The sequence below is a fragment of the Leptidea sinapis genome, chromosome 11 (genome assembly GCF_905404315.1).
Source record: "Leptidea sinapis chromosome 11, ilLepSina1.1, whole genome shotgun sequence".
Classification (NCBI taxonomy): domain Eukaryota; kingdom Metazoa; phylum Arthropoda; class Insecta; order Lepidoptera; family Pieridae; genus Leptidea; species Leptidea sinapis.
Window position 1 is genome coordinate 8,952,103 of NC_066275.1, and position 143,885 is coordinate 9,095,987.

The 143,885-nt window shown below is 33.5% G+C and overlaps 1 long non-coding RNA gene across 3 annotated transcripts; it reads left to right on the forward strand.

The window, feature by feature from the left end:
- The first annotated feature begins 14,230 nt into the window (after positions 1–14,230).
- Positions 14,231–106,941, forward strand: LOC126966902 (uncharacterized). Of its 3 annotated transcripts, none has more exons than XR_007729839.1 (4): positions 14,231–14,412; positions 53,469–53,599; positions 90,575–90,925; positions 106,318–106,941. It is a non-coding gene; the product is annotated as an uncharacterized LOC126966902 (long non-coding RNA). The 3 variants fall into 3 exon arrangements; XR_007729840.1 differs by lacking the exon at positions 106,318–106,941 and adding an exon at positions 100,995–101,295; XR_007729838.1 differs by lacking the exon at positions 106,318–106,941 and adding an exon at positions 60,297–60,646 and having other exon boundaries at positions 90,575–91,252.
- The last annotated feature ends 36,944 nt before the right edge of the window (positions 106,942–143,885 follow it).

Sequence of the window (143,885 nt, forward strand, 5' to 3'; positions counted from 1 at the left end):
ACAATTTTCCCAATATGAAATAAGAACAATATTAATATACTTTTTTAGTGGAAGGGATCACCCGTGCTTTATAAATAAAGCCTTGAAGATTAAGTTTATTCTTCTTCAATCAAAAACTAGCATCTTAAATTATATCTATATGATTCGAAATGGTGCCGTAGCTAGTGAAATTACTGGGCGACCATAGACCTAGTGAGCCCATAGACTTAGACGACGTGTGCGTTAGATAGTATATATAGATAGGTTTAGTATTCAAAATACTAATGAGCGTGACTGATTGTTTACGACTTGTCAATCAAAATGGGTTACAACAACAATAGATTCGCTTACCTTTTCTATCTTGAAGTATCCCCGTAAAAATATACTTCTATCTTGTTTTGTTCTTCTATACGGTATTATAGTGTAAGTATATGATTGGGATGTTGGATTGGATTGGACTAAATTGGACTAAACATGTTATGTCTTAAATCGTCATTTTAAGCAAGCAATCGCGATACCACTCAGAATTTTAAGTTCAATCAAGAATCCTTAAGCCACTGCTAAGTGCATTGTAAAGGACATTTACTATCAGATGAACGTTATGTCCATCCCATCACATATTCTCATTAAAAAATAAAAATTACCATTAAATTACCTAGTTTTGTAAACATCATGCATAAGAATACTCAGCGAGGATCGAACCCGCGATTCATACATAAAGAACCTCATATAGCACAACAGATTTGTACTTTAAAGGCTCGAGTCACTCTTACAATTTCATAGCGATCTCTACGTACGCAATAACGACGTGTGTTACTAAGAAATTAATTAAATAGACCTAATCTGTACATAAAAACATGTCTTTAAGTACAGAAATAGGTATATTAGATAATGCAACTAGATCATAAATAACATTAACACATTATTCGTTGTAGATAACTGGTCTTCAATCTTATCATATTTTTAATAAAATATGCAAAATTGATCCGGTATTTCGTCAATTTGCTGTTTATTTATTTCTTTAACAAGTTGTGTGAATAAAAATGTCGCATATAAATTAATACTACAACGAACCTATATTTAATGCCATTGTTTATGTATATTTTCTGATAAAAAATTCGGAGGTTTTTAAGAAAGCTATACAGATCTTTATATTATAATTCATTTGTCTAATAGTATATCAAAGACTTAATTTAATATATTGTTAACTTAGCAATGAAATTCTTATAATACCAGTATATACATCAACATTAATATTTATCAGTTTATACATAACTTACCCGCTATTCATTGATTTGAAAACTTCATAGTGAAACTTAACACAGACTTTTATAACCATATCAAAATAAAACCACAGATTATAAACACTATTTATAAAAACCCGAGTGAACACTGGGGCGAATTTTTCAAGACTAAATTTTCTTGAACAATCTACCTCTAACACAATAGCCTCAAGCCTATATTTAAGTTACTAAAAACAAAACGTTACAATAAGTAAAAAAGTTAGTTGCTTTTGTGTCGGGCCGCGTTCGTAGAAAACAATCTTTAGCCAAAAAAGTCAAAAACTTTGTGAGGAAACAATAAATAACCCTTACAAAGTGTTTTGTTTAAAACACAATTGTCTCTAAATGGGTTAACTTGTGCAATACATCAATTATAAATTGTTTTTGACCGTATAAAGCACCTTTGTTGCGAATAAAGTAAGCCGCAATATTTGCCTTGTAGAGTCGAGTTTATTGCACCGTAAACCACTAAAACACCTTGCTTAGAATGTCCACTATGCAGAAAGGTGTTCCGGGCCATTTGTCGTATTAAAAAACAAAGCTGCGAAAGTAATTACGTGTAACTGGACGCGACGAAAGTCTTTCACCAATTGTTTGGACTTTTGCACAATAACTGTAATAATTGTTATTGTTATCGATTTTAAAATGTTGTCATAGATTATTTACAGGTAAAATATGTTTATGATACAATTGTTAGCAAAGAAATTCTCTTTGTGATTTAGTTTGCAAACTTAGCTTGTGTAACGTGGTGTCCTGGTTCGGTAATATATGATAAATATTACAAAAGCTGATCAATAAGCTGACGTTATTTTTAATAAACATGTTTTAATTAAGTTATGAAATACACGAAAGTAATATTTTAATGAGAAGAAAGGAAAAAAAGCGGCGGCAGGATTTAATTCAAAAATTAGCAAATTGAATCTTCCAGACCAACTAGCTACGATCTACAGTACGGTAAGTGTTTAATCATTCGAAACATTTATTCTTAAAATATTCCTTACTTACATTCTTCTATACCAGAATATAATGAAAATCAATTAAATAGCACTTTGTATCCATTCTAAGATAAGAATCGATCATTTCATAATTATAATTAGACAAGGTTCGGCTGTATATAGATATTTATTTATGTATGCGACTTTCCGGAAGAAAAATACTTTATTGAAGCGTAATTTTGTAATTCTTAACTGTTGCTTTTACATGTTAAACTCAGCTTTGTTCAATTCAAATTTCAAATCACTCATATAAATTCAATCTAATTTTTAAAACGGACCAGTGGACTTTATATAGCTATATAGATAACAACCTCACTATATTTAAAAATATTTCTACTTTTCGTCTGAGCTTGGCTATTAAAACGTGTTTTATAAACTATTATTTTATTATCGCTAACGTCGCATCAATTATAAACCTCGGATAAAAAGTCAAGAAAGATAACATGATACATAGACGTAGACCTAAGCAATATTTTCACGAAGCCACACATTTGCATATCGGAGCGCGCACGTATCTTCCGAAGCCACAAAGCTGGCTAATGGAGCGACAATCGAAGCCACAATTCATAATTATCGCCTATTTTGAATGCCCCTGTATCGAGGCTCCGGGCCTTTGCTTGATACGCAGTTTGCATTAGACCCTTATTAAACCTCTTATAAATAATAATAATGGGAGCGTTTTGCCTTCACGAGGCATTTAGATTAAATGATTGATAAAATTCTTCGTTAGGTTCTTATATACGTTTAGATTAATTGATAGCTGGTATACCTGCACAATTTTTATCTGTAATCATTTCATAGTATTCGTGATAGAGAGGAATTGAATCTGATGAAATATGCATCGGATTTTCATATATCTAATGTTTCTAAAGAACTGTGACCCCGAAGCAAATTGTTTGAATTTTACAATTTCTTTTAGATCGGTTATGTCACAGAATCTTGTTTTTGAATAAACTCTTATCATTAAAATAGATAAAATTATAATTAATTCGTTAGAAGACAATGGATATGACTTAATGCTGCCTGTTTCTTTTGATTAACATTTTATTTTTTGATCCGTTCTTACCCTGACATTTAAGATAAATTATTTAATATACCTGGTTTTTCATTGGCACCCACATATGTGAAACTGTACCACTACGCTTATTTTCGGCATAAATTAGGGTGTTGGCAGTAAAGCTCTACTGTTATTTGAAGTATTCTCCGTAACAAACACAAACTTAGGTTTTAGGTTAGCGGTTTCTAAGCTTTTCCTTTGATAGCTCTATAATTATCTATTAATCATTAAGGCTTATTAACTAGACACCCATTATTATAAATTATATCTCTCTATATACATGTATAAAGTAAATTCAAGTTCAAAATATACAAGAAACAAACTAGAAAACAATTTAAGCCATCCTCATGAAACATAAGTTCTAAGCTTAATCAATTTTAATATTAAATAATTATTATACTAAAAATATCCAATTCAAGTCAAAAATCAACAAAAGTCAAAAAAAAATGAGACGACCAGGCTATGCTCATTAGTAATAGGCATTTCCTAGAGTATGTGATCATGATCATCGGCACTCATTCCCAAGAAATGTGCTTAACATCTCCCTAAAAACATAGTATTATTGTTATGTAATCAACCTTACTAGCTAGTCCTTGAAAAGCCTTAAACGATCTCATATACTAATTAAGAGACAATTAAAACCCTCGTATTATTAATTATATATCAAATAGATGGCTACTACAGTGTCGGTATATGGAGAATACTAAAGCATCATTAGGTAGCGTTTGTTCGACATATCGGGATCACAATCACAATACTGCTGCCAAATGCGATCCAACTTACGGCGTGCGTCACTTTTAACGATACCACTCCACTAGTGGCTTATGGTGGTCTGTATATATGATGTATGGAGAGCTTTTTAAACAAACCAAGCTTGTATTAATACATATTTTGTTAATTATATTTAAAGCACTTTTTAGCAAATTAATTAATAGCAAAAAGGTTAGTCGACATTACAGGAGACCGAAGAGCTGGCAGCTACCTTAGACAAAGAATTAGTCTAGCTATACAAAGGGGGAACATTGCCAGTATCTTCAGAGCCTTGCCTAAAGAGACTTCTTTTAATAATATATTTTAGTTTTATTATATTTTTTAAGGTTCTTACTTTTAGGTTCATCATTCTAATAGATATTTTATTTTTTATCTGTATAAATAAATGCATTAATAATATTAATAAATGAATACTATAGGCTTCTAATTGATGTAATTGATAGCAGTTAATTGATGTTATGATATTTACGCGTAAAAGTAATCTTGATGAGATGTAAATGAAAACTTTTCGTTATTTTCCCAAACGGAGAAGATTTTCAATGGTCTGAAATCAGTTGCCAAAATGGAGCATTGGTAGTATTAACATTAGTGTGGTCTGAATGCTCTATTGCCGTTTTCTTTGGTTATTTTACTGGGATTTTGAGTCTTAACATTTTAGGTAAGCAGCGCAATTGCGATTCAAAATTTTTCGTTCTCTAAGCGGACTGCATTGCTTACAATCCTTAGAGGGCGATCTTACTATCGGTATATACAGCACTTTGTATCTCAAAAATTTCTATTTGTTGATAGGCGTGCAACATAAACATACTACGCCAAAGTCAGCGTAACCGAGCTAGTGTCTCAGTTAGCCGTCCAGTACTGTAGTGGTTGTTATTAGATAGCACGATATCTAGTGAATCTATAGATGTAGAGTTTGTTCGTATTCATGTATGGGTTGATCATCGAACTTATCGATATAATATTTAATTTGCACCCCTATTTTGAATAGACTGCTATCCATTCAAAATAGTTCTCTATTTTGAATGCCTTTACTCTTTTTTTGTGAGTCAAGCTCAGAGAACCTTTTGGGAAGTGTAAACCGCCTATAGTAGCTAGTTTTCGTTTCATATGACATCAAGAGATTCGTTCCAAGCTTTTGAAGTTATTGTATGAAGCCGGTGTAGAATACCAGTGGGAAGCTCCTTTGCACAGGATTGCGGCTAGATTGTGGGTACCACAACGGCGCCTATTTCTTCCGTGAAGCAGTGATGTGTAAACATTTTTGTGTTTCGGTCTGAAAGGCGCCGTAGCTAGTAAAATGGGAGAAATAGGCGCCGTTGTGGTACCCATAACCTAGTCGGCATCTAATGCAAAGGAGCCTTCCACTGGTTGTGTAATGCAGACATCAATATGGTACAGGTAAACTTGTTTTTTTTTAAAAATATTGTAGGGAAATTCGGCTGCTATTTTAATACGAACAGTCCCGTAATATCTGCGTAGAAGATGCAGACAGACTTTTTTATTTAAACGTAATACTGAAGAGTAAATAATTCCAAGAGAACTTGATCGTCATTTGATTCAATACACTTATCATTCTATACAGTCAAATGGAAAAAGGACTTACTGGGAGGCGGGCGTGGAGTTGCAGGCGACATCTTTAAGTGATTTCTCGCCACTGAACAGAACAAGGTTTTCAGAAGCCAATTCGACATTCTCTTATAGTTTCAAAAATTCTGTTTAAACGGCACAGTGGGAATGGGTGAACCAGATCACCAACAATTTTTTTTTTTTATTGACACACTCTTACACAAAATATCTTTCCTCAAACTAGGCATAGCCTGTACTATGGGTACAAGACAACGATATATTTAATACAATATACTTACTTAAACATAAATAAATGCATATAAACATCCATGACTCGGAAACAAACATCCATATTCATCATTTAAATTATTGCACCTACCGGGATTTGAACCCGGGACCTCTAGCTTAGTAGTCAGGGTCACTAACCATTCGGCTATAGGGGTCGTCAAGTAAATACAAGTAAGCTTATTCACGTCCGTTTATAGCGGATACAAAACATCTCAACTTTTCGCATCCAAAGGCGCAGTGACGTCACAGGCGTATTATTTGCGTGTAAATGTAATTAACATGAAACGGGTGTAATATATTGGTGCGGTGTAAATGGTTAGGTAAGCGTAGTTTAGGCAGGACGGGTCGGCTCATTACGCTTAATTGAAGTACCATTCGCGGACGAATATTAGGACCTGATGGGAGGTTCCTGTCTTAAATTACTATCATACAATTGACTGTTACAAACGTTGTGTGTAAAAGTTTTGGAGTTTGCGAAAGTGAAGTCGGATAATGAACACTGTATATTATTTATTTATTGTTTATTATTTAATTATTATACGAGACTCAATTTCGTGCCAGATTTTGGCGAGACAACACGTCCTGAGGATGCCTAGTGCAGAAGTGAAACACGTGTCGAATTGTTTTAAAGACATATATTAGCGGAATTAACTCTAAAGAAAACTTAAATCATTTGTGTAATTATGGATTTCCGCAAAGTAACGCCTAATTCAATTAATTTTCTAATATTTTTATAGTTATTTATGCAACTGTTGTGTAATAAGAGGTATTAAAACACGATTGTGTTTGCCTCGTGTGATGATAGTATAACACGAGTGTTTTAATACCTAATTATCAACAATTGCAAACAAGACTTAATCTATCCATAATATTAATCCTCTATAAAAGATGCTGAAACAGTTAGCTTACTGCTAACATTAAATAAACCAGTCCTAGTAACCATAATATCATCCAAAGGAGTGTTATTATTAGAACGGATGATATAATGTTGTAATGAATTCATTATAACAGTCGATTGAATGATGTAATGGTCAGCACATTGGGTATTTTAATGTTGGCAATTAGCTAACTGTTTTTGAATCTTTAATAGAGTATTTAAAGCATGGGTGTAGATAAAATATTATAATAGTGCGAGGTTTCTTGTGCGAATTTTACCTATAAACTCTTCATACAGCCGTGTAGTGTCAATTGGTATATTAAAACGTTTAGAATCATTTTAATACACTTCCTTATGTCGCGAACATATAATATTTATTTTAGACAATATAATATTTATTTATGTAGTCATGTAGCACTAAATGTATTCAGTACTATATATATCACAAACACAAATGCCATTTTCACAATCTGGATGTGTTGCTCTGAATGTGTAGCGTATCTACACAAACCATTATCATCACCTGGATGCATGGTGTTCACCTGCAAGCCATCCTGATCATCTGGATGTGTGGCGTTCATCCAATAACTGTCCTCGCCATCTGGACGTATAACGAACAACCATAAATCATTTTTACCATCAGGACGTTTACCTACAAACCATCCTCACCATCTGGATGTAGATAATACACAAATCTCTCAACACCTGGATGTAAAACTTATATCCACTAATCATTCTCACCAGTTTGATGTATAACGTACATCCACTAATCATTCTCACCATCTGGATGTGTGGCGTTCATCCACAAGCCATCCTCCTCACCATCTGGATGTATGGAGTTTATCCATACACACCGTCCACACACCATTCTCATTGCAGTGAATGGTGTGTAATCAAACTAGAGGAAAATGCTTTCCATCGACCATAATGTAGTAAGTTATGAAATGGGTAACGTATTTAAATTGGGCACAACTTTGTCAAACGACATTAAAAACTAATTTCACAATCAATTAAAATAAATAGATATGGATTGTGATTAACACTTAAAAGCAGTAAGAAATTTATAACTGTTATATTCATTCCTCTGGTATTATATTTCTATAATATACCTTTGTCACAGTCATAAGTAGTGAACATTTATGACTTGTCGTTTTCGTATCATCAGTATGAGCTTTTGTCTACGCATCTCAATTGTCGAGCATAAAAAAATACAAAGAGATTAGATAATTAACCATTCACACTTTGTTAATCTGTGTTAATGATGATTCGACATGTTCTTCAATGACGAAAACTGTGTATACATGTCCTATATCTACTAATTATATAAATGGGGCTACAGCGAATCTCTCACACGAGACTTAGCTCTCGTATACAAAAACACTGGTCTTTTAAACACTCTAGTACTTCCAGATCACACTACAGATCATAAATCTTTCTTAAAAATAAAAACAACACCTCAACGCAACCACAATAAATTAAGGCAACACATCTTGCGTCGTAATTTCAACCAACGGCAACTGTATAATTGCATTGAAGGCAATCCGAATGTTATTTACATACATTCGTGTGCGGAACGAAATTAAAAGCTGCCTCGCTATCACAATTGGCAATAAGCAATCTCTTATCCGCACACATCTCTATGGGCATTTTAACATAAACGAAGAGTAGGTACGCGGCCGCGGGCGGTGAACTAATCTCCATAACTTTAATCCCTTAACCCTCGCAGAACCAAGAATCCAATCAAACAGTACAAGTACCCTCCCTCCCCGCGTTTTCACCTCCCTACCTCACCCCGCTCTCGCCTCGCCTACGCAGCCTTTCCCGAGTAATTATCAAAGCTTTAATGACGTCATAAATCGAGTGTATAATCTAATCTGGAAAAGCCCCGGGCTCCAGAGCGCGGCTTAATGGTGTGAAAGCTGCCTTATCTCCCGCCATGTGTGAATAGAGCTTTATACTCAGCTGCCTGAAAGCTCGCGCCGGGAAACTTTGGAAAAATATGTCGTAGAGCATTCGAGATAAGAATGTGGGACGTACAGAGCTTTCAAGTTTAATAGAAAATCGAACATTATCGTAAAAGAGATGTCTTACTAACAAATTCTTAAGAAAGGTAACTTTAAGTACAAACTTTAAAAGGATTAAAACATGTACGTTGTTATAGTACGTACTTAAGTAACTTATTACTTAGACTGCGACGGTGCACTTTGATCTTAGTTGGTAGAACTGAATAAGTATTCAGTATATAAGTATATAATAGTGGCTATATTCAAAACATTCGAGTAGTTACATAGAAAAAACAAAAATATTATTCAAAAATAAAGTTTACCCCTAAATTTGTATGTTTTAAAACAGAGTTACTGACCTTGTATAATTAAGTGTATTAATGATACGTAAAATACGTTCAAAACAAAAATTTAAATTAAAAATTGGCTTGTGCTTTAAAGAACCTCTGGTGTTATACCACTGGTACAACGTCATAAGGGCGGGATTCATTATACAAAAAACAACTATTTTCTCATTCATCAAGTAGGTACTAAAATTTACTCCGTTTGTCAACGTGAGCTTACTACACTCTGTCTCATTTAATATACCCACAAAATTTATCAGCGCGCATTAAGAAGTATTGATTTTTATTTTTTTATAAAAGCTTGTTTCTCTGTTCCCACAAATTCTAAGATAATATGTAATAATAAATTATATCGTAAAAAGGTCAAAACAAAAGCCGATCGTTCAACAAAATTATAGTGTTATGGTTTGCACAGCGTTTTCGAAGCACTGCGCTGCATCAAAATGCAATTCTCAGCTAGAGTCCAATCTGACCTTTTCCGGATCAAATCTATGATAGCATATAATATTCTATTAACTCGCATTTAGCGCCGCTGGTTTTGAGACAATTTTGAAATTACACGTAAAAATTAATGGTGTCGAAGAAGACCACAGATTAAAAAATATCTTAAAAGAACTGATAAAAATGTATGAAGTCAATTCAGATTTCGTTGTACTGTGGCAATTGATATGGACGTTACATTATTGTATCTCTCATACGATTTGTTTTAACGTTTATATCGAGAGGCGATTCATTTCTAACTAGCTATTAACAGAACCGTGTCGAATTCAATTCTTTCTCACGTTTTTGTTTCGTTAACTCTTCGAGCCTTTACATTTGCTAAATCGATTTGGTATCATTTAGTTTTATTGCTTTAGAAATTTTGCACAACCGATTAAACAGATTTATATATATTAATATTTTGAAATGAAAATTTCTTAAGGCACGTTGGGCACTTTCGGATTATTTGGATTTTTTTTAGAAGGTGTAGGGACAGACTGTGTGTTTCTTGCGCCTGTTCTTCTCAAGACTGAGGCAGTCTATTTTGAATGGGTGGTAGTTTTTGACGTTCAATAAGTGATTTTGAATCCTATTTTGAATAAAAATATTTGAATTTGAATACTCTCAAATTCACACAAAAACTCATCGAAAATAATGATAAAAAGACCAATACCAAAGTCATCCTTCATGACGACCTGTATAGCCGAATGGTTAGCGATCCTACCTACTAAGCTAGAGGTCCCGGGTTCGATCCCGGTGGGTGCAAGCGTTTATTGTATGATGAATATGGATGTTTGTTTCCGAGTCACGGATGTTTATATGTATTTATGTACGTTGATGTGTATGTTTACATATATTTTTATGTATAATTATGTAAGTATACTGTATTAAATATATCGTTGTCTTGCAACCCATAACACAGGCTATATGCCTAATTTGCAAGATAATTTGAGTAAAAAGTGTGTCAATATTATTATTATTATATTATCCTATAAATGGATTGATTCAAGTGATAACCAAAACGATATTTTTATTTATATGAATATGACAGATAATCGTCTTCTATACTATATGGAATTGGAAACCAAGATTGACATGCTGATAGGTCCAGTTCTGTTGTGTATCAACCGCGCTTTGAATACAACGCCACACAATGACAAACGAAGTGCTCAGTGAAAAACTGTCCAAATAACAGCATATCCAAACTTTAAAAGGATGGAATGTCGTATTTCAGGTAAGTGCCAATTTAAATTAAGAAAATTGTGTAACTAACTTAACGTTTTTTATCATTTTGTTGAGTAATAATTTCAATTGCTAAAACAAAATGTTCTTACCTAGTTATCGCGTCCGTCTCGCGCGTGACGTAGTGTTACTAGTGCTAATGAGCATATACAATAGATTTTGAACATTACTGCCACGAAATAAGGTATGAAATAAATCTGTATAAGTTAACGTACGGGTTAGGTATGTGCAACACCGCTCGGACATTCGTTGACGACCTTTTTAATAGGCGATTGGGAGTCTTGTTGTATATTGTACGTAAATGCTCAGAACCTATTAAGGATGTCATAAAAGCTAGATTATTCTTAATAATCTTAAATTAGTTATCAGATGTTGAAAGCAATCGTAAGTCAAGAGCCACGCCTCTTATATCGTTCAATCCGTCATCATGAATATTGGGAGACGAAGATTGTTTTCAAACCGCGAACTAATTATAACTTGCAAAGAGCCAACCAAAAAGATGGCACTGCAACGCGTCAATATATTTATTAATACAATAAGAAAAAGCTACCATGAACCACGGCCGGGCTTAGCTAGTATGTAAATAAAAATAAGTACTTTATTTTTGGGTTCACTGTGTTTGATTCCACAAGACAATTTCACCCACGAGTGCGCAGCAAAACCGGGAAAACCACAGGCGCCAAAATGTTCATTTAACTATGTCCGTAAGTACCCATGAACACTTATCCTAAAATTCAGGCTTCGAGCCCCCGCATCGCTTAATGAACGAATAAATAAATTGGGCCCTTCTTGTAAACAGCTATCGAGATACAGGCAGGCGGTTCCTCTGCAAGGGGTAAGTGGTTTTCGGTGTTGTACCGGATTGTAGGACTGTACATTATCTGTGAGTACAATTCAATGTTGCCAACCTATCGCTCTGTATAAGGATGTTTGTAGAAGTGGCAGTTTTCAGTATCTACATCTACACATACTAACATTTTATTGTTAAAAATAATATACATTGTATGTTTATAAATTTGCTAATGTCTGGACCTATCAGTTACATTACGTTATAAATCTTCGCTCGCTTGATATAATGGTACCCAATACGGAAGAAAAGTTCTACCTAGCTGCTTTTTCCATGCAAACTGACTATGCAGTTAGACATCCTTATTGAAGGATAGTATCTTTATAATTAAAAGTCAATGCGGATGCGAAAATGGCTCGATCGATTTAAGTGAATCTTTTCAGGAAATCTTCAGATTAACCCAATGGATCTTTTGATATCTTGGTTTATGATTGCTACAATAAGAATGAGCTATAATAAAGCATGGATGTGTTTAACAAAACGTGTTATTTAGATATATTGTTCTATTATTTTTTATATTAGAAGGGACAAACGGATAAGTGGCTTACCTGATGGAAACCAAAAACCAACAGCAGCATCGGCAGTTAGCCCATGGACACCAGAAACACCAGAGGTCCAGAGATGCATAGCCAGCCTGTGATATGGGAGTATGCTCGAGACTTGAAGATCACTATGTCGTATCGGTTGGAGAATGCACCAGCTATCAGATGATTCCAAAAATGCCAGATATCACCATGCGGGTGGAATTTCGGATTATTACGTACGGCCTGGTGGTGAAAATTGGCTGCCGGTTTAATTAACCTTCACAACTCCTCTGACTCAAAAACGTTTTACCGTTTACCAATACATTGGTAAATTTTAATGATAGGAAGCAAAAAGTACCTCATTGTCGCAAAGAATATTAAAATTGGTATTTTAGTTATATCAGTAAAAATTTGTCATAAAATATATAGTTACTATAAACAACAATTCTCTACAGAGGGACAAATAATTTAGACAAAACGATATACCTCATAGAAAATGTTGTCTTTGCTATCAATGGTCTCACAATAACGTGTTTAATTGTAACTTTGTTTTTACATTAGAGATCTGGAATGGTCTTGAAACGTCGGGTTAACTAAAATAATAATAAAAAAGTAACTTTACGCAAAAATCTAATATAAAAACAAAGTTAAATTACACGCGTTTTAATCCTTTAAAAAGTATTTTATTTAATTGTCGCGTAAATCAAAGAAAATACTATGGATAATTCCGTACTCGCCCGGGATTCAACTTGAATCCTGATGCAAAAAGGAATCGAAAGATCCACAGAATTAAAATGAAATGCCCGTACACTATGCCATTGTCATATAGAAGTACGGAAACCAAGAAAAACCGAAAGTCATTCTCATTGAATTTATATTTTAAAGACCACAAATAACCCTGCTTATTTCGACAGAGTGTTGACGCGTATCTTTCATTAAAACATCTCACCGCTACCAAAAACATGCCCAAGGCTGTTTAATTTCGTCTGCCGTTAATTGTATGGAATTCCTCACTGTTCAATGTTTTGACATTGCGTTTACACAACACATTAACGAAAACCTTGCTCAATTCTACAACGAAATATTATTTTTATTTTATTTTATTTTATTTTATTCATAATATAAATTGTTTCATAATTAATACTGTTTTTTATTTAGTTCGATCAGTTTACAAGCAATATGATTTTAGTTTTGTTACTCATTTTTTTTGAGTTTTGATAGAAAGAATGAAAACCGGACTAGCAGAAAATGACACTAAGAAAACCTTTCTAAAAGGCCGGCAACAGATTCCTCTGGTGCAAGAGAATGTGGAAACACTTATTTTTAGATGACCCGTAACTCATTTGTCCTACTCTTCATTAAAAAACCCAAAATATATTTATATATATGTGATATAAAAATAAAAAAGTTTTTTATCTTTTCTTATTTTAAACATGAATATTTAAAACTCAATGTACAACAATCCACTAGATTTATAAGGTTGTAGGTAGTATTTATTTACGAAAAAAATATCATTCTATAATATTCATATACCTTAGAATTGAAAAAAAATTCGGAAGTCATAAATCCATTTCAAATTGTTTATTATTTTTTTTTAAGCTTTTAACTGCGTTCTGGATATAAATGTATCTGATTGCTAATTCATAAAAAAAAACAGTTAATATTTTCTTGACAAACATTTATTAAGAAATATTTATTTGAAATTGTTTATTATTGTTAATAAGCTTTAAACTGCGTACTAAGTACATATATGATACTAAGTACAAATATGATACTGATTGATAATTCATTAAAATACACAGTCAATATTTACTTGCGAAACATTTATTAAGGAATATCCTTAAAAACCTCTAAAAGCTTATATAACGTAACATACCAACTGTGTAACAATATAACGTGAGCACAGATATTTAGTCTATTTTAGGAACGATCGCCATTAATTTCGGTGGGGACTTATTTACTAAAGCGAGTTGGTAGACATGAGACTGGTTCTTTGTAACACGATAAATCCTTAGTCGACGGAGTCAAATAAATCTTTCGAATATACGATAAGAATCCAATGTCTCACGCGAGGTGGTATTTATTACCACACCTACAACCCTATATTTGGAACCAGGAAGAGTTTCACAATTACTCTTTTTGGCTGGATTTTATAAGTAAGTAATATAATATTTGTATACCGTGTTTTTTTTTATTTTTAACAGAGGATAACAGAGCCCTTTGTCACTTGATGGTATGTGATCAAAGATGCGCATTTTCTCTTGAAAGAAAACTTTTTGAATGCTGTTATTTTTAAATAAAACACTTTTAAAGGATTTAAACGCGTGTAACAGTGAGACAGTCCCCCTGAAAACGAGATCTGGAAAGGTCTTGAAACGTCGGGTTAACTAAAATAAAAATGTAACTTTTCCGCAAAAATCTAATGTAAAAACACAGTTACAATTACACGCGTTTTATTCCTTTAAAAGTGTTTTTTTAATTGTGTAACACTCGCGTTAATCAAAGAAAATACTATGCTGTTATATTCTTAATTAATTTCCTTCACTTACACATCTTTTAACAAAGTGAAAAGAAGAGCAGAGAAGCCCCGTGAGTTGGGATAGGGACAGCCCGCCATCTTTGACACGTCATAGTGATGTCACCTCCAGGCGTATACTGAAATAATAACCAATCAAAAGTACTCTTTGCAAATAAACGACTGCTCGCTGTTTATATATGGCAGGGTTATACACCATGCTCGTAAAATCCTAATCCTAACTAATACTACAGCTGTCTTATCAAAGTTACGCTAAGTTCAAAATTACTTCTCCCTGTCATGTAATTCTGTAGTGACACATGTAAGATAAAGACAAAAAGTTTTAAGCTTGGAATAACTTTGGGCAAATAAATAACTCCGTTGCACAGGACGCCGGGTATGAGTATTGGTACCACAACGGCGTCTATTTCAGACGTGAAGCATGAATGTGTAAGCATTACTGTGTTTCAGTCTGAAGGGCGCTTGGCTAGTGCAATTATTGGACAGTGTTGCACCGTTCAGAATTTTTGGGGTTTTTCAAGAATCCTGAGCGGCACTGCATTGTTGTGGGCAAGGCGTATCAATAACCATCAGCTGAACGTCCTGCTCGTCTCGTCCCTTATTATCACAAAAAAGTACTTCGCTTTTATTAATAACACATTACGCGTTAACGCGCATCGGTGATAAGTTCACATGTGCACAAATAAAATTTATGAACGATGCGGGACTCGAACCTACCACCTCCAGCGTTCCATGCCGGTGCTATAACCAACTAAGCTAACTAGCTAACTACTCGAGTGTCGTATCGTCATAAAATTTTGTATGCTTTGTTCAACTCTCAGGTTGTGTCTTCCCGCATCGTTCATAATTTTTTTTTTCAAGTTTTATTTGTGTATTAATCCTAGAAGTAAGGGTGATCACTTTAAATACATAACAAATTGTTAAAGTTCACATGTGGTCATAATTACAGACTAGGATATATATCACTATCATTATATTTCAAAATTTTGAAGAGTTCCGTCACTATGAGTTATTAAATAATTATATCCGGACGACCGAGACTTGCTCAGATTTTTAAGAATGTACAAAACTTGAACAAAAAAAAAAACTAATAGGACATCTGGATTCGAACCGGGGTCTTCTGCTTTCCGGATCACCCAATGTCCCATCTGAGCTATAATAGTCTTGTATATAGTGGCGAAATTTACCTTTGTATTCTAATGTTATTGTAGCTGTTTCTCATTCAAACATGGATAAAACCATTTTTTTTAAATTGAAACCTAGCTAGATCGATTTATTACCCCCGAAATCCCCTGCATACTTAATTTTATGAAAATCGTTGGAGCCGTTTCCGAGATTCAGATTATATATATACAAGAATTGCTCGTTTAAAGATATAAGATTAGACCTTTAATCATCCATCACTTATCGAACTAAAAGAAATGGTTATTATTCTTCTCGAAGCAATAACGGATAATTTAAGATATGAATACATAATATGTTTTGCGAACTCGTCAGTAACTCATTGAAGGTGAAAATAAATTGTAGGTTCGCAATATTTATGCGACGAGAAATTACCAATGTAAAAATCTGTCAATTGTGAATTATTTTAGCCTTCCAAAAAACATTATTATAATATAAAGAAGGCATGTAAGTGATTATAAATCATTGGCTGGAATATATGTATATGCTTACTGCGAATTTTCTTATAACTGGTTTAGTTTACCTTGCATATGCAATACCGTACTTGGGCGAAGTTATAATTGGAGAGATACTCTACCAATTACGGGTAAAATATTTGTAAACAAGAAAATTATGTATTCATTTCGTTTTTGTGTGCGCAGACGCCGACCTACGTAATTGTAATTATTTGTTCTCATCTAAGATATAAATGAATGAAAAAACTCTTTATTGTAAATAGAATGAGGTATTTTTTGTCTTTTTGTTACGAATACAGCTGAATTTTATATCCAATAGCTATGAAACCTTTTTTACCAATGTAATAACATTATTTTATAATTATCTTGTCATAACAAGATAATTATAAAATAACATTATTACTGAGTCAGGTATTTTAATTTAGAGGTACTAAAACATGTTATCTATATACAATATGGGTATCAAGATATTCACAGTTTTCTTATACAAAATATTTTTGCGTTTAAGTAAGGGCTTGTCACAGCTTGCGTAGTATAAAGTACAATTCCTATAGAATTAGCAGCATCAACTAATATGACGCAGTGATAATATGACTCCTCACAAACCGACGGTTAGCGTGACGTCAAATAAAACTCCTCCTATTACCTACATTATCCTGCCTTGTCAATTTAGGGATGTAAAAATGGAATGTGCTTACTACTAACATAAGTGCAATAAAAGTAATAGATATAATAGATCTAAGTTTAAAATCACTTCATAATGATTACTAGCATAATATGTTTTTATTGAATTTTGTTTTTACTAGAGTTTATACGTTATGTTACACTTGGAATTATAGTTGGAGCAATAGATACTAAATTCAGTTATGTTTAGTGTATTATCAATAGTCTTTATAAATAAATGAAAAAATAACAATACCTGTGTCAGTACAACATAACAATATTAACAAGTAGAATGATGTTTAAATTCAGCCACCAGCGGGCCTACCATGAACTCTTATTGCGATTCAATTGACAACCTAAAACTAACTGCTTTGCTATTTCGTACTACGACGTGATTAGAGCTATCTAATTTAGGTTGACGTCAAATCAACCGATTAAATTGCAATGATGTCAATTGAATGTCAAAAATTATATCAATTGAATCGCAAACTGCTTTAGTTCGTTCATTCATTCGTACCATTAGGTAATATTTCAACTTACACTGGATAGCTTATGTGTCAAAGTGAGCGATTCGAAAAAAGTTGCTATTTCCTTAGAGGAAAGTGAATCGTGTTATTAATAACTTTAAAAAAATAGTTATAACATACAGAAAAGGAAAATTTTATTGATGAAAGATGAGATGAGAATACTTTATTGGACTTTCTTGTAGAACAAAGGACTGAAAATAAATACCAAAATTGATAATATTAAAGATGAGGCAGAAAGGGCCCGGGCTATAGCCTGTTCGCAAGAACGAATTAAAAAAAATGTACTCTTTGGTCCTGACTCCTGTCAAATCAAACAGCAATGGAGGTGCGTTCATAACTCGTTATTTTTACCAAAACACCTAAGCAAACATTTAATTTGTAATTTAAAAAACTATATTTATTTATATTACTATTATTTAATAATTACAATAAAGGGCTTAGTGGTTTATAATTTGACGCTATAAAGCGCAATTTTAAAATATATAATTAGTATTTTCTACGCAAAAAAACCGCTAAAATGATATCATTTTAGGTTTCGAAACGCAACGCATATGGTTCGAGTAAGAGGGACAAACTTATGCAACGACTGTACAGCGTCATCTCTTTCTCACACCGCGGGCCACAGACAAATTTATTTCATTCATTCTTCATAAGCGATCCATACGCCATTCAGTAAAAGGCACTTCATTGTACGAATTTTAGTGATTCAGTTTAGGTACCTGAACTGAACTGCATCGGAATCGCATCGTTTATTAAAAGTTGATGGTAGGCCTTGAGTTCGTTAATTTAAGTATTATACTAATATTTCAGCTCTACATTATAACTTTCTAAAGATTTCAGCGATTTTCTTTTTATATAAATTAATAAAGCGCATACTTTATTTGCGCCGGCTCGACGACTTCCAGCCTCCCGAAAAAGCCGGATTGCGAAAAGGCTTTAGCACCATAGACCACATATGTATGTGATAGGGTATGTACCCTATGGCAGGTTATACAGAAGACAGAGGAGTATAACCAGCCACTATGCTTGGCGTTCGTGGACTATGAGAAAGCCGTTGATTCGATCGAGTCCTGGGCGGTGCTTCAGTCTCTTCAGAGGTGCCACATTGATTACCGATATATCGAAGCGTTGAAGTGTTTGTATAGAAACGCTACCATGTCAGTCCGTCTCCAGGATCAGATCTCAAAGCCTATCCGACTGCAGCCGGAGAGTCAGACAAGGCGATGTCATATCGTCCAAGCTGTTCACCGCTGCGTTGGAAGATGTGTTTAAGCTTCTGGACTGGAACGGACTGGGCATCAATATCAACGGCGATTACATCAATCACCTTCAATTCGCAGATGATATCGTAATCATGGCAGAGACCATGAAAGACTTAAGCCATATGTTCGATGGCCTCAATACAACTTCCAAAGGTAAGTCTCAAGTAGGTCTCAAAATGACCATGAACAAGACGAAGATCATGTCAAATGTCCATGTCGCACCTACTCGCATAACAATTAGGAACTGTACTCTCGAAATTCTCGATGAGTACGGACTCGGACAAATAATCCAGATAGGCAGGTCCATTTTCGAGAAGGAGATCACTCGTCGAATCCAACTCGGATGGGTAGCGTCCGGGAAGCTCTGTAAAATCTTCTCGTCCCAAATGCCGCAGTGTCTGAAGACGAAGGTTTTCAACCAGTGTGTGGTACCAGTGATGACTTACGGTACGCAGACGTGGTCGCTAACTATGGGCCTTATAACAAAGCTCATGGTCGCTCTGAGGGCAGTGGAGAGGGCTATGCTCGGAGTTTTCCTGCGAGACCGAATCATAAATCCGTATGAGATCCAAACTAACCGACATAGTTCAAAAGATTGCAAAACACAACACACAATGAAGCGACGTCTCTACGTAATACCAAATGATCCAGCCGTTTACAAAGCACAGGCTCCCCGACAATTCGAGCTGCTCGTTGCACGCTGTCAAATGGATCGAGCTAATACTTGGGTGCACCAGACCAGAGATGACTGCGATACTCCATACGTGGACATTCCTGCGCTTTGTAGAGCGCTAGAATATGGGCCGCCTTGAAGTATTTCCGTGCTCTATTTTTAACGCCCAGACAATTTGGCTTCAACAAATTGTAATTTGTGGCTTTGTGAAGTTTTCATTTCCGTCGTATGAGCACACATCCTTTATTAACGGACGTATCAAATGATAACTGATAGTTTAGTTGTTAGTGGAAGACAGTTCTTTCAAAGTAGCAGTGTCGCCAAACATGCGTTCAACGAACCGTGTTAATTTGTGGTTTATCAATATAAACCTATTATATTATTATATCAATATAAATATATAAACCTAGTATAAAAATTGACGTGTGTATATTCCCTATGGACTCCAGAACGGCTATAGAATGATGAAATTTTCAATGAATCTTCAGAAGGCTAGTAGTAGCAAACCAGCAAAAATGATTATAATTCTTTCCTCATTGATTACACAATTGATGATATAGTTTAAATTCAAATATCAAAAACTACCAGCTATTCGAAAAAGTATGTGTCAGACGTGAGAAGAACGGGCGCAGGAAACACATCTTCCTTTTCTTATGAAATATACCTAGTTACAATGTAGGCAATATCGTACACTAAAATTTATTATTTAATAGCCTGGAGGTGGTCGCTCCATCCCAATCTGTGGTATAATTAAGATAGTCATTTACGTTCTCGTAACCCTTACTACACAAACGTACTTTAATAATTCTTTTGAATAACGTAATACTTTTGTTTTGAACATTTTCTGGGATCTTGTTGTAAAAGCTTAAACATTCTATTCATCTGAATTTTCATCAACAAACGATGAAAATTCTGCTGAAAAGTAAGCTGAACGCCTTTCGAACGATGACTTTATCATAAATATCAGATTTGATTTCTCTAAAATAAAATTACTTCAAGATGAAAGCTCTTTAAATAGCTGATGAGCGTAGAGACGCTCTGTATAGCCGAAAAATAGGTCATTGAACTCTATTGGGGAACACAGTCTGTCGGTCGAGGCCATAATTTACTTAACGATACATTTGGCGTCGGTAGGTACTTCTATTATGACAGGAACGTCGAGTGTTATAATCGGTTTGTAGTTTGATGTGGTTAACCAATGCACTTATTAAAAAAAAAGTAGTTAAAAAATCTACAAAACTTATAAAACTCGCTTTTAATACAATTTTAAGTAAGGTTAATTTATATAAGCGTGTTTTTTCAAACTTGCACTTAATTTGTATTGTTGAATTAAAGATTCTCTTTGGTATTCCAAAAATTCCTAATGATTAGATTAATCTGTTAAAGATAATAATGGAATTTATATTAAATAAACATAAATTTAAATTTAAAAAAAATTAACAATTGATAAATGGAATAATTTTATCAAATTAATGTATTGTTATCGATCCTCGATAATTCTACAAAGTTTGAACGAAATCTGACCGGTTAAAGTGGGTCTAAGTCACGCCCAAATGAGTAAGTTACATACACATACTAATAAAAAGCATGTAATAAGAAAATTACACCCGCCATTTTCTGTCTTCAAGCAGAAGTGAGCAAACACTATTTGTGTTTGGTTTTGAAGGGCACCGTGATTAGTGAATTTACTTAGGTAATAAGACTTAACAGTTATTTTATGAGACTGAGTTGTATCGCTCAATTGTGATAGAGTGCGATCAGTCAGAACTAAATATACCAAAGTACTCTTTATACACGAGTAAAATTTTGTATTATAAACAATGTAATTGTTTTCTCGATATAGAAATAAAAATAGTTGTGATTCGTATTTTGGTACCCTTTTTTTCGCCTTGATTAAGTTGTTACTTCTGTCGTGGAATCTAAGCCTAAAGTTTTGACACACTACACAAATTATCTAGGCATACACAGTACTGTGGTTGCCAAGTAACAAAATATTTTATTCAATATAAGTAGTCGTCATGTTGATTTTAGAACTCGGCTGCGGCATCGACATAGCTCAGTGGGCAGGAGCCAACCATAGGAATATAATATGGGTCGTCAACGATCTCAAATAATTTTGCGTTTCACAAATGAATGCTTGACAGCATTTTTATTAATTGTGAACGGCGGTGTCCCGTCGGAGTTTTAATAAAACATTCCATCACTCAAATTATACCCGAATTTATTTATTTATTTATACATAATCTACAGCTCTTAAAAAGATTTAATTAATATATATAAATATGATCTGACAGCCAAAAGGGGATTAAAATTAGGCCTGAATTTTAAGCAATCAACACAGTAAAACACCATGACTGTATTCAGGCAGATGCTTGTCAGTATATAATTATATATACATATATATTTACATACACAAATATATATATGTGTGTGTGCGTGTGTGTGTGTGTTCGTTTTAATGTGATAAAAACACACCGAATAATAACTGATACATCCACATATGCTTACCCACCAGAGACCAAACTTGATCTTATCTTGAATTCACTTACAGAATGTTCATGCATGAATAATTAAATATTCACGGATGTTTATTGATGGATACTTTTTATCCGTTATTTAATGGATATCCACTTGGCCACATGCCATTGTAGTGCGTGAGGTGGATTCCCCTAGGGTGGGGCTCGCGAATGGAAATCAATACTAACTGCACACTACCACTGCATTGCTCTAGTATAAATCACCCCTGCCTGGTACCCAGTTGCCAAACCACTATCCCCTTTAACGAAAACCGTAAAATTAATGCGATAAAGTCGATATTCGAACAAGCACTAAAAGAATAGCTGCGTAACCATCGTATCGTAACATACATTTAAGTTTCCCAGATCTTCGAATATGTATAAGAAATATGGTTGTTCATTCATGTTAAGGATGAATATTAACCATACTGTATCTTACTTATTAACTAATTTTATATTATGACTATAATTATAATATTTTTATTTACAATGAAATGCTGGCAGAGTTTCCACGTTGGTTACCTAGGCTGAGTCGTTGATCGAATCTCCCAGTGTTTGGGTTATCAGTAGCTCTATTGAGACACGTAGATAGTACATTGGGTCTCTGGCCCTCACGGGCTTAGTATTTCTAGACCAAACAGCACAAATATTCACGTATTTCTCTTGATCCCTGTATATCTGCCGACTCTATCGTGTACTTATCTATGTATAACTCTGTTATAATTTTTTAAAGGAAGAGGCTCGCTATATGATAAGTGAATACTGCTGGACTTCTTAGAAACGCGTTGACAGCCTTTGTAGTTTCAGTATGCTCTTCGATTGAAGATCTCAATGTCATACCGGCTTGGAAGTACTGCAGCCAGGAACTGATTCCACAAAGTAGATCTACGTGGTATTACGTTTGAATGAAAATATTAAGTAGATAAGTTTTAACTTAATCAAATAAACTACATATTAAAATTGTCTACAAAACTGTTAACATTATATTAGTACCCTTTAAAAAAACTTTGACTTGGCTAGACTTAACTTGCCACAAAAAGATGGTATAAAGTTACAAAGCGATAAGGAACAAGCCTTGCTCACGAGTCACGGCAGGCACTAACTCTTAGAGCTTATTTATAAAGCGCTATGTGCCTGAAGCGAACACTCTTGACACTTGCTGTTAATAAAATATACTGCCAATCAATTTTGAACCTTAAAAGCAAGCAGGGACGTAGTATGGATCGCTATTCACATGGCGTTTAATTGAAACTTTGTTTTATGGTATAGTTTTAATTGATAAGGCGCATGGTGTTGCCGTGATTTAAAAACACCTCCACTGAACCCAGGATTTATAAGTCATCGCCATTTGCAACTTTCAATTATACATATCATATATACCTTATATTTTGTTTGATATTAAAAATGGCAAACATCGTCTTATGTTATTTTAATGGTACCAATGGTGGTTTTAATGGTGGTTTTCGATCTTATTTGTGACGTTAAATAATAATTTAGCTCATGATATTATGACGTACTAGGTATAGGACACATAGGTTATTATTATTATGATCTAAAATATATATAATAAAATACCGATAGTGAGATACTTCCAATACACGTAGCACTTTGGTAGTATCTCTTATCAGAAACTACCAAAGAGCTATTTTTAAACATTTATTCAGTATATTGAATTAAAATTTTAAATATTTCAGAATAATTTGAGATAAAAATGTAAATAAATGAATTAAGTACAAATTATTATGCCATGTTTTATAAAACCAGCTGTTGATTCGACGATGTTGTTTATAAACGAATAGGTTGATTAAATCTACTTTACTGCCTGCATGTGACAAATGAAGCAATGTGGTCACAAGTTCTTAAAAAGCTAACCAAATACAGGGAATTTTTATTAGTAAATAATTACAAATAATACTTGATTTAAAATATAATACTAATAATTAAAATAATATTATATAAAAGTTTAATATTTGAATTAAATAGATATTAAGGCAATATTTAGGTAAAGATAATACGTTGTCAGGCGGTTTTATGTGTATCTTTTATAATTTACACGTCATAAATATGACAAACATGTATTATAAATAACATTTTTATTTAAAACCAATTTGACAATATGTTTATGCAAATTAAAACTTTGATATTGACAATATTATCGGACCTTGTGGCACTATATAATGATCGATAGATATGAAAATGATTTTGTATTTAGCTCTCCGCAGATTACCAGTATTTCTTCAGTGATTAACTCCGATGACACCAGTATAGCCGGAATATATCAATGCCAGTGCCAGTACTGTCATTTGCATAACCATGTATGCTGGAGGCATATATTTTCTATATAAAGATTAAGTATAGGACTTAGCACACAGCCTTGGGGAACCCCGACATTCAAAGGCTTAGGGTCTATGCAGTAACTGTTGACAACGACCTGCATAACACCTGCGTGAGGCAGCTGGTAAGCGACTTGCAAAAGCTCTTGGGATATTATGGCACATATGATGGAAGTTTCGAGAGAAACGCCTTCACATAAAATCGAAGGCCTTCGCTATATCCATCCTAATTGAAACGCTTCTCAAATTTATTCGCTGCCATTCTCGCAACCATTTAAAGCAAGGGCTTAAAATGGCCGCAGCCCATCTATTTGTAAGATAAACTAGAAGATTTCCAGCTAATCGACTATGGAGGTGGCCGATCTGTCGATCAGTAATCTACTGACGCTCCTCTAGATATGCCCAAAGCTGGCAATTCATTATACCCCATGGTTTTCAAGATATTGACTTTTTTGAGGATCGGATGGCATGGCTAATTTTCGTGAGTTCAGAATAACGCATTTTAGTATGAGTACATTTAAAATATAAATACTATCTCACATATCATTAGGTGAATAGTTTCTACGTTTGTAAATTTTAAGGACGTTTTTATTTTCTGTGCAAGACGGTTGCACGTTTGGTAAAAGCATAGTAAAGTAGTTCTAATATCTTAGAAATATATATTAATAAATAATGAAATGTATTATATTTGCCTAACACATGTATTACATACTATTTGCTTTCAATAATTTATTTTAGTTATATTTAAATATGAGTTTGGCTCTTGCTGAGGGAGCCATGTTTGGACATAAGGCATCGCACAGCTGGCGTAATTTAATGGCTCTGAGAACTACTTGCAAAAACTTATATTGTTTAATTTTCACTTGACTTATTTAAGTGCTATTTTTTTTACTTCTGTGCAACAGTTTTGTTCATCATCTTGAGTCCATTCTATTCTCCAAGGACAGGTTATTAACATTAACATGAATTAAATTGTAGTCACCTACTAAGCCTCCCTTAGTCGACTTTACCTGAACGAGCGTTCATCATTCATGACGGCTCAATCACATTCGTTCCCCACAAAATAAAATGAACAACGCGCCTAAAAGGTTTTCATTTTAAAGTAGTGGATAATTTTGTAATAGCTTATCAGATTACATAATTTTAAAAAGGAAGGCTAATATAAAAATTATAATAAATAGTTAAATATGCAATAAATAGATCTTTTGGTTACCAAACCTAATTGTCAAAATGTTAAGTGTCAATATATTTTACTATTGAGCATAGATTTATATATTTAGATTGTATATTATTATACTTAGATTGAGTATAGATTTATATATATAATATAGATTTATATATTTACTATACGAGGCGGGAATAACCACTAGTTACCATAACGGTATTATAAACTTCAAATGATATACTCTAGAAAGAAAACTTTCCTTTAAAAATATAAAGCCGACATAAGATGTAACGTGTATTTAATGGAATGTCGGTGGCCTAAGTAGCGGCAATATAATAATAATAAAAATAATAAAGCTGACAAATAATAATTTAGTCAACAGATACACAATAATATTTAATATTTGGAGCTTCTATATTTTCTCTAAGTCCTTTGCCAGCTGGCAAAGGCCTCGTCCAACGTACTCCATTCTGATCTATCTCTGGCTACTCTACTCCGTGTTATGCCTGCAACCTGCCTGATATTATTATCCCATCTTTTTTGTCTGCCTCTTTTCCTTTCACCTTCCCGTGAGTACCAATGTGTAATTAGTATTAATTGAAAAATTGTTAAATCTTTTAAATTGGACTGTGTTATATTGTAAATAAACTCTCAAATTATGTTAAACTATTACCAATTAAAAAATTTAAGTGTATCGTAAAAATATAATTAACATCTAAGGCCTATTATAATGTGAAAGATTATTTGAATGATAAAGATATTTGGGACTAATGTTCTAATTTATTGTTATTTAATATTGTTATACCGATTTGATTGCTATTTTTTAACAGTGTAACTTTTGTACTTCATCCTGATTTGCACTAAATAACTTATAAAGTTTTTCAGTGAATAAAGTTTTTTTATTTTTTATTCAATTATTTGACTTCAATTGTCCTTTTCTCCCACCGGGACCGGAGTGGACACATGTCCCGACCACTTCCATTTTAGGCTTACGTCCTGTATCTTGGTGTTTTTTCCAATGCAACGGAAACTATATTGACAATCGTTAGATTTGCCAACAGTTAAATTGAGATAAAAGAACGTTGAATGACCTACTAATTGGTTAGTTAACGCTAATTATTATGTGATTTTAAATACACTAAACCTATATCAATTTGTGCGTTTTTTCATTGAATTTATCTGTTGCATAAATTTCAAAACCCGTTGTAATGTGTTGTACAGTGGAAATCAACCGTTACATTTATTTATTTTAAAACTTGTCGAATTTCCATATTAATGTCGATATCGACATGTTTCAATGTGTCTTAACGTGAACTTAGTAGGACATTGTGAAGGTCGATTCGATAAATTGTTACTTGGGTGTGTAGTGTAGTTGTTTACGATGTTTAATTTGTTAAATTATTTATGTATGTTCCCCAGACCCTAAGAACAGCTTGACTAGTTTTGATGACAGACGACAGGAAATGTTTAGATGTGGGAGTTGCATTTTATCCCCATACATGGTGCTCTATATTACTTGCACCTCAGTGAACAAAACCAATTATTATTGTATGAATTGCAAGTAATCAATAACATCAAAAAAGGCAAAGCAAAAAATTATGTAAATGAAATGACTTTTTTCAGCCCGCCAAAATATTATGTTAAAAATGGATTTTGTATTAATAAATTCAGCCCACATATAAGTATGGAATTAGTGAAGCAGTTTCAGCACAGTTGTCGTATTAAAACGGAGGCACTTTCCAACTCGTGTAATAAAATGTCTATTTTTTATCTCCCACCATTCGGGGAGTTAAGCTAATAAAAAAGTGACCCTTTAAAGCCTAACCGCATAAAAATTAAATTATTGAAAGGTATGCTCTCTCGAACAACCTCAGGAAACCTTAAAACCAAAGTTTTGGAAAGACAGTGACATGTCGAGAAAAAATTTAATTTTCCAAACATCCAATGTAGGTCATGAAAAATATTATTACACTAAAAAAAAGAAGAGACTGAAAAGAGTAAAAATTTACAATAATAAGGTCGTAACAGCGACCCATCACAATCACAACACATGGACCAGCTCAGAAAAAAGTACGAACCTGGCCAACGATAACGCCACAAGCTTTGGCATTTCAGTGGTGGTATTTTTTTATGCAACAGGAAGACAACAAAACAACAAAGAGCGTACGGGTCACCTGATGTTAAGTGATCACCGCCGCCCACATTATCTTGCAACACCAGAGGAATCTCATGAGCGTTGTCGTGTGGTGTACGTAATATGACGTAGAGATGTATACCAAATAAATTCTGCTAGTTGTAACTACTTTACCCTTACCAATGTTAGAGTAAAGTAAAGCTAAAATACAACAAATGCTTCTTATCTTTAAGTATCTTATAAATAAATAATAATAATTGAAAAGGGGTGCACTTAACTTACTGGGGGTAGATAATATATATATTGGTTTTATGGTAAAAGTATTTATTTACTTAAGATACTAAATTAATCTTTGACACTTGCTAAATAACTATAATTATTGGTTCTACTTGTGAGTACGCGGATCTCTACTATTAATTGGTTTAAATGGTTAAAATGGTTACTCGGATCAGTCCTGTAATGGTTATAGGCAAATGGTTAATGGTAACTAGGACCGGACCGATCAATGGTTACTCGCGTACTACCTTACTAAAAGCATAATACATGGTTATAAGTAATTAACACTATAAGTAATTAATATTTCATTGGAAACCTTAAAATAAATTAAGCTTAAACTAGCTTAGTTTACACAAGCTCCTCAGCCACTACAAAAAATAAAAAGACACAGACCAGTTATAACCAATAAGTAGGTTATGCAATAATAATATTATGTGTGTTATACATATTAATATAACAACGACATTTTGGAAAGCTCACTCCTCGCCCACACAGGCAGATGCTATTAATACTTGTGTACGCCGTCGTTCATTTTACAAGTAAAAAATTTAACTTAACATAACGCGATGGATTACTGCATACTGAGTACATTTTATTGCGCACACTTGGCAACTATAAATAAGGTTTTTACTTAAACCTTACTTATTATATGTAAGTATGACTTGAAAGGTGTTTCTGAAAGGCTGTTAAGACAGCCATTGGCCTCTGAATCATTCAATACGTGTATATTATTAAATTTAAATTTTAAATATATAAAAATTTGTAAATAAAATGAGAAAGTTAACAATTCCTAATAGGGATGCAAGATAGTGGAAACTTTTGCCAGCGGGACGCTTCTTTCCACAGCGTGCCTGCTAGATTATGGGTACCATAACGGCGCTGCCGCGAAGCAGTAATGTGTAAGCATTACTGTGTTTTGGTCTGAAGGGCGCCGTAACTAGTGAAATTACTGAGCAAAAGAGATTTAACAATTTATGTCTCAAGGTGACGAACGCAGTTGTAGTGCCGCTCAGAATTATTGGATTTTTCAAGAATTCTGAGTGGCACTACATTGTAATGGGCAGGGCGTATCAATTACCATCAGCAGAACGTCCTGCTCGTCTCGTCGCTTATTGTTATAAAAAAAATACTTTACTCCGAGTCACATACTGCTTATAAGAGGAAGGGCTATTAACAAATAATTAAAATAGCACAAAGCTAATTGAAGCCTTTCTTACACCCTTTTTATAAAAACATAAGGCATTGTAACTGGGCAGCATCTTAGTCATATCAGAAGATAACTTTAGAAATGGATTTTTATATATATTTTCTGTCTGCTAAGCCAGTTAGTGCCTAGTGCATTTTCATACAATTTTTCAACCCACATATATTTTTGTAAGTAATAAATGGATACACTTTCGGCACACTTGACCTATCAATGTGAGACCTCTTTCCATGAAGGTGTAGAATAAAATTATTTATTAAACGGTTGATTTAACATGTACCTAAATTCGAAACATAATAATTTCTGAGCTAATTTTGTAGTAGTTTTCTGTATCATTTCATTGGAAAGTGATCATTGTCACCAAATTATTGCAATATGAGAGAAAATTAAATTATATTACCTATAACAGATTAAACTAGCTGACCCAGCAAACGTTGTATTGCCATATAAAGTAATAAAAAAAATTTTGGGGTGTAAAATGTAGGTGCAACCGATTCTCAGACCTACCAAATTTATCGTACTACAATAATTATTGTAAGTATTGATCCATTGCCATCTTGCAACCCTATAGCGGATTTGTGGATGGAACAGAATAATATAGAAATCGCGATACAAAAATAGGCATTGATTGTAGAGGGTTGAAAATTTAAGGTTGTATGTATTTTTTAATGTTGTATCATAAAAAAATAAAAACAAAAAATTACGACCAAAAAAATAAAAAATAAATTTAGGGGGATGAAAAATAGATAGTAGCCGATTCTCAGACCTACTGAATATGCATATAAAATTTGATAAAAATCAGTAAAGCCGTTTCGGAGGAGTAAGGTAACTAACACTGTGACACGAGAATTTTATATATAAGATTATGCAAACATGTTTTTCTTGCTATCTTGTATGCAACTTTTCTTAACATATTATATGTAGATGGTGTTAGTTATAGTTCTCTAGATAACTAACACATATAATTGAAAATATTGGTTTTTATGTTTAGTCTATAACTGCCAACCTTAATTGAAAGTATTAAGAAAGTGAGTATTCTTAAAATTTACAATAACTTTGCAGTTAGCTAACAGGTTATCTTGTATGTGTAGGTACCAACGATTAATTTAATTTATTTACAAACTGGAATATTCATCCATTAAACTTATTCTTATGTGGGGAGGTGAATGCAGCATTTACATATTAAATTAACCACGTATTATGCAAAGAGTATTTATAGTATATACCAGAAAAAATATTGCAAATTTAAATACTAATGGACGTTCCTTAAAGGGCCTAAAGATCCATACAGTGCCATATTAGTTGTATTGTGAATGGAAGGGCTTGTATCTTTGGAATGTGGGCTAATGAAACAACTCAAAAACGTATGGACGGCTGCTTACTTTTGTTGATTATGTAAATGTGAATACTAGATTGTATGTTTTGGGTTTTTTTTTGTGTAACTTAGAAAATATAAATGAAGGAACTACGCTACAATGCCAGCCATGTTTTTTGCTATTGAGGGCTTAAAATTAGTTTATAGAAGGGTCCTAGCTACTAAAAGTCACGTCAGCTTTATCGAAGATTTAATTAGCGTTTTAACCCTAACATGCGATTATGAATACCATTTTTAACAGACTTCAAAAAAAAATTTTAACAAAAATCAATCAACTTCAAAAACACTATTTCAAAATAATAGATATAATATGCAAAAAATAAATGCGTATTTTCATACAATATTATTAATTAATCTAATTCTAGTTACGATTATTGTCATTTTCGGAATCGGTGTCCTTCCGACTCGCTCTCGCCTCTCGCCTCCTCACAACTCAAGCACATCTCACCTATTTACGTAGTTACAAACCTATCTTGGATGACACCGACTTCAAAAATTACAATAATAGCTAGAATTAGATTAATTAATAAGATTTTATAAAAATAAGAACAATTATTTTTATACTTTTTAGTGCATTTTTTATTCAAATAAACCAAAAGCGTATTTAACATGTATTATTTACAATTGAAACAATGGTCTTTTGCTTCCTTGGATTGTAGAAGGTTGACAATAAATTTACACTCATCAAAGGGATTCCAACATGCTTCACTACAGCCATTTACGGCAAGAGTAATTACTGCCAAGGTTTTAGTGTTGAGAAGGTTCGAGCAATAAATTTAACTACGGAACTATTATGGTAACTTTATATAAGGAACTAAGAAAGTGTACTAGAGGTCGCCTCTGGGTCGTATACCACAATAAATAAATAAAAATATACTAATTATAATATATTTACTCGCTTGATACCGAATTTTATCATCTGCAATTTATATAACATTCTGACTCTTGATTGTTAAAAACAAAGTAAACAATGCTTGATTTATTTAATTTAATTATTAATTTAGTGATACATAATAATTATTTTATACGATTACTTTTCTGCACTTCTTCCCCTTGTATCCATTCACTGAGCCAAATCAAACACCCCTCCGAAAGGGCGTTCTTTTTGATTAAAATGATTTAAATCATTTTATAATTCATTAGATAATTATTTTTCTTTCAATACAGCTTATATTGTGATCTAAATTTCCAAGGGATAGAATTTCCAATGGAAAACAAGCAGTCACCTCATGGTATTTGATTACATGGCCTATACTCAATTAAGTAAGCATTGACTGTTAAGGTGAGATCTACAGAGCGTACTTAGACTTTGCTTACGTAAAACTAATCTGAGTGTAAGGTTAGCATAATCTTTAATTTCGTTTTTATAGTTATTTGATAGCTGAAATTATGCTGAGTTTTAGCTTAGACAGCTTGTAGTAAAGTCTGAGCAAACTCTACGGACGCTCTATAGATTTTCTGATGCTACAACAAAAGTGGACCTAGTGATGATCCTATGTTATTCTAAAGCTATGTATGTTAATATTAAAGGACTTTCCCTCATGTTTCTTGATTATCAAGCCGTGGGCGTCTTGAAATTCAGCACGTAGATACACTACAGTCTTATTTAAGTGTAACTGGTGCCGTTTCTTCTTTCTCAGACGATCATTTGTTTCCAAAGCAGCGGAAAGATCTTAATTGTGATTGAAAATAACTCTGATTGGACCAATTATCAGAAACGTGCGTTGTGAGCTGTTCTTCACTCAATGAGTATTTCCGTTCTATCAGCGTAACATACAACTTCAAAAAAATTATACTATCTAGTGTGTATTATATAGATACGCGAATTGAATTTCCATAGAAATTACAAGATTCACTCAAAAGTGACGAGACGATCAAACGCAATGTTTTATATCAAGCTGTGTTCAATTTTAAGCCCTGGTCAGTACATGTTAGGCTTTCTTTACCTTGTCGCATTTCTTGATTTAGATTTAAATGCGACGCTTTAAACTCTCTCGTTGTAAGTGATCACCTCAGCCTATGCTCCCTTTCACCAAAGGAATCACTGGATGGTTGCATAAGAATATGAAAGGTTCTGGCCATTTTGAAATTTGAAGATATTTCGTATCCTAGTAATAGATATACTAGTTTAGTTTGTGAATATTTGAAATCAGAAGGTTGGATTGAGTCAAACAGCTTTTTTGATATTGCTATGATAGAAATTGAATCCAAAAAGTACATTAAATCATGGTAGGCTTACTGTACGCCTATATTATTTAATTTTAATTGTCAAATTAATACTTTCGTCAACGTAGTACTTGTAGGAAAGTGATCGAGGTAGTTAAAATAAAAAATATGCTAAAAAGTAAAGTGTTAAAGATATAATACATTTTGCTGTAATTGATAGGTTTCCTGGTATGTTTTTATGGCTTTTTTTTAATGATTTATAATTATTTCCCGGTTCCAAGATAAAATATTATTTTTACGGCGTACATTTGGCGGATGGTTAAAATTAATACTTTTGTTCTGGAACTGAATGGAATGTTTATTTCCGCGCATTGAGTGAAGCCATTCCAAATTAAGAACTTACAACATATGGTCATATTTAAAGATATTTCGAAACAATAATCAATTCTGACAATAACAATCAAACTGCTTCATGTTTGCATTGTATTTATAGCACAAAAACTTGTTTCCCCATGAGAGTTATTACGTACGAAATACGTGACCTCAATATGTGATTTAAGGAGTAATTTTTGACTGTATTGATTACATGCACCGTATTTTAAGCCATCATGGAATCGCATGCAACACTCATTATTTACAATTGGATATAAAATAAATAACATAACCCGCTTGATACTTTTAGTTTACATAGAAATAAATTAAACTTTTTAAATATCTTAAATAAGTTAGTCTGTTTGTTAATCAACAAACAGACTAACTTAATTTCCCAATCGGGAAAATAATTCCTTTTCAACCGACTTTAAAAAGGAGAAGGTAATGTTAGTGTGTTGGATATATACAAATCCACTGAATGTTTGATAAGTAATTTATGATTCTGAAATTTTGTAGGAGACTCTATTGCTTTTCCTTTTATACGAAATGTAATATTTGGTGAAGTAAAAATAGAGTCTATAAAAATGCGTAATGTACCTAATTTTAAACAAGGTAACTAATACATATATGTATTTAGAAATAAGTTTTCTCTAAGAATAAAAGTATTTCCATAAGTGATTTCACATTATATTTTGAAAAATTTCAATTGAATGTTGCATTGTGTTCTGAATTTTAATGTTTAACTTGGCACCAACTTCAAAATCTTGTGGAGACTTATTGAATTTAATTTTTACTCTTTATATTTTTTAAGTGAGCGTCTTACAACTTACTCACTATCAACTACTTATATAATATACCTTCCTAGCTATACTCACGCTCTCTTGATTCTTATTAAAATTCAAAAGTATATATTTTTTAAAAGATTCAACCAATGTCCCGTCAAAAATTATCAAATATATATAACAACTACTTAAAAATACTCATATAATATAATAATTACCCAGATTTAGATTTCAATGTCCTTAGTAGGTGTCGATGTAGCAACCCGTTGATGAATAGGCAGAAATTAAGGTAAAAGATGACAGATAGATAATATATAGATGCAAACCTCTGATTTTCATAGGGATTATACCAGGATCCTTCTATGTCTTTGATTCGATATTTGAATTTGATATATTTGCCTACGGTATTATATATTCCATCATTTCTATTCTACCAAATAATTTTAAGAGCCACCTTTGCACAGGATTCCGACGTATTGTGTGAACATTAGTGTGCTTCGGTCTGAAGGGCGCCGTAGCTAGTGAAATTACTGGGCTAATGAGACTTAACATCTTAGGTCTTAAGATAACGAGCGCAATAGAAGTGCCACTCAGATTTTTTGCAAGAATCCTAAGCGGCACTGCATTGTAATGGGCAATGCATATCAGCTATCAGCTGAACGTCCTGTAAGTCTCGTCCCATATTTTCAGTAAAAAAAACAAATAGGTATTATTTATCATGAAACGACAGGTTGAAAAATAAAAACTATCTCCATAAAAATGAATACCTAAAATTTAAAATCAATTCGTAAACTGCTTTCTTTGATTTACTACCACAAACATACGGAAGCAAAATTTATGTATAAATATTTATTATGAGGCTTTACTTAATCTATATTATATTGTAGTAACGTTATGTATACATAGTATTTCTGTGAAACACTGTATGTCTCTGTTTATTTAAATGACTGTTTGTTACAGTGATTCCCAAAGTGTTGAAATCATTATAAAATATGATTCATTTTTTTATTCCCTGCATTTAAAATAAATCGACACTTTACAATATGATGCTACAGTTAATTTAAATGTATTCAGGATATGTCATGTTCTTTACCAATCATAAAATAAAGTTTCTAACACAAGCAAGTTTCTAAACCACACAAACCCATTGTTTACATGCGGTGATGAAGATGATGAACTAGAAAATTGTAGATCTTCTTAAAATTCTAAAGAAAACTCCGCGAGGGCATAATTCTTTTTGTAAGTTTTACATATAGTAACCATTTCTTTAATTAAAACTTTAATTAACCATCGTGTTTTTTGCGACGCTATTCACACTTTAATTAGGCATTTCTCTGTATCCAAAGAAATATTAAACATTTCTTGGGTATTAAATGTAGATTTTTTTATAAAATCACGGGACGAGACGAGCAAGACATTCAGCTGATGGTAATTGATACGCCCTTCCCATTACAATGCACTGCCGCTCTATTTCTTGAAAAGCCCAAAAACTCTGAGTGGCACTACAATTGCACTCGTCACCTTGAGACATAAGATGTTAATTATCATTTTCACTAACTACGGCGCCCTTAGATTATATTTGTCTTTTTCAATACATCATCAATTCATTCAAGGTGACGCATGTAGACCGTTTGGGTCATGGTCCCACAGCGTTAAGTGCTTTTTCCATAGACACGCGTTTCCAAACAATTTTTGTTTCTTTTGTATAGTGAAAGATAAACAAACTAAACAACACAATAAACTTTACATTTTCCACATTTTGTGTCTTCAAAATTTTCACCTGTTTTTTCTTTCTGACTTACATCCGTTCAAAGCACAGTATTTTTATTTAAAAAAAATATGAGCCAACCAAGACATGACCTAGAGTTTTTTTAATGTAAAAGCTGATCATAACGATTGAACTTATGAAGTCTTGATTAAATTGAATTAAATAAAAACAATAATTGTGATTCTATTTCTAAAAATATCCAGAGTCTACCAATTTTGCTTTAAATTTATTACTGCTTAGCTATTTACTTTTTCCTTTAATATAATTTTAATTTTACGAATTACTATTTAAGAACTTTCTCAGAAGAATTTTACAATATTCACTTATAGAGAAATTATTGTATTCTTATTACTGTATAATATTACATGAGCCGTGAGAATATAAAAATATCTATGTATCGATTATTTTTCTTGTTTAAATATAAATATTAACAATGTAAGAAAAACTAGTAAACACGCACTAGATGAAATCATTAAAAAGATATAACTAATCAAATTGAAATCTAAAGAACATTCGATAAATAAGTTACCTACACTAACTTATTTTAACACTGTTTATTACTGCTAAAATAATATATTATTTCGTACATAAATAATTTCGATAATTTTCGGAAAATTTCACAAAATTCTATAGTTTAGCTACCACTGGTTCATAGGAATATTATTCAAAGCCACGCAAAAGGCTCGCCGCATGACGCTGGGATAAACTCCGGATGAATACATTTAAATAGTAAACGCGACACTATCCAAGATTTACTATAGAATAATGTAGCTGGTACATAAGTTCCATTACTCACGGCTATAATTCCTCTAGTGATGTAAATAATGGCTGGGACAAGTTTTAGCTGCGCCAAGCATTAGTTGGTGCACACAAAAGGGTTTGTTAGCGGTCGATGTGATATCAAATCAAGCCCACGCACGTTTTTGCTAGATATAGTACAATGGATGTAATCTATTGTTGGCTCTATCTATATATGGTTATCACATTTAAATATTTATCTTATAACATATATATATATATTTTTAAGCTTATTTTACTTAAATTACATAATATAGGTAATATTCAAAAGCCTTTATGATACTTTCTTCAGAATATTGCGAATAACTAGAGCTAAAATTAAAATAGAGATGAAAGAAATATTAACTTACCGAATTATGCATTAAATTAAATAATTTATTTATTGACTAGATCCTAGCTGGTAATTCTAAAATAGAGGCTAAATACTCAACAAAAATATTTTATTGTTAAAACTTTATTTTTTTTTAAATTAAAAAGAGGCTTTGATGACGTAACTGAATATAGCAAATTTAATTAATTAATATTTGAAAGAAATGGAAGATCTTTCAAACAATCAGTCTTTCCGTTTGTAAATTGATTTAGTCGGTAATCCATCTTTCCTTTAAACCGCTATTGAATTAAAACAATGATTTAAGTCGGTTCGTTTCACCTTTCGAGTTAACAATTGCTGTCTTCCAAGTCTGCAACTACGTGGTTCTTGTATAAGTTTTGTTATTATCACTCCCAATTGTAAATAAATATAATATTTCTATTTATTGCATCAGTACGTTAAGGCATGGTGGCATGGTGAATCACTGTCCACATTGAGAAATACATTCTTTAAAATTCACAGAAAGTGTGGAATAAAACTGGCATGACCGGCAAAATATTTATACAATTTTCGCTTATTAACTGCGTCTTTAAAGTTTAATAAAAACAAACCATTGGTCAGTCAACGATTCGTCTTACTCAAGGTGTCAATAAAATATAATGTTCGTAATATTTTAGCGAATAAGTATTTTGTTTAATACCACAAAGGATTTCTGCAAATCTTCAATAATTCAATTCACACGACGTTTATTTGTGCATGTTCTGAATAACACAAGTGTCGCTTTGATCTGTCCTTAAATGACGTGCCATGTTTTAATATCCTGTGCAAGTAACAAGTGGTAGCGATAAAAATCACAAGTTCATTTAGGTTAAACAGTTTTTACATAAAATTTATACAATACAGGTAATGTATTAAAAGCTAAATTATTCAAATTATCAAAAGATGAGGTAGGTCCTTAAAAAAACTGCCAGCCAATAATTTCTTACGAGCAGAACAAGAAAAAAAATACTCTAGTAATGATAGGTTAAAGATCAACCACTTAAGTCCAACACGACAGCTGATACCTTAATAATCGGTAGTGGATTTTACCACTATTGGAAATTATACCATTTTTGCATATGGATTAAAGAGTTGGAATATGAGTTTTACAACGCAGTAATATTTTCAGTGCAAGTTTTACAATGCATACTCGACGTATGGCTATTTTCAAACCTATTTTTGAGTTATCGCTACACAATTCTATTGTAAGTAAGGAGTCTAATAATGTCAATAAATACTTCTACATCAAGAACTCCTCCAGTTCCAAATGAATTTATTTGTATCTGTGTTTGTATTTTACACACAATTTGTATAATTCGGTATTTTATATAATGCCTAGATAATGTTTGTTAGGCCATGTTTGAAGTATTCTTTATTTTGTACTTCTAATAAGTATACAACAATGCGCTCAGCACTCTTCTGAACGCAAACCCTGGGTGTGACTAGTTTGCGGATGAATGGACGGGCATAATATCAGAATGCCTGAAGTACTGTGAGCGAGATCAATGAATATATTGTCTTTAATTTATGTCATTTGTGTTAACCGTTTTAATTGAAGTATAATAAATATATTAAACAAAGTAATAAAATAACACCCAATACGAATAGGTGAGAAACGAATTAAAATAATAATTATTGCAAAATATTTTGTATGATTCTCTTAGTGAGATAGAACATCGTTTTAAATCTATTTGAAGCTATGAAAAACGTACCTATTACCCTGTTTTATTGCCACGTCAGTTGATTAAAGCTAAATTTTTACGGGTGTCATTATAAATGGTTAAACGTTATAGTTTTTAATGAATTACTTGCACATTCATGAGTGTATTATTTGTTTTTAATAAGGTATCTAACAATCTATTTCAAATCTTCCGAAATGTCAAACTTCTTTCACTTGTACCAATCAAGATTACTTTAGATGAGACTTAAGAAATTTCTAATGAATTTAGCACAGCACACATGTTTTGCGTATATAACATAAGAGGTCCCCATAAAACTAATAAATGTTAGAATATCTATATTAATATGGAAGATTAATGATGAGATGTACCTACATAAAAATATTTATGTTTTAATCTAACTGTATTTGTTTCCTTTCACAAATTCACGGATGCTGATTATTAATTAATTTAAGTATTAATTAATTATTTAATTATTGCTCTGGCCGTCTGTCTGTTCATCCGTGCGTCTGTCAGATGCATATCTAATGTGTGTATACTATTGCTGCTATAACTGTAAAAACTACCATGGCGGATTCCAATTACGGCCATCCACTGTATTACCTACATCGTGTATGAGGCTACGAAACCCTAATAGCCTAAACACATGGTCGGATTTCAGACGCGGTTCGGTTACGGACCATATTCGATGTTATGTCGCAATTTCCATCGCACAAAATTATTATAATTAAAGTCTGGACCGTACCGACGACGCCTGGCGAATTGGTGCAAGGCGCCCACCGGAAATTCCGATGGTCCGGTCGTACCAAATCCGACAATGTGTTTAAGCTATAAGTGTGGGAGACCAATTCTTCATTATTCAACATATTATTATTATTAATGTATATATAGTAATTATTAGTAAAGAAAGAGACATAGGGCGGCTATCTGCGTCTGAGTTGGTTGCACATTAGCTCCCCCAACATTATGAAGGACAATTTCCAAACTGGCTTAATGAGATTTAAATTGTTATTTTTGCGAAAACTTCATTAAGCTTTGTTTCTTTTTAAATTGCCACTAATTTGTTTAATTAAAAACTGTTTAAGAGTGTTTAACGAGTGACTGGACTTATATTTTTGATACAAATTTTATGTATTTACTAATAAAAAAATTTAAATGAATAAAGAAATACAAGTAAAATTTGAGGTAAATTTTCATTAAAGCACCCGAAATAAAAATTAACACAATAACAAAATCTTACTCCAAAATGATAATAAAAGAGTGGAAAGATGAACTTTTCGAGAAGCATTACACATGGTAAATTGAAGATGTAAATAAATAGACAGACAGAAATAGGCGCCGTCGTGCCTACCCATAATCTAGCCGGCATCATGTGTAAAGAAGCCTCCCACTGGTTTAAAGCGTTAATAATTTGTGTTATTTTGTGTTATTTACAACTTTTATACAAATTATCTTGCCCCAAACTAGGCATAGCCTGTACTATGGGTTGTACTATATTCAATACAATATACTTACTTAAACATACATAAATATCCATGACTCGGAAACAAACATCCATATTCATCATATAAATGATTGCACCTACCGGGATTTGAACCCGGGACCTCTAGCTTAGTAGTTAGGGTCACTAACCATTCAGCTATATGGGTCGTCACGTAATAATATACAGTACCAGTCTACAAATTTCAAAAATAATTTCACAACAATTATTGTTTTATTTAGGAGTTAAACGATAGAAAATTTTACGCACAGGCTAACTTTGGTGTCCATTTATATAAAATTTATTTTAGTCGTGTTTGTGTGTGTGTAGAATATTGACGAGGTACCTAGTAAAAGTTACCTACAGTGTATTTTTAAATATAATTTTATAGAAACCATTCTCTATAATCTAGTTGACATGAAACCCACGTCGTACCACGTAGGTCACGATCCAAGAAGCTGACCGTGATATAAACATTTTGAATTTTCAACTAAAAATACTTTTATCATTAAGATCTTAACTTGAAAATTGTTACGTGCTGGAATTCACATATAGAACATTATTTTATTTATATCATTATTGTTGAACGGTAGCTAGTAACAGTCTATCTTCAATTACACCTACATAAAACAATATTTAAATGTAAGAGATATATGTAGTAGTAATTGCGAACTTGCGAACCTGAATAGCTTAGGTAAGTTTAGCATTAGCATCTTAAATATTACTATTTTTTTTTAATGGAATAGGAGGACAAACGAGCGTACCTGGTGTTAAGTGATCACCGCCGCACACATTCTTTTGCAACACCAGAGGAATCACAAGAGCGTTGCCGGCCTTTAATGAAGGCGTACGCGCTTTTTTTGAAGGTACCCATGTCGTATCGTCCCGGAAACACCGCACAAGGAAGCTCATTTCACAGCTTCGTAGTACGAGGAAGAAAGCTCCTTGAAAACCGCACTAAAAAAAAGCGCGTACACCTTCCTTAAAGGCCGGCAACGCTCCTGTGATTCCTCTGGTGTTGCAAGAGATTGTGGGCGGCAGTGATCACTTATCAACAGGTGACCCGTACGCTCGTTTGTCCTCCTATTCCATAAATAAAAATCATAAAAAAACATTATTTTATTTATTATATACAGAACAACGTCTGTCGGGTCAGCTAGTATTCAATAATAAATGAAATTGTACATTTGTTATATAATACTGATTAGCCATACTTATATATCTGAGCGTATATACGAAAGTGCATTCTCGCTTCAGAGCTTAGCGTCAACTCGTAAGTTTCAATTTGTGTCCAAGCCCTCGCAACTCGCAAGTCGTACGTCACCGTTAGTGATTCAGACACAACATACTCAACTAGGATGTACACTCTGTTGTATTTATTGCATTGTGTTATTGCGAGGCATAAATTTTAATAGCTGTGATTTTGCTGGCGGGATTTCAGTTTATTTACCTAGAATATATTGTGAGTAGTGCGAATAGTCTGTACAAAATTATCTGCTGGAAACTTACTCTCACTGCAATCTTTCATACAGATTTTGTAAAGAGGTATCTAAAATAATAATTTTCGGTGGAGTATTTTCTATTATTTAAAACTAGTAATTTCTCTTTTGCAAAGGAGTTTTAGTATTACCATCAATTTAACCCTAAGCTCGTTTGCTCTATCAATAAACAAAAGATATATGTATAAATGGCATCAAATCTAATCACATACAAATTATATAAACCAACAAGTACGCAAAAAGGTTCGGTTCTAGTTCCACTAAACTTTTTAGTTTACATAAATGACATGAATCCTATGATGGAATCTAAACTAATAATTAGATATATGGTCAGTCAAAACATATCCTGTAATAATAATAATGATAATATTGTGCATTTTATAAACTAATTAATTCCATTTGATTTGATTGTTATAATTTTAAAATAGATCATAGTTGGGTAAAGGCCTCCTCTATTATGCCATGCCAGTTAGTTCCGCCAATCTCAATTTAATGGGTCCACTTTGTAAGCGGCCTGCTCACGTTTGTATTTCCTGTAGGTCCCCCTCCATGTAGTCTTAGTCCTGTAATAACATAGCAAAAATCTAGAAAATAATTCAAAGAACCCACAAACATATTACAAACATGTCGTAAGTCTTCACCATATTGCTGCTCGTAGTCCGTATAAGACTTCCAACTTTATAATTAAAATATTCCCCAATGCACGATGCAATTACTCGGCCCATGTTAATGCAAATAACTTTCGAACGACCATTGTTTATTCGGTTAAATAAAACGCTTTCCAAAAACTTTAAATTTCACCCCTGTCAAACGAAAATCGCCAAGCTATGTCTTAAAAGCGAGTGCTATATAGCACAGATTTGTATGCCGGTGTGTTAGATATTATAAGTTTCCAAACTTGTCGGGCAAGTTTATAGCTGGTGTCCCATAAGTTTCATCACACTACCTAGAAGAGAGCCAACTAAGTTTAGAATTTCTGAAGTTAAGATGAGTCAAAATTATAACACTATAGACAATTTCGAGCAATATTTGAAAAAACTCCGAAACACATCAAACATATTGCATTTTCGTATTGCAAGCTTTACTTTACTAGCAACTAAGAACTGATAACTACTTGTATTGCTATATAGTTTTTTATACATATTATAAGAATTTCGCAAACTTTTTACAAAAACACCCAACAAAAGAAACTCCTATAGGGATGAAAATTACCTCAGACAAATATAACTTACCGTAAATAATAAACGTCGTAAATAAAGTCGCAAATCCTTCAGCGCCGTTTGACGTACAGCTTCCATTAGTCCGTTGTACGTAACCAAGGAGAAGTGTGATTAATAAAAAACAGTTCAAGAACCTCAAGGCTAAGAGCTGACTGATCAAAATGCCATACTTTAGCAACACGACTGAGCAATCCATAACAACAAAGATAGCACTGCTGTGCCTCATTTACATTTTCAGCCAGTTCACTAGAATATCTGATACATTAATAGATATTGCAGCATATGAGAGAAAATAATAGCTATTATATTATAAGACTAAGTAATTTAATGTACCTAATATTATTTAACACTCACTTGAAAATCGTGGAACAGAGCGAGATATTACATATTGTACAAAATTCTCTCTATTTTTGTTAAGTAATATTTACTTCAGATGTCCTAAGTTTGGCACTAAAAATAAGTATTATTTTATGTTCCACCAATAAGTACTAATTATGTTCAAAATACTTTTATATATCGGGCTTGTAATAAGTTTCACATAAAATTTAATTATATTATAGAAGAATAGATTAATAATTAATAAATTTATAGAAGAATCTCATGAGCGTTACTTGCATTAAAGAGTGGATTACGTGCGTATTTGGGTGTATTTTAAAACGGTTTGAACTCATTTAATTGAACTCAGAGAACAGCATTATGGATGAATGACAGATAGTCAAAAGGACACTAATTGCTACTACCATTTTGACTTCAACATATCTTTTAAAAGATTTTTAGAGTCCGCAATTTAAAAAGGTATTGCATGAATTTTAAATTGGAATGGATAAAATACATTAAATTAAATATCCAGGATAGGCCACTGAAATAACTTAGTTTCATAAAATGGTGTCAATCAAATACGTAAGTTAATTACTTACTAAAAGTATTTGAAAACCGTTCTGTTGATAACTTACCGAAACTAATCCGAAAGAAACGTAATGAATCACATTTACATTTTTCGCATAAAAATACAAGTTGTAAATAAACTTACGTTAAGTTTACTGGCGCCATTACTGGTCATCTAAAAAACAGCGTTCAAACACGGCACCAGATGCGGTACCATCTCGATCCACGCGTCGTATATCAATTCGAGCCTCACGCATTTCATGCCTCTTGGAAAATATTGAACATAAACCTCGTAAATATGTATATTATGTATGTCACTGATATTCGCTTAACTCAAGGTGGTGTTAGTTACTAGTAAAATACATGTAAGGTGTAACATTTACAATAAACGAGGAAAAAAGTGTGTGTGTACCTATGTGTGCACGCAAGAAGTTATACTTTCTTGGCCTAAAGAAGCAAAAATCTACAATTGCTATTCTACGTTTTCAGAAAGAACAATTTTGTATAAATCTTGCAAATGATGACTTTGACAATTAATTATTAAATAATGAATACGGCTGTATGGGCTTGAACCCTTTGCCTGTCCTAATAATGTACAAAAAAAAAAACGAATGACGCAAACCTCAGCAATTTTTAGGAACCAACTTAAACCTGTTACTTAGTGACGCGCGAACATATCACTCTCATCATTTTTTTAAAACGCGCCTAAAGAAAACTTCTAAAATAATCCAACAATTATTCTATGAGCAACCGTGTAGCAACTTGCTGGTCAACTAGAACGACTATTAGGTACTAGAAGCTATCGATTCGACACGTATGTATGGTAAATTCTAGTAACTGCAGAATATTCATAAATACGATTAAATTCATAATGTATTAGATTCCAAAATAAATTTTAATATGCTGCGATCAAAGTTGTTGAATCCTAGGTACGGACAATTGTCCGTACCTAGGATTCTAATATTTTTAATTAGATTCTAGTATTTTTGTGTTCACATTAAAAACGATTAATATTTTAAAACAACGTTTTTACTGTAGCCATATCCGAAGTACATTGTGTGAGAAAAACTTAACTAATCGGATTATAAATTGTTACTGGATAACCACATAAAAAGAATCTGAAACGATATTATCTCATACTCGAATGAAAATTAAAGAAACAGTTATAAATCGGCCACCAGATACAAATCAAATGGCATCTACATACTACGAGGTTACGTACGTAAGTGAATTTTGTAAATTGAATATTTCGAATATTATTTATTGTGAAAACTACTCGTAACAACCGACTGGCACATTTTTAATTATTTGATATGGCCGCACTGATAAATCGTCTGTTATTATACCGCCTCTGTAGCTATAATTTTAATCTTTTTAAAAAAACAAAATTGGATTGAGCGGTTAATTGTGATAGATTTTTGAAGTATATAATCATTAATTTTATGAAGGTACGCTTATAATAGTTTTATTATACCGTTATATGATGTTTTAAAATGAAGTCCAAAATGCTTACTAGGTATAATAGAAAAAAATATTAGTTAAATATATAGAGTTCGTCCTATAGCGTCCACTAGTATATTTAGATAAAAACTCTTACTATATTCTTAATTTTATATAAATTTAATTTATCGACCTCTATGTAGATCCTGTAGTTTAAACCGATTTTTCAATGCCGAAACTTGTTTTACAATGCCCCTGGAAAGATGGGAAGAGGATCTTATAAAATATGCAAACAAACAGAGTAGGTACAGAAAGTGGCAAGAAATGGAGGAATTAAAATTATGTAGAAAAAAATAATACATTAATATTACTGAGGAATTAAAGCTAAGTGGTTAAAGTGGTTATTAATTTCTATTTTATGTATATCAGATGTCCTCACATAATCACTCAATAAAGATGTTATCTTTAACATATTTGAAGTAAATTTAACCTAACAAATAGTTTTCATTAAACTAATGGAAGTTATTTTAAACCTGATGCAGTGGCATTCAAAGATATAATGAATGAATTATATTTAAATAAATAACAAGAATACATCAATTTTTAAAATTAGTTGAATAGCTTTTCTTATCAAGCCTTAGTTTCTCGATAAGTGTTTAAATAAAAAATTCATTAAGTATATACCGATGAAAATGAATAAGTACATATTGATGAAATATCTCTATTACTATGTTAGATAAAGTCATCTGTGGTAGGTCCCCATAAAATATTTAAAAAAATACATAATGTTCATCATAACATTAATTGATAACATGAGGTGAACAATACTGTCTTTCCAGATTAGCAACTGTATGTACAAAAAAGTTTTTATATCGTTGACCAATTACATCGCTGCCTGTGGTGGAATAAACTCATCGATTTCTTGGAGAACGAATACATAATTTAATAGCTTATATAATACAACTTTTTTTTATGATAATAAGGGACGAGACGAGCAGGCCGTTCAGTTGATGGTAATTGATACGCCCTGCCCATTAAATGCAGTGCCGCTCAGGATTCTCGAAAAACCCAAAAATTCTGAGCGGCACTACAATTGCGCTCGTCACATTGAGACATAAGACATAACTTTAACTGAGACAAGTTTCTTTGGAACATACATTCATCATCCTTAATCTAAGCAATAGTGTCATTATTAGCATAAAATAAATTTCACACAAGCGATTCACGAATCTCTATATTATTCTAAATTCTTTACAATTTTGTAGCCATTAGTCTAATTTATGACTAATGTAGTATAATGTGCACGGATAAAAGTATTAGTAAATCATTAGTAGTTTAGTATAAGTCAATAACAGTGTTTTTAGGAACAGTATGTGGGAATCCTAATCCTGAAGACATTTAGGAAAATTCCTGAGGAATTGATACGAAAATTTTAAGAAGATCCTTAGATTGTGAATATTAAATTATTTTATGAGAGTACATTATCCATTTTTTTTGGAGTTATCCTGAGTGTAAATTCCGCTAATATTTTTCGCCTCTACACGAGGCGTCCTCAGGAGATGTTGACAGTAGATTATTAAATTTATTGTTGATACCAGTACTCACCAATAGTTTGGATGATTTTAAAGGAGGCTGCTTCATGTTCAGTGAGTGTCTTGGCCCAACAAGTTCGCCGAACGTGTAGACGAGTCAAAGGATCTCAAGAAAAACACGCATACATTAATAATGCATTACATCTAACACAATATTAAATATTTATAAAATTAAGAATAAATAGTTTTATAATCAAATTAATAAAGTCCTAAAAGCATTTGGTGAATGAATAATTAAACAAAGGGAGTTCGAAGCGGGGTCACTCGCTGAGCTGTTGGCCGATCGCTGAGCGAATGTTGTAATACTTACCTATATAGGGTTTAGTCACAGTAGACATATGTCTACTGTGGTTTAGTCAAGTAACTTTGACCATAGAACAGGTAAAGACATAAATTGTTCTGTGACATTGACAGTATAATCAGGTTAGCGAAACTCTCTAACGGCCGTTTTCAATAACCTATCTATCCTTAGTTTAACTTACTAGAGGTAGACAAATCTATCGTTTTACGCCTACGCACATTTCAATAACCTATAGACATAAAGCATTGGACTTTAACTATATTGGACATAACTATGGATAGATAAGATTTTGTCACTATGCGGTGACAGCAATGTCACTGACAGATTGACAGATTGCGGCTATAATCTTTTAAAAAAAGAGATCCACGTAAAATCCACTACGTTATATGCAACTGTTCGCTTTCAAACTTGCCGAATTATATTTCGTGGCCAATCGCGATACTGTAATTACTATTATTTCAAACTTATGTCAAATGACTGCACGTTTTATCAATTATTTCTTAGGCAGTTCCGCCACTTATTACGTAGTATTTACATCCTCTTTGGTATAATGCCCCTTATATAGAATATTATATCATCATGATGCTATGGGGCAATACACTCTATAATTGTGTTGCAGAGGAGGCTATTCGCGGTATTATTTATAGATATAATATAATATATAGCATAAGATCTAGAGAATAATTTAAACAATAACAAATGTAAACTTGATATGCCTACTGCTCGGCTAGGTCGGGTTAGTAAGTCTTGTTCGGCGCAGTACCTATGTGCTTCTACATTCGAATCCCAGAAAATGTTAAAAATTACGTGTGTGAAATTAAAAAAAAGGGTTAAAAAAGATTATAGATTATAATTGATACCATACGGTAGGAATGGGGCGTTTGCAACAATACGACTATTTAATCCATAGCTGATCTGATCAATTCTGACTTCCAATTATTGATACACATATGAAACTTTAAATTTGAATATGCTACGTATAACAACATAGGTAGTAAATGTACTAGAAGCCTTACTTTGTCTTAGAACATAAAGGGATACAGCGATAACACAGAGATATGAACCTAGCTCGGGGCAAACAACGCTGACATTTTTATTGCCCTTGATACCTAGTCTTAGATAAATAAACCAGAATATCCTTTGTTCTAAGCTTTGGGCGCACAATGGATGACTATAACGTATTATTTGTTCTTTATCTTGAGATAGATATTCAAGTAAATATAGTTTAGATACAATGAAGCATCAATTACACATTAATAGATTTAAATTATTTTGAAATTATTCATCACTTTATGATAGGTATCAATCACCCTGTCGGTGATATTAATAATACTGATAAGAGCTCAAGACTTATTGTATTTTAACTTCAATGAGGAATTCCCACTTAAAAAGCCCAAAGGCTTGTTACCCCATCGGAATTCAAAATATAATAAAAAATATTAATATAGTCGTTGTCATCCAAGATAGGTTTGTAACTACATACATAGTTATAGGTAAGATGTGCTTGAGTCGTGAGGAGGCGAGAGGCGAGAGCGGGGCCGCGGCGGGAGGACACCGATTCCAAAAATAACAATCAACCGTAACTAAAATTAGATTAACTAATTAGATTGTATAAAAATACGTACGTACGTTTTATACCAAAACAATAGAGATATAACTTTTTAGGGCATACTATATATGCCCTAAAAAGTTTGGAATAGTGTTTTTGAAGTCGGTTGTTTTTTTGTTAAATTATTTTTACCTAAATCACAGTCATTTTACTGGGTACTTTTCCACAGTGATTCCACTAGTTTGGCGCCCCTCAAACCTAAAAATCTCCAGGTTGCCAAGACCAGAAGCCTCTCAAATGTTAAAACGGTTATTAGATTGAATTGAAAAAGTCCGCAAATCTGCCTGTAGTGTATATTCCTTTAGTTAACAGTCAATATATATTTTGTTAAATTCTTAGCTCAATTATTATTTAGCACCTATGTGAGAAATAGCGATAAAAGCCCACACAAAATCGTATTAATATTGGCTGAATTGGTTAAAAATATATATTTACGTATTCAAAAGTACATTATACTAGCACGTTTACGAACTCACACTTTTCTTCGAGTAGGTAGGTAGACATTGTAAACAGTTCCCAAAAACAACATTCGATATATAATTGTTAGGTATGTCTGTCGGGAACGCGGGTGCTCTGCAGGGGAGCAAGGGGTCGCATCGACAAAGAGTGAAATGGCGTGGAAGAATCGGGACCTCTCATTCCCTTCCTCTCCGCTAGTTCCGCTCATTATCTGACATTTCCAACGATCCTTTGTTGCTCCTAGTGGCTTTATTTACTCTTTCGATTGGCTGTCGATAATTTTTATTCGCTGGTAAATTGGGAAATGAACAATTACGTAACTAGAAGTGTTTCGGGAATACTGTGTCTGGGTTTACTTTTAATTTAAATAGCATGGTTAGTATTTAATGGTTGTATAGGTATATTATTAACATCACAAATAGCCTAAACGCATGGTCGGATTTGGTACGGCCGGACCATCGGACGGTCCGGTAGGCGCCTCGTACCAATTGGTCCGGCGTCGTACTCGGTACGGTCCGTACGGTAATAATAATAACTTAACAATTTGTTATGTTTTTAAAGTGATAACCCTCACTTCTAGGATTAATACACAAATAGAATGCGCTGCAGGACTCGAACCCACGACCTCTGTCGTTCCGTGCGAGTGCTCTCCCCACTGAGCTAACAAACTGTTACGTGGCGTAGCGTCATAAAATCTTGTATGCTTTGTTCAAGTCTCAGGTTGTGACTTCATCTACATTCTACAGGCAAATTAGATTAGGTCACTCATTTAGGTTTTCAGGTCGTCAACACTAGTAAATTCTTAGTGAAATGATTATAATATAACTACTTATAACACCCGATAATAAAGTAATTAAATTTTCATATTCTTGTAACAATAGTACACATTAGAATTTCAAATGGGAAATGTCTGCTGCTAGGGTGGACAGACAGACATCCCCATCTACGCTGCGCGTGCCTCGGAAGTCACAAACTTTATTTATGCCTGCACATACTATTGTTTATATATTATATCCGACATTACACTATTCACTAGTACGCATATGAAATATTAAAATTTGACATGTTAATGGTTTCCCAAATATTGACTCTGATTGTATACAAATGTGCGTCTTTTATTATAAATTATAAATCGGTGTGTGAAATCTGTGTTTTATTGAATTGGATAACTATTATGTTTGCTCTCATAATAAACTAGCTGCTGCCCGCGACGTTACTCGTGTGGATGCTAGCATGATAATATTTAATTAATAAATTTATGATAAGTTTTTTTATATAAATAAGGGATGTTAGTCAGGACGTTAAGGTGATGGTAATTGATACGCCCTGCCCATTACAATGCAGTGCCGATCAGAATTAATTAAAAACCCAACAATTCTGAGCGGCACTACAACTGCGCTCGTCACCTTGAGACCATAAGATGTTACGTCTCATTTGCCGAGTAATTTCACTAGCTACGGCGTCCTTCATATCGAAACACAGTAATGCTTACACATTACTGCTTCACAGCAGAAATAGGCGCCGTTGTGGTACCCATAATCTAGCCGGCATCCTGTGCAAAAGAGCCTCCCACTGATTAAAATGTAGCCTATTTATATTATTCGGACCTCTTGTAAGTAATCCAGTGGGCGGCTCCTTAGCACAGGATACCGGCTAGATTATGGATACCACAACGGCTCCTTGTGAAACAGTAACATGTAAGCATTATAGTGTCGGTCTAAAGGGTGCCATAGCTAGCTAAATTACTGGGCAAATGAGACTTAACATCTTACGTCTCAAGGTGACGAGCACAATTGCTGTAGTGCCGCTCAGAATTTTTGGGTTTTTCAAGAATCCTGAGCAGCATTGCATTGTAATGTGCAGGGCGTCTCAATTACTATCAGCTGAACGTCCGCCTCGTTTTGTCCCTTATTATCCTTAAAAAAGGCCAAAGAAAATTAGGTACTCGAAAACTGTACTGTAGAGGATCCCCACATCCAAGGTGGAATCTGGCGACAGGAATCAGGTCCAAAAGTTCTTCGGAACACTCCCCTAGATAATGCGGTACAAAACATACAAGGAAGCGAAGTATCTACGCAACGCCCTAAAGGCTGGCAACGCTCCTGTGATTCCTCTGGTATTACAATATAATATCGACGGCGGTGAACAATTAACATATACATATTATAAAAACTAATATTGTTCCTTTTGAAATAGTCTAACTTCACTACTCTAAGGATTATAATATAAAGATTTTTAACTGCAGCTAAATCTTAATAAAAGCAGTGAAAGAAGCGACAAAGGTCACAATCAAAGTTGTGTGTTTATTGGTCTGAGAGACGAATTACACGGGCGTTGATTGAATTAAAGAGTACAATTTATGATGTGGCAATTTAGCAATGATGTGAAATGGCATTACATAGGGGCGACTGTCCGCCTTAACTGAAAATTATGAGTGCTTCTGAATTAATCATAATTTTATAATGGGGTTGCTTTCTGCTTCATATACATAAAATTATTATTACTCAGAAGACAGAAGTTTATGTTAAATAATGCAGGAATACTTGGATAAGAGATTTCCACCGGTAATTGGCTCATCACGATATCTTTGGAATCACGAGGCGTAGAGACTTGAAATTTGGTAGGAATATTCCTTTCGCCGAGTAAAGATCATCAGCTAATAAAAACGAATTTACGAAATTCCACCCGCAAGATTTTTTTTTATTATTAACATGACAGCGTCTGTCGGCTCAACTACAATAATAAAGAAATTATTCATTAATTTCTTTTTACTACACAAATATTACACATACATTTTTAGTGGTTTGAGACTTCCCAGTAAGTTGTCTTAGGACACTTGTATTGGGAATATCTCGCAACTTCTTTAACATTTTATTTAATAAACAATATAGAAATAAACAGTAATGATTAAAAACCAAATTTTACAATTTACAATTATTTGTGTGTGTGCATGAGTGTGTGTGTGTGAGTGTGTGTCTGTGTGCGTGTGTGCATGTGGGTTCAAGTCTCAACCACTAAAAATGTATATGTAATCTTTTAAATAAACGAAATTTATTATTATTATTATTACTACATGAATCTCACAACTTTCTACGGTAGAAGAATTGATTCTTTACAAATTATGTTTTTGATGGTATAAGATATACTTACACAGCACTAATGTTCCACCATACGACAGCTGTATAGCTACGGATATACTGCTTTACGCATGTCGGTGACGCGAACTCACAAGTTTTCATCCATCCAAAAAGTGTCAAAATAAATGTAATGTGTAAGTATACATAAATATTTTATCAAATTATTTAATTATCGCGTGCGCCAGTCACGAGAATGTCAGTGACGCAAACCCATGAGATTTGCCCCTACTAAAAAGTGCCCAACGCGGCTAAAGCAGTTATCGCTTCGAAAAAACAATTATTACACATTGTGCTTAAATAACTGAGGCCAATAAAATAGTTTTTTTTTGTTCTGTTTGTCTGTGCGTTTGTGCACTGAGATTAGCGTAGTACCTAACAGCAAAACGAATTTCATTGGTGTGTTGAAGCGATCATCCGGTAATATTTAGAGTTTGTTCCATTCCTATCGATTCACAAACAAAAATGTTAATGTAGTTCAATGTCGTCGCTCCTTCTCTATATTAATAAAGGCATTTCTCCAGATTCGATCTCGAATACTTTTTAATGTCAATTGATTTTGAGAGCATGAGATGTTGAGTATTCTAAGTATCTTTTTCACACTTGCAAATTTTCAAATGTATAAAAGTATCTGTGATTGTGAGACAGACGTTACAATAGTTTGGCCGATTGGAATCTATTTATTATTCCACCTTCACAGTGCGGTTTTCAAGGAGCTTTCTTCCTCGTACTACTAAGCTGTGGAATGAGCTTCCTTGTGCGGTGTTTCCGGGACGATACGACATGGGTACCTTCAAAAAAGGCGCGTACACCTTTCTTAAAGGCCGGCAACGCTCTTGTGATTCCTCTGGTGTTGCAAGAGAATGTGGGCGGCGGTGATTACTTTACACCAGGTGACCGGAACACTCGTTTGTCCTCCTATTCCATAAAAAAAATTATCATTACATAGTTAATAGTAATGTACGCGTATCTATATTGTACTAGTACTTTATAAAATAGGATTTATAACTAAATATATATTTATGTTTAGTATTCTATAAACTTAGTATAATTTTAATAATCAGCCTTAAGACTATTAAATATTTTATTTACCCACATCCGTTTGTTTTATACCACAGAGTAGTGAGATAGACTTTGACAGCTGTGACAACGTCGAAAAAACTTGAGTTTAGAACTAACCTCTATTTTAAGCAATTCACGCACACTAACACAAAGTGACACACAAATCGCGAGTGTAAGACGTAGCTTGTCACGCACACTAAAGTAATATTCCTCGTCTGATTGTATCGGTTGTCTAGCAGCAGTAGACTCTATCCAGACGTATAAATTATCTTTAACTTACGTATTAATTTAAAACAAAAGGGTTTAATTATTACAGGTGCTGCCATCTAGCAAAAACGCTATGAACCACGTCGAAATGAAGGCTTCGCCGCTACCGAATAAGTTTCTGAAATTCACCACGGCTCCTTGGGTGGCCTCCACGTAACGGACAGTACATTAGCATAACTGGTTGGTTTTAACATAAAATAACTTCATATATTTTGTAAATTATCATATTGTGATAATTTAGGAAGTTTGTCTTAAATATTTATCTAATATGTTGTAAGTTTCTACGCAAGAAAATAATAATACGCAATATGTTTCGTAATCCATTGTTGATTCGAAGATTTTTCTAGTAGATTTAATTCTAAAATTGTGGTCTTCGTGAAGAATATCTTGTTAAGTATATACATAAATAAAAACATTGTCGAGCCCCAAATTAGGCCTTTACGATGGGTACTAGACGATGGTATATTTGGCGTAGCTGAGCAGAAAGGACTCAAACCACACTTTGATCATAATAGAGTTAAGTATGCCATCGTACTCCTGAAGTTTGAATCTGTCAGTTAGTCAAAATCCTATTTTTAAAATGTACACTGAAACTGTTTTTTTATATGGAAGATTATTTTGAGCTGAAACTTCAAATACGCCAAACTCAAAATTGCCTTTGTGTGGTTTGTGTCCTTTCTGCTTAAATACGTCCATTTAATACAAACAAACATACATAAATACATTAAAACATTCGAATCCGGGACCTCTAGCTCAATGTTGTCATACGAACTCAGCTATACTAAAATAGTACAGTAAATAAGCTATATATCACCATTTAAAACCCACCTTTACTCAATCAATATTCAATATGCCTAATCTTTCCAGTCACTTTACGTAGAGAATAGCTCAAGTCCAGAAATAAAGCGAAGCACTATTTGGCGTAGTGAGTGGTATCCCTGATAAGCCCTAACCCTCGGGTCAGCCGGCGACATGTCCTTCGATAAGTCCCGATTTAATACGTTAAAAGGTGCCCTAATCGGGTCATTCCCATTCGTTATGTGCCTCCCGCCCGTATTTCTAACTTCGCCATACTATCATGAATTTACTGAACATAAATGATGTTATAAAACTAGTTAAGAGCGTAGGGTACTCGCATACTACCAACCAATAGATTGTATTTATTGGCCCATAGCTCTGGTTAGAGAGTAATTAAGGTTTTAATAAAATGGCAGTTGTACAGACTGCCGATGGAAGTGAATTCAATTTCACTTATAAGATATACACACAGCCCTAATGTTGCACAATACGGCATCTGTATAGCTACAGGTATACTGCTTTAAGAAATCGGTGACGCGAACTCACGAGGTTTTACCAATTCAAAAAGTGTCTAACTATATAAATATTTATTTTTTTAATTAGTAATTTGAGCATGTCGGTGACGCGAACCCATATTGAAGTTTTTACTTCAAAAAAAACGTAGTAGACCGTAATTATTGAGAAGTAAATTCATAGAGTTTTGGACACAAACTTTGACAAACGTCAAAATACAGTTATTATAATTTTTTTATTCAAATAAATGAAGTTTTATTTTGAAATCACGTTTTGAAAGGCAGAACATACCATCCATTCGAATGAGATTTACCACAAATTTTTTTCACAATTCTATTAAATTTTACAACACGTTATGTATTTATCGTGAGCGTGGCAAAAAAAGGTTTTTAAACCCTGTCTCAGAGAGACAAACATCAGTGATCATCAAACATTTTGAAATAAGTCTGTTTGCTATACATTTTGTCTTCGTTCCAAGCTGAAAGAGAAAGTTGTGTCTTTAGGCGGCGTATCAATAATATTCAGCGTGCTAACAGAACAATCCTACGCACATAATATAAATTAAATATTGTATTATAGTATACAAATAACACCTACGTGAAGAACAAACCGTAACTCGTAAATTATAAAGTGTGTCATGAAAAACAACGTTTTTATTGCTTATAACGAAATCAACGTTGGTGTTTTATATATAATTCATACTTAAATCATCTTCTTGACATTTAATTCAACATAAAACCAGTAGAATTAGGATTTAAATGACACAAACGGGCAATGGACTCCGTTAAAATTATAATAAAAGGCGTTAAGGGTATATTTTTATAAAATCTGATACTTCTTTGCATTATTAAAAGTTTAAATAATACAAAACTATATTTGTAACGGAGTATTTTCGGAGGGGAGACTCGCATCAATGGTGTGTTAATTAAAGGTATATTTGTATACAAAAGTCAGTTATTGAAGTTTACTCCACAATCATTCATATATATATAATATAGTATAACCCGGAGTATGATCAACTAAGGAAGACCCGCTTGGCGTCGCATTAATGATGTTTTCCTTTCTTAATCGGCTAATCGACGAAGCAGCTTTTAATGGAAGCTTTTTTAGCTCATGTGAGGAGAAATCTAAAGGAACACACGTTTTTACCAGCTTTTAATCAGCTTCATCTGTATGTATGTTTGCTTGTAACTGACTCATTTGGGCGCAATAATGACAACTCTTGCCGCTGTAACTTCAAATATAATATATACCTAATAGCCAAAATACATGTTTGGATTTGGTACACCGAATAATAATTTTGTGCGATGAACAATGTGACGTACCATCGAATATGGTCCGCTATTAGACCGCGTCCGATGGTTGGCCGTACCAAATCCGATCAAGTGTTTAGGCTATTATGAGAACAACCAAGATGGCGACTTTCAAAATGGCCGCCAAGCGATGCTCCTGTCATTCTTTTGGTGCAGCATACCTACCTACATAGTTTTATATCTAAACGATTCATTTCGCGCTGTTTTCAAGTTTAATTATGTATTTAGTGATTATTAACGATTAAGTATTTCATTGTATCAAAAGATGTCCAGTAACATACTTACTTACTTGCTACGATAAGTCTCACCTAATTTACTTTTAATCTAATATAAGAGTATAATATTATCCCAAGATCAGTAAAACATAACAACACTGAAACAAACACATTATTATTACTTTATAATTAGGTATGAATTTGCTCTCACACGAAGTCTTTCAAAGCATTTTCATGTATCGCTAATTTAAATACGCCGTTGTCGCGCGTAACGAGACCGCTGCCGTTTTATTTACTGAAATTATTATTTTCCACCCTATTAAATTCAACCCTTATATTTCACAAGCTTTTGCAGCGTTTTAATATCAACTTGACGTATAGCTTTATATTGTTTTAGATGGAGTTTTTTTACAAGACTATAATTTAATTTTGTTAAAAGTACTTTCCTACGTACATGAATTTTCTTGGAACTATTTAGTATAATATTAGTATTTATGTCCAATCAAAGCGTTATAAGCTACGAGTTGCTATTATATAGCAAATAATATGAAATTTCATGGCTCTATGAGTACTATGGCTCTAGGTTAAGCAAAATTTTAACTAAAAAATTATCAAGCGAGAAAAAATCTATTTATGTAACAGTTGTGAGTAATTTTTATTTCTACTATTTTAAATATTAAACAATATTCCACTAATTGAAAAGGAACGGATAAACCATGTAAAAAGTAGAGATTTAAATTAAATTTTGTACTTACAACAGCCTTAATTAAAGCCCAAATGTCTTATAAAAGCTAACTAAAGTTGAACCGAACGCATTCATAAGGAAAAGTTTTGCGATTAAAATTCCTTTAACGAGAATCATCTACTGTAATAAATACAGGCCTCTTCTAATTTTCTTCGGGGAGATTTAAGCGGCATAAATTTTTTAAACTCAAAAGCAACTGTGAAAGAAGAGCTTGTACATTTTTACGACGCCGGAATCTCATTCTACCCTCGAGTGGCGACTTGTCTCTCTTTTAAATTAAATTTTCACTCCTAATTTGAAAGTATAATGTCATTTGAGTTGAATTTCGTTATTAAAACTTCTAAATCATTCTGAAGGTTCCTTTTGTATAAGTTGAGGGTTGGATTCGTGATTTTTTAATCAAAAAGATCGCTTCTAGTGATTTTTTACGAGCGCGCCACTTCAGTGGAATCAAAACGACATTAGCCACTCTTGTACATCCGATATTGCTTTTCTTTGACAACTGCTGCGATTTTATTGAAATATTTGAGTCCCTTCTTTCTTCTCTAAGTATACATTTTAAGTTATTGCTGAAATTAATTCATCGCACAGTGTAGGCTGAATAAAATTACTATAATTTTCTATTGAGTTTAACCTTCATTAAAATTTGTATACCTTATCATAATGAACATAGTATTTGCTTGTAGTATTGGATTCTAAATTTCAACAACGACTTAATAATGAGCTGATTTTTGTTACCACTCACGATTTGAAATACTACATCTACAATATCCTACAGTATTTTTAATGATGAAAAGATGCTAAGTAATCACCACCACCTACATTCCCCAAGATCACCACAGGAATCACAGAAGCGTTGCCGGTCTTTGTCGAAAAAAGTACCTACCCATATAGCTATAACTAAGAGTAGTAACACTACTACACTATAAACAGTAATGCCCTTCTTAAATTGTTTGTGATGATGTAATAGATAATACGGGCAATAGACGGTCTGCGGAGTCTTAGACTGAGATGTGAGAACTTTGCTAGGTGTAAGCTTAGCTTAATCTTTGATGTCGTTTCTATAGACTTGACAGCTGAAATTATGCTGAGCTCAAACTAAGACAGCCATATGCAAAAGTCAAGTTGTTTTTTTCTCACACTCAGCTAAGTTTTCTGTTAGTAAAGTCTGAGAAAGTCTAAGTAGGCTCTATAGAAGTTTTTCTGTTTTTATAGATCATTTTCCGATTGACTACCTACCAGGTACTGAACCATTAAAAATGGTATTAAAAGTCATCTGTTCAAACAAATCATAAAACACCGCACAGTTACAGTGTAAATATTATTCCCAAATGCCAACAATTTGTCTGGAGTCCTTGACACAGAGACATGGTGAGACGAGCTTTTATAGACCATAAACATTTTACTATCCCGACCTTGGGTAGGGTCTGCAATGAGGTCGTTGCACCCAACTTTATTGCTGTCACATTTTAACACTGTGACGAATCTGTGACGTCACGCGTTTTGTTTTATCAATGTTAGGGACATGCCGCTTTAGCTTTTTAAGATATTTAATAGTTATTCATCTATAATTTCATTATAAAGGGGTTATTTTTGTTAGTTTGTCCGGATGTAGGTGGTAATCTTTGTATGTAGGTCTTTGTATCTGGTACTGGACTGAATTTGAAAATTCTGTTAGCAATAGAAAGCCACATTTAAGTGAGTATCATCCCTACTAATATTATAAATGTGAACGTAAGTTTGTTTGTTACGCGTTTACTGAACTGATTTTGATGAAATTTGGTACACCGATAGACTAGAGCTTGGGAAAGGACATAGGCTACAATTAAGCCCAGAAAAAATTCAAGATTCCCGCGGGATTTGTGAAAAACTGAAATTAAATTGAGCTATAACTATACCAACAGTAGGTTTATTTTGCCATAGCAATCATCCTCAAAATAAGATTAATTTAATATGTTGGGTACGGGAGCGAAAACGGGAACCGGAACTGGAATGGAACCCTTTATCTACGCGGACGAAGTCGCGGGCATCCGCTAGTAAGCTATATATTTACCAGATTATTTTTTAATATAATTTGCAACAATTGATTAAATGTAATTCCCACCGCAAGGATAATAGCGCTCCGGTTCATTTAATAAAATTATTGAAAATCTGAACATCTCGTTATATATAGCCTTACTTGAAACATTTATTTTGACTTTATCTTTCAACGTTAGTTATTATTTTATTTATTTATCAACGTACAAATTATGTAAATAAATTTGCCGTAAATTATTTATTATTATAAATTTTATTCATTGCTTATAAAGGATATTGCAAGTGGTTTCAATTATCATTTTTAACATTCGGATAATGTGATGGTACCACGAAATAGTGAAGAAATCTCAGAATATAGAAAAAACTTATATATAACAAATAGTTTGTTCTGTATTCTGAGGAAGAAATGTAAAGTGGTAAATTTAATTCTATATACCTACCATTCAATTATACTCAAGAGTATAAAATTATATACAGTAGTACATGTACAGCCTTCTCTTAAAAGAAGAATTCAATTTACCTTACCTACCAGACGTTACTTTGCGGAAATCCATAATTATTCAAATGTTTTGAGTTTTCTTGAGTGTAAATTCCGCCAATATGTATCTTCAAACAATTCGACACGTGATTCACCTCTACACGAGGCATCCTCAGGAGATGTTGACTCGACAAACTCTGGCACGAACCTCGGTCTGTAAATATTGGCGGAATTAACACTAAAGAAAACTCAAAACATTTGGATAAGGACAATTTAGTAATCGTTATTAATATTGCAACATTGCAGACTAAATAAATGACCATACAACCTTAAGAAAGACAAAAATTAAGCTCTAAAAATATAACAATTACAATGTTTTACGATCAAACTTACCTGGCTTAGGGACAAAACAATAACTCAAAGTGTTTGAAAGAAACTTAAGAAATGTTTTTTTGTAATTTCCAATGAATTGCGTAAAACTAACGGCTTCTCTTGTAACAATGTGTTTCAATTGAAGGGTTATTTTCTTTTTGAAAACAATAAAAGGGTTTGGACATTGTCACCCTTTCTTTGTTCATTGTTCTAAATGATAATACATTGCACAAGGTGCCGTTTTGTGCAATACTGTTGTCCTGTTGTACAATTTGATATTGCTTTTACTAAGACTTCAATGTTTTGGGTGTTCTGGCAGCTCAAAATTTTATAATATCAGTTGAAGCTAGAGTTTCTGAGATATCACACACACAAGCAAAACATAATAGGCATATTTTTGTTTCAGTCAAAATTATATCAATTTTGTCACAGTACGTTTAGTACTAAACGAGGACAACAAGATTTCCAGATGAAATGGAGTTTGGTGGGAGTAAGAAGAGAATATGAACGGAAAAGAGATGGAGACTTAAAGTTCAGCTTAATATAATTGGGTATATTGGTACAAGTTGACAATACTGAAGAACAATTCAATGACAGAAGTAAATGATGAATTTATATATTATTTCTGAAGGAATACATTAACTCACTGAATCAACAAATTAGTAAGAATAGGTAACTCAATACATTGTCATGATAACTATAAATAACCAATATTGTATTGTCCAAGAGTGTTACTACCGCTCCAGCACCTAAAATGTAAGTATTTTTTTTATTTTATAAGATACGCGTACATAACACATAACATCTAAATTTAAAATCCAATCTCAAAGAGGCATCTCGAGTCCCGACATTCTTTTTTATCCGAATCTTATCCCAAACAGCATAAATCCAACCAACCCGTATAACTCTTTGCGACCATTAAAAAGATAAACAACTTAATGTAAGTATAATAATAAATAAGTCGACTTAGTTAGAGCCCCGTACGCGGCGCTCATAATTTTATTTATTCACAAAATCGTAAATATCTGTAGGTATAATTCCGAAGGCTTTTTGCGGGGATTAAGGGAGAGATGCGGGCCTGAGAAAATTATATTCGGTGATAACAGTTACCATACATCACCTGTAAGACGGTTAATGTGCCTTTTCGCAATCTCGAAGGCGGCGTGAGATGCTGTGTGCAAATTACTTTTTCAAAGTATTAACATGTAAATAGAGTTCGCGTGTTTCGAAGTTTGCGGTATTGTGTAACCTAGAGACACTATCTTGCGTTTTATATATCCTTAATATACTCCCAGTATTTGTTTTAAATGAAATGTCTATTGAAAAAAATTGTCTGGTCGAATTGTTGTAGTGGTTCTATATAATTATAATTATTGTTTATATTTATTTACCGGTTTTTGTTATTCTAATTTGAATGAAACTATCTAGTAATACTACTTTAACATCTAAATGCCCTTTTATCATGAAAAGGCAAAAGCTTCTTCCAACATTTTCCAGTTTCCTCTTTCCTTTTAACTTTCTTAACATATTTAATATCTTATACATATATTTTTCTATATATATTTTTCTTTCAAACGGCGTATGTGAGACTATTCAGCATTCAGCATTCCATTGGCCGTCTACCAGTTTTTATAACAAAGTGCCTATGATTGGAACCATAAGTACTAGGAGAACATGAGTTGTTCTTACGCTAGATTCTAAATTTAAAAACTACCAGCCAGTTATAACTGCCGTATTATCATTCACCCGTTCATAAAGTTTTCTGTTAATTAAACTACAATTAATACTGTTATTTAGGGACAACATGTTATTCTATATTAAATTGACGTTGTCATGTCATGCATAATTGAATATCGATGTGGGTCATAAAATTGACAAACTCTTCTCTAATCACCTTTATAATCAAGCGTGGATCGCATTTAAGTAAATGTTTGTATACCACCTATTATTTCTTCTTGTGGTTATGTCATCCTGGTAACATATATTTTTTATTTAAATATAAATAATTAAAAAAAACATTTAATATACCTATAAGAAATTGTAATTCTATATTTATACACCAATATTGCAGCAATTCATTCAAGTTCTTATCCGGTAAACACGCTGTCTCAGATTGCCATCGATGTTATTATGTATTTAATTTGTAACATGCTAACATAGTTTTTTAAGCCACTTCACGCGATGCTGGCTAGTTTTCTTTCTGCAGTGAAGCAGTAATGTATAAGCATTGCTGTGTTTCGGTGTGAAGGGCGCCGTAGCTAGTGAAAATTCTGGGCAAATGAGACTTGACATCTTATATCTCAAGCTGACTAGCGCAGTTGTGCTGCCGCTCAGTTTTTGGGGTTTTCAAGAATCCCTGCATTGTAATGGGCAGGGCGTATCAATTACCATCATCTGAACATCCTGCTCGTCTCGTCCCTTATTGTCATAAAAAAAACAGTAACAAAATATGAGTCTCTGTCGCCGTAATAAAAAAAATATTGTTATTATTAACTACATCACCATTTTAATTAGTTTAATTACTTGCATGCTAGTGTAAATATAACAAGAATAGGAATCGCGTAGCAGGTGATAACATTTGAACGTGCCTTAAGCCTGTATAATTATCATCCATTCCACTTATAAACTTTCATAATGGCCTATACGTCGACTTAACCTCTACTTTCGGGAGACTCCCCTCGGGTTGCCTCCCTTAATAGGAGTCTAAGAAAAACGGGTGCACAGCGCGGAATAGAAAATGCTCCTTTGGAAATAGCTTCGGCGGAAAGCCGACGATTTATTCGTGGTACGGTGTACGTTGGGAAAATGCTCGGGATTTTTAATGTGGCCATTGTTTCTATTTTAAGTGGCGCGTGCGAATGGAATACTCAAGTCGTGTTCGCGTTCCACTCTTTGTTTAATGTTACGCGTTTGCGTGCGCGATTGTCGTTATCACGTGTGTTTGTATCTGCGAAAATTATGTTTGAATTTTGTGCAAAATTTCATACATACATCGGAGTCATTATTTTTTATTTTGTTTTTAGAAGATACCTAGGTACGGTAGGTATACGTTTCGATTGTATAAAAAACAGACAGTCAGTGCCGAGAGAAGACTTTTTAGAGTTGTTCCCTTAAACGCCAGCACCTGAATTTCACCATCATCACTTCAAAATTAGAAATACATGTGTATTACCTTGATAGGTGACATTCTTCAACCGCGCGTTTTGCAAGAAATTTTCCATTTTGCCCATTTTCCTTTCTCTTTTAATAATTTATGATAAGACCAATGTACACTTACACCAACGCATGCAAATTAACATTAGAGGAATTTATTTATTAAAGTAATCAACACCGTACACTACAATTATTTTTACAATCTTAATCTAGGTTCTACATTAATCCACAAAAGATTGCCTAAATATTAAAAATAAATTATTATTACATATAATATTAACAGAATAGATTTAGGAAATAGTATGATTAACTTCAAAATAACTTTAGACTTAAAAACAATGAAATAAGCTGTGTACAGCAAATACCACCTCCACAGCATTAATTGGCGTGTTTAAAGTGACCCTGCAAAGGTCACGAAAGGTCAGGTTCAATAAATAATAATAAAAATGTAACTTTAAACTAGCTATAATTACACGTGTTTAATCCTGTAACAAACTGTAATAGGTGCGAAATTTTGTTTACTACTGAACTAGTCATCACATAATTTTGCACATATTTTGTCTAGAAACCCACGGAACGAAATATTCCTTTTCATAGAGCGATTAGAATATAACGAGGAAGAAATGAAACCAAAATCTATTGTGTTATATTAAATGATTAATGATAGTTATTGTTTAAATAAAATTTTTGACTTTCCAATGATACTTAAGTACAGCACAACTGGCGATTAGATAAATAAGCGGTTATAAACATAAACGTCTAATAGCCCATGCACATGAACGGATTTGGTACGGCCAAACCATCGGACGCGGTCTAGTAGCGCACTATATTCTATGGTATCTCGCATTATCCGTCGCAAAAAACTATTATTGTTCGACGGTCATGGAATACGACGAACCGGAACGGACGTACTGAGTACGACATCAGACCAATTGGTGCGAGGCGCCTACCGGACCGTCCGATGGTCTGGCCGTACCAAATCCGACCATGTGTTTAAGCTATAAGCGATTGCAATGGAAATACTGGCAAAGCACTGATCTGTTGATGACGTTAGTAGATGAGCATTGATAACTATAACGTTCAAATATAATATTCAAATATTAACTACAGTATTTTGAAATTGGTGTGAAGTAAAACATAATAAATTACCTACATTATATTACTTAAATTTTGTATTATCAGTTAGGTAGTATATTCTTAATTAAAGTTGAAAATTTAAATTTTAATGTTTAACATGACGCAATTTCATAAACTTAGCACAGCCAGATACTAAAATCAGGTTTATTAATTTATTAAAACGATTTTGCAAATCAAGAAAGAGAGAAGAAAAGAATATTTGTTTATTTATTCAACTTTCACTATACTCTTGACTTTTTGGGTATATTTTTTTCTACCACTACCATGTTCTAAATACATACTCAAAGTCTTTAATTTTTGTGGACAAATGTCTCAAAACGATTGGTTAAAACAACCATAAGGAGACAAAAAATAATACTATTATAGAACTAACCTAAATGAAAAAATTGAATGTAAATCAAAAAGACAAAAATAGATATTCCATTCGTTTGTTAAAACATCACTAGCGAAGCAATATTTTCAGCTGTCAAATTTAAAATTAAAAATTCCTAACTGCCAATTAACAACGGGTCTAATGCTTAATTGTCAAATAAAGAAATTCAAACTAACCATTACAAGTTTAAATAGAGTCATAAACACAATTAACGTCAAACAACTTAGACACAAGACGCCGGTGTATAAAAAGCCTGGTTTCCGAGCGTTTCGGACCTAAGATATCATTTTTCATCGCCGGAAGAAATAAAAATACCCAAAATAATAACATACCAGGCTTAGCAAAGCCACCGAAGGCAAAATATATTAGTAGGCAAGTAACACGTCGTTTCGATGCTATAATGAACATGGCTCCCTCTGCCGGCGGCCATTAATCAACCCCACCCCCCTCCCCGCACGTCTCATCCTTCTTCGAACAAAGCTCCCCTCAAAAAACTCCCCCTTCACCCCTCATCCCTTTTGTATGTTCAATTCATCACTAAACCCCGCCCTTGACAAGTCTATACGAAAGCGATCCAAAAGTCCCGAGCTTCGATGGCTGATTCGAAAATGTTGGGCCCGAAGTCGTGTTCTCCGGAGAATTATAACTTTGGTAGATTTCTAGACCCGAGTGTATTTTCTTGTAATATCAAATACAAGTTACGACGGCCATTACGTGAAATGTATTTCTACTCGCTTTTACCTTTTTAATCTTTCTTTAGACATTTTCAATGTTTATTAATTAAATACTTAGGTACTTAATTCGTTGATACAGATATTTATTTAATAATAAAATCGTTATAAGCATGCAGTGTCTACATAAAAAAACAATTCATAGATTATAGAATTTTAAGTTAGAACTTAAAATGCTATAATCATATATAACATACAGACAAAAAGACAAAAATCTTTAAAACTATTTTTTGCTCTCGGTTACAAAGTAGCGATTCTTGTCTTTTTGTCTGTGTGTTTGTGTTAGCTAGTATCAGAAGCGAGTAAAACGATTTATAAGATGGTTGCACTAAGACATAATGGCAAGGGTTTGTGTTTATTTTATTGGATTTTATTATAAAGTTATGTTTATTAATTTAAATACTAGGCCGAAATGTGATCGGACAAAAACGCGGGCGCACGCTGAATTGTATCATAATTATTGATAAAACTTCTAATGATCAACCTCTCCTCCTTGAATTTTTAATTTTCGAAGTTATTCAATTTCATACCTCCTCACAAGTTTAATATAACAAGGATGTATTTTAGGTAATTAAAAAAGAAAACAAAAAAATATTTGCTCTATATTCTAAATATATACATTTATAGGATTTTTTGATTTAATTTTGATTTTTAATTTAGTGCCGCTCAGGATTCTTGAAAAACCCAAAAACTCTTAACGGCACTACAATAAATGCACTTGTTAACTTGATACATAAGATGTTAAGTCACATTTGCCCAGTAATTTCACTAGCCACAGCGCCCTTCAGACCGAAACACAGTAATGCTTATTACTACTACTTCAAAGCAGAAATAGGCGCCGTTGTGGTACCCACAATCTAGCCGGCATCCTGTGCAAAGGAGCCACCCACAAGTGAAAACCTACTCTTAAAATAAAAAATAATAATATGTTTCTATGATAATAACATGATAAACGTTATCTCCATATTATCAGACTATAACTGCAGATAATAAAGGATATTATAGTATGTGTATTTAGCAAACTGTAACCAAACACAGAAACCATTGCCGTTTAATTGCTTGGCACATTAAACGCATATAAATTGCTATTTATCGCCTACCATTGAGCGTTAGCCGTACAATACTATACTAAATATATATATATATATTCATTCTGAATTCATATTTCTGTTTGATATTGAATAATTCATTTGTGAATAACGTAGTCAAGAATTTACTTATGAATATTGTATAAGTTTGGCTGTTAAAACTCTTTTTCTACATACATATTTGTTGAAACGAACCTATAGTTTTTTAGGGTTAGGGTTCCGTAGCCAAATGCTAAAAATCGGAACCCTTATAGATTCGTCATGTCTGTCTGTCTGTCCGTGTATATCACAGCCACTTTTTTCCAAAACTGTAAGAATAATAGATGTATTCAGTGAACTGCATTAACATTTTCACAACAAAAAACAACAAATTTTGGAGGTTATAGGGATACTTAGAACTGAAACTCAATTTTTTTTTTCATCAAACCCATACATACATACGTGTGGGGTCCATATATCCCATCAATATACTTGCTTGAAACCGTTTTACATGATAATAAACCGATGAGCCTGATATAGCCTAGTGGTTAGTAACCCTGCTCAACTCAGTAAGAGTTAGAGATCCCGTGTTCGAGTACCGGTAGGTGCAAACATTTATATGATGAACATGAATGCTTTTTGCCTATTTTGGGTCATGGACTATACTTATGGACATAATTTATGTATGTTTACGTAAGTATATCGTATTAAATATATCATTGTCTTGTACCCATAGTACAGGCTATGCCTAGTTTGGGGCAAGATAATTTGTTTTATTTGGGGTAGTTTCCCAGTCATTTTAACAAAATTTACACTATAAATACATAAATAAATGCTTATTACAAGTTTCTACATGTATGAAACATTGAGGTATAAATTACACACACACACACACATACTCACGCCTTGTTCCCGTCGGGGTAGGCAGAGACAATAGAATGCCATTTGCTTCTATCCTTACAAACCTCACGCGCTTCCTCTACATAAATTAATAAATGGTATAAATTAATAAAAAAAATAAAGTTAAATATAACTCCACTGAACTCAAATTTATAGCAGGGTTAAAATAGCAGCTACAATGTACAATAACATGGTGCAAGTAGTTTATTTGCAATAAAGAAAGTGGAATCCCGGGCCCGCTCCAATTACCGGGATATACGGGGCAATCCCGGTGACGTGTTGCTTAGTCCCGGCTTTCGCAATTATACACATTGCGAATACTGCCATTGCCACAACTCTGAATTGAAAATTCAATAAAGTATCATAGTTTTTTTAAAACCCTTCAGTTTTTAAGTTATATAATTATTCTTAATCCTTCTTAATCTAATCCTTAATCTAAGTTGTCCTACTCAAATACAACAATTTTTTACTATTAAATGATTTGAGTTTTCTTTTTTGTTAATTCCGCCAATATTTGTCTTTAAACAATTCGACACGTGTTTCGCCTCTACACGAGGCATCCTCAGGACGTGTTATCTCGCCAAAATCTGGCACGAGATAAACTGTCTCGTGCCAGATTACAAATATTGGCGGAATTAACACTAAAGAAAACTCAAATTATTTAATAATTATGGATTTCGGCAAAGTAACCATACACCAATAATTTTTTTACTAGTTTTAAAACGCTTAATCTGAATTTGAAAATGTTAACATCTTGAATTTTATAGTACATAAGTAGGTGAACATAACTGCTAAAATCTCATGATTTGGATTTAAGGTTGTTGTTTTATCATAATGCAATAAGTAATAAGAAATGATTTAAAGGAATTACTTAAAATGTATGTACTCCACAATTTTATTAAAGAAGTGGCCATTAATTTTAGTTTGATTTAAGCTGTTTTTTTTTGTTTGGCTAGGTAGGTACTCAACGTTTAGCATACTTACAGCGCCATCTCTATTTCAGGTGCGATGTAGCTATTGTTTGCATTAATAATTTGAATGTTTTAGTTTTACGTGTATTTCTAATATACTTGGTTTGATTTTATAGACTTATTACAGTTATTTTTTATATATGTGTATTAAACTTTCAATTCAATCTCTACCTTTAAATTTTACTTAGGACTTTCAATGTTTTGACATAAGGAAAGGCATTTAGTTATAATTAATAAACTTTTTGCAAAATTTTCTGTCATCAAATTTATAGTAGGGGAGCGGGGGGCTAGTTGTAACAGGGGTAAGTAGTAACAAGCATTTTTTACCTAGATAATAGAAGAATATTCGTTTGATTTTCAACCGAACCCACTACGTAATACCCATTCTATAATATAAGCGAGAACAATATCACGCTGGACGGCGCAGGTCGCGGTGTTGTGCTGGCGTTCCGATTAAGCCAGGTAATGGACTTTTTTTTGTTTATACAAAATTGATTATCGTACGCAAATGGTTTAGCAGTTGTTGATTTATACAAATACATTTAGCACTTGTTAAGTTTGAATATACCTAATGGAATTTCACACCAAGTTAGCGACTTTTTTTTAATAGAGATTATTTCCAAAAACTTCGCAGTGGGGTTAGTTGTAACACTTTTACGGAGAAGTTGTAACATGTAACTTATAAGTTATTTATGAGTATAAATACTGCAAGCTAACATTATTGCCTCTAGCTTGACAACAAATATTCCTAATATAGATTCATTCGATAAGTAATCTTTAGATATAAGTCATGTCAGTGAAATCATAAGTTCCATGGAAAATTGAAACACAGTAACTTAGATTTAACAAGAATTGAGGATACTTTATTAACAACAGCTTTACCTGGAAGTCAACCTGACTTTTTGCCGACTCCTGGACCTTCTGGTATTCAAAAGCACAATAATTTCTCTCCATCTAAAAGAAGAACTTATTCGAAAGCTCACGAAATTGACTAACCACCCTCAACGTAAAAGAAAGTGATGTGTCCTCACAGACACGCCAGAGAAGAATGAGTTACAAAGACAACACGAAGAAAATTGAAATAAGACAAATAAAACACGGTAGACTAAGAAAGGCAAAAGAACGATGACAAAAGATAAGATTAACTAAGGTAAGAGACAAGGGATAAAAAAAGTAAAAAAGAAAGTTTTAAATTCTCATACGGATTCTGAACCCGAGGAAAATGGTTTTGTTTAGCTCGTGGGGAAACTTATGAATTCAAACGAAGAGTGGATACAATGCATCATGTGCAAGATATGGGCACATGTATTGTATGTATGATTACTGAAGATTTTGTTATAATAAATGGCTTTGATCCTACAGTTCGTTTATAGTTTAAGAAAGAACATGTATTTGTTAATACTTTTCTATCAGATTAAGATTAAGAGTAAAACTTAAAAGTTTGCTATAACGTACCAAAGGTTTATAATTCTAAAAATTAATCACAAGTCTGATTACTGAAGTAATTAAGCCTCAAATGCCTTAATAGTTTTAGTAAAGAATGCACATGTTATTTGTTTGCTTTTGTATATTTTCTGTTATTTTTAAAATTTAACTTAAAAGTTTAAACCTGTTTTAGCGTTTGTAAAGTTTATTATGCAAAATATGCCAAATAAATCTTCATAAAATATAAAACTGGCTTCTAATTCCTAATGTTACAATTTGCCCCAAGCCTGTTACAACTAGCCCCAGTCACGGGGTAAGTTGTAACACTCGTCAGTTTTTTTTCAAAGCCGTTTCTACAAAATATCGTTACAGGTTAGATAACAAGATTATTGGGAATCAATAGTTGAATAGTTGGTAATTGGAATAGTACTGCTAGATTTCATAAATAACAAACAAGTAAGCTTTCATAGCCAAGAAGCGTAAAATTGTTACAACTAGCCCCCCGCTCCCCTATGGTAGATGAATATTATGTAATCCTAGGTGTCTTATGGCAACAAAACGATACCACATCTTCATCGATACTAGTACGCACATAGTTGTTAAGCACTTAGCTGGTACTCAATCTGCATAGTCAAATAAGTAGTTTTTCTTTTTTCCCTGTCTTATTTCAATTAATAAGTTAGGTTTATAATTTGTACTTTAATTTATATTAATTGTAGCCATAGTATTAGTTTTATTTTTTTAAAGTAATTAGGGAGTATTTTTTTGTAATTTTTATGTTCACCATAATTGAATACTTTAGAACAACAAATTGTAACATAAGATTTAAAAAATAGTACCTATTGTATATGAAGTGGTGTACTTAAGTACATAAATAAATAAACACATCAATACATCTATTATGTTACAAGTTGTTTTAGATGCTTATCAACAACCACAGCCACCAATACATTTCTTTTATTTCCACTAGTTTTAGTCGTGTCAGGAGACCATTATCTCGATAGAGGATATCCGTCCAAGCGTATCGCAGACAACACATTTTCTTGAACCCGACGATAGACAAGAAACAGATCTCCAGGGAACCACACTAGTTTTATCCGGAATATCTTATTACCATTTTGTTATTGCAATTCTAAGTTCAGTCCTAGTACGAAATATAGTTATTATAAGACGTATCTGTGGAATAAACAAGAAAAAGCATATATTTTGTTACACAAATAAAATTTGAAAACAAAATTTATGAACGATGTGGGACTCGAACCCGCCACCTCTCACGTTCCGTGCCGCCGTGCCGCCAATTTTATTTGTGTAATGTATCTCAGAAGAGATCACTTTAAAACATAACAAATTGTTTATATATTGTTAGTTATAAAATTTTATAAGTTAAACTTGAGAACAATAAGAAAATATTTTTAAATAATAAAAATTTACAAACAAATTTCATTTAACTAACATTTGAATTCCCATTGTCACTAGTTTAAAGCTTCCCAATATCACCATTTCCTGATATCCATGATAGCTATGATTATTTAATTAATTTTGTTTGATTCTATTCATAGAGTGACTATATAATATCTCTGTAATACTTTTTTATTGTGAAAAATAAAGAAAAAATATAGAAGCGTAACGACGAACAAAGCGTGGGAGGGCAGCAAAAGACTCTGTACAGACATATATATATTAACAATTTTTTTTTGAACTTGTGATAACCCTCACATAGAAGTCCTAGAGGATTACACAAATTAGGTCGTGGGATCGAGTCCCGCATCGTTCATAAATTATGTTTTTAAATTTAATTTGTGTAATTAATCCCAGAAGTGAGGGTTATCACTTTAACAAATGCTTTTAATTTGAAAGAATGACAGCTCAAGTCAATTTCCTAATATGCAAATATTGGGGTTGAGCAAGTTATCAACCATAAAGTAGATCCTGTAGATGAAGCCACAACCTGAGGGTTGAACAAGATTTATCAACGATACGTCACTCGAACGTTTGGCTAAGTGGAAAGAGCGCTCGCACGGAACGCGAGAGGTCACGTGTTCGAGTCTCGCATCGAACATAAATTATTTTTTTTTCAAATTTAATTTGTGTGATGTACATATTATAAAAGATCTCGAGCAAGTCCAGCTGAGACAGTAATAGGGCAAAGGATTAAAACATTTAAATCAAACAAACGGCAATTTTACAAGTGGGGATAGCCCCTCTCAGCGACCCTTGCCTTATTTATTCATCCGACTCGGAAAAAAGTTGTTTTGTTTACTCCCCTCGCGTAGGGCAAGTAACATTGTCTCAGCAACTTTACCGATTTATCGCAACCCAAGAAGATACCGTACTTGTTTTGATAGTGTAAATCTGAGACGCTATATAATTTACTTCGTGATTTGTCTGCGCTGTTGCAAAGGCTAGGGTTTCTCAGGTCTATTGGAGTCAAGATCATAGATTATAAATTCGTAACTAAAGCATATTTATGGAGCTTTCGGTGTTTATGTTTGTCATTAACTATTCACAAATGAAAAATGTAACAATAAAAGCCTTTATTTGAGCCCTGTGCTTCCCCGGGGCATAAAAAGAACTATCCCAGGCCCTAGGGTGTCGTAAGAGGCGACTAGATTATGGGTACCACAACGGCGCCTATTTCTGCCGTGAAGCAGTAATGTGTAAACATTATTGTGTTTCGGTCTGAAATTACCGGGCAAATGAGACTTCACATCTTATGTCTCAAGGTGAAGAGCGCTATTGTAGTGCCGCTCAGAATTTTTGAGTTTTTCAATCTGAATCCTGAGCGGCACTGCATTGTGATAGGCAGGACTTTTGAATTACCATCAGCTGAACGTCCTGCTCGTCTCGTCCTTATTTTCATAAAAAAAAACAGGTTATTTAAAATGAAATTGATTTTTTATCATAACGTTATAGTATTTCAGTAATGTTCACTCAATTAATGAAATAGGGGAGGGATCGATCCAAAACTAATGTTAAGATAAGAGAATTGATATTTAAAGTATAAATTTAAAAACACATACTGCAATTCTTCTCTTAAACATTTTAACAACAATCTATTTAGAATAACTCTGCGACATCGAGATAACTTTAAGTATATGAAAGTCTCTCTTATAACGACGAGATAAAATAAAAGTTTACAATCATAATTACAAAAACACACGAAGGATCATATACCTACTATTGTACTACCTACTTTTTTATTTAAACTTTTTGTTTTGTAAGGTATTTTTTTTAACTAGCGTGGTGCCCATTTTGGAATTTACTATCTAAGGTTTGTTGTTTGTTGAGGGGCAATAGTATTGCACATTCTGGTTTATTTTTTAAATTTCAACTGTCTGTCTATTGTGGTTTATGAGAAATAGTCTGCTGACAGAGAGATGGACAGTAGACGATGTCTTAGTAACAGGGTTACCATGTTTAATCTTTTTTTATGGAGTGTAATTTATAGTATATTAGCTGAACCAGAAAATGTTGTACTGCCATATAAAGAAAAAAAAATCAATGCCTAATTAAAATTTTTAGAGTTAAGTTAATCAATAATTAATATTTTATTTAAAAATAGATTTCAACCGATTCTCAGACCTACCAAATATATCGTAGTACAATAATTATTATATTCAATTGCCATCTTGCAATCCTATTGCGGATTTATGGATGGAACAGAATAATATAAAATCGCGATACAAAATAGGTGTTGATTTTAGACGGGCGAAAATTTGAAGTTGTATGTATTTTTGATGCTAAACCATAATAAAATAAACATGAAAACATTGTCAAAACAACTAAAAAATATATTTAGAGTGGGTGACCCCCACAGAACAGAACTTTTACAGATCCGTGGTGACCCCTGTCATTTGGGGTATGAAAAATAGATGTTGGCCGATTCTCAGACCTACCCGATATGTGCACAAATTTTCATACAAATCGCTTAAGCCGTTTCAATGGAGTTTGGTAACTACACCGGGTCACGACAATTTTATATATAAGATGTGTCTAAAAATAGGATAAATTGTTGTAAAGAAAGAATAGTTAATAATGCACTACAACCGCTCTAGCGCACTAATGCGCTCTAAGATCGATATTAAGTACTATAGTGTAGTACATTCTAATAAAATTTAATATTTTTATTATCAAAATTCATTATTTATTCCTTAGTAAATGCATTTAAGTATGTGTCTCCTGTAAGCACGTTGCCAATAATCTAACCCACGCGTTGGATCATTGATAGGACCTTGTCATATTAGCGGCTACGTAACGTTAGCACTCAGAACGCATTAGTCAATAATATGCAAAAGGTACTTTTAATTGAGGGTCTGTATCTATTTTAACGCACTGATTACCCACTGTTATTTTAAAACTATCAATAAGACATATTTGTGAACAAAAAAGTAAAAAATGGGACAATCTGAAATGTTAACATCAAGAAAATAGCGAGTCATTGATAAATTTCGTAAGCGTATAAATGAAGGGACATTGATACACTTAATTCCACGTCGTCGGTAGGATTACTCCATTTATATAATTACTATTAAGTATTTTGTTCCTAATTTAAGGGAGGGTTTTAACTCAGTTATTATCCAGAAAATAAACGACCGCATATGCCTATACGATATCTTAACTATTGTATAATAATATTTAATTATTTTTATCTTAATGAAAACCAAGTAGCATGCTATTCACGTGGAATAATGGCAGACTAGCGTTAGTTATTAATATATACGGAATGTAAAAAAAAAACAAATTTGTTTAGTTTTTATCGTCAGCCCTATTTTTTAATTAAAGTTATTTACAAATTTCTAGATTTACCCATTCAGTATATTTATACGTACTTAGTGGAAACCCAGATAGCCTAAATCTCTGGATTTAGCTAGAACTGCAGTAATAGAACGCCACCCCAGCTTAGACGGTGCAGAGATGTACCTACCTACCTAGTAGAAATGAAACTTTGCGTGTCATTCCTTCTCAAACTTTGTAACGACTCTTCGACTCAACTCGAAAATTTTTGAAAAATGAACCTCTATGTACAAATCTAGTTCTGTAAAGATTACTATAATTTAAATAATTCAGTTAGCTTCATTTAAGTCCAACCTCAATATAAGTACTTACTTATACGACAACTATCGTTGTTTATCAGAAGTATATATTAAATAAAACTTACTATTGATATTCAAAAAAATATGAGGTAGTATCAAAATGTATATGTAAAAGTAGGCATACTTAGTGAATTAGGGTTTTATTTACGATCTATATTAAAAATGAACCATTGAACAAACTTTCCTGTTCTAAATTTAATATCTAGGCATTAGTTAGTCTTCTGCACGTCAAATGAATAAATATTTAAAATAATAAAATAGGAAAAAATAAAATATAGGTAATTATATCAACAAGTACCTACTAAAGTATCATTAAATTGTAAATAAATATATAAATTGTATGGTTCTAAATGTAAAAACACAGATTATATATATACACAATTATATACTAAATAAATAGACCTATATTATTTAAAAAAAAAGTAAATTTTATGTTACATGGATGAATACCTGCATATTTTATAGCTGACAACACTATTATATTATGTAAATAATTTCGGATCTCGTATAAAGCATAATGCCCTGATGTATAAAGTAAATAATTTGATTATATATTTTATTAATTTAAAATTAAATGTTATAATTTCATCTTACAAAAGAAGATACAAAAGTTGAGTAAAAAACATTAACTAACCTCTTCTATATGCTGGATTTTTTGAGATATTATACAAATGAACACTTTCCTCCCAAATAAACATATCATGAAATCTAAACTTTTCAAATATATCTTCTAATCGACGTTGAATAGTTTATGAGTCTTATATAATTTTGTCCTTAAGAGTAGAAAGTTTGAGCATCAGTGGTCGTATTCCACCCCGACGTTACCCTTTTTAAGGGGATTTCTTTATGTTGTGAGAGCTCATTCTGAGCGTCCATCAAGACGATTCCAAGCATCGTTACGGTCGAAGCAAATGTACCGAAATCATCGCTTCACTGCTGCGCAGCTTTCCTTGCTAACATATTGTATGAAAATACCTTATAAATATTTGTTTTAGTGCATTATTTTATGCTGAATCGTGGTGTTTTGAAAACAGTAGAGCTGTAAACGTTTGAGATGTTTTGAATTGAAATACAGTACAAAAATTTAAATCATATCGGATTATTATCTGTTTTCATCAAATATGTATTAGATTGAATGCTTGTTTATATTTGACTAGCTGATGCCCGCAAATTTGTTCGCGTAGATAAAGGGTTTTTAAAAATAATAAGCAAGTTTGGAATTGTTGATTATCTCAATATGTCCTATTCCAGTTCCGCTTCCCGTTTTCGGTCAAGTTCCCAACATATTATTTAAATCTTATTTTGAGGATGATTGCTCTGGCAAACTAAGCCTACCTACTATTGGTATAGTTATATAGATCGACGTGAATTTCAGTTTCTCACAAATCCCGCGGGTACCACTGATTATTCTGGGATAAAATGTAGCCTGGATAAAAATGTCCTTCCCCAAGCTCCAGTCAATCGGTGTACCAAATTTCATCAAAATCGGTTCAGTAGCTCAGTAAAAGCATAACAAACAAACTTTCAGTCACATTTATAATATTAGTAGGGATGTTTATTGTGTTGATGCGGACAGTTTTATTGTAAGTTTTATATGGAATCGCGTATATAGGTAGGGTTGCTATATTATATCAATGATTTTGATCAGATAATTGTGTTTTGTACCCAATCATGTTGGAAACAATGACTTGAACTTTACCTACCTATAATGTTGACAAGGCGTACAGTGACACATGACGAATTCTGTATCGAAGGCATGAAGTAGTTCTGTAGTTTTACTACGTGGAATAAAGTTTATAGAAATGGAAAAGTTTAAGTAAGCTTATATATAGAGGAGTCCCATATCTGGAAATATAGGGTAATGAAATATTTCAAATTATACATCAATATCCGGACAACCGAGCCTTGCTTGGATTTTTAAGAATGTACAAACTTGAATTAAAAAAAAAAACTAATAGGACATCTGGATTCGGACCGGGTCTTCTGCTTTCCGGATCACCCAATGTCCCATCTGAGCTACTATAGTCTTGTATATAGTGTCGAAATTTACCTTTGTATTCTAAAGTTGTTGTAGCTGTTTCTCATTAAAACGGATAAAACTACATTTTTTTAAATTGAAACCTAGCTAGATCGATTTATCGCCCCCGAAACCCCCTATATACTAAATTTTATGAAAATCGTTGGAGCCGATTCCGAGATTCCAATTATATATATATCTATATACAAGAATTGCTCATTTAAAGATATAAGATATGGCGCATTTGGCAAAAAATGATGACAGTAGAGTTTCTTACGATGCGCGCGCACAAAAACTGATTTGAAATGACGTGAAGTCTGTCGGTAGTGTGAAGTGTTTCAAGTGTACTGTGATAACATTCTTATGCTGCGGTCACATTGTTACATTAAGGCAAACATTTGCAGTGGCGCGACAAGTGTTTATTATAAATTTGTCATAACATTTACCCCCTTATTCATAATGGTCCGCTAACTTTAAACAGCCGCTAAGGAGTGTTTTTTCTCATTCTGACATAGGTCAATAGACGAAGACAGAGTGAGAATTAGCAATGCTTGCTAGCAGACTACCAGACTACTGACCAAATGGACGCAATGGTCTTTAATTATTTTTTTTTATAATTGAAACTAAGATAAAAATGATGAAGTTCACTGAAAATTAAATTATATTCAAAAACAGAAATACTTCGAAAATTACCTTTTCTTCTGCCCCTATCTCAGAAAACAAAAATTTGTATAGAGCTGCTATGGCAAAAATAAGGTGTGGTGTCACATTTTATTATGGCTACTCTTTGTTTAATCAGATATTTGTTATCTGATCGATTTATTTACATTTTAATCATTTTATTTGTAATTAAATGTAGTTTTTAAAAATGAATAAAAAATCTATAATGTGAATACGCAATTGCTTAGGTTAGAAGTATTTTTTTTTATTAATTTATCGTAAATACATTGAGATACAAGTATCAAAGATATCTAAATAAAATATTGAATGTAAGCGTGGGCTGCGGACATCGTGTGGTGCGATATTTAGTTTTAATAAAGCCTGCGGTAGAACCTCGGTACTGCAGCCGTCGCTGATATTACAGTTGGAACACCCACTAATGTCCTCATTCATATAGCGCTCAACTATTATTGTAAGATAACGGTTGACAATATTCGTCTTATTGAATTTACACGCACTTTCACATCTAGTACAGTTTTGGATTAAACTAATATGTGTATACCTTTTGTAAAACCTAAGCGCTAACTTTTGACATTTGATTAAAGAGATTCTCTTAATATATAATATCCGGACAACCGAGCCTTGCTCGGATTTTTTCTTAAAATGTATGTAATGTACAAACTTGAATTTAAAAAAAAAACTAATAGGACATCTGGATTCGGACCGGGTCTTCTGCTTTCCGGATCACCCAATGTCCCATCTGAGCTATAATAGTCTTGTATATAGTGTCGAAATTTACCTTTGTATTCTAAAGTTATTGTAGCTGTTTCTCATTAAAACGGATAAAACTAATTTTTTTTTAAATTGAAACCTAGCTAGATAGATTTATCGCCCCCGAAACCCCCTATATACTAAATTTTATGAAAATCGTTTGAGCCGATTCCGAGATTCCAATTATATATATATACAAGAATTGCTCATTTAAAGATAGAAGATAAATTTAAGAGTCTAGATTTTTTGAAGTTACTCTATAGAGGAAATATATCAGAATGAATTTTTACGATGCGCAAACACTGTCAAGCAAATTCGACACCCTGACATTAGCTGATCAACTAAACCATTTTGTAGTATCATACTTCAACTACCAAGCTTCTTGTAACTCAAATGTCTACTGAACCACAAACAATGGAAGATAATTAAATATATTTAATATATAAGTAATTACACGTCATTTAAATAAATTATGCGATAAAATAATATTTTCATTGGTTGTACCTATTTAATAATAAAGAAGGCTTTATAACAATATTGTTTTTTCTACAAACGAAAAATTGCAGGAGAAATATTTTTTTGGGGATTTTTGTTTTATTACGCCAAAGAAGAATAACTTCTTGTGTGCGTACACAAGTACATGCATTTTTTATGATTTCATGATATGTATTAATATTAATTTATATTATTCCCAAAATTCTGAATTAATTCTACATTGATGTACGTTAGTTGAAACTCGTTACGTGTTATTATTGTTTTTCTTCATTAAGTTGGCATATTATGTCCGTGTCCTGTTATTGTTAGTTACATTAACTCAACTTCAAAAATACAAATTTTTTTATGACTGTTATTTGTTATTTTGAAAGAAAAAAAGTAACAATTTTACAACTGTATATCAATGTTTGCACGGCTCTCATGACAGTAACTTTTCTGTCTATTTGCTAGTTTATTTTAGCTAAATCTCCTAAACGGCTGGACTTATTTCAATGGGACTTACGATTGCAGATAGCTCATAGAATAATAAAGAAATACAAATTATAAATATACTAGGCGTTCCTGCCCGCTTCGTTGGGCGAATTTTAAAAGGAAATTAATTAAATTTTATTCATAATATTACATAAATACAATAAAAAAATAAGTAGCTATAAACCGTCTAGGATAAATTTCACATCGAATGGTGGTTGTTCTATGTCAATACGATCAGTGGTTTAGGCATTAAAGAGCCTCAAACAAAGACCATTTTCAGTATAAATATGTAGATATTAAATATCCATGAAATTGAAACAAATGCCGATAATAAGTAAAATTGACACGTAAACAAAATGTTCGCAAACAAGTAATTAATAATTTTAGGAAACAATTTATATTAATACTTAAATTTATTAGTAATAGTTAATTAAAGCACATTTTGTCGGAGCAAGAATGAAGTCGAACCCTCCACAGAAGATATAAACTGCCCGATATACTGCGGACCTGTGGTCATTATAACCACGATTAGATTCCCGAAAATTGTATCACAATTAAGATCTGTGGCTTTCTATTAAGTTAATACAAAGACCATTAATCCTTTTGGAATAAAGCTCTAAGAGATTATTTTATTATAACACCTTATCACAATTCTATTTTAGGGGTTACAACAATTTCTTTTGCATTCGTGATCGCAGCTGATTTTATAGGATTCTTTATTTTTCGTTTACATAATATATTTTTAGTTTATTTTCTTTAACTCAAATTATTTAACGCAGATGTCAATCACAATTTTTGTTTATTTTAATTCTGTAGGTCTGGCGTTCCTTTACAGCTCGGTTTTCAAAGAACTTTCTTCCGTACAATGAAATTATCGAATGAGCTTCCATATGCGGTGTTTTTTGCGTTTACACTTTTCTAAAAGGTTGGCAACGCTCCTGTGATTCCTCTGGTGTGCCAAGATAATTTAGGCGGGGGTGATCACTTAGCACCAGGCTACCCGTCGTATGTCCACTTATTCCATAAAAAAGACGTTAAAATAAAAGATTCAGCTGACAAAGATTGCTCACAGTAGTAGGTATAGAAGCTTTCTTTGACCTCATGAAATTTCTATGACTAGTATATGATTGCCTTACAACAATAACTTATTTATTTACAACATTATATTAGCTTCTTAAAAGACTGTCAAAAAAGTTGTAGGTCATAGGAAGTGAATCAAGATGGATAATGTCAGCACAATCACTTTAGAATTGTTATCCAGCTGACTCGAAATTCTAGTGCAAAATTTGACCCGCAAAGGAATCAGCACGACTAATTAACAACAACTAGAACACGAGAGTCATAAGTGCTATTTAAAAAAAATATATGTTTAATAAAAATATTTATGAAACATGGAGTATGTTGTTAAGCCACCCGTGAGAAATCCTCAGAATTTTCAAGTGCAATGAATTGTAATAGAACATAAAACAAATAGCATAAACAAAATTTAGTGTAGACTAAGAAATAAACGAAAAAAACTACTTCATTCTAAAATCAAAAAACTACAGAATAAAAGAAACAAAAGCGTTTAAAAAGTTAACAAGTTGAATTGAGTAGCGATCGTGAGTACGTAATAAGGGGTATGGAAGCTCCAGTTCTGCATTGGCTTTATGGACCGTTAGTGCTACTGAAATCAATAAAAGTGCTGGAATGTACTGGGCATGCGCACGACAGGCCCACACCAAACTGAGTCAGCTACATTTATTTTATAGCCACTTGTTTTTGTGTCTATAGCCACTTTATACTCTACGTTTGAATAGAAGAGGGAATTAATTGACAGGTCGTAGAATGTCGTGTTTTGGCGCCAAGTAATAGGTTAAACAAATTTTGTACTAATAATTATGTATAGATAAGTTTTGAAGTGAAATATCTATAGGCGCGTGGGTATTTTTTGAGATGGGAAAAATCCATTGAACTGGCGACACTGTTGCCGTTACCGACACCTATGTATATAAGTATGTACTAAGTATGCCTCTAAATTACTGGAGGTCAGCAGTCAGTTTCTTAAACTTTTCCTTGTCCATGGCTGAGCGGAATAGTTCTTGGACTGTCTTGATGCCAATCCACTTCCTTATATTTCTGAGCCAAAACTTCTTTTTTCTTCCAACACCTCTTTTCCCAGCAATTTTCCCCATCAAAATAGTTTGCAGCAGGCGGTATCTATCGTTGCGCAATATATGATGATGGTTCTCACTAACTCGATGTTCTTCTGCATTCGGACAAGGACCTCTGCGTTGGACACTTTAGCCGTCCAACTTATGCGGAGCACTCTACGATACGTCCACATCTCGATGGCGTCAATCTTTCCTTCCACTAAGGCCCATGTCTCACAACCGTATAAAACAACGGGCCGTAGCATTGCAGGAGTCTGGTAAGGAGTTTCAAAGAAAGTTGACGGCTGCAAAGAACTTTTCTCATCTTCATAAAAAATGCGCGAACAATTTCTATCCGAGCTCGGATTTCCGTTTCGCTTTTCCATGAGTCTGTTAGCCATGCCCCAAGATATTATATATATAAACTATGTATAAATAATAAATAAAATAATTATTTAATTTATATATTGTTATAACTCATTATATTATTTTAATATGATTATCAATTGAAGCCGTGTTACCAACTAAACACTCACGCATCACGAGAGTAAGGAGCTATCAAATCTTACTTTAGATTTGTTAGATTTTTTATAGAAAACATTGACGAAATAACCTCAACGTTTGAGCAGCGTTGGCATTCTCCATACCTAGAATTAAAAAAAAATCCTTTACAATTATATTATTTTAACAATGATAAAATGTTACATTGACATAATTTATTTAAAAAAATCTGAGTTACCCTCAAGTCGCGTCTAAAGAAGTTTTTCTTCAAAAAACAATTTTAATTTGCTGACTTATGTATATGTGTACAATAAGTCTTTTGTTGGCTTCGCCTCAGTTGAAATCTTAATGGTTTCTAGAGTCTCAAGACGATACGTTAGGAATACGAAGCCATTAAAAGATTATTGTAATCATTCGTTATCATATTCGAATGAATACTGTAGCTATTCGGTTCCTGCTGGGTTTATCTTATAACTCACTCTGGGTCCATATTTATGGCTGAATAAAGACTTTTTTAATTCCGCCCACTTAAGCTGTATATCAGACGAAATAAATCAAAGATGAACAGAGATTATGAAATTTATTCAAACTGCCTTACAAAATCTTAATGCAATTTTGAATATTAATTGAGACATTATGTCTGTTATAGGTATTAAATTTTTGATTATCATTCTATAAGCTACCGTAGATTTACCAATTAGCATACAAGTTGAGGTAAAACTGTAAAAACTTAAAAAGCGAGCTTTATTTATTTTCAATAAATGTTGAGCGTTTACGTTCTTTTTATGGTGTGATAGTTCATAAAAGTGATTTATTATGTCACGGAGTCGTCAACAACTTTGAAGCCATCTTCAAAGCTGATACGACGTTTAACGACAGCACAATTAATTAAAAAGGCATAAAAGCCACTTTTATATACGAGGAGACTATAAAGACTAACTTTTATACGTCGTAAATGCGATTGTCTGAGTACCCTGACGACTATACCGACGGTGATACCGGGCTGAACTTGGAGGGTTACACATCTCAAGCAAAGTGCTTATGGCGCTATAAAAAAACCGGAATAGCCCGAATCAGGTGTGCTTTTAAGATGGTCATAATATTGATGAGTAAGCTGTTTCTAATATTGGAGCTAACTAAAAGTTTTTAAACTAGATACTTCACTCTATACATGCACGGTAATATTGACGACCCATATAGCCGAATGGTTACCCTGACTACTAAGCTAGAGGATCCCGGGTTCGAGTTCTGGTAGGTGCAATCATTTGTATGATGAATATGGATGTTTGTTTCCAAGTCATGGATGTTTAACTGTATTTATGTATGTTTAAGTTAGTATATTGTATTAAATATATCGTTGTCTTATACCCATAGTACAGGCTATGGCAAGAAAAAAAAGTGTGCCAATATTATTTACTTATATTATGTTATAAAATATGATGTTCAGGCTGTCTATATTTAGCTTAATCTAATGTCTATTAATATTATATACATTTCTAGCCTCTGAGTTCAAGATGTATGCAAAGCAGAAAAGGTAACCGATGTTTTTATTAAAGGCCACAAGATTCACGTTTGATTCGATGGTTTGATGATTTTTGACAATTTTTTGTACGTTTCGGTCTAAGTTTTTTCATCAATACTACTCTTTTATAAAATTATGTTGTCCGCAAAGTGATAAAAGATATTAGCTTCATGTAACTCAATTGCCTTTTCCGGCTAACATTAAAAAAATTGAAATCATTGTAATAATATCTTAAAATGATAAATATTTCAATATCAGCGTGGATCGGATTTAAATAAAGACTATTTATAAAAATGTAATACGTAAAAGAATAAACACAAAATTCGCCGAATCGAAGAGTCCGTATCAGAGCTCCAAGCAAAACATGATACTAAATCAAATAGATACAGATGAACAAAGAAAACATCGCATAAAAGCAATTCAGATCAAAGTTAGATGTCTCCAAAGCTAATAAAAGTGATTTATACGTCTTCTGAAGTAAACTTTGAATGGAAAGAGCGTGATTTTTAAATAAACCATTAAAGAAAAAGTTCCGGACCATTTGAGGCGGGCTTATTGTATCGGAGCACTTTGTTCCGTGAAACTTGGAATATTTTCGATATTAAATTGTGAAAACGCTTTGGGAAATTACCGTACATTCAATGAAACAGTTTATTAACTTTAAAGAACTGAATTCAACAAACGTAAGCATAGCATATAAGCATTTAAAAAAGATAAAAACTAGTCAATATGTTTTCCTTATTAGCTTAGTGCTTACAAACCTTAGTGATTTCTTTATATAAGTAACATTTAATTCAAGACAAATGAAAGACTAAATAAATTTATGAACATTATAATCGCAAAGAATAATTAAAATAAATAAGACAGTAGATTTTTCCTATGTATTTTTATTCACTTAGATGCACAAAATATATCTACAAAATATCTATTACATAACATACCCAAGTTAAGTAAGTTAAAAAGACAAACATAATATTCTGCATATGGAAAATATCTTTACTTCGTTCTCAGTGTCTCTACCAATACCCATTACTAAAAATATAAACATATTCTGTTTAGAAAAACTCTGTCAAAGCATATTTTCCATATTTTAGTCAAACAACTAATATAAAAAATTTTAATATCCCTTATCACTTGAAAATAATGTTTTTATTTTAAAAGGCTAAGGAAGTATTGGTAGGTTTCTCTTTACCTAAAAATGAATTATTTGTTAACTTCTTAAAATAAATACAACGGTGATCATACATAGACACGTTACATCAAAAAATCATAGGTTTTCGTATGGTTTTTCTGTTTCAATACCAAATCCATAATGAAGTGTGTTTTATCACTGTCTTCATAACTGTGTAATGAGGAGACCAAATATACTTGATTTATTTATTTATGAACCACCAACAGAATTACATGTGCTACGCTGACATAAAACAGGTCTTAGGTGCTAAGGATACACATTTACAGTATGTACATAAATACATGATATGATAATAAGGGACGAGACGAGCAGGACGTTCAGCTCTTGGTAATTGATACGCCATGCCTATTACGATGCAGTGCCGCTCAGGATTCTCAAAAAAAAAACAAAAATTCTGAGTGGCACTACAATTTCGCTCGTCACCTTGAGACATAAGATGTTAAGCCTCATTTGCCCAGTAATTTCACTAGCTACGGCGCCCTTCAGACCGAAACACAGTAATGCTTTCAAATCACTGCTTCACGGCAGATAGGCGCCGTTGTGGTACCCATAATCTGGCCGGCTTCCTGTGCAAAGGAGCCTCGCACTGGTAAAGTGAAGGCTAGATATAGTTAAGTAAATATTAAATTTATATAACGAAATATGTAAGAAATAAAAATAATAGAAAAAAATGATTATCTACAATCTTAACATCTGATTTGATCGACGGATCACGTATTGAGACGGTATATTATGTGTGATCTATTGGCTCTACTGCTGCAGCTAACCCAAATAGGACCAATAGGGACGATGCTTCCTAGAATCCTTACAGGCTTTAGTGATTTGTGTTTGATTGAGGGATGCTTGTGTCTTATGACAGACATGCATCATGCTTCTAGGTCGATATGGCACGGGGTTCAATTTGTTCAGAATCGTCGATAAGATTTAGATTTCGTCTTTTGTTGTATAATAAAAAGGCACACTATGCTCATGACTTTCCATGAGATAACCAGGACGTGTTATTTTTTTTTATAGTACAACGTTTTAAAAGTGTTATCGAAAGTCAGTCTATATGATTATAATTATAAAAAAACATAAAAAGCTACGTCAGCAATAATATTCATTTTTTTTAGGGACGAAATGAGCAGGAGGTTCATTTGATGATAATTGATACGCCCTGCCCAATACAATGGAGTGAATGAGACATAAGATGTTAAGTCTCGTTTGTCCAGTAATTTGACTAGCTGCGGCGCCCTTTAGATCGAAACTAAATAATGTTTACACATTACTCCTTCACGGCAGAAATAGGCGCCGTTTTGGTACCCATAATATAGCCGGCATCCTGTGCAAAAGGAGCCTCCCACTAGTAAATTAAGATACCCATAGTACTGCTTTATTATAATATTCTTAAATAAAACCAAGTCTATACTTCCAAGACGAAAATGTAACATTGAACGCTAGAGATTTCCGAAAGATCTTTTCCGAATCTACGAGATTTATTCCGGGCTCAAGGGATGTCGTATGTATTTATATATGAATACATCACTAAGGCGGGGGGACTCAACGGGTGGTACGGAAGGCAAACACAGGAAGTCTCGCAACTTCGCCGAGAAGGGGACTGGAAGGGTACATTATACTTACAGGAAATGAGTTTATTTGATATAGATTAATATTATTCTTTGTAAACTGTGGTATGTTTTAATAAAATGGTAACTTAAGATTGATGTAGGTACACTGCGGTGGGATCGCATAAAACGAAACCGCACGTGCGATGCGTTAACGCAATGCAAAAGTTTCAACGCTAATATTTTAGTATCGTATCGTAATTCGCTAACACATCTCAGATTTTTACGATCACGCACCTGATACCGCAACCGCACCGACGCACCGCAAGATAAACTTAAAAAGGGGTTCATCTAAGGGCACCGGCAATTTTCATGATGCGTTGTGCGACGTTGTAGATATATAATGCATCATTGCAATTATGTGGTCTCTCTTATACTAATATACTTAAAGTAGGTACCTAATAATTAATAGGTTACTTAAAATCAAATATAAACATTCACAATTGAATGGATTGCTTTTTTTTTTGAAAATAAGGGACGAGACGAGCAGGAAGTTCAGCTGATGGTAATGGATACCTGCCCATTATAATGCAGTGCCGCTCAGGATTCTTGAAAAACCCAAAAATTCTGAGCGGCACTACAATTGCGCTCGTCACCTTGAGACATAAGATGTAAAGTTTTATTTGCCCAGTAATTTTACTACCTATGGCACTATCCCGGTAGCTGCAATCATTAATATGCTGAAAATGGATGTCTGTTTCCCAGTCATGGATGTTTATATGTATTCATGTATGTTTAAGTAAGTATATTGTATTAAATATATCGTTGTCTTGCAACCCATATCACAGGCTATATATGTTAATTTGGGGCAAGATAATATGTGTAAAAAGTGTGTCAATATTATTATTTTAATAATATAATGTACGTTTACATTTTAAATATATTGATATATAAATCGTGTACCGAGTAATATGAAATTAATAAAACACGCCGTAACCCATACATAACTCGTACAAACCACATGCTAACTGATGTTTTAAACATTTATTGAAGTTATAAGAAAAGCAATGTCGTGTTGTGAAATGTTGCTGCGGAATATTATGGTGAGCTTTATGGAATAATGCATGCGGTGTGAAGGTTACTCTACTTGTTATAACGCTGCATTCTTCGGGTATTTATTATTGGATATCTGATTTTCATTGTCCTAAAAACCTAATATAACTGTGGCAATACTACCTATATATCTGCCTGTGTGTCTGGCTATTAATTCTTACAATTAAAAATGCATTTTTTTATGATGTTATCTTCATAAAATGATATGTTTATTTTTTAACTCTCAGCAATAAATAAAAAATAATTCTATTCGAAATAATAGATGATGAGATTTTTGTACTATTTTCTTTGGAGCTATACTTATATATTAGAGTAGATATACTTTGTCATTTTGCTAGTGACAAGGATCATTTTGTACATTTTGTACGGTTGAACCGCGTATCAAAATAGCAAGAACTTTGATCAAGTCACTCTCTTTAACTGTAGGAATTGATTTAGTCCTGGACATCTTCGATAAGCACCTGGTTTACTTTGATGATACATGAAAACGGCCTAGAGGGAATTTTCATTTCTCGCGATTTAATTTCATTTTTCCTAATAGGATTTCGTGCGAATTTTGACTTTAACAACATAAACAGCCTTTTAGTTTTAACAGAACGCAACTGCTTTGATCTCTTACGATCTCCGACTAAGGATGTGTTCATATATCGATAGTAAGATATACGACTGATACAACTGATACGATTCTTACTTTTGAAGTACCTTGAAAATTACCGACGGCTTTGCCCACTTTTTGCAAGACAATCACTGCAACTCTGTATAATTTAACACCTTATTACCATTAATGTGAACAATTTGTTCCTTTAAAGTGATATCCCTCACTTCTGAGATTTATTACACTTTGGAAATTGGAAAGAGCGCTCGGACGGAACCCGACAGTCGCGGGTTCGAGTCCGCATCGTTCATAAATTTTTGGTTACAAATTTAATGTGTATTATTTATATTACCATTAATTTGATTTAATATACCAGATTTAAATATGTATACTAATACCTCGAAAAAATATGTGATATGGCAAGAATTGATCGAAGTTTCCAACAAAATAAACGCGTTCCTAATTTGAATTAAAAAATTAATCAAAATTAGAAGTTTACTGGGTTGCATCATATTAGCTGGGCTTAAGTCAAATTTAACAGTAACAGTTAAGTAATTCTGACCTTAACATAAACTGCGGTATGTGCTGCACCATCGTATTACTGGGCATAGTTAAAATTAAAGTTTAAAAGTAAATATAAAGTCCATATCGAATATTTATTTGACATTTCGCTAATTAGCTATTTAACAATAACAATAACTTTAACCGGCGAAGAATGGACGGTTACGGTTAACAGTTAAAGTTATGATGTCATCTAAAAATTGACATATGGTGCAACACATTTTTTGCTTAGCCGGTACTTTAACATATTATTAATGTTATTTGGTGCAACCCAGACTCAAAGTTGTAACAATATTTAGAGCCAGCCTTAACTAGGCTATATAACTTATAATACAAGAACATTTTTGATTTTGACTTTGCTATTTTTGTTATTCCTTTGATGATCGTCATACTGCAATTACAATTGCTATTGCAAAATAGTTTGTTATTTTTAAGTGATATCCCTACTCATCTCGGATGAAGAATATAAATTTAATTTGTACCAAGAATATATGGACGATGCAGGACGGTTGGCTTATTTGTTGAGAGCGCTGGGACATAACCTGAGAGGCGCTTGTTCGAATCTGACATCGTCCATAAATTTATGTACCTACAAATTAAATTTCTATTTTGCAAAATAGTATTATAGTCATCACTTAGGTAAAATCAAATAACGCTTTAGTATTTAATATTCCTATATTTCAATTAAGGCAATTAAATTAAGACAAATATTTAATAAACGAAGTAGAGCAACCTTCACATATGCAAAAAGAAAAGTAAACAAGTAAAATATAAATTTCGCGTTTCGGCAGTTTCCCGCACACGTTACGGGCTGAGTTCTCATTTGAAACAACTGCTAAGACTCCCTGTAATGCTGTATACCCTTCACAGATGTGGCTCAAGTATAAGGAGAGATAAGATTCACTTCTGTTATTAGCAGATCATTATTTTTTAACTACCCGTTTTGATATTATTATGTTTGATTGAGCATAATCGTTCTTATAATACTTTTGGCATATCTTCTATGATTTGCACTTTTTATTGTCTCAATATATTTTTATTATATCAATAGCCTGTAAAGCTCCTTTTAAAAGTAAAACAAAAAATTTGAATATATATAAATATCAACTGTTAATTCTTTGTAATTCTATTTTTTATGTTTAGACCCCAATAAAAATTTGCTATAGTTAATGTTAATTAAATATTGTATTCCTTTCATTGTTGTAAATTTGTAAAAAGTATTCGCCCGTGTATGATAAATAAATAATAACATTCAACAACTTACAAAATTTAAATTGGAAATTAAAAAATTTTAGTCAAATTTAATTATCAAAATTAACTATGGATAATTAACTGCGCAAAATCTAGTAATCTCAATATATTTACATTGAATTAAATGGAACTGTGATAATATTGAAATATATTTTATGTTTGGTTCCGCATGTATTTGGCACAGTGTCAAAGCATTTTTGGCTCGGTGTGTATGTACTTCATGAATGCATCTGTTTCCCGACTGGAATATATTATTATTACCTATTTGAGCTTACTTACTACTAATATATTGGTATTGCTCACAAGCTTACGTACGGAAATTTAATCAAAGGATAAAACATTTTATGTAGATATAAATTTATACAATGTATATGTTGATATTCGGTTGTAACAAATTTAGCGGATAAATACTGAGTTAAATGTGACATAGGTGTAGGTTTGCAGATAATCACAAAAAAAAAACATTTTTAAAATTTACGATAGTAGTAATAATATTATATCTAACATACATATTGTATTTTCGCTCCCCAAATGGAGTATCTACTACGCCAAATAATTTCATATTATATCGTAAAGTATTTGAGAAGTTCAGAAACTGAGGCTGAAATGGCAACTCACATTTCACTACCACTATACTCACACAGTACACTCGAATAACATTACACATACCGACGTGAAAGAAATGCCCTTTTTTATATTAATGAAGCATTAAACTGCAACCTCGACAGACCAACCAGCATTGAATTAACGATACATATTATCAGAAATTGGGATCATTAGATAAGTGTTGACGAACGTTTCCTAATGCAGTTTAAAGTATTTATTTAAACACACAGAAAGTCGCACACATAATTAACACAAAAGAGAAGAACAGAGAAGAGAAAGATTATTTGTTTCATCTGTCTAAAACAGTAGCATCATGATGTAGTAATTAAGATATTCTCAATAAGTAGTTGAATGTAATTTTGTAAACCTATAAACGAATAACTGAAGATTTATTTTTTTACAGAGAACGACAAATACAGGATCTCATAGCGCCAACATTTCTAAAGCCAGATACATATTAGATTAAGAAACCGAAGAAAAAAGGAAAAACAAAATTGAAAACAAGCCATTGTTATGTTATACGAAGGTTGAACGAGGAAAAGGCAATCTACATGGAGGGTTTGCACCGGACGCCTGCGAGATGAGGAAATAAGAATTCATCCTTTCACGCTGCGGGGGGTTGGGTGGGCTTCAGCGGGGTTTGGGGGGGTTGAAGGCTAGGGGTGTGAAGACGGACGACGCCGTTCCAAAATCCCATTATACGAACAGGAGCTGTTTTCTATCTTGGGATGGAGACTCCACCGACCCACTCCCGGTGCGATTTCCAACTTTGTTTATGAAAATTACCCATTAAAATAGCAATGAAAGTAATGCTTTTACTCACGAAATTAATTACGAAATTGATATAGATTTTTATTGAGGGTACGTTTGGGTTGTCAGTGGTCCGCTGTTATTTCCTTTACTTACGATTGATATAATATTTTTAAAGTAGCTTAATTGTTTTATTTAAATAACTAGCTGACCCGGCAAACGTTGTTTTGCCATATAAAGTATAATTCACGCTATAGTTTTATAAGTAATAAAATATTGCCTATATTATAGCCTGTACATCATTTTGTTCTATTGTCAATAGTTTCTGCAGCGCACGCAAAAATAGGTTTTCGATTTTACACCTTGTGTTACAAAATAGCAATTTTATTACGGATCCCTAATTTTGAAAAAAAAAACATAGCCTATAGCCTTCCTCGATAAATGGACTACCCATCACTGAAAGAATCATTCAAATCGGACCAGTAGTACCAGAGATTAGCGCGTTCAAACAAACAAACAAACACTGCAGCTTTATAATATTAGTATAGATAAGGCCACAAGGAAATGGCCCACTTGATGCCAATAACTATAATTATATAATGATTTTTAATGATGATCTGGAAGATGAAAATGTTCTTGGGCCGTGATAGGCAATCATTCAATCTTCAAAATTCTGATAGTGTTAGTTATAGATCTCAAAAGTTACAATTGTGAAAAATTGACAAAGTTTTTATTTTTTATATATAACATATATACAGAATTAAACCCGTAAAAAAATCAGTAAAGGAACTTACAATACGAGGAACGGACTCATAGAATAACTTATTGTAGAGATAACATAACTTAAATCATAATTTTACAATTTCCTGTGTTTAATATTTTATATCAAACAATTACAATTTTACCCTAATCGGTACTTGGTGCAACTTGTAACTCATAAATTATATAACTCCCATTTCCCTACTGAGATTTATGTCACTAAATTAAATAAAAAATAAACTTATTACAATTGAACGAAAATTTAAATACACATTACCGCTCTCCCTCTTTATTGAGAAGTGAAGCATTTTCTTTTACAATGATCTTCTTTTCTTTTCCCACTTATTGTAATCCTCTGTAAAAGAAAGAGACAAAGAGTGCTGCCCCTGGCTCGATATAAAGAAAGATTATCCGGAGCCCCTAAGGAAGTTTGAAATTGCTTTTGTAGCGAAAAGGATTATATGTTAGTGCTACGTCGTAGCGAATTCTCGTGGTAACAGAGGGTGAATTCGGAAGATTTCTTGTTTATAATTTTTTATAAAAATTATATATAATAATTTAAAACTTTAATCTGATATTTATTCGTAATATATTAACACTGCAGCATTTCTTAAATTACTAATTCGTTACATTTAAATAGACAGAAATATTAGTCATTTTTGTCAGGTTTTTGTTATTTTAAACACAACATAGATGTTTGTTTAGTTAAATTTATCAAGAATTTCTCATGTTATAAATGAATTTCTTATAATTAGTTAACACATGTCAATTAAACTTACAACTACAAATTAAATTTCAACATTTAAATAACCTTTGCGTTTGTGTAGGTACCTATTATATTTTTTTAAATAGGCTTAATAATTTTTACACTTTCATTTATTTTTCTATAACTTTCATTTTTATCTTTTTTCTTTTATCTTTTTAATAGTTTAATTGTATATTTCCATACAGGTTTGGACATGTTTCAGTAAATGTGTTCATAAACAACGTGATATCGCAACAAAGCAGGGACACCGCCATGAGCTGGTTTAATCCGACGAAATCCGCTACGATCCGGTCAAATCCGGTAAAATATCCCGCATTGAGGCGCCGCGATACTGCCTAGACGGTGTTAATCCCTGATTTAAATTCAAAAGCACCTGTATTAACGTGTATCCTAATATAACAGTGATATAACGGCTTTATGTATTTGTGAATATTTTATCTAGATTTATTATTTTAATTCGATTTAGAAGTAATATAATATACTGTATAATAATTTAATTTACAAAATGCATATTTAAAGTGCTACCTTTCACACAAACCAAATTAGGTATGATGGAATAACTAATGGTATTTATTCAAACAAAACATATCTTGTAACTATATTTACAATACTATGATTTCAAAACTATAATTACGGGGAAGTGTACCTAGAATACTGGCAGCATTTCCACGTTCGATAGCTGGGCTGATCTATTGACCGAAATAGCTGCCAACGCTTGGGTTTCCAGTACCCCTATTGAGGTGCGTAGATAGTACAGTTTACAGGAGCCAAAGTGTCGACGCAAGTCACGCCCCACACTAGCGTCATTCCAACAGGACCGTGGCCATCATTGCCGTTTGGCTCTAAAACGGCTAGTATAATAAGAGCGGCAAATGCCCTTCATTAATGCTGGCGTGATACGGGCACGGTCTGTCGATTTTAGGAAGTGACCTGAACGCCACATCGGTATTGATATGGTTAGTTAAATTTTTACCCAGCCGGAGTGATACGCATATTGCCAATGTCATATTATCAAATAGCGTTCTAATTGGCGCAGAAGACAACGCATGTAACCAAAACACCGAGAGATTTTGTGTCACGGCCAAAAGACGAACACGCTCTGTTCTGTCAGTAGATGTGATCAAAACATCATCAAAGGCTGACTGACAAAGATGTGCAGCCAATGCTTTTTTACTCTTTAAATCGTTTGGATAATTTTGAACATTTGCAATTATTAGCCAAGCATTGTATGCTTTGTTCAAAAGCACAATCTCTGAGTTACCAGTGAGAGGCTCCTTTGCACAGAAGGCCGGCTAGATTATGGGTACCATAACGCTGCTCGTCTCATACCTTATTTTAATATAAAAAAAACCTAGTACATGATAATACTAATCCAAGGGAAATTATATTAGATATTTTAGATCACGTTTAAGACGAAATACTTCATCTACATTATATAAACTGCCTTTGTCTGATCCTCTAAGTGCAACATCAGTATCGCATTTATTATAATATTGCAGTATTTGTTTTAATTGTAGAAATATAACTATGTAGGTACACTTAACTATTGCGTCTATTGACATACCGGCAGACAGAGAGTCAGATATCAGAGTCTTATTAATAGAAATCCCGTTGCTTGACTTTCGAGTACGGAACCTTAACAATAAATATCATCTCGGTTGTACTTATACAATGTTTTGTAACCAAAATTTATGAACAATGCGGGACTCGAACCGTAGTTGCAGATGGAGCCACAACCTGAGAGTTGAACAAGTCATACCAAGATTTACTATGCGTCACTCGAACGGTTGGGACAGTTGGTAAGAGTGCTCAGAGGGAACCCGTGATGCGCGGGTTCCAGTCTCGCAACGTTCATAAATTTTGGGTAAAAATTTAATTTTGTATAAATAATTCCAGAATTGAGGGATATCACTTTAAAATAACAAATTCTTTAAATCGTACTTACGTTTACTTGAAACGTTATGTATCGTATTATATATTTACATATCTGTACAATCCACACCAACCTTCAGTATCCGTTAATTAACCAAAACACCATAAATTTCCATATCTCACCATCACCATTACATCGAAAGGGGTCCCGCGAATAATCCGCCACACATAACGAGATCGAAAATGAAACATAAATCCACTAGACGGACTACTGGACGATTAAACCCATTAACATATCGCACGGGTCACCAAGGCCCTGGAGTGTTCGTCCAATCAACCAACCCTTTAAAGCCAAATTAAAAAGACCTCTATACTCGCATGTTGAAGGAAATATTCGATGGAACGCATGGATCGCATTGAAATGGTTGGTATGTATCAGGATTCATGATAGGGCTCCCCTGTACGCCCCCGCTAGATGTACGGTTACGAGCGTACCACAATACCATAGACTATAAATATAGCCAGTACGCGGGTACATATGCTGCGAGTACAGAATTTGTATTGTTTATGCCACATTAAATTGTTTGAATGTTGTTTGGTTATTGCTGAAAGCGTATTCGATTCGTGTTTGCTATGTTGTGTTGGGTAGGTATATTTATACGGCATATATATTGCGTATATGCCTTGCGAGAATTGCTTTACATGAAGACAGTCTTCGATTATACATATAAACGTCCTTTATTTTGTTACTTTATTTATTCTTTAGAAGACAATATTTGACTATTTTTATTTACATACTAAATGTATTGCGTGGTGCGATATTCGAACCTGTGCGTGTAGGAGTCAACCCCAGCGCTCTAACTATTAAGCCAATTATCCAATCATGACGCAAAATCCATACGTTTTGGTATCTTCGTTCAAATTTTCAGTTTAATGCACAATATTTTACAAATTTATAAAGTACCCAAGACTTATTTATCAAAAGTTTTATCACATGCAACATTTTTAAGACAAAAGTTGTTGGTACTTATATTAATATTTTCTCTTAGAATAGAGATATATTAGAAATTTATAAAATTAGTCCCATAATATCAAATGCTCAAAATGAAGGCAAATAAAAGGTCAAAAAAACATTTCTTAGTATATGATATTAAATATTTACCTATATACATAAAAAGAATTGATTTTGAGGTAAGCCTTATTCAATTAACTAGAAAATAAAAGTATTAAAATAAAGACAATTTGATCCATTATGTTAAAATTTCATATCAATTTATATGAAAACAAATATTTTAATAGAATTTTAAATCACTTAATGCACTTCAATAATAAATACAAAAATACTCTAGATATGGTTAGCTGCTTTTAAATCTTCACACGATGTATTCACAAGCGTGTATTATGAAAAACATATATACCTGAAGGATATGAAAATATCGTATAAATGAAGTTAGTAATGTGATAAGGGCCGGGTACCGTGGCTACATCCCACGCACACCTTATTTCAATAACAATGTCTCCCACAAAGGGACTTTAAATATCTGTTTATGATGTTTGATCCTTTCCTATGTTATGCTGGGTAGAAATATATAATACCTACTGAGAGTATATACTTTCTATAGGTTTATTCATAAAAACAATACTAATTATAACTATATTTACAACACTGAAATTGATTAAATGAAGTAATAAATAACTACCCTCAGGCTATTTAATAATAAATTTGATTGTACGATATTATATTACATTTTAACCATATTTTTAAAGAAAAAAAAAGCCTGCTGAGTTTCTTCCGCCCGTTCTTCTTAAGTCAGAGGCATACTTTTTGGAATGGGTGGTAGGATTTTGAATTTCAATAGAAATATTTCAAATTAAAAACTATCACTAAAAGAAATTTTACCAAGAATACTGTCATATACATATACTTTCTCATTCGAAACAAATTTATGAGTACAATTCACAAAAATGTTTAAATATAAACAAAGATAATAATAATAATAATAATAAAAGCCTTTATTAACAATATATAAATAAGTGCAGTTAGATTTCTAATCTTAAATCTACTATTGAAATTTGATTATATAAGAGTACTTACGTATTTTAGGAAGGAAGGTTCAATTTAGAGTAATTCACAAACACACACACACACACACACGCCCTCTCACTAAACCACACACGCACAAATATCAAGTCTTATTATAAATATTGTAAATCCGTTATTAGATGTAAGTTCTACAAAATAGTATTATTATAACCTAATTTAAGTTCTGTGGATCTTGTGATGTTTTAAATTAATAAATAAATAAGTAATAATTTACTATATTATACACCGGTTTCTAGATTGTTTTGCTTTTCAGCATAGGCCTCCCCAAGTTTTCTCCACAAAGATCTATCTCTTGCTGTCCTAGATAATAAATTATCAAATCTAATAATTGATCGAACATGTCTGACGATTGGTAAACGTGTCTATTTATAAAGAAATTCTAAAAAGACTCGGTTGTGCAGTAGCTAGAATGATGGACTCGCATTGAGATGCCCCCGGTTCAATCCAAACCCGCCACGTGGCCGTGTGTTTTCGGTTTATCAGACTCTTTACAAGTTCGGCGACGCTCTTGTGATTCCTCTCATGTTCAAGGAGTGTCTCCTACAGTTTGTCCTCCTCTTAAAAAAATACATAATAATGTATTTATTATGTTGAGCAAGGTCTGAAATATCCCTTGCAACTATATCAACAGTCCTCTTACAAAAATACATTATTAATGTACAGTCCACACAATGAACAGTCCACAAATATAAAGTTGGTTAAGTGAAATTTGCACATTATTCCCCGATTTTCCCGATACTGGCTCGAAACTCGAACCTTTAATTAAAAAGAGGACATATACTAAAAAAAATAATTGAATATAAAATTCTCGTGTCATGGTGTTAAACATTGAACTTCTCCGAAACGGCTTGACCGATTCTCATGAAATTTTGAGTGCATATTGGGTAGGTCTGAGAATCGGACAACATCTATTTTTCATCCCCCAAATGTTTCGGGTGGTCCACACGATTTTTCTTTTAATTTTTTTGACATATGAGTCAGCATTAAAAAATACATACAACTTCAAATTTTCACCTATCTACGATCAACAGTTACTTTTGTATCGCGATTTTAATATCGGCAATACGACGTTTGCTGGGTCAGCTAGTAATTGAATAAATACGGTCAAAATATATATTGAAGTCCCTCATAACATATAAATAGTTCAGATAATACATGAGATATCTACGCGATACTTAAGTTTAAAATATGCGGGTTGGTCACTTGGGAAATTTAACAACCTCGCTGTATTTGGACGATCGCTGCCCTTTCGACCCTCCCCACTCCCAATATTCCTCACTTTGAATGATATTTGCATCTAATTGTTAGCCATTGTTGTATTATGGGAACGGCCGCTATGACAAAATAAAACATTTTATTTAAACAATTAGACAAGATCCGATAATATTTCATGTCAAGCTATCAGAAATAATGATTGCTTAGTTAATGTTTTCCATATTTAACGAAACAGATAAAGTTTTGCTACCAAATCAATTTACAGGATGCTGATTCTTATAGCACTAAATTAAACTAAAAATTCTCATATCTAGATAAATAGAGTATTTATATTTAATTCATAAACTATATTTTAACATGATTTTTAAAAGATTTTTTTTTAATCTATACTAATATTATAAAGCTGCAGTGTTTGTTTGTTTGTTTGAACGCGCTAATCTCTGGTACTACTGGTCCGATTTGAATGATTCTTTCAGTGTTGGGTAGTCCATTTATCGATTTTAGGGACCTATAGGGAATTATACTTTATATGGCAAAACAACGCTCGCCGGGTCAGCTAGTGTTGAATATAACTAGTTAGAATAACCAACCATAGCTTGTATGTAAGTGAAAATCAATTGTTAATGTTAAGTTAAGTTATTGTTGGTACATCTTATAAAATAAAGAAATAAAAAAATAAAATGATTTTTGTATGATTACAAGTAATCGTACAACACAAAAATAGGTAACAAGGATTTAAGTGCAATATTTGATGAAATGAAATAAAATGAATTTATTTATTTGTATTAATCGTGGTAACATAGATCTTAACAATTGCTAGATACACAATAAAATTCGCCAATAAATAAATCAAATCAAATCAAATCAAAATCAGTTGGTCAGGTCAAGGAAATGACACTTATGAATGTCAAAAAAAAGTAAAATATTTTTCTTATTAAATCTACCGCTACTTCGTAAAGGGTTGAGCTAATGAGAAGAAGTAGCAAGAAACTCAATGCCACTCTTTTATATCAAGATTTACATTTAAGTACATCGATTTATGATTTCAAATTACAATATAATATGTAAAATATAAAATGATGCAACAGACCACTCAAACGTCAAAATAGGCATACAAATATTAAAAGATAATCTTGTATATCGCATTCTGTCCATACTTTTGAGCATAACAACGAACTGCATTATTTCTTCCACAACGGCGCCTATTTCTGCCGTGAAGCAGTTATGTGTAAACATTACTGTGTTTCGGTCTGAAGGGCACCATAGCTAGTGAAATTACTGGGCAAAAGAGACTTAACATTTTATGACTCAAGGTGACTAGCGCAATTGTAGTGCCGCTCAATATTTTTGGATTTTTCAAGAATCCTTAACGGCACTGCATTGTAATGGGTAGGGCGTATCAATTATCATCAGCTGAACGTCCTGCTCGTCTCGTCCCTTATTATCATAAAAAAAATCAAACCGTCACACATTTTGTAAAGATATTACGATTTACAACATAATTTTCACCATAGAAGTTCTCTCGATTCAATAAAAAATATAATATCATAATAATAGTGGGATGTAAAATTATAATAATGTTTGCAGAGTCCATCCAACGTAGGCACGACGAAGCTAAAATGCGTAACTTCCGTTTTTCGCGGCGTTGGGCACGATTTGAAATATTTTACTGCTGTTGTAACGACTTGATAGCACTGCCGAGGGCCACTTATATATCTCTTTTATCTTTTGTTGGCCCTCTCCCCTTTGCCCTCTGTCGCGGATAAAAGTTGCCAGCAGAGACAGTTTTTTAACGCGAGATATAGGAGATTGAAGTTGTCTTTAAATAAATAAAAAGGGCTTTGTATACTCTGGGGGATATATTGTTTTACAATGTTGTTACCAATATGACTCGTGTTATTAAATAAGTGGAAATCTATATTAGAAATAGCTTGTAAAGTTTATATACTCAGCCAAATCGAATAAAGATTTTATTTGAACATTTAAATAGTATTACTCAATTTTTATACGCTTTATATTAGCTTCACCTTTATGTTTGTATGTTTGTAATCGACTTCTTTGGGCGCGATTTTGACCCACTTTAAACGGCTAGATTTCGTTCAAACTTTGTAGATTTATCGAGGACCGATGACATTACACTAATTTGACTAAAAAATGAAAAATAAATAATAGTTAAAAAAAACTAAAAAGCACGCTTTATATAAAAGAAGTGTGTAGAAGAATTTAATAATTCTTCTACACCCCACGCTTTTTTTTACAATAAAATATAATTTTTTTACACTATTTTCAATTTAAATTTATTTTCTATTTTTTACTTGAATTTTATATAAAGCGTGCTTTTTAGTTTTTTTTAACTATTATTTATTTTATATATTAGTATCACTTAACTGTGGGAAACTCATTATCACAGAATCTCGTCTATATAAATAACATAATGGCGCTTTTTATCTTGACGTGAACTGTGGAATAACTATTTGTGTTTTGTGTTAAAGGGTATCGTAACTACTATAATCACTCGGCACTGAGTCCTAACATTCTACGTTTTAAAATACATGTCCAATTATATACAATAGAAGTCTATTTATTTCCCATAGAGAGTGTACAATAACATAACTTATTGCAACAGCACTTGGTAAATGTAATGAAGCTACATCAGTTCGAAAAGGGGCTTTTACACGGGGAGAAGAAGTATTAAGAAACTTCAAGCCCTTTTAAAATCATATTAACAAAGCTGGCTTAGGCTACTTAATATAGTAATATGTATATAATTTTAGGTGGCCTGCGCAGAACCAGACCAGAACTATGCATTATTATCCTCCAAATAATCTACTATACTAAACTGCCTAATTTGTCAAAGAAGATTTAATATATTTCTTGAATTTGTGCTCAGTGAGTCCTAGTATACCTACTGTCTGATATTTTAGTGAAAAATTGAATATCAAGATCTATGAAGGAGCCCTTAACTCTAGCTTTTTTTATGAAAATAAGGGATGAGACGAGCCGCACTTACAGCTGACGTTAATTGATACGCCCTGCCCATTACAATGCAGTGCCACTCAGCATGAAAGACCCAAAAATTCTGAGCGGCACTGTAACTGCCTTCATCACCTCAAGACATAAGATGTAAAGTCTCATTTGCCCAGTAATTTCACAACCTATGGCGCAATTCAGACCGAAACACAGTAATGCTTACACATTACTGCTTCACGGCAAAAAAAGACGTACGGCGTATTAATGTGGTAGTCATAATCTAGCCGGCATCCTGTGCAAAGGAGCCTCCCACTGGTAGCTAACTTATTACGTACAGTTTATTATTTCTTCTTGAATTCAATAAATTCAAATCACATTTTTTCACAGAATCGGCATTCTGTTCAGCATTTGGGTTCAAGAATTCCGAGTGGCACTGCATTATAGTAGTGGACAGGCCGTATCACAAACCTTCAAACGATCGTCTACGACCCAGGTCATCTTGCCACGTCTCCTCATAAAAGAACCGATATGCACATTAGTGATCATGTAAATTAATTAATATTAAGTAATTAAAAACAACGTTTATTAGAAACTTACAAAGTAGTTCTCTCTTAGATTTGATTCTCACGTGGAATAGGTAAGTGTATCGTCTTATTCAATTTCATTCATTCATTTTGATAAAATTATTGCAATCATTTCGTTGCTTCTATTGTCGGGGATCCAATACTCTGTTATGATTATACTTGTTTTTCTACTGCATTTATTACAGGAAATGTTTCAAAGACCTATATTTTTTTTATTTATCATAAACATACAGTTTCTTCTTAAACTAATACAAAGTCCTTGTAAAACTTTACACAGTTTGTCTACAGGATCGAGCGAGTTTCATAAAATAAATCCTAAAACGCATTTTACAAATGTTACTGCAATAATAAATAATACTTCAAAAGTTTTTAAAATTTATTTTTGTTTGGTTCCCGTCGGATGTCCTCAAACTATCATGCGGATATGGTACTCTTTTCTTTAAAGTTCTATCGCCAAAGTAATTGTTTCATCTAGGTACTTCAAGTTTGCCTGATGTCATCGAACGGGTGCCATGATTGTGACTAATTATGGATGGAAGCTGTTACTTTCCGCCGAATTCTTCCATTCCAGGTGTTCCTCTACATATCGGTTTTCAAGACACTTTCTTTCACGTAGGTATTACCGAACTGTGGAATGAGCCTCCTTGCTCAGTATGTTCAGATACCACACAGCAAAATAAAAAAGCGATTACACCTTTATTTACAATTTTGGCGAAAAGTGTATGGACGGTAAAGATTACTTTTTATTAAGTGACCAGTACGTTTGTTAGTCCTCCCATGCTTTCAAAAATTGTAAGAATTTTACCATAAGTAACACGTGATGTAATCTAGTATCTAATTTTCAAAAGTCTTTAATGTGATTGAACTTTCTACAAAAATAATAGAATAAATGCTTACGCAATTCTTATGCTCAATAAATTATTAACAGATATTGCTTTATGTATCAGCTTACAAGGGAAAATGGTAAGATTTTATAGTCTAGGCTCATTACTTACAGCTAAGTGCTTCCATAAAGATGTCTGTTGGGTGTGCACAAATCTTCAGAGCTAGATGGCTAAATCAAGGTTCTATCTGCGTTGCAATCTTACTTAAGTTGTTGAAACTTTATTCGCGCCAGTATATCACATTTATCTCTGTAGTAATTAACATTTAACTGAAATTATTTATCCGAATATAAAAATTACAACTGAGGAATATTGAATTAAAAAGAAATTAATAACAATATAATGATATATATTCTTTGTAGTTTTGTTTACATTTGAACGCTCTGAAGTGAAAAATGTGTAATCGTTGAGGCTAAATTGTTTGAATGGTAAGGTACTACTTGGTTGCTCTACTTGAACTCTATTTTGTTTTTTAGTAGAGAGTTATAGCTTTGTTAGTCAACTCCCCGTTGCGTGGGACCTAGATACGAGATAGATATACAGTCGAGATGATGAGCGAAAAAAAATCTTCATTGCATTTCGTGGACAACATATCTTGTTAGAAAAATACAGATAGTTATCAATAATATCTCATCTAATTCTTGTAATTTGCAGTATAATACAATTCCGATGTTAATAAATGAAATCATACAAATTCAAATTAATAAACTCACAATGCAGTGATATAATTTACATGAATCTCAAGTGACTCAGTCGTAATCCGTTCGTTCTCGTCCTCATTATTATCGTGTCGCGTCTTTGCTTTATGTCTCACAACTGGTTCCCAACAAACATTACTACTTTATCGCTGATATATTCATAGCGTTATACATCTTTCCCATCACATTAAATTGCTTTATATAAATAACTAAACAAAACGGTCCCCAATCCGGTCGGCCTTAACTTACATCGAACAAAACTATAATTCAGACAAAAAAAGGAGAGTTTTTTATTTTCTGTAACATCTTGATTAAGTGCGGACCACCTGCTTGGGTCTGTTACTTCGGGACACGATAAATAAGGCTTGAAAAAATATTAATGGGCATATAAAGAATAAGTTGAAACTCAAGTGGGATACAGACATTTTCAGCGTTATTTTCGGTAGGGGTCAAAGGGAGTTTTTTTGTTCGCATTGTGTTGGTTTAGTTTGTTTTATGAGTTATTATCAAAGAATAAGTGGCTCTTAATTAGGATATTCAATTGTTTGCCTTAAATACAAGAAATTGTTAAAATTCCAACAATATTGGTCCCTTTATAGGGACTATAGAGTTAGGGATATAGGAATATGAATTTTAGGTTTGAGTAATTAAAATACATACAATTATTGACAGCATAGGACTTCTAGTGGAGCAAGTTATTAGTGTTTTAATTACCAAACGAGGTATCTATGCTTTTCTGAAGAGGCCTTTTGCCCATTTTCGCCCTCTTCAAGTGCTTTAATGGTGTGTAGTGCTGAGGCAATCGCTTGTGGACCTCCATACTACCACGAAACAAGAGATGCGTTGCCGGCCTTTAAGGATGGAGTAGGTATGCTCTATGCTTGAAGGTAAGTAGTATATTGCTGCTTAATTGCTTCAAGAACTAAATTTTTGAGCGGTAATATAACTCTTATTAGGAAAAATATAAATCGAAAATAGCTTAAAATAATTGTCCGATACAAGCTCTCTTATTTATCGTACTCTTCAATTGTTCCGTATTTCTACATCCCAGGTCTGGTTTCGAGAGGTTTTTTTATAAAGGATAAACGTTCACCTGACTAGAAGCACTCATCGCCAACCACATTTTCCTGTAAGACCAGCCAGGAGTATTGCCGACTTTTAAGGTAGGTGTGCGCCTTTTTTAGGAACCCATTTCATATGAACCTGCAAAATGTAAGGAAGTTCTATCAACACTGGTTGTAAGTGGCAGAAAGTTTCTTGAAACCTTCACCTTGGAGGAATGGCAACCATTCAGATGGTAGTGAAGATAATATTTTTTATTTGCACGTCCTTGAAATTCGTCAGCAGTGACAAATACGCGTGAAGACTCACAATGGAGCGACATCTCTACGCAACGCCAAGAGTAATTTACAGTACTGTTTATCACAAGATTTGAGCAAATTAATGCAAGATGAGAGCAATACTCTTTTTTTATCGAATAGGACGACAAACGAGGCAACCCCAGAGAAATAACAGGAACGTTGAAGAGAGAAGAGAGAACAAGAAAGCTCATTCCACAGCTTGGGTGTACGTGGGAGAAAGTTCCTTGTAACCGCACTGTAGGTGAAAGGCAGACACCCAGATGGTGGGGATGAAATCCTAATTTGTGGAGTGTCGTTCGAAGGTGGAATTTGGCGACAGGAATTAGATTAAACAGCTCTTCAGAGCACACAATGTAGAGACGTCTCTACGCATGGCCTAGTGATCTAGCTGTTCACAGAGCATTCATATATATTTCATATGAGACAAGACTTATAAAGCGCAAATATACGTCTAGATTAACAACAATTCCATCTAAATTAACAATATGAATTTGTACAATCTATATACCTCCTTTAGTAATAATTTCCATTTTTGGTAATAAAAATATGACCCAAGGTCCCACCGGCACATACGCATGTCTTTCATAATTCGTTGTAAGATCTAGCAGGTAACAGAGATAAAAGTAGAATTCTTTTTCATCTTTGATAACAAAGAAATTGCGTTAATAATAAACGTGCAAATCTTATTTCACGCTGACAAAAATTCCTTTTTTCGCTAACATTGTGGTTGAGTTTAAATGACTTTGAGGAACACAATACCACTCCAGGTAAATAAAAGAAAATGGCTTCCCCTAACCAATAAATTACTGTAGATATGTCGGCTTCAAATCGCAAATTTATTATTTCAAGGCTCGCAGTAATACAAATTAAAAGCGAACAAACTATTATTACACATACATATTGTAGAATATAATTTTATATAAATCACAAAGGTCATTGTACAGTTCCATTGTGATCGGTATAAGTGGTAATGAAGCCATTTCGACTACCACATAATGGTATGAGTGAACCGTAAATTCATTTTTATATTTTGTTTGACATAAATGATTGACATGAGAGTATTCTGTGTCATTGCGAGGGACAATTTCAACGGCTTTATTACCTTAACGACACTTTTGGTAATAAATACTCTTGTTGGGGTATATTTTGGTAAATTAATGAATCCTTCGAAGGTGGCAAATGCTTTATTGTATTGATAGATAAAATAATGAGAATAGTAATGGAATTCAAGATTTATAGAACATGAACACGTGATATTTAAGATAGAAAACAGCTGATTAAATACTAAACTAAATAGAAAACTAATGGTGTATTTGCTGTAGAAATTAAATAAGTGGTTGATAGTCATTAAATTATGTTACAGCGATATTTTTATTAGCTATTAGGTATATGTTGTATTTAAAACAAAGATTAATATTATCTAATTGTACAACTGAATTTTTAACGAATTCAAGGGAATTTTGTGACATATATATACTTGTGGATATAAATATTAAATCTATATTCTCAATTGGTAATTTATTAAAAACATGTTTTGTATTTGATATGAGTATTTATGTAAAGAAAATACGACTTAATTCAATTTAAAGCGCGTACACCTTCCTTAAAGGCCGGCAATGCTCCTGTGATTCCTCTGGTGTTGCAAGAGAATGTGGGAGACGGTGATCACTTAACACCAGGTGTCCCGTACGCTCATTTGTCCTCCTTTTCCATAAAAAAAATATTTTTTACATAAGTATCTACGCAAAGTAAGTTGGTTCTGTGGACACATACTTTGTAATCTTTGTATTTATAAGAACATTATTAAAATTTATTGAATTAGGCATTACTTTGCGGAAATCCATAATTATACAAATGATTTAAGTTTTCTTTAGTGTTAATTCCGCCTATATTTTGTTTCGCCTCTACACGAGACATCCTCAGGACGTGTTGTCTCGACAAAATCTGGCACGAGACTGTCTCGTGCCAGATTTTGTAAATCATTTGTAGAACATTATTAGTAAATTAATATTTAGTAGACAATTACATATGTTATGTTATCTTTGTTATTTTGCAAGGCTTCATTTTTATACTTTTAAAAATGCGAATCTTGTCCAAATTGTTTTATTTAAAGATAAAATTGTACTTCAAATTAAACAGCCCTCACATTAAAAATTATTATTGTATCTTTACAAATGTTTCAGCCTCCACGCGGCGTTATTTCGCAGCACACAAAACGCAGCGTCCACAACGAAGGCTTCGCAGGAACAACATTAGTCTTGTAACTAGCGCCGCCCTCGCCGCAATAGCCTCTCTCATTGGTCGAAGATACTCCGCCCCTAAAGCCTACAATTATATTTATAATGCACACGCGAAAATAATTTACATTCCCGCTGAATTTGCGAGTGCTATGGGTAATTGAAAATTTGTTGTATTCAACCAACAGGGCCTATGGCTATCGGAAACATATTAGTTCAATTACCCTGCTTTTATGTGCCTGTTTAATTTTAATGGCTTAAATTAAATTGGGCTGTTTTAAGTAGGCCATATCTACTGTTGTATTTAAAATTAATTCAGAAACGTAATATATCTAAGTGTGGTTGTTTTTAAGGCATAAGAGGCATTCTTTTTTTGCGCTCTTTTTATTTAAATATACAATATTGTACTCTCATTGCTATTTCTATAAAATAATCATAATCTAGTCCCAGGCTGACCGATCACTTAGATATTCAGCTGTGGAGTAGTAGGATTTACAACAGGATTTACGATTTTATGTATTTATCTACATCTCTGAAGTCATACAGTTACAAAATATATTATTAACCATATATTTTAGTTTTATTATACATTATAAAACACATAAACAACATTGGAAAAATTTAATGTTTTCTTTTGTTTGGCTAATGCGTCTAATATTTAAAGATAGGTTATTTTTAATCTCAGGTCCTGTTTATTTATTTTAACATACGCAACAAACATAAAATAATATTCTCATATGCTTTCCTAATAATATTCTAACTATAAGATATGGGATGTAGGTAATAAATCGACCATAATTCGTAAAATAATTAAGCAATTAATTAGTATATTATGTAACAGTAATAAAGGTTATGATAATAATCAATATCATATAACATTTATTGTTTAATTATGAATTTCTCTAATCTACTTATTTCTCTTTGTTATAAATGTGAACAATGATCGAATAATTAAATTTTAAAACACATATTAGAATATTATTCGTTTAATTTAGATTCTTTATGCACTTGTTCATCAGATCTTAAATCCTACATATATTGATATACTATTTACATCAAAATTAAATAAACTTTATTAAAATAGACTAATTGTGAAGATAAAGGCAGAAAAGATTATTTTATTATAATATTATAGTACCTGTAGACTATTATATTATAGTATATTTTAATGTACAACTTACATTACTTCTTTACACCAAACTATATCAAAGAACTTAGAGTAAGTTCTTCAACTTGACATGTAAAAGGGTTGCCACCTAACAATATTATTAATAATATAATGTTACAACTTAACAATTACTGAATCTACCATATGTTCGGGAAAAGTAGAGCTCGTGAGAAGAACATACAAGTAACTCAATGTCCACTCTTTTAAATCAAATATAGTATTATACAGTGGATGTAATATAAATAACAAATTATTTGTAAGGTCCATATCCAATATATATATGAATCGTGTTCATAATTAAAAAGCGTTTTAAATATAAAATATTTCATAAGAAATAATAAAAATAAACTGTATAAATATGAATTATTTATTGGATGCATCGATCTTAAGAGCTTGGATTCATTGTTGATTAATGACAAGTATTAATTAAATAGAATTAATAAAATTAATTAATTAGAATTACTAAATATGTTTCCCTTGTAAGATCGATTTGAACTCAAATTCAGTTTCACTTAGCATTGCAAACAGCTTACAAGTTGAATTTTAATCTGAGTATATGTTATAAAACTTGACTTGGCTTGCATAGATCCGAAAGATCTGACCTGATTTTCAAATGTCAACCTTACACATCATTCCATCCCTTATAACCTTTACATATCAAATAATTTTAAGCATCTGCTGAACATGATTTCAATCTCTTCTTTATCTCGCATCGAATTATCCAGCACAGATGAAAAGTTAAAATTTTTCAGTACGGTTTGTACGGTAAACTTGAAAATACTTTCAAAATTATAAATCGAAGATTAAAACATCAATTCAAGATATACTGAAAGATTTTATCACCACCGGAGCCCTCAAGGTTCTAATTAAGCTACATAAGAGTACTTACATAAATACTTAACCGGTCCAATTGCCGCTTAGTCCATAAACACAACATTGAAAATCAATAAACCAAAAGCCTCCTTAATTGGTCTCACGATATAGATTTTAATTGGTCGTAAATCCAATAGCCTTCCATAATGGCGCTTGAGTTCGTTTAAAATACAAATCTTATTGGATTGAAGATTTTTCTTTGTAATAAGTCCGTGTATTATCGCTTAGGATTGTGACGGCGTGCTTGGCGGCTGGAATACTTACTGCCTGATTATGGTGTAGTCGGATAGTGAAATGTCTTTTATTAACTTTTAGAAGATAAAAGCGTGTTTATTGTGCCTGTGTGTGTGTTAAGTATAATTGTATTATTAATAACTGAATGGTTTAATGTTCCTGCTTGTGTAGGCACATCCAGATATCAGACAGTTTACTAAGAATTGATTGAAATCCAATTAAATTAAGTTATTTCGAGAAATGAATGATTGCAATTGATTAAAAATGGATTCCATGTAAGGTTTGAGATTCCTCACATGAAATTTGAATAACTTATCCGTGAATAAAATTATTTTAAAAACTCTGTTAATCCTTATGTAGCTTTTATAAATCCTTAAAATTTGCGAACCCCATAATATTAGGAGCATTTTACGTATGATAATATATGGAGTCCTGATTACACTATGAAATACTATTCCAATCATAGTATTGAATGCAAGGTTTTTTTTGTAATGCATTAAAGTGTGTGTGTCCATGAAAATGTACAAATGTTTTATTTCCCTGTCAAAAATTTGTGGATTTTTTAATTCTTGTATACCCTTCATTGTATACATTTAACATTTACATAACTTTATTTAGCCTTTACTTATTATATATATATAAATTTAAACTTTTTGTATGACTAGTATTTATGTATATGCTGTAACTGCCTATAGATTAGTTATATGTATCCTTAGCACCTAAGACTTGTTTAATGTTAATGTATCACTTGTAATTCTGTTAGTAGTTCACAAATAAATAAATAAAATGTTGAAAGCTGCCGCACATAGTGAGTAGAAATAGTTATCTTATCACAGTCTTTCACAAAAAATAATTTAAAAGCACCCAAACCCTCATCAGAACCCAAAGTCTATGTATTTATCCAAAAATTAAAAATTAAATCTTTTACAAAAATTCTATTACATTCTTAACGACTACAATAATATACTTTATTATATAATATATTTACAATTAATTTTATATAATTAATTATTTATTAATTAATATATAATTAAGTATAATGTTTGTAAAACGCAATTCCCTAATATATTGCTATACCCTCTGAAAATAGGGTGTCATATTATGCTGAACTAAACTGTTAAAATAGCACCTGAATTTTTACAGTAAGAGTGCAATAAATATAATATTGGCAGTGATCACTTAACATCTGGTGACCCGCACTTTATGACTAAGTACTCTCTCTCACTTTTAAAATAAATCTCTCATTATTTTTTGATTTTTTTTTTATTGTCAATAATAAAGTCAGCTAGAAGTCACATAAGAAGAGAGACAGTGGTAAGCGGAAGGAACTACGCAAAATATATTTAAGTTTGTTCCTACAAACACATCGAGTATGCTTTAATTGTGTCATGTTGCATTAAGAGTCATCTACCAATAAGTAGACCAGGGTTGATAATTTTCGAAACAAAAACAATTTTAGAAGGATAAAACTCATTGGAAATTAAAGAGAATATAACAAAAATGAAAAAAAAAAAATACGTGCGATCTAATGTCGGGAAGTGGAAAAGGGGGGTGTTTAAGTTAAAAAACGGTTTATCTCGGTTTCTGACAAAACTGCAAGTCCTATGGAAAAAAGTCAAATAGCAAAGTTGTAGGTAATAAAAAGATCTACAACTTTTGTTTTCACGCCTTTTTTCACATAACCTCAAAATATGTGTGAAAAATTCAAAAAACCAACTTTATAGTTTTTTTGTTTTACAAAAAAAAATTCAAGTAATTTGGAGAAAAGTTTATGTCCCAAATACACTGTAATTTATATGAATTGACATATTTCTTTTTCCACCTTATTTTCACTTTTCCTTTCATTTTTGTTATATTCTCTTCCATTCAGAATGAGTTTGATCCTACTACTATTTTTTTTCAACTTGTTATAATTTTCAAAGGCCTCAGCGCTGGTCTAAAGTGACTGTTTTTGTAGCTTAAAAAGCAAACTGAGGAATGATCTTCCTGTGTTTCTAGGACGATATTAAATGGGCACCTCTTAAAAGGCCAGCAATGTGATACTTCTGATGATACAAGTATCAGGTGAACCATACACTCGTTTGTCATCATCTTCCATTAAAAAAGTACACCGGCCTTGAAGAAATTGAGAGAAAAATTGTAAACTTCCCTGTGAACCAAGAATGTAATGATTGGATACGAAATACAATCAAAGTCAGAGGCTGTTAAAGCTAGTATTAATGGGGGATATGAATTGCAAGATTTTGCATTGTAGGTTTGGGGAAGAGTCAGTGGAAAAGAAGGAACCTTGAATGGCGTCTTAGGACATACATTGCGGCAGATCTCTGCAATGCTGGGTGGACGACATGAAAATCGCGACGTGATGAGTGATGCTACCAGATTAGCCAAGACGAAGGAAGAAAATGGAAAACAACTAATAGATCACCCCAACTATGATGATAATGAAACATTCAATGTAAATTTCAATTTCGTAGAGGAAAATATTAGAGAATTAGTCCTTTTATTGTATATGCGCTACATCTTTTATCAGAAAATCAAAAATATTATGCAATTTTTTTAATTAGCATGACGAGCATTCTTTCGCTTCATGATAAGTAAAAAGCCCTGCACATTACAACGCAGTACCGATCAGGATTTATTAAAATCTGAGAGCAATGACGTTCTATACATAAGAACGTCATTGTCTGAGAGACACCGTAATTGCGCTTGTCACTTTGCGACATAAGATGTTTAGTCTCAGTAGTACAGTAATTTCTATAGCTACAAAGCCCTTCAAACGGAATCACAATTATGCATGAATATTACTGCTTCACAACAGAAAATGTGCCGTTGTGTCTCGAAGCATCCTGGGAAAAGGAACCCTCCTACTGGTAAAAGTAAAAACAATGACCAAACAAATACTAAAGAGGATTGGAATCACAAAACAAAAAGGTTTCATATCGATGAGCTATTGAGCGGAGTAATATGGTGAATTCTGTAGTTTGTGTTTATTTAAGAATTATTAAAATTGTTTTTTTTTTTTAATAATACTGCTTTAGTCTCAAGAGAATTTAATTCTTTATACAATGACGTAAATTTTATTCCAAAATATTTATCCAATATGAAGCTAGCTCGACATAAGAAATTAAAACAGACGACCCATACCTTTAGCTCAGTGACCCTGTCTACTGAGTTAGAAGTCCCGGGTTCGGGTCCCAGTAGGTCCCAACATTTATATGATGAATATGGATGTTTTATATATGATGGGTAAGTATATTGCCTTCTTACTCATACTATGGTACCTTATAGCTATGCCTAGTTTGGGGCAAGATCAGATGTGTAAAGTTCTATAAAATGTGTCAAAATTATTAAAAAAAAATAGAGGCACATACAGATTTTTTTCCACCATGTTAAAATAATATTGTAAAGTCAACAATACTACTTCTATGTTAGTAATTATTATCTGGTTATGAAAGAAAAAATATTTTACTTCATACAATTTCTTTTTTTCTTCTTTTTGTATTCTGCGTCTTGGCAATCTGTCTTTCAACAATGATCCATTAGGCTGTCTGAAAATGATTGTATTTTGGCGTTGTGTTTATGAGAGGCTTTTCCGGTGAGAAGTCTCTCAATTCTTGTCCACAAATCTTGCTGCTAGTCCCTGAATACAGTGGCGCTTCAGCCTAGTAAATTTAGGGCTGCCAGGACCCTGAAGTTGAAAAGCAAGTTTGTTTCTATGACTTCATACAATTAAATTTTGATTGAAATTCAAAAAGTATTACAAATTTCCTTTAATGTATCTACACTACAGAATCCTCTTGTAAAAGTAATATGTTACTTACCGAATTGTTTATGCAACATCCAAATAGGCAATCCAATGCAATAGGTTATCCAACCAGCTACCTGAAACAATAAAAGGTGTTTTTGTAATTCATTAAAGTCATAACTGGCTACAATAAACCGTTATGTTATTTAACTTTGCGGCTCTTCAAAGTGAGTGTAAAACTTAATTGCGTAATAAAGTAAACCCTTGCATTGTAGCAATTTACCGTTTTTTCGCTTTTTCGGACTCCATCTACTCAAATTTGTTCAGTATTTCTATGACTATGTTACGTGTAGAGTTTTTAAATGTTTTCACTTAATTTAATTAAGTGTGCGTATCGATTTTCTGTGAATTATGTTAATATGACGTATTGTGGTATATGTTCTGTGAGGTTTTTGTTGAATTTTATATAGTGATTGAAACGTTACGTAAGTTAATCATTTTTATGATTTTTTTTAAATTAAGTTTATTACAGTCTAATTCAGGGGCGTGCATATCATATAGGCAATTAGGCAGTGCCTAGCTCGTTATATACCTCAATAAATATAGTGTTAAAGTTAATTTAGTTTAATTTGGCTCCGTTATTATATAACCAAACAATTTTCAAGTTTTTGTTCAACAGAATTGAACCTCCATTCATAAAATTTTTCCTAAATACCTAAGGTAAGCAATCTCCAGGCTCAACTACGATTAGTAGTGGAGACCGGGGTTGGTTGAACAGTTTCAGCTTAAAGGTTTCTATTTCTAATTCCTTAGAGTATATTAATTTAAAAATGGGTTCAGTTAATAGATTTACTATTAAGCTTTGCAAGAAAGTCAATCAAGGCAACCTACCCCTTGCTCGGGGTAGGTTGACTATTCACCTGGGGTAAGTTGACCTATGAAAAAATCTACGAGGATATAAGAGAAACTACGACTATTTAGATCTACAATGCCTACCTTGCTCGAAAACCATTGCACACCCCTGGTCTAATTATGATATTTGTTTGATTGGTAAGTAATAATTTTCTAAATTAATATTAGTATAGGTATATTTTTATAATTAGCAGTTAAGTACTATGAGAAGTTATCATATTTATAAAAAATGTTTATTTGTTCGAAGGCTTATAATGCATTGCCATATCGATCTTCCTATTTCGATGAAACTAAGCCAAACCATTGTTTACACTTGCGCGTAGATTATAGACAAAGTGTGTAATAGAACTAGTGTAATTATATTACAAAACTATATTTACAAATAAGTAGGTCTTCTGTGGCAAAGTGTAGCCAGACTTATTATTAAGTCATATTTTTATCTATTTAGATATTTTCATCTAGACCTTCTTCTTTTGATTATTCGCTTCCTGAAATATACAAGCTATATATACCTACATTAATTATAGTACGTACATAAATAGCTCACACTCATAATATACAATACCAGCAGAAATAACTTGCAGCTTCAAATTCAATTTTTTTTTATGAAAATATGGGACAAGACGAGCAGGACGTTCAGCTGATGGCAACTGATACGCCCTGCCCATTACAATGCAGTGCCGCTCAGGATTCTTGAAACCCCAAAAATTCTGAGCGGCACTACAACTGCGCTCGTCACCTTGAGACAAGATGTTAAGTCTCATTTGCCCAGTAATTTCACTAGCTACGGCGCCCTTCAGACCGAAACACAGTAATGCTTACACATTACTGCTTCACGGCGCAGAAATAGGCGCCGTTGTGGTACCCATAATCTAGCCAGCATCCTGTGCAAAGGAGCCTCCCCCTGGTATCTCTATTCTATGTTTAAATAATGAAAAAACCTCACATCATTTATACGTCTAGATAGATATACGCGAGTTGTGAAAACATCAAAAAAAATAGTTTAGAATTAATTCTAAACTACTTTTTGATGTTTTTTTTTTAGAGTTTTTTTGTTAGAGGTTAACCTCTATTTTGACCAATGAACGCAATAAAATAGTGTCAATAGTTAAAGTATTGAACCTGGCCTGTTTTTATCGGTTGTCTAACAGCAATAGACTCTAGACGTATAAATTATCTATGGAAAAACTAAATACTCTGTGTTGAATTTCATTATTAGATATATCTAAGTAGGTAAACTCTAAAGTAACCACATCTGACATCACTCTCTGTGGATAGATATTTAAGCAGTAAGAATTACCCATATACGTACCTATTTACCTATTTTAAGATGAATACAAAACTTAATACAATGCAAATAATGTAGAATTATATGTACCTATGTTTACATTTTATTTACAAATTTTATTCAATATTTTATTCCATCATAGTTGTAGAAAGTACCCTTTATTAGGTTGATAAAATATCATCTTAGTTGATAACATACACACATCAAACAAATAACAACGAACCTAATAACTAAGTATTAATGACGAGAATGAAAGAGATTTTTCAGAAATATAATAAGAAACGAAAAGTCTTATTCAAGAAGGAGGGAAAAAGTTTGATTTATATTTAACTATGTTATATCATAACACCAAAAAAAGAAGAATCATTCCTGTAATATATTATATCTTCGACTGCTCGTTTTCTGTTCCGTTTTTTAATAAAACAAAACAATTTAAGTAAGACAAATTAGTATCTATTCTCTTCTCTGCATATCTGTGATAACACTATTTAAAAAAAAAAGTATTGTTCAACTCCATCTGTCGAATAATAGCAAAATTACTTACTATAAACATTTTTAGGCCCGACATAATTTAAATACAGTGTAGCGCCCTTTCTAATTACTGCCATCTATTGGTGCATGCACGTATCTTTAAGCCGCACAGTTGCAATGGGATCATATGCACTTGCTGTTTTGTTTGTTTTTTACACGGTGCCGCTACTGCCACGATTTAAAAAGTTTATAACTTGATATAAATTCAATTAATTGACTACGCGTATCGATATTATTAAGTAAGATTAATTAATTTAGAATTAATTAAGTCTCTGGAGTCCAAGTATTAAGTTATTATATAGATGAATAACATAAACGTAAAGCAAATTGGCCTACTGCGCCCTCTACATTTTCCAAATTATTCATCGTAACCTTTTCGGAGAGAACAGAAGTACAGCTGTGATGTATACTGAATTTTAAACTTGATTCATATACGTGTTGAAATCAAATATTTTTAACATGCATATCTATCGCCCTGTACTTTTATCTACCATAGAAAGTATACAATTTGGGTACCGACCATTTAACATAGCTGTCACATAATATATTATGAAGATATGGATTATAGGTACCTATATGAATCTATATTGTATTTCTCTTTGTTATAATATTAATATACGCGAACAAAATTCAATAACTAACTACTAATCAAAAAACGTTCATGCTAATTAATTATAGTAATGCTTCTATATAATTGATACGTCCAGATAGAGCCAATACGTATGTCACTGTGTTTATGTGTGCGTGCGCTGCTGAAAATAGAGGTTAACAATTTACCACTATTTTTTCGACGTGTTCACAGCTGTCACAGTCTATTTAGATGCATAAAATATTATCAAAGTTTCTATAGATTAGAATCGAAAAGATGTTGGTTAATTAATATTATATTCAAATAAGTTTTATGTTACGATCAATGACGTTCTATACATATAGACAAATCACGTCGTATAAAAACAAAGCTAAATTATGGAACATGCCAGAAATTACATTAAAAAGGTTTGACAGCTATTTTGTATATACATTGCCGCATTTACTCCAGTTCCTTAAAATATTCTTGGCGAATAAGCAGCAATGTAAAACATTTATTCAGTTTACGTCTTTCAGGTTGCGTATGTTGACACAATACTAAGGAGAAAATGTGCACACTTTTGCTGTTCCGCTATCAAACTGCCAGACAGTTATTAGTTACTTGCAGACATGCAGTTACTGTGACAGAACGCAGTCATGACCTCTGATCTTAAACGGCAACCCAAGACAGTGAAAATATTACATTTAAATAAATGAAAGAATAAAAAACCGGAGTGCTCAAGAGCACATGCAGAAGCGATCATCTACTTGAAAATGGTACTCCACAGTTTTCGAGTTTAAGTAAACTTCCGACAAACTATGGAATGAATCACATTGCGCGGAGTTTACAGGTCGATACGACACGGTACCTTTAAAAAAATAGCGGGTTGCACTCCGGGAATGCCGCCAGCAGATTTTCGAAGTAATAATTTTGAACGAATTGCAAAGAAGATTTCACTTCGAAAAGGGTATTCTTATATTTTAAAAGGGTGCATAATTTCACAAAGTCTAATAAAACGATGCAAATAGCTTCTTATCGAAAGTAAAATGTTATTTTTTCCGGCCTAGAACTGTCTCATGTCACTACAATAATTGTATCCTAATGACGAATGGTGAAAGTCGCCCCAATGAACTAGTTACGATGTGTTAAATAATCATTTAACTTTAGTGTCTATAAATTTGTATGTTTTTAAGGTTGTTTCGAGTCCATAAAAGTTTAACGAGCTTGAGGGCTGGGCTGAGCAATCCGTTTCTATCAACGAACTATTATTATTACAAGTAATATACTCAACGATGGCATGACCAATTTTGATGGGAATTAGTACGTAGTAGATAAGTCCAGGTGCTTAAATGTAAGGCTATAAAGATATAATATTATGATGTTGGTAAACTTTCTTTTATAACTCAAAAACAGCTTAACCGATCTCGATGTAATTTTTTTAAATGAAAATAAAGAACAAGACGAGCAGGACGTTCAGCTGATGGTAATTGATACGCCCTGCCCACAACAATGCAGTGCTGCTCAGGATTCTTGAGAAACCGAAAAAATTTCGCTCGTCACCTTGATACAAAAGATGTTAAGTCTTATTTAATTTCAATCCCCGTAATTTCACTAGCTTCAGACCGAAACACAATAATGTTTAAATATTACTGCTACTGGGCGGAAATAGGCGCTGTTGTGGTACCCATAATCTGGCCGGCATCCTGTGCAAAGGAACTGGTAATTTTTTGGTAAAAAAATTGGTTTGTCGATAACATGTGATTGCACAAATGATGGACTATAGGTAAGTATCTTCCTATATGATGTTCGAACAACTTTTGGTAATCATTAGAAATAAAATTTTAATCATTTACTTTTAATTGCATTCGATTGCTAACATTAAGCCACGCCTTAATGCATTAATTATTACTTATTAATCACAAGAATAATGAAAACCACCTACAGCAACTTTGTTTAACCTGTGTGTTTCAAACATAGGACTCTATCATGTTTTTACCAACCAGTCACTCGATAGCAACGGTTCAGGTTAAGTTAAGGCGATATATCAAAATGGAAATCCTACAAAGTTCTGTATCATAGAAAATTTAAGTGTGTGTAGTGTATAGCTTATAAAACAAAACAAACATAGAAACAAATAATTCAAGCTGTAAAGGTTGATGAATCCGATTTACGATAGTTTATATGTATACCTACAGTTTGTTCTTTATTACTTTTTGTACTAATATTTGATATTAAAAACGTTTTTAACTAACACAATTCATATATTGGATGCAGCAACTAATTTGTTTTGTATATTACAGCCATTGTTACAAAACAAATGAAGAAAAGTTGGGTATGGCAGAAAAAACATGAAAACAGAATAAATGCAGTTGAAATGAGAGCGTTGAGAAGTATGATAGGAGTTAAACTGAGTGACATGATAAGAAATAGTGAGATAAGGAAACGATGTGGTCTGAAAGAAGCTGTTGTGACAAAAATTGAGAAAGGTATGCTGAGATGGTTTGGACATGTCGAGAGAATGAATGAAGAACGATTGACGAAGAAAGTGTATAAGGCCAGTGTGAATGAAGGTGTTGGAAGGGGTAGACCTAGGCGGACGTTTCGAGATCAAATCAGGAATGTCTTGAAAAAAGGCCAGGTCAAGGGTACCCTAAACCGAAGAGCATGCATGAAAAGAATAATGAAAGTGGACGAAGCGAAACAAGTATGTAAGGATTGTAGCAAGTGGAAAGAAGTGGTCTCTGCCTACCCCTACGGGAAAGAGGCGTGATTATATGTATGTATGTATTACAGCCATTGTAAAATACTCTATTGATTGAAAAGATTGGCCGTTGAGTTTCTTGTATGTTCTTCTCCCGAGCTCTACTTTTTCCGAACATTTAGTAGATTCAGTTATTAAATGAAATATTTGAAGTGACGATTTAAAAGTGCTTAATTTAAGCCCAATTGAATAAAGTTTATTTAGTTTTGAAAATTTCAGTTTGTGTAAATTAACTTCGTAATCATTCATACTCAAAATTTTGTATTGATGAATACAAGCCAAATTTGTAATGTTTCAGCAGGAAATATCCATTAAATAACATACTCAATGTGAAAGTAAATCTGTTTGTCCATCTTTTTGTTTGATAATAGGTAGGTAGATGATAACTCTTTCATCTTTCACTGTATTTTTAGCACAATAGACAACCTGTAAATTTTCTAGAGATTTCGAAATGTAATATAAGCAGAAGTAAACATAAATGTATCAACGACATTTAGAGTGCGATCTGTAGAGCCTATGCTAAAGAAATTTCCTTTATAGGGTACCAAATTAGCCTAGTAATTTTACTTACAACAGCGCCAATCAAGGCGAAACAAATTAGAATTTTATTTTAGAATATTTGATATTAGAACTGAAAGACTCATCAATTTTTTTTAAATGTTTACATCTAAGGCTATAAAAGCGTACCTACCTAGACCTACTTACCGCCATTCCCAATATTCAGTCTATCTCCGGTTGTGGCCTACTTGAGATAAAAAATCGTAACTATCGTTGACTTTTCTGTCCCAATAAACTTATCGACGGTAACTCATCTCATCCGTATACGCTGTCCGTCATTGGGACCACTTATAGCTTACCAGGTATAGAAATTTGTATGGAAATTGCAACAGTGAACTGGCGATAAGAATGACTTATCGGGTATATTGGGACAGCTTCACATTATTGACAGCTAATTACTAACAGTAGAAGGTAGTAATTTATCTCAATATGTAGATAGTATATTGGGAACGGCCGTTAGACTTTACTTACGTAAAATTATAAGTAGGTATTATTACTTGCAAAATTTCATAGTTGTAACTTCTAGATCATCGGAAAATGTCCTATAAATTTTGATTCCCTTCGTATATTTTGTTTACGTTAACTTATATTTGTTTATTTTTTTATTATTTTTTTAATTATTACAGTTTCAAGAGACTGTAGATTTGAGCACAGGTATAATTTTAATCTCAACAACTTGATTCCTCCACGCGTTCTCTAGACAGGCCGAACATCGGACGGTCGGACTGCAAAGTGACAAAGTTAAGCTTTTCCTTTGAGGCTACGGGACCTTAAATATAGCTTTACCTATTTTAAAAAATATAATCTCGCAAATATAATAATTATAATCAAAAAATAAAACAATCACCTTGATGTAAATAATTGATGAGAATTCAAAACCCCGCCGAAAATGCTATTATAAATATTATTTTCTAAATATTTTCGAAGGAAATGCGAACTATTTATAAGTCTGTAGTGTAATCTATTCTGGCGAAAGCTTCACCGCAATATCGGTTTCTCGACGATTAACAGAGGGCGTGTGCGCCCTTCGGTTTTATGGCATACTTTTACGACGTCGTAAAAGTCGACCATAGCGGCTATAATCTTTTTCTTATAAACCCTCCGGGAGGCGGTGATAGATGGCGCTTAACACAAAGCTGATATCACTGTCCTCAACTAAATGCTTAAAGTTTTATTGTATGTTTCGCTAATGTGGTGTGAAATTAATAGGCTATATAGCTTTTATGGTTACTCATGGCGTTTTATAGAGTCATAAAGCTAAACAGGTGATATGATTTCGACCGAAACGTCAAATTATTTGTTTTAGTCTGTATACGAAGGTATTTTATCTCGGTACCTACCTACTATTTAGTTAAACCATTTAGAAATTTCAACAATTAATAATGAGAGGTAATATTAATTTTACTTATATATTGAAATGACGGACATACAGTGCTACACTGAATTTAAGTAGGTAGTTAGCTAATAAGATAAACTTTATGACTTACAGGTATGTACCATCATTATAACACCGTAGCGTGTTAATAGGGGCATAAGATTGCAAGTAATTATCAACTATGTAGTAACGTAGGTCAAATCAACCAATCCCAACCCGTGATGCCAACCTCCTCCTTCACAGTGCGGTTTTCAAGGAACTTTCTTCCACATATAACAAGGTTGTGGAATGAGCTTCCTTGTGCGGATGCTTGTACTTCAGTTGGTGCTGGGGCTGCTACTTCGACTGTCGAAGACAGCAAACGTCGCAAATATATTGGTCTCAGTGAGTGAGTGAGTGGTGTCGAGACGCTTGGCCCGTGGGGATCAGAGGCGCGGAGAATGTACAAAATACCATCTACGCTCCTCAATAGGGCTACTGGAAACCCAAGCGCTCACAGCTTTTTCGGTCAACGGACCAGCCTAGCTATCCAACGAGGAAATGCAGTTAGTAGATATTCTTGGTACACTTCCCCGTAACGATAGTTTTAATTTTATGCAGGTACTCATAGTATTGTTAATATACCTACATAGTTATGAGGTTTGTTTTGTTTGTATAAGTTACTAATTAATAATAATTGATGACATAAAACAATTAAGACACCCGGAGTATTTTCTTTTCTGGATTCTTGGAAACAAAAATTATGTTATATGGAGAATTATTAACTGAACGTTCAGGCTTAAACTGAAAATTTCGAGGTCAATTTAAGATGAAGAAAAAACACAAAGTACAACAACCAACCGACGTATTATATCAAATACTAAAATATTTATTGTTTTTAGAACTGCTACTTATATTAATTTAGAGAAAACGGGTTTAGCTAGTCTGAAATTTCGGTATTCAAAGTCAAATTAGGCCTTCACAACTTGTGTGTGAAGGTGACGAGCGAAATCACTATAATTTAGAATTTTGAAATTTCAAGAATGCTGAGCGTGCCGCTCAGAAATTTGCATTCTTATTGGCATGGTGTATCACTTAATATCAGATAAACATCTATAAAAGAATCAAATGTTTCCATAATTTCTCAAAACTTCTGAAGTTTAGAGTATGTTCACATATACTAAAACACAAAGGGCTTCTGACAATTTCGTTGTAAGTTGCGTAGGTATGTTAACAAATAGTTTTAAGTAGAATGCTTCAAAGTAACATATATTAAAGCAAGCGTGAGCCAAGTGCCATTACAATATATTTTAAGCGTGCCATGCCCGTAATTTGCAACAACTTTCCTCGTCTAGACTAAAACTATTCTAATATTACCCTCAATTACATTAACTTTGTCTCGCATCCTTGTTCAGCAAATGAATGTTGTGGGGGAGGAAAAGAGATAAGAATACCCCTGCAGGGTGAATCAGAAATCGTATACTGATTTTCCATGCAATTGAATTGAACGGCCAATCGAAGGGCTTGCCTTTTTTGTTACAAAAGGTCAAATATGAAGCAATGTTATTTGGTATTTTTGGGTTCCGAAGGGGTTCAACTATCCTTGACCCAATGGTCCGTGTGATACAAACTAGCTGCTACCCGTGACTACGTCCGCGTGGACGCTATTAGCAGGAAAAATGCTATGCTTGCATGGCAATATGTAGCCTATGTTGTCCCCACCTTTTTTGATATTTATGCAAAATTTGAATTAAATGTTGTATTCCTTGCGTTTCACCCGGGCATATAAACAGACAAAAATTCTATAAAGAATACTTTTTTGGATTGGGTATTTTACTAGAATACAGAGCAGGTATTAAAAAAATCAATGCACGGTTTTTATGATAGTTACGACCTACCTAAATATTTTCGATATAAAAAGCAGAAATTACACTTCCGCATGTGCATCGAACATGTTCTTTGCAATCAGAAATAGAACAATTTTTTTCAAATTTCAATCTGAATAAATGCGTTTAAAGTATTTCGTAGTAGTTCGTTGTCGAGTAGGTATTTTTTTTTTGAAGACATGGCAAGCCAACATTCTCTAAATCTAAATTCAAAATAATTTTAATTGCGTTATAGAACGATTTTAATTTTGATTAAAATATATTTATTTGAATGTTGTAGTAAATTAATTTGTAATAAATCGAAATTTATAGTAAATAATAAGTACTAGGCGACTAAGGGCTTTTAGGAGCGATGTTGGAGACGCTACCGTCCTATGACGACAGCAGGAACGGACCGACTCGTCCGAATTAAATACCACACTTGCACAAAAAACGGCGTGGCCTAGCCTCGTTATGTCTCACATAGTTTATTATCGAGAGCTCTGTTGGAGCAGATCTTCTGCAGAGATCATGATTGAACGCGTAACACACCGAAAGGCTAGGCTCACGTAGCACCAATCATCCAGGAGATCTGTTCACGACTTCGCTTTAGCGTATAATCTGGCACAACTGACTATTGCACCAACGCGAACCTTAGGCGTAGAAGATCATATGCCTTACTTCTCACGTGTAGACGATTACCTTGGGCCAGGTAACCTCCTTTGGTCGTCAGCTCATTCATTTCATCGGCCTGATCCAGAGCACTGTGCAGTTCACACGCCTAGCACGGCCCCGCTTTTGATTTTTCCGCCGCGTGTGGCACTATAGGTCGGTAGACTGGGATGAGATGCGGTATTTTTACGCATCCTATCCGAGGAGGAATATTTGTTTTTCGCTGCACAATCCAGATGCCGCCACAAACTCTGCTGCTGATGTCACATGCAAGGGATGCCTTTCGTTGGCAGTTTTCAACCATGGCTTGCCCACTCCTGGAAAAAGTCCTCTCGCCGAAAGCAGGAGTGTTATCAAGCTTGGTTTAATGCTAATCTAATAATGAAAAGTCCCGCGAACTTAAGAACCATTTCAATCATGCCTCCGAGTTCCTCAAAAGAGTTATTGCTGAGGTAAAATTGAAGCACAGGCAGAATTGGCAAGAAACTTGCGCGCCTTTCCTCGGGAACTTGTGCGTTCTGATCGCTCGCCAGGGCTGTCCATGTAAATTTCTGCCAGCCTGCAAAATATTCACAGATCCAAAGGTCCAGCGGTACCTATCTACCTGTTTGCGAGCTACAAGTTGTCGAATCGATCCCCGGCGAGGAAGATTTTCCACACATGATGTGTTGATATTCTATTATAATCAATAAAGTGTTTAAATAATAATTTCAGACTGGAAATAAGCCACTGTTCAGAAATAAAATGCAGACAAATTACACGCTTTGGCCTCAATTTCTGGTTATCCCATTAGCAGTAACTACTGACCAGAAGTTAAATAAAAACAACAATGAAGTAGCATGAAGTTCAGTTTAATAAAAACTTGATAGATAAAGCTTAGGAAATACAAAATATTATCAGCTTTACCCTAAGTTTATGGTATTAGACACTTACGGCCTTACAAATAAAATTGGCATAAAGTTATAACTAAGCATAAACCATGAATATGTAAAATGTTTACAAATAGACATTTCGCTTACGAATGGTTTGTTCGGACGTATAACGTTTCCCGCGTTTATTTGCAGGGCAGCTTGTCATTCGAAAATCTTCAGTACTATCATTGTATTGACAGTGTTGTCAACGATAATGTAAACATTTTTCATTTTCTTTGTTTATCATCAGTTATAACTTTATACCAAGTTTATTTGTAAGGCCGTTATACTAGAATACAGTACCACGCAAATAATTACGATGTTATAGTCAGATTGCTTCGAAGAACGAAATCTAGCCGGAGAAGTCGCTAGTATATTCGATAAAAAGTTATTATGAAGTACTCTTATTTATTCCTTGCTGTAGCTTCACACAATAGTGGTATCTAAACGAATTCCTCTTATCAATATTAAAAGGATATTTGATAGCAGCAAAATACATGAAAGCCTCTTGGGTTAGAAACTTGCTGAATTTTCGGTAATGGCGGTTGGAACGAGGCTGGGAGCCATAAACCGACGGAATTTGCATTATCGCGATATTAATACGAGGGATACACAAACATGCTTTCTTTTGTATTGTATGAAAACGACATTTCGTATGAAGTTGAATATATCTCCGGCATATTTGTGATAATACAAGTTAAATTCATTCATAAATTAAATTCCTGCGTCTACCTCCAACTGAATTTTTAAGGAGTTTCGTAATTCTAAATCAGAAAAGGAAAACTCATAGAATAAATTTGTTGTTCGTCTGTCCGTTCAAAATCTTTTTGCTCAGGAATTTATTTGAGAAAAAGGAGGGATATTCCAAATTGAAATTAATCTCATATACTAAAGAACTTCTACGGACATTTGCTATAAGACTTAGCTTCTAAGTCAAATTAATCAAAAGGTTGAAAAATATAAGCGTGATACTTCAATACACAAGTAAATCACAACCTATTACTATTTCGTATTAACCCAGAGTAATAAAAAAAATATGTGTGTACTTGTGTATGCACGCAAGAAGTTATACTTCTTTGGCCTAAGGCAGCAAAAATTATTTAAATGATTTATTCCTCATACTATTCTACGTTTTTAGAAAGAACAATTTTGTAAAAATCTTGCAAAGATGGCTTTGACAATCAATTATTAAATAATGAATACGGCTGTATGGGCTTGAACCCTTTGCCTGTCCGAAATGGACGAAAAAACCAAAAAAAAATAACTAATAATGCAAATGTCAGAAAAATTTATGTTACACTGATGCGCGTGTATCTTAAGATTTCACTCTCATAATTTTTTCATAACGCGCTGAAAGAAGTATAACTTCGAAGAAGAATTTAAAATCATAAAGACAATTTTATACAGTGTTTCTTTTCATGGTATTTCATTAGTATGAAACCCTCGCTTCACCAGGCACATTCGAAGACCCTCTTTTCATTGATTGGAGACTATGGAGACCAAGAGTGCTCGGTCATCGCTGCCGTAGTAGCATGGAATTAGGTGTGTAAGTCAGTGCTTTACAAAAGGAATCTATGTGTTAAGATGAAACAGCTTCTTATAAATAGCAAGATTCAAACAACTATCGCTTTCATCATAATTACAAATCTTTCTGTTCCGATAAACGAACATTTCAGCAAAAGTTATATATTGAATATATATATTAATATTGACTGTATACTACATATTTTAATGCAAATTAACCCTTATCGCATTAACGTAAAGTTCAATTGACAAAACTATTAGAAAACCAAGGAGCAAATCGGTCATTATAATGAGACGTAGGTAACACGTCATCATAAACGTCCTCGTAAGCACCAACGCGTCCGTACGCGACTGTGTTTCCGCCATGTTGAACACAAAAACGACCACAGGAATATTGTAACATGTAGTTTTTAAGGCTGTTACCTTTAATGTAGTACATTGATCAAAGGATACGATACTATTCCATTGTTTCTGCAATTTCCGGGTGCTATCCTCCTCAACTTTTTCATTTCATATCGTTCTGTCACTGGCTGTCCTATTACCATATGTCCTTCTGAAGCCTCCATAGACCACATCCTAAGACTTCCTCTATTTATTATGTATTTGTGTATCGGTTTCATTGAGCGTAACTTTTGACCCAACTCAAGTCATCCGATTTTCTTGAAAATTAAACGTAAACACGTAACAAGGAACAATAAGGCAATAAAATCTACTTGATACTTTGACCATGGAACCTATCTAGCATCACTAGGATATTAAAAAGACACAAACGGTATAAGAAAACAATGAGCCTTTCAATTATGCGTACTTTTTACTTGATTAAAAATAATATGGTTTTAAAGTAAATCAAAAATACACTTGAAAATCAAAAAATAATAAATATGGAAAGTTCTGTAGCGATATACAGTACATACATTTGTTAGGTATTATTATTTAAAAGAACAGTGGCTTTTTTATATAGTGTAATATTTTGTTATATTAAGTATATATTCAATATCAGAATATATTAAATACAGCAGTTTTGACAATGAAGCGAAGTCACTATACCGAATCTAAGTTACTGTACGACCACACACTGTGATATGGCAATAGTTATTAGATAGGTGAATGTTGATTTATGGTAGTAATTTAGCAATGTTAACCAACATGACATATGGGAAGCACCAATAACCATAGATTGTGTAATCACATCACTTACCAAGGAAATTTAAGCCGTGTGGCCGTAGCATTATTAAATCTAGTTGGAATCTCACTTCTCAAATAAGAAATTTATTTATGATATTGAATTAGCATAATGAAATATTAAAACCCATCAGCTATGCTAACGCATTAAGAATGTTCAATTAAAAATACATTGTGTAGCTTTCAAAATTACAAAAATAGATACGTGCAGTATCATTTATGTCCCACGAAATGAGCTTCCAAAATGTGAGCTCACGTAGAAACAAATAACATAACAGAAAAGTAAAGAGCCGTCCGAAAATAATACCGTTATTTTAATACCCTTATCAAAAAACAGGGCACATTGCAAAATGGCTTCCATTTTCATGAGTTTGCGCGGGAAAGCGCTCGAGAGCCCTGGAAAATTATAACAAAAGACACCTCCCGCTATCTGTGTAATTATAGTAAATCACCTTGCTACTGAGATAAGGATACTGCTCGCATCCAAATGTTGTATACGGTGAACAATACCACTTTTAACATTTTGGGTTTGGATTTCGTGTGAAAATGTGACTTTAGAATCAAATTAATTAGCACATGATGTGTAGGTATGTGTATTTTAATGACGGCATAAAGGATAGCGGGAATTAACATCTTATTAACATTACAGAATATTCTGAATTTCATCATTCGGAGGATTCTAAGGAGATATCTCATGTGCTGCTCAAATCACTCCGATTTCGGAACCCACACATTTCCAACCGAAGCACAACATTTTTTTGATATGTGAACAATTTTATAAATATTGTGATAGCAGAATCTAATGCACATATACTCAGTTCTACTGCTACTTCTAATTCGCCATTAATTTTTTTTTTATAGAATTGGAGAACAAACGAGAGTACGGGTCACCTTGTGTTAAGTGATCACCGCCGCCCACATTCTCTTGCAACACCAGAGGAATCACAAGAGCGTTGCCGGCCTTTAAGGAAGGTGTACGCGCTTTTTTTGAAGGTACCCATGTCGTATCGTCCTGGAAACACCGCACAAGGAAGCTCATTCCACAGCTTCGTAGTACGAGTAAGAAAACTCCTTGAAAACCGCACTGTGGAGGACCGCCACACATCCAGATTGTGGGGATGATATCCTAACTTATGAATAATTAAATATTTAAGTTTGGCGAGTTCAATTTGTTAAACTTTGAACACCGTTTCATTAAATAACAATAAGTAAAACAGAATTTAAAGCTAGAAAAATTTCAATAAAACTAAATAGTTTCGAGTCTATATTTTATACAACTAACTCCGATTAATTGAAGACTGACAGATTTCCAATATGTGTTAACTGTTAATATAGAATATAATTTATGCCTGTGTGATTCAGTCCTAATATGGTCAAATAAGTTACTATATATACTAACTTAGAATTCAACATAGCACAGAATCTTCGTCAAATTTTCGTCGAAAATTTAATTTATATTTATTTTCCAACGCACCTCCGGTACCTCCAATATTATAATAGATTTAAGATTAAAAATTTTATTTTTGAATAACTGAAAAATCGTCAAAATACCAAGTTTAAAGCTATATTTATTGCTGGTAATCAAATAGTTCTTTTATTATTCTGAAATTGTTATTTTCCTTTAGTAGTTCTAATATTAGAAGCATAATCAAAATTGTTGGGCGTACAAAGGACGATTTTATTCATTCGAACAATTTTTGTTGATCACACCCAAGCAGCTTCACTGTAAACGGCTATGGACAATAACATACCTATTATTATACCCATCGGAATGTCGACTTCTACTAATATAATGAAGTTGCGTTGGTACGACGCTAGCTTTATTTTTTGGCTTACATTGCTGATCTCATATAGAAAAACTTATAACTGATATCTGAAGTTAGGCAATGGTTGGTGCACAGTAGTAGAACTACATTCTGCCAGACGTGGTAAGTGCTTTTGCCTGGCTTCTATCTGCAAAATCAATGTAACTATTAGCAAGTTTTCGCGCAGTCGCAAAGATGAACTTTAGGAGGAAAGCTCGTTTTAGAAAATAAATGAATTACAACCAGGAAAAAGCATATTGTATAGAACATAGATATAAAATTGAAACGTGAAGAATACCTTATAAAGTTAATAAAAATATGTAATTAATAAATGGCATTAGAAATATTAGTATTTACAGTTAAAGTAATAATATGTAGATTTATATATAACTCCTTACAATTAAGATGGATCATACGAGTCAGTCAATCTTTACGCTTATGATAAAAAAATAATATTTATATTTCCACAAACGTTCAAAAAAAAAATTAAGTTTGTTATATTTTTTTTCCTGGATAAGTAGAGTTTATTTTAAAATAAGAGAGCAACAAAATAGATTACAATTTAGATTATTTTGGAAAGAACTACCTAGGTAATCAATATATTTTGTAAACCTAAGTCAAAACGTTTCAGTTTTTTAACGGATTTGACTTAAAATAATGGCACCATCTCATCAAAGTAAATGAATGAATTACATGAAAATTCATTAAGTAATATAATAATAAGTTACACTAAAATGAAATAATGAATTTCGATTTGATTTTATATGGATTAAAAAAAAACTCCTGTAATCCTGAAACAGATTCGTGTATCTCGTGCACTTTGATCAGATCAATACTACAACGCATTGTTTTGTTGCGATAGAACAAAGCCTTGCTATATCAAAGCATCATTACACAACATACTGTATCTTATTAATATTTGTTGTAAGACATTATTGTCATATGTTCTAAGCATGTTCTTCTCAGATCTGAGATATCATTCGTTTTCGAATGGGTGGTAGTTTTTGACATAGGTAGAGTTAGTGATTATTAATTTTTAATCCTATTTTGTACACGAATTTTTGGATTTGAATTTGAAGAGGTGTAAAAACGAGCACACACAAAAGTCACTTTTAACTTTTGATATGAAATTTTGTATATACCTATGCATTTTTCTAGGTGAAACGTTTCGGTCACCAACTATTTTATGTATAAAATCTACAGTTTTCGGTATTGTTCAATTACCATATTAACTCAGACAAATGAAATATTGTGGAAATTTTTACTAGATCTAATCACTTAAGCTAACACTAAGAAAGCTATAAAATATACTCTCTAAATAAATTATCTCCTATGATAAACAGGTAAGGAATTTGAGAGACGTTGAGAAACTAGGAATGTAAAATCTAGAAAATTGATAGGTAGGTTGTTTTATAGCCGAACGTCTTTACGACTGGAAATTGTTTTGAGTATGTTACTCAACAATAGGTTCTATGATGTAGCAGTTATTAAGTAAAGCTATCATTGCATCGTAAAATATATGATGACTTTGCAAGAGTTATAGGACCTATGAGAAATATTATGGCAGTTCTTTGTTGCCTTTGAGATATTTATTTTAAGCTTGGTTAAATTTTAGTTTCGCTTGGGACATCTGTTGTTTTTTTGTGGAATTATCATGTTCTCTGGTGACATCATAGGAGTTACAGGAGACTGTAAGGTATTTATGCCTTGGTTATCATGCGTTACTTATGATATATTGTTCTTTATACAGTTTGATTTTAAGTAGAAGTAAGTGTTTTGTAATTCGCAGTCACGGACTAGTAAAAAATAAGGACTCCGTGTCACCTTACAAACACTGTAGCACCAAAACAAGCCGATTAACGACTAAATACATAGCCCCACGAATACACATACACTACTACAGGCCGATAGGCGGCCATTATGAGAATTGTCACAGACGTTTGCGTCTCAAGAAAATATTTTAAAAATGCCGTTGTGCGTTGTGAAAAAATCTTAAAACTATACTATATAAGTATTTGTGGCATGGTATCATATATGATTGTTTAAGGGAGAAAATATTGTGTAACTAGTATCCCCCGTAACTGCACACACACTAGCATAACGGTGCTTCACTTACAATAACACGGCGTGGAGTACTTCTTTTTTTACTCGTCCGTGTTCGCAGTGTGGAAGATCGCAACACACCCAAGTTGAGTGTGGTATTGAGTTAGTGTTAATGTGATAGTACTCTATAAGTATATTAAATTATTGGTGTATTTATAATTAATAAGTTTAATTAGGTGTATGTGCATTCGTAAGGCATTCGTGTGTGTTGCAACCATAGACGTACAGTAGCGTGTGGACAAACATTGCGTGCGAGAGAGAACATCTCTAATGGAGCTAGATACAGCGAGTTAGAAAAGGAAAGCGAATCTATTGTTATTTTAACCGATTATGGTTGACAATCTTTTGAATATTAAACTAACGCACACATCGACAAATCAAACTTGTTCACGCATTAATGTCAGAATGTCTATTGTACCTTTATTTCCTGCAATTGCAGGCAGATACAGTGAACGAAAGCCGATAAAGTCCCTTGTCTATCATTCGTCACACACACTCTTTCTTTCTCCTCTCCAAGATTTCTTAGACCGCCGCTCGTTACATATGTGGGCTGCTTCAGAAAAGCGCTAGATATTAATTTTTAACTATGGTATCAAATATTACATCAGTGTTCCAAACGACCGTTGTAATTTTAACAGAAGTCGTAAGTTTTAATTATTTGATAAAAGCAAAAATAATATTATTTATTTGTCAAAAACATGAAATTATTACGATTCATTTAAAATACATAATTTAAATATACATAATTTTGCTAGAATGTCATATATAGGTATAATCTAAGGAAAATATCTATTTTATTAAATTAAAAGTTCCTGGGTTGGAAGCCATATCCGGATTTTTCTGGCATAAAGCAGTAATGTGCGGTATGTTTTGGTTTGAAGGGCGCTGCTGGTAGTAAAATTTTTGAGCTAGTGAGATTTAACATATTATTGTCTCAAAGTGATAAAAGCAATTGCGAGGCCGCTCAGAATTAGAGGTTCAATAAGGAATCCTGAGTGGCACTGGATTTTTGTAGGCAAGGCGTATCACTTGAACTTCAGGTAAACGTTTTGTTCGTCTGATTCGGTGACGAGTGATTATGCGAAATGAATGCTGAAAAAAATCATAACAGTACCTATACAGTGCATGTAAATGCATTTATAAAAATTTAAAACTGTAGTAAAGAAATAACCAAGTTATTTTAAATAGAAAATATTTTCAAAGTGAATAAAATAAAACCGATAAAGTACGAAAGAATCGAATCTTCTATTGTATCCGGAATGGTTTGCAAGCGGATCACAGTCGCCACGTACTGGCTCCTATTACGTGTGCCGATTCAATATATTATATTGATGAAATGTCTGTCTGTGATAAATGAAATGAAAAAAGATTATATAATTTATACGTCTAGATAGACTGTGGCAGCTGTGAAAACGTCAAAAAATTGTGGTTGAGTGTTAGCCTCTTTCCAAATTGCGAGTTTACGACGTAGCTTGTCACGCTCACTAAAGTAATAAACCTGGCCTGTTATAATCGGTTGTCTAGAAGCAAAAGGCTCTATCTAGATGTATAAATTATCTAATAAAGATAGCTTCATAGATTTTACATTATAAATACATCTATATATTATTTTTATTCTACGTATTTTTAATTAAATTAAATTAATAGTGTTTTTAATAAACTATTAGCAATAACATTACTTTGATAACTTATATGCAAAATTATAACTATAATTTATTTGTTAGATATTAACAATTGACTATCAGCGACTGAAATTGTTTTTTTTTTAATGAAAATAAGAGACGAGATGACCAGGACGTTCAACTAATGATACGCCCTCCATTACAATCCAGTGCCACTCAGGATTCTTGAGAAATCGAAAAATTCTTAACGACACTACAATTGCGCTCGTTACCTTGAGACATAAAATGTTAAGTCTCATTTGCCCAGTAGTTTCACTAGCTACGGCGCCCTCCAGACCGAAACACAGTTATGTTTACACATTACTGCTTCACGGCAGAAATAGGCGCCGTTGAGGTACACATAAATTTTAGAAGTGGGAGAGTCACGCTGCCGTGTTTTGACGTCAGCACAATCGGGCCAGACTCGTCCGGGTTAATTACCACACTCATACAGAATACCGGCGTGAAGTAGCGGCCTAGTGCCGCTATGTTTCGCATAGGTTAGTGTCGAGGACCGGTGGCCATTCCCCCCCCCCCCTCCACCCGAATATGACAGCGGTACTCAAAAAAATTTTACCCCAGGAGGGTACCGGCTCTACCAGAGTTGGAGAATCCCTCCCCGGGCACTCTAGCTCGGGCTGCCCTTCGTATTCTGGGGAGGGCACAGAACCGCGCATGACCAAGGACAAACGAGGCAGTATCACTACCGCACCCCGCTCCACACTCAACGTGAACTTTGCAATATCAGGGGAATTCACTCCAATTTAAACGCCGTCCACCACCACCTTGAGACGGCGCAGCCGGCCTTTGTTTCCTTACTGAGACGCAGATATCTCGACCTAGCGATACGTCATATTTAACGTACCCCGGGTACAAAATTGAGCACAATTTTTTGCCTCATGCCGGGGTATGTGTGTACGTTAGGGAGGATATCTGCTGTCGCTGTCTCGGCAATTTTGAGGGTAGGGACCTGTCCACTCTCTGGCTCCGCGTAGATTAAGAGGACCGCGTCCGCATCTATGCGTGTGTCTACAGGTCCCATAGTGGTAACGCAGAAACCGATCATCTCATGGGCTGCGTTCAAGTGGCAATTGACGACGTACTTGCACAGATCCCCTCCGCTGAAATCGTAATCTTGGGTGATTTCAACGGGCACAATGCCGAATGGCTTGGATCACGTACCACAAACTACGCAGGGCGATCTGTGCATAATTTTGCATTGGCGTATAGTCTGTCCCAATTGGTTGAGTCGCCAACGCGGCTCCCGGATGTGGATAGCCACATGCCGTCCTTATTGGATCTTCTGCTGACTACACACCTCTCGGAACGTCCGACCATTGCTTGGTCAGGAGTGTAGTGCCTATCCGACGCCAACGTCGCAGACCACCAGCGACCCGCCGCGTTTGGCACTACAAGTCAGCAGATTGGGATAGGATGCGTTCCTTTTTTGCATCCTACCCTTGGGGCAGGGTTTGTTTCCCTTCGGATGATCCTAGGATCATCCAGCTCCAGCCATCACATCGGCTACTGCAACGGCGCAGGGACTAGTGCCTGCACAGGGTATGGATATTTTTATACCAAACTCTGTAGTACCCATCGGTGGCAGATCACAGCCCTGGTTCGATGCGTCTGTTAAAGCAGCATCTGACTGCAAAAAACAGGCGTATCGAACTTGGGTTGCGGCGCTGGGCACAAAGGATCCGAACTGCACAGTTCTTAAGAGGAAATACAACCGTGCCTCCAGATTTTTTAAGCGGCAAATCGCCCGTGCAAAGTCAAAACACGTCGTCAAAATCGGCGAGCAGCTTTCCAGTTACCCGACCGGAACACGCAAGTTCTGGTCGTTGTCGAAAGCTGCTCTTGGTAACTTCAGCCAGCCATCCATGCCGCCGTTGCACATGAGGAATGACACCCTGGCCCATACGGCAAAAGAGAAAGCCGATCTCTTGTGCACTCTTTTCGCCTCCAACTCGACTCTTGACGACAACGGAAAAACACCGCCGACCATTCCGCGGAGTCAGAGCTCTATGCCTGAAGTACAGTTCAGACAGAAAACTGTTAGGCGAGCTCTGTTTTCGTTGGACGTCAGGAAGTCGAGCGGGCCGGATGGCATTTCTCCATTCGTGCTTAGAACGTGTGCCCCTGAGTTGACGCCGGTGCTAACGCGTTTATTCCGGCACTCTTATTCTAAAGGCGTAGTCCCTGACTCATGGAAGTCAGCCCTTGTCCATCCGATCCAAAAAAAGGAGACAGTTCGGATCCGGCAAACTACAGGCCTATTGCTATTACCTCCTTACTCTCCAAAATCATGGAGAGCATAATTAGCCGTTAGCTCTTGGTATACCTAGAGGGTCACCAGTTGATTAACGACCGACAATACGGGTTTCGCCATGGTCGGTCGGCAAGTGATCTTCTGGTATACCTAACACATAGATGGGCAGCGGCTATTGAAAGCAAGGGGGAAGGCCTGGCAGTTAGCCTGGATATAGCGAAGGCCTTTGATCGTGTATGGCACAAGGCGCTCCTCTCCAAACTTCCATCATTTGGGCTTCCCGAGAGCTTGTGCAAGTGGACCTCCAGCTTCCTCACTGGGCGCAGCATACAGGACGTTGCCGACGGATATTGCTCGAACCCGAAGCCCGTGAATGCTGGAGTGCCCCAAGGCTGTGTGCTGTCTCCCACGCTGTTTCTTCTGCATATCAATGATATGTTGGACACCTCCAACATTCATTGCTATGCAGACGATAGCACTGGTGATGCCGTATACACTGGCCATGCAGGTCTCTCTCGGGAAATCGTCGACCAGTGCCGGGAGAAACTTGTGTCTTCTATCGAGTCCTCTCTTGAGAAGGTCGCGGAATGGGGAAAATTGAACCTTGTCCAATTTAACCCCCAGAAGACTCAAGTTTGCGCGTTTACCACTAAAAAAACCCCATTTGTCGTATCACCGCTCTTCGAGAACACTTCTCTTAAAGCCGCGCCTAGTATCGGAATACTGGGTCTCGAAATCTCGAGCGATTGCCAATTTCGTGGTCATCTGGAAGGCAAAGCCAAATTGGCTTCAAAGAAACTGGGCGTCATTAATAGAGCACGGCAATACTTCAAGCCGGCCCACATATTAGCGCCCTACAAAGCACAGGTCCGGCCACACATGGAGTATTGCTGTCATCTCTGGTCTGGCGCACCCCAGTATCAGCTCGATCCATTTGACCGCGTGCAACGCAGAGCAGCTCGAATTGTCGGGGACCCAGTGCTCTGTGAACGGCTGGATCACTTGGTGTTGCGTAGAGACGTCGCTTCATTGTGTGTCTTCTACGGCATTTATCACGGGGAGTGTTCCGAAGAGCTGTTTAACCTGATTCCTGCCGCCGAATTCCACCTTCGCACGACACGCCACAAGTTAGGATATCATCCTCACCATCTGGATGTGTGGCGGTCCTCCACAGTGCGGTTTTCAAGGAGCTTTCTTCCACGTACTACAAAGCTGTGGAATGAGCTTCCTTGTGCGGTGTTTCAGGGACGATACGACATGGGTACCTTCAAAAAAAGCGCGTACACCTTCCTTAAAGGCCGGCAACGCTCCTGTGATTCCTCCGGTGTTGCAAGAGATTGTGGGTGGCGGTGATCACTTAACAATAGGTGACCCGTACGCTCGTTTGTCCTCCTATTCCATAAAAAAAAAACATAATCTTTCCGGCATCCTGTGCAAAGGAGCCTCCCACTGGTGAAAAGTTATAACATAATATTTTATATCTTCATGCATTTCACGAGCATAATATATTATTATTATCATTAAGGTGGAGCGGAAGAAGAGGAGGCCTCCTAGTCATAATCAATGTGGCACAGCACCGATAGGACAGAACCAGCTCCTGCGTCCCGTAGTCCCAGCGACGTATATCTACGTCTCCCGCTTTCACCACACCACCAAGTCGTCCGACATTGTTCAGTACTTGGTGGAGAAGACAAGGTTCCGGTTGGGATTTTTTAAAATATTTAAATTGAATTTAAAATATTTAAATAATTTCATCATGCCAAATTATAAACGTAAGTTATATTATTGTCTGTCACGTGTCAAAATGAATAGTTTCTCTGCATAATAATTTATGCCTATGAATGTATAGACGGCATCTGATAATAAATACCAGATCGCCAATTTCAATGCTTCTTTGTAATAAAACTGCTTGTAGGAAATGGATTTTATGAATCGAAAACTTGTAAGGAATAAAAAGTGTACTCGTGTCTTCATTACTGTAGGCACAGAAGACAAAAATACCTAGATCATAAATTACTTGTAAGGACCTCTTTTTCAAATATGTTTCACAGAAAAAGAGGACATATTAGACGTAAGCCGCGAGCAAAAGTTCACTTCTGTGTTTAAATATTTTTCTCAAATTCTCTATTGATATTCCAACTGCTTGGCACTTGCTATTGCTATAAAAACACGTAGTCGGTGAACATGCAGGAGGGCGCCAGGGCATGAAATTGGCACCGTGTTCCATTCGAGAACGCAATGCCATTTAACATTCGACCAATCGCTTCAACTTACAATTTTAATCTTTATAGCAAATCCAGCTAAGTGCGAGCTAGATTGATACTAATATATTTTACCGAATTGCATAAATTCGCTATAATTTTTTGATAGCCTTATCTTGATTTCTGGTCATGACGTTGCTCTAGAAATCATAGACCATATTAAATTGATACCTCCAAATACTTAATTTTTTCTAGTTTTGAAATATAAGCAAACGGAAAAATAAGAGATACATAAAGAGATTTTTATTGTTGTTTCTAAGCGCAAAATTTTGTCGAGTACTGCCTTTAAAACAATAGTAAGCAAGGAACTGCGTACTGCATTTGAAGCAGTGATGTTTTAAAAAATTAAAGTTAGTTCTTTTATTGACAGTTAAATGTCATTTGGTTTTTGGGCTGCGTCTTTGAATTGAATTTTCCGAAGGACACGAATTCCATAAAAACCTATTTATCTGACTCCTCTTGCTACGTGATTACCACCGTCTAGGCTTTACATTACCAGAGTAATCTCCAGGTCATTGGTGGCCTTTTAAGTGGATTTACTGATTTTTATAAAAAAATTCTATTAGCATAAATGAAATTAATACACTGAAAAGGCATAATTATTTTAAATAAAACAATTATTATTTATTTTGTGCATTTTGAATAACACAGAGCAGTCACTCTCGGCTACGTAACGCTCGTTCGGCGGCTTGAGTCGATTTGAATGTTTCGAATGTTTTTTGATAAGCTGGTATTCATTTAACATTTATGTAACCTATAACCTATTTTGTAGTTTTTGAGTATTATAAGGAATGAAATTAACGATACATCAAAATACAAAATTCCACTCGTATTATATTGACGTCTGGCATTCCACAAACGTGCGTTTTGCAAGAAATTTCAAGCATACTGGGAGATTGCTCTATTATTATTCTGATTCTTAAAGGCCACCATTGGGAGGCTCCTTTGCATAGGATGCTGGCTAGATTATAGGTACCATAATTGCGCCTATTTCTGCCGTGAAGCAGTAATGTCTAAACATTACTGTGTTTCGGTCTGAAGGGCGCCGTATCTAGTGAAATTACTGGGCAAATGAGACTTAAAATGTTATGTCTCAAGGTGACGAGCGCAGTTGTAGTGCCCTAAAGAATTTTTGTGGTTTTCAAGAATTTTAAGCGGTACTGCATTGTAAAGAGCAGGGCGTTACAACTTCCATCAGATGAGCGTCCTCCTCGTCTTGTCTATTATTGGCATAAAAAGGCCGGCAACGCATCTCTTGAACCCTGGTGTTGCAGTTATTCATGCCTCTTATAAAGAAAGAAAAATTATAATTTGAAGTATTTTTAATATGAAGTTAATTTTCTACTACTTAAATATACTGTCTTAAGTACATACCATTATTATTTGTTGTAAGTTACCCCTTGAGTCCTGACTGACTTACGAGACGCGCTGCTCATGTTTCAAATTTCCCCGAAGCATTTTAATATCTTATATCAAGATAGCATTACATTGGGCTTGTTTAATAAATAAATAAATGGTGGGAATGTCTTTGCAAATATAAATTAAGAAATTCAGAGTGTATATGTTTAGCCACAGCGTTAATTTTTTTTCTCTTACTCATTAATTGCTTTTGTGTCTAAACTCTACCTATCTAGAGACCTATCTTGTGATAGATCTCTCAATATGCTATTTCAAATAAATATTCAGGCTATTAAATTTATTCTCCATTATTGTAAATGTAAACCCATTCTTACAAATACTCTGTTAATAATTCATTTTACTGACAGTTTTCATCAAAGAAGCAATGTGCTTAAATAGTTTTAGGAAGAGTCAAGGGGTTAAAGTTTAATATCAATATAATAGTACAAAAGCTGCATGAGTATGTTATTAAATAACAATATTGATTCGCAGAATAAATTAAAGGGGTCAATTTAAAAAATTCCCATAATAGACAATCGAATTGCATCTGAATTTGTTTTGGATATAACAACAGATTCAACTGCCATTAGAATTTGCTACGATCACATTAAAATATATCAGGCGCCATAAAGGTAATGTCAAAGATAGGGGTGCTAGAAAAACATTGACAAAAACTGTTAGGTAAAGTACCAGGCGAAAGGTCTTCACAAAAAATAATTTATGACTTCAAAGTGCAAAATCGTTTGGTGTTTCCCTTGTTTCGATGTGCAAGCGTTCGTAAAAAGGATGAGTATTGCTAAGCGATTCTGGATTCAACGTGAAACTATCCCACCTATTGTGAATTCTGTAGGTTGGGAATTTATTTGACAGCGCTAGTATCTGTGGAGAATGGAAAATGGCGGAATAGCAGAATACATTACATTACGAGCATAACTCATGGTTTGTTTTTGGCGGGGATCCGACAAACGTTATTGGTATTTAGGGGCATTTAACCATTATAAGCTATGGTTTTTTGTTTTTGTAATGAAATATGAGATAGTTGAGAACTACTTGCCGACAGTGTGAGTGTTAGTTACGGAGCTGTATAATATTTTGTGGTAAAGCTTTGATGCTAATCAAATATTTATAGTCTACTTCCAACTCATATTTATAAACATAGAATTTCAGTGCACTCAATTTATTTAAGAGGTAAAGAGGGTTTGACGTTCAAATATTTTTTTTAATGAAAATAAGGGACGAGATGAGCAGGACGATCAGCTGATGGAAATTGAGATGCCCTGCCCTTGATTCTTGAAAAACCCCAAAAATTCTGAGTGGCACTAAATTTGCGCTCGCCACCTTGAGACATAGGATGTTAAGACTCATTTGCCCAGTAATTTCACTCGCTACGACGCCCTTCAGACCGAAACACAATAATGTTTACACATAACTGCTTCACGGCAGTAATAGGCGCCGTTGTGGAACCCATAATCTAGCCGGTATCCGGCAAATTGAAATATGAAAATATATATGCTTATACTATACATATAGTCTTAAGAAATAATCAGAATCTATATAAATTATACTATAGTATTTCAGTGCACTCAATTTATTTCAGAGATAAATATTACAGAATAGATATTAAATTGTTATTTTCCGATTTAAACTGTTATTTTAGTATTATGTACCTACTGTATGACTAATAATAGAGGTTAAAGTATGAAATTGCCGATTTGTACTGAAAAATTGATTCTTTTTTTACCTACATATCTTTATACCTAATACCTTTAATACCTAATCTATCATTCTTTATTTTCTCGATATTGTAGTCTATAGGTATTTATGTAGTTTATTATAATTGACTTTCATTGTATTGTTTAAGCCATGTATTATGTTTTTCGAACTAAGAATATGAAATGATAAAATGATAAAAAATGAAAAAATAATAATAGTAGGAGAAACCCATTGGAAAAGGAAGAGAATATACTTAACATTAATTATTTTAAAAATAAATAACGATGAGTAAGTAGATGTAAAATGGAAAATGATTCAGTGTCATATTATCATTTTTTTTTTCATTTATAAATATATTTGATTAAAAATTGTAATCCATATTTTTGCTTCTACGAAATAACAGGTATGAATTTTTCTATGAAATACCTTTTGATGGGCTAAAATTTTCCGAACATTTTACCACAGTACGTAATGTTTATTGTCTTTCACACCATCAAAAAGTAAAGATTTCAGCGAAGAAAAAGCCCACCGACTTTTTTGTAAAAGCTGATAATACCTATTGACGTGAGAATTATTGATTGAAAATTAGTGTTCTTTTTCAATATGTAAGTCAAAATAAGGTAAAACTATAAAAAAAATTATAATCAGAAAAATTATAGTACATTTGGGATATAAATAAGTAACTTTTCACCAAATTTGTTTGATTTTTTTTTAATAAAATAGAAAAAACATCTAAAAATTGGTTATTTGAATTTTTCACATAAAGTTTGAGGTTATGTGAAAAAAGTGTGTAGGCAAAAGTTGTAGATAATTTTATTACCTACAACTTTGCCATTTAACTTTTTCCATATGACTTGTAGTTTTGCCGGAAATAGAGATAAGCCGTTTTTACCCTTACAACCTGTTTTGTGGTTTTTATAAATAAGTAAATAATTTATCGGTTGTACGTTATGACATTTTAATATCAATCTCTAATATGTCACTACTAAGACCTAAGACACTCGTCACATCGCCAGCGCGTGAACGCGTCAAACTCAAAGTTTTTATTTGCACAAACATGTTAGATTGATGTTACATAAATTTTATAAAGTACATGTTTGCCACATTTATGACGAGCTTATTTTATAAAATACATTTCTAAATCATTAGTAACAATAATATCAATTTAACAAAAGATTAGTAGCAGTATTATATAGTATATAGTCAAGTTATTAGTTGAAAATATTCGTCTAATTAATATAAGCAGTTTTTACTAAGGTATATTTTCAATTTAGATGAGAAATTCCTATTTGACGATACCTCTCTTATTATTTTTGGGATGTGATTATAGATTTTTATGCACATACAAAAACAGTTTCTCTGAAATAATGCAGTTCTACAGCAAGGTACTTGTAGTTTGGTGGGGTCCCTGGATAGGAAAAGAGAAGTGTTTTCCTGTTTACTGAATCCGCTAAAATTCGTATAGAGTAGAACTAGAAGCTACATTTGAAAGAACAGCTAGAACTAAGTTCCGATGGTTTGGTTGCTGGGTAAGAGCTTGTGTACCAGTGTGTAAGGTCGCCAGTTGTCTTATATATCAGAAAAAAAAACGCTCTGGGAGTCACTTGATTGAGTATTTCACACTGCAACGCGAGCATCGCCCAACGAGTAATCCTGATAGTTCTTATTGCTGCGATAAGCTGCTGGAGAGATTGTTTACCGGCTAGCAACCATGTCTCTTTTATTCACACGGGTTTTATATCTGTTGTAAGTTTCTTTTGAGATAATTTATAACCGATAAAAACAGGTTTATTACTTCAGCGTGTGTGACAGCTACGTCTCACAATCGCGATATTTATGTCACTTTGTGGTAGTGTGCGTGCATTGGTCAAAATCACTGACCTGTATAAATACCACTGCGCAGGCTGTTCCATATGTTTGACAGCAAACTTTTTGTGCCTATTTGAAGCGCCATTTGCGAGCGTCCAGAGAACTAATTTTGCCATATAATACAAATGGCTGCGAAGGAACGTACAATATTTTGAAGTATTTTTGTATTTTGAATTAATTTCGTTCGTTTTCTGTGTTATTTATACTTCAAGCATCAACGTAATAAAGTACACATTTTTTTTGTAAATAGTTTCCCTGAGGTGGCTGAGATTGTCATCACTAGTGTTAGTACCGCAGACTCTCGCTACATGGCCAACAGCGCCAAAATGGCGAATATCAAACAGGCACAACATCACTTTGACAGCCGCCAGTCCAGTGGTATATATTAGAGGTCAGTGGTCAAAATAGAAGTTAACTGACATTTTTTTTGATGCTTTCACAGTCTGTCTAGATGTATAAATTATGATCTAAATTTGTTTATTAAAAAAAAAAATTGGTAGTCGCTTTCTCTTTGACATGGGCGGTGCGACAAGTACCGTAGTCTCTCAAATCTTTGTGTTATACTTCAATAAACTTAATTAACACAACATATACGGCAAATTTTTGAACCATTTATAAATACATATTTTGATTAATGAATATATTTGCATACATAAGTACATCTTTTAACGAAGATCATGAAGATAGTATTTTACTTGGTGGCATAAATGCCAGTTCGCCAGTGTATGGATAGGATTCAGCAGTAGAAACAGGCGTGTGTCACTTCACGATTTAAGTACGAAAACATACTCACGGGCGCGGAACCCTCGAGGTAGTAATGTAGTCGGGTGTCTATCGCTCACCTCGACGGGTGTGCATATATTATAATCATTGGTACATATTTTCATTTCATTCTTTATAAAGATAGTTTTAGATAATAAAACATACGCAAACATTACACCTGCGTACGTAATCCGTACATTAGTAGGTAATTCTGTCTTCTGCCACCATGCGAGTTAAATTTGTCGTAGATTTTTACAGCCAAAATTAAAAAGCTAAGTAGCATGAAATGGCGCCTGCTGTCTTTTTCGAGTGCGTCAGCCCTGAGTAGGTATGTGTTAGCTAACCGTAGTACAACGCAGTATAATAATTGAATAATGCATTAATTATCAACGAATTGGGAGTGTGGATAAAGTAGCGATTTTTTCGAAAGGTGTAGGTAACTAAGTGAAGCTTCTGTACTATTACTCTTTATTCTGTGGTAGCCATTAGGGCTTGTACACAAAACTGCGATGCGACGTCGCATCGCAAAAATCTGCGAGCTCCCTCTACGCATCGCAAGAACTTGATCGCAAGATGTTGCGTCACACTTGTTGCCGCCATTTTCAATTTTTTCGAAAAAATTTTTTTCGTCGGTTTTCAAAGCTTTATATTTTTGAAGAAAATAGTTTCCATCGGGATTCATAATAGTAATAAATGGATGAACCCAAAATCTTTGTTTCTTTTTCCTGTATCTCCTAAGCAATAATAAAAGTGCACACTTCTTTTTACGATCCATATCACGACCTAGTTTTCAATTCAAAATATGTTTAGTACGGTTAACGGTCGTCGAAGGAATGGTCACCCTGGGAGACGCCTTGCCGCACGAAATCGCATCGCAGCAATTCGTGTCATAATTTTCTGCATTGCGAATTCGCATCGCGTCGCATCGCGTCAGTTTTGTGTACAAACCCTTAGATTGAATGGATCTACGCAACGTCAAATTAAGAAATTAGTTTTAAGATTTAACTGAAACACATAATAAGTAAAAATGTTAGAAAATTGTTTAAGTAAGAAACTACTACCTATTAGTCTAAAGAAATCATACCAAGAAACTACCCTACAAACTTATTCGACCGTTTTTTCCTTAATTTTTAGAAGATTAAGACTTAAGATTTATCATTATCTGACTCTCTGTTTTTCTCTTAGATTTTTTTAATACCTTGATTACTTCAAACAGTACCTACTTAAAATGGCTTAGCTTATTAAGTTTATGGTCAAAACGGAACTTGGTACCTACACAAATCCGACAACAAGACGCGGAAAAATAAATTTTCCGACACAGAAAATTTAATTTTCTAAATCTTCAAAAAAAGGGTATTTTTCAGTTGGAGCTGCACTGGTATTTATTGCATTTTTTTTTCTCTGGCTTTAGCACAAATATTTATTTAGAATTCTTGAATATGAGAAAAACCTCAGCTTATGTTACCTCTTAAAATATTTCATTGATGAGAGATGTGAGATGTCTTGATAGACAGGAACATAACC